General features: G+C 34.5%; 8 protein-coding genes and 2 pseudogenes across 11 annotated transcripts; 3 read left to right on the top strand and 7 right to left on the bottom strand.

Moving 5' to 3' along the window:
• Nucleotides 1-702: 702 nt before the first annotated feature.
• Nucleotides 703-22889, top strand: Mdr49 (Multi drug resistance 49). Of its 2 annotated transcripts, XM_085196618.1 has the most exons (24): nucleotides 703-878; nucleotides 9754-9930; nucleotides 11025-11070; nucleotides 11456-11649; nucleotides 11996-12140; nucleotides 12220-12320; nucleotides 12846-13017; nucleotides 13272-13396; nucleotides 14093-14282; nucleotides 14550-14771; nucleotides 15056-15297; nucleotides 15568-15655; nucleotides 15961-16169; nucleotides 16385-16557; nucleotides 16873-17153; nucleotides 17275-17426; nucleotides 17887-18001; nucleotides 18529-18778; nucleotides 19287-19482; nucleotides 19968-20130; nucleotides 20457-20651; nucleotides 21055-21264; nucleotides 21581-21727; nucleotides 22328-22889. In XM_085196618.1, exons 2-24 carry the CDS (start codon nucleotides 9770-9772, stop codon nucleotides 22565-22567), a joined length of 4017 nt encoding a protein of 1338 aa, XP_085052744.1. In that variant the 5' UTR covers nucleotides 703-878; nucleotides 9754-9769; the 3' UTR covers nucleotides 22568-22889. The 2 variants fall into 2 exon arrangements, with proteins under 2 accessions (XP_085052744.1, XP_085052745.1); XM_085196619.1 differs by lacking the exons at nucleotides 703-878; nucleotides 9754-9930 and adding an exon at nucleotides 10814-10881.
• Nucleotides 22890-24195: 1306 nt separating this feature from the next.
• Nucleotides 24196-29927, bottom strand: LOC146533087 (putative pyruvate dehydrogenase E1 component subunit alpha, mitochondrial). Its single transcript, XM_085196616.1, has 8 exons — nucleotides 29673-29927; nucleotides 29499-29570; nucleotides 28935-29103; nucleotides 27306-27529; nucleotides 26717-26888; nucleotides 25814-25963; nucleotides 25275-25450; nucleotides 24196-25004 (listed from the first exon to the last, which is right to left on the bottom strand). The coding sequence occupies exons 1-8, from the start codon at nucleotides 29721-29723 to the stop codon at nucleotides 24819-24821; spliced, it is 1200 nt and encodes a 399-aa protein (XP_085052742.1). The 5' UTR covers nucleotides 29724-29927; the 3' UTR covers nucleotides 24196-24818.
• Nucleotides 29928-30120: 193 nt separating this feature from the next.
• On the top strand, nucleotides 30121-35035 carry LOC146533086 (AN1-type zinc finger protein 2A-like). The gene is made up of 6 exons (XM_085196617.1): nucleotides 30121-30371; nucleotides 30473-30515; nucleotides 30791-30977; nucleotides 31597-31751; nucleotides 32171-32273; nucleotides 32553-35035. Exons 1-6 carry the CDS (start codon nucleotides 30317-30319, stop codon nucleotides 32706-32708), a joined length of 699 nt encoding a protein of 232 aa, XP_085052743.1. The 5' UTR covers nucleotides 30121-30316; the 3' UTR covers nucleotides 32709-35035.
• LOC146533085 (uncharacterized) lies at nucleotides 35026-42041 on the bottom strand. The gene is made up of 7 exons (XM_085196615.1): nucleotides 41639-42041; nucleotides 41215-41473; nucleotides 39911-40238; nucleotides 39426-39600; nucleotides 38356-38464; nucleotides 36584-36838; nucleotides 35026-36153 (listed from the first exon to the last, which is right to left on the bottom strand). Exons 1-7 carry the CDS (start codon nucleotides 41887-41889, stop codon nucleotides 35905-35907), a joined length of 1626 nt encoding a protein of 541 aa, XP_085052741.1. The 5' UTR covers nucleotides 41890-42041; the 3' UTR covers nucleotides 35026-35904.
• Nucleotides 42042-42866: 825 nt separating this feature from the next.
• Nucleotides 42867-50197, top strand: LOC146533084 (splicing factor C9orf78). Of its 2 annotated transcripts, none has more exons than XM_085196478.1 (3): nucleotides 42867-43142; nucleotides 43587-44019; nucleotides 49345-50197. In XM_085196478.1, exons 2-3 carry the CDS (start codon nucleotides 43596-43598, stop codon nucleotides 49833-49835), a joined length of 915 nt encoding a protein of 304 aa, XP_085052604.1. In that variant the 5' UTR covers nucleotides 42867-43142; nucleotides 43587-43595; the 3' UTR covers nucleotides 49836-50197. The 2 variants fall into 2 exon arrangements, with proteins under 2 accessions (XP_085052604.1, XP_085052603.1); XM_085196477.1 differs by having other exon boundaries at nucleotides 42868-43142; nucleotides 43532-44019.
• A 4096-nt stretch (nucleotides 50198-54293) lies between these two features.
• Nucleotides 54294-58016, bottom strand: LOC146533083 (uncharacterized; annotated as a pseudogene). Its single transcript, XR_014878649.1, has 2 exons — nucleotides 57620-58016; nucleotides 54294-57564 (listed from the first exon to the last, which is right to left on the bottom strand). The product of XR_014878649.1 is annotated as an uncharacterized LOC146533083 (transcript).
• A 14287-nt stretch (nucleotides 58017-72303) lies between these two features.
• On the bottom strand, nucleotides 72304-72606 carry LOC146533082 (uncharacterized). The gene has a single exon (XM_085196332.1). The coding sequence runs from the start codon at nucleotides 72604-72606 to the stop codon at nucleotides 72304-72306; it is 303 nt and encodes a 100-aa protein (XP_085052458.1).
• A 6117-nt stretch (nucleotides 72607-78723) lies between these two features.
• LOC146533080 (uncharacterized) lies at nucleotides 78724-83897 on the bottom strand (annotated as a pseudogene).
• On the bottom strand, nucleotides 79558-80913 carry LOC146533081 (uncharacterized). Its single transcript, XM_085196331.1, has one exon. The coding sequence runs from the start codon at nucleotides 80911-80913 to the stop codon at nucleotides 79558-79560; it is 1356 nt and encodes a 451-aa protein (XP_085052457.1).
• Nucleotides 83898-95946: 12049 nt separating the features above from the next.
• On the bottom strand, nucleotides 95947-96513 carry LOC146533079 (uncharacterized). The gene has a single exon (XM_085196330.1). The coding sequence runs from the start codon at nucleotides 96511-96513 to the stop codon at nucleotides 95947-95949; it is 567 nt and encodes a 188-aa protein (XP_085052456.1).
• Nucleotides 96514-102914: the final 6401 nt, after the last annotated feature.

Genomic DNA, 102914 nt, shown 5'->3' with positions numbered 1-102914 from the left:
ATATCGCCCAAGTGCTTTGCTGAATTAAAATACAGCGTCAACGTTAAATAGAGTGAAAAAACTACGATTATTATTAATGTGAAACCTTTTAATGTAATACAATAACACGAAATGCCTCCAGAATTTGGTGGAAAGTGGAAAAAGGAAGTGTCTTAATGGGAACGGATTGTCTTTACACTATGTTCCCAGGTTTCCTTCTGCCTACACTGCTATTAAGTATGTCGGTATTTTGATTCGAAATAAATACTAAATGCCCAGTATTTCCGCATCCATTTGAATACTTAACATACTAATGATTATTTTGATTAACATTTAACAGACTAACCAAAAAGTACTTGGCATGTAAATATTAAATAATGTAAAAAAATGCTTTACATCTAAATCATTTTTGCTAATCTAAATCCATATAAAGAGTTATGTAGAAAACGTTTAAACAACTTACAATTAGTGTTAAAATGTTGCTAATGCTAATTTTTTTTTTACTTTCCACATATAGGAGGAACGATACGACGAGTCATTGCGTGGTGGCCTCATTTTGTCTTGTTACCAGTGTAAAAATTTATTAATGATTTATTCCCCCATGTTGAAATCGAACCTAAAACCGTCACGTTTTCAGTCACACGCCGTGCCGAGGCGCTACGCCGAAGTGCTAGTGCTAGATAAGTCGCCCTTATGCCAAAAACTACCCAGTATGCTGCCAACATCTGCGCAGGGTTGACGTCCCGCGCCGCCATTACCTTGAGTTTCCCGCGTTCACCATTTTCGTCAGCCACGTCCTGAAACAATTAGTGTCCTTATGAAGGAAGTAATATTAGATCTTCTTTGGGAGCTAACAAACAGTCGGTGTTTTCAGGATAATAATTTTTACAGAATACTAGGTAAGTATTTATTTTAAATTTAAGTAATTAATTTCTTAATAAAAACAATTTGTTTTATATATTGTTAAATTCAAATTAAATAGAATAAACCAGTAAAAATAGTATGATATTGAGTTCGACCCCTAAACGTGAAATGTACAGCCTATCCAGCATTTGGCGGAATGCCAAAATATCAAATGTTCCACGTTTTTACGATACCTACGTTTTATCTGCTTCAGATAAGGTTTCTATTTGTGATTGTTGAAATAAAAGCCTTTTCTTTTTTGAATATTTATAATTGTGTAACCCTGCAAAACGTTATATAGGGCAATAAATAATATAAACCTGTCAATCAGTGTGTATTAAGTTTACAGAAGAGTTATATAATTTCTTTCAAAGAAAAAAAGACAATTTATTTAGCTACGTTTCGCGTCTTCTCTCAATTTCCAGCGAATTTTCCAGACATTGCCTCTTGAGTGGCGGAACTTAACGCTAAGCTTTATATAAGTTCTGAGGTACAAGAGCGAGGAAACTAAAATATTAAATAACTCATTTTTTTGAGTAGGAATAGAACTCACTACTGTTAAGAATACAGTCTCGGTATAGAGTCTCCCACCTTTGGTTTCGTATCAATTTCAGGATAGTTAGAAAGAATACCTTATAGAAGTTGACAAACTTAACCTTGCGGGCATTATTAATAAATTTTCAAGAGTCGAAATTAATAGATATAATAGGATAATCTGCAGCAACGGAACCAAACTTCTTTATCACGACCAACTCTTGTCAACCTGAACAAACATCACTACTTTCTACGTCGTGATCTTCATCGTCACTCCAAAATAATATAATCCAAATCTTCTAAAATATGTCGCTTGTTAAGGATCTTATAAGGCAACGAAACATGACTGTTTCGGAAGCACATTGAAAGAATCAAATTTTAGTTCTGTGCGAAGTTAACTGAACGCATCCACGATAACGATATACGCAGAATAGTAAGGTACTAGCGATGATGTCTGAGTAAGAATGAAGAAGTGCACAGGTAGTTTGATCACGTTGAGAGCATGTGTGCTGAAGCAATGGCAAAAAAGATTAATGAACCAAGAGTAAGTGGTAAAAGAGGCAGGCGGAGAGGCCATAGAGGAATAAATTATCTGTAATACTGGGGAAAAGTCATATAAAAAGCACGTTGACCTCCCAAAGGTCATGTATGAAGAGGTTGATGACAGTGCATGAGGTGTAAGGGATATGCAGTCTCGTTTTTCGTTAAGTTAATTTAGCGTTTAAAGTTCGAAGTTTTGTTAAAGTCTTTCTATAGAGACTTCAAAAACATAAGTAACATTCTTATAAAGACGAATGTAGCGCTATGAGAAAATACAGCTTAAGTTGAAGCTTAATAAATAAGTTTTCGGCTTAAAATATTATAGTTATCTATTTTATATATCTTTTTTATATAACATCACGTTTTAAGTTAAATACGTATATTTTCGTATTAACTTCGAGTTTATCAATATGAATATGGATTCCATACTTTTTTTTATAAAGCGATGATAGGTAGCAGGTGGCATATTATAAATAATTTATCAGCAATTAAAATAATTGGAAACAGACGAATCACTTGCATCATAGACGCAAGTTACAAAGCTAGAAATTATTCTATTATCATATTCTTTTATTAATATCGGTAATACGAGGAAAACTGGGTAATTGTTACAAAAACAATTGGTAAATATCATTACTAAACGATTACCTTTAGAATTAAATAGGTATAAAACATAGTTTTTCTTTATTACATACATACATAGCTTCACGCTTTATCCCTAGCGGGGTATTCAGAGAGAACGGAGCGCCAAACGCTACGGTCTCTACATATCTCTTTCGCCTCGTCCACTGTCATCAACCTCTTCATACATGCCCTCGGGGGATCCTCATGATTTTTACGTAACCTTCTTCCAGTATCTTAGTTTTTTTTTCTTTATTATATAAAATAATATGCGTTTATTTTAATTTTTGTTTTGTTTAAATGTTCATTAATATGTCTACTTTACTAGTAGTAGTATAGTATTGTAATACTTACTTAATAACTAATATTAAGTACTTAAATAATATGTTATAATAAGCAATTGCTTGAATGCCAAAAAATTATTGTATTTATAATCATACCTACATTGAGGTAGACTCAGGTGTGCTAGGAGCTTATAAAATATAAAAAGTTAGAGAAATTTTTAGCCATATCTATTTAAAGATTGATATATATTATAACAAACTTATGTAACAAAAAAATTAACAATTTATTAGTCTTAAAGTGTTTTAGTCATAAATCTAATATCATTTACGGATATTGGGGTTATTCGAAGGCAGCATAAATGTACGGTGAACGCCGCCTCTACGGCGTCGTCGGTGCGGCGCCCGACCAAAGATTACTATCGAATTATTCCACTAGCTATCAGAATACTAGTAATATATTTATTGAGTGCGAACAAACTGTAATCATAATAATATAAGCTTATATAAGGCAAAAAACCTTTTTCAGTTTCATGTTCTATCTTGCGTGTACCAGGGTAAGCAGAGATAATATAGTCAGAGTAAGAAGTCTAGGAGATAAATAAAAATGATTCATCCCCCGAGTGGCGATCGAACCCACGACCATAGCAGTTTACAGTTCGACTGAGCCACTGTGCCACGATGGCCTCATTATACTTTGCAAACATTTTTTTATGGGATAGGATTTTTTTTTTTAAATATTTATTAACGTAAAGCAAACTTGATTTTATGGTAGTAGTATGTAGCTTAATTCATTTGTACATACCATACAATTACGCTATGCGTTAGAAAATTTCTATACTCTAACATTTACAATAAATAATACATTCATAAATTGCTTTTGATTTATAAGTTATTACTATTTTATTAATTAAAATAACATCAATATTGTTCTTTATATATTTCTGGTTTATTATTTTCTTTTGATGAAAATAAATTATTAATTATCCGGGACTACCGTGGCACAATGTAATTCGGGCGGAAAGTAGAGAACGGAGTGTCTCCACACTAGGTTTCATGTATAAACTAATATAGAGAAGTATTGTCATCAATACCTCTTCTCTCTATTTTTTTATAACTCCGCATTTATTAGGGTAAGCAGAGGGAGGCTGGGCTTCTGCTCCCCACTTTCCCCCGAATTCCAGAGGCATTGTGTGGTGAGTGGCCGAACTTATTGCTGCCTTTGCCTTGTTACCAAAAGGATGAAATGAAAATATTAAATATTTCATGTCCCTGTGGGAATCGAATCCGTTGCGTTTAGAGTCGGTTTGTCGGTCGGTTTTGCCCCTGTGCCACGACTGCCTCAATATTTTCCAATCAGAGAAAAGATCATTGGAGTAGCATTAACTTTAAAAGCGACGATTATGGGTTTGATCCCCATTTAAGATTTGAAGAAACAGAAACAGACAGAAAGTTTGGTTCCTGCCTTGTTATGCGGGAAAAGTGTAAAGCTATGAAAAAAAACACAACACGTTCAAGTGTGCTTTTGTACGAAATAATTCATCGTAGTTTTTGTAGAAGTAAGTAGTAATTCGCCATTTATTTCCCCCCATTTCCGCCCCTCTTAGAGCATCTTTTGTAGGACGACGACGTTATTTTTTTAAGCGTACCGCAGATGTCAAAATATTACAAATAATATTGATGCGGAATTGAACCTACAACCATCGCGTGTACAGGCACGCACGATACATCTCTTTTAACTTTTGGTATAGTAGCTGGCTTAAACAATTTAATATACAATTCAGTCTACATTTTACCATTTACTTATAAAATCAAAATGCATTGAAAAATAATAAATTTTGCTATTTTTCTGTGAACGTAAAACGTGCTTTGCCTAAGCGTGCTAAGCAGGGATTATGAGACGAACATATGAATACTAATAGTTCATTCACTCGTTCACGCGAGCTTTAAGTGCTTATAGTTCTGTCTAGCTCGACGATTTTCTTCTTATGTAATACGAAAGTTTTAAATTATTAGATGAAATAAGATTTCGTAATTTGTAATAGAACTGTATAATTTTTATTAAGTTACATGCTATTTTAGGGCAATTGTGCTCGATTATAAGGTCATAGGATTGAGAATCATGGCCGAAGATTGCAATTTCACCAGATATTTCTTAAGTCTTGATTACACAAAGCGAGGCTGGCTTACCATTCCTCTGACAGTGAAATGGAAGAAAAATAAAACTTAGTGACTTACCCTAAATGTTTATGCTTAGTCTCGTAAAAGATACGAGCTAGAGTCGTAAAAATCATAAAATTATGAAAAGGGAAGATTTCAAAATGACTAAAAACAAACACAATTCTACTCCATTATGAAATGCAGCACATATCTACATAACATTATATACTGTAAAACATTTTTTCATAAAAAAAAAGTAACAAAATCAACACTAGCCTATACGACCATATCTATCTATTGAACAAAATTCGTCGTGCTATCTAAAAATTAGCATAATATACCTCTTAAGCCTCAAAGCCTCGTTTGCATGAACCTGAAAAACCTATGACGTCATAGCGGAAGCGTATTTTACATAATATCTATCAGACATTCCTACCACACCTGCCTCTATGACGTCACAATACCAGTGCCTAGTTAATCAGTAATAAGGGCTACTATCGTATAACAAGTTTATAATAATAGCAAAGACGCACTGGCAGTTGGACTTGGCTTGTCATATATCCCACAATAACATGTCCTATACAAAATTGGCTGGCCCTTGATCTAAATCAATTATGTTAACGAAAATAAAACATCTGCCGTCTGGCGATATTAATCGTTGTTGTCTAATGTCTAATGTTAAATATCTTGTTTAGTAACTTCACGCTGTATCCCGCACACAGCAGGCAGAGGGAAGCTAGTGTTGAGGCACTCTGTTCCGTTCCCTTTCTGTCGAATTCTGGAGGCATTGCGTGTTGAGTGGCAGAACTTAACGCCGCTCTTTACCTTGACACCAGAACTATTTTAACTTTTATCTAAAAAACAAAAGATCTAAACGAAATCTTTTTATTATAGTTTCTTTGGGGATCTACTATTTTTACAACCGGAATGTTGGACCATTGTTTCCCAAAAGCAATTAGTTAAGCTTGTACTCTACATTCGTTGGTGGAGATGAAAAACGAAATTTAACTTTTAAGTTACGTCCGTTATTATAAAAAAATATTTTATAAATTAGAATATAAATTTAACTTTATTTTCATTTAACTTTAATATTAATTAATTAAATTTTACTTTATTAATTTAACTTATTAGAAGTTTAACTTTTAAGTTACATATAGTTAGATTATAAAGAAGGCCAATTGTGGCTTAGGGGCATAATCGTATGACTGTGGTTGACTGTTGGTTGTGGGTTCGATTTCCACTCGGAGAATAAATCGATAATCGGTTGAGTAGTTCTGGCGTAAAAGCGAAACAAACAAACGTACATTCACATTTATAATACTAGCATGATTCAATTGTTACTAACAATGCACTTGACTGATACGCATTGACTTATCTACAAATAGTGCATTTCCAAACAAATATTTATATTTGGCTAAACACTACACATATCGATTAAAAACAGTAGAAGTACCTAATCCATCACCGATGTAGGGCAATTTTCTATTTATGAAACATGATTTAAATCATCATATATATTTATATATTTTTGAAATAAAAGTAAATAGAAAAATTAATCCTAAAAATTAATTCAATATAAACGAATATTATAATAATTTAAAATTAAATTTGTAAATCTTCGTAAAGTTTCATCAGTAGTATCTTATATTTATTTATTATTTTTTTTTATTTCAGTTTCACATTTTCTTTACCTGTGTGAAGTAATGAGACCAACCTATTAAGTTACTAGTAAAACTAGTACTTGTGTAAGGTGGCCCCGCTCTTCCTTAACACTTCATACATTTGTGGAAATAAATATCTATACAATATCAATATATATCTAAGTTTAAACGTAACTTAATCTTAAATAACAATAAAAAGAAAAATACAAGTAAAAATCAAAATACAAGTAAAAATCAAAATACAAGTAAAAATACGGGCAAGACGATTTGTTTGAGGGTGCATGTATGTGGGTGTACATGTGAGAACGTGCGAACGATTATAACGAATTCTTTATTTTCCTCAAAGTAATAAGATCAAAAAATAACTTCCGTAACATTTTAAACATAAAAGTGGTTGTAAGTACTTATCATAAGTAGTGGTGGTAAATAGTTTATGTGATATTTATTATCATTTTCTATATATCATTAAAATATAAACTTAAAAAACCACGTTTAAACCTCGGTTGACCTTCGAAAATCAGTTCACAGTAAAAATGATACTGGAGAAACAGAAAAAAGGTTACGTAAAAAGCCTGAGGAGCCTCCGGAGGACATGTATAAGCTGATGACAGTGGACGAGGTATATACAGACCGTTCCCTCTGGCCATTCCGCTAGGAATACAGCGTGAAGCTGTAAAGCTTAAAATAATCAAACTATATCTATATTCTTAATAATTAAATGCAATACCTTAAATTATACATTCCTGAACTCCAAATGGTCGTCGACATTGGAATATTGATTTAAGTAAATTTCCATGCCGTCTCTACTTAGTAATGCTAATGAATGAAATGCGTGAAAATAAGAAAAATAAGTTTAGTAATTAGCCATAAAAGAATATTAATTACTTAATTAACATAATAATACAGTATTCGTATAGTACCGTCATAGAACAGTAAGCCGTAGCCGTAGCGAGCGTGAGGCGCTGTCGCAATGCAGTAGTACTACGGACTCCAATCGATTTGTACTACACATTAAATTTTTTTTACACAATATAATTATATTTTATTAAATAAAACTAAGAATAGAGTGATTTGTCACTAGACTCGATTCATATTTGTTAACAATGTCTAATAATAATAATTTAATTTTAATATGAAATTTCGTTTAAAATTATTTCTATCTTTATTTTTCATGAGCTTCACACTGCATCCCGCATTCATTAGGGTAAGCATTTTCCACTTTCTGAAGGCATTGCGTGATGAGTGGCGGAACTCAACGCCGCGCTTTACCTCGACACCAGAGCGAAGAAATGGAAATATAAATTTACTAAATATTTCATTTCCTCGAGTGAGGATCGAGCTCACAACCAGTCGATTTTACAGTCACACTTCGTGCCCGTGTTCCACGACTGGCCTCACTATTTATTATTTCTATCGCTGCACCTAAAATTGTATTTTTTTGAATGAAATCTTTCATTTTGGGGGGAACCAATATTAGAAAACTTATCTACAAATCTGGGAACCTAGTGTCTCAGGTTTCCAGGTTCTATCTTGTTAATATAAATTTTTAGCATCAGACCTTCTAATTTTAATGTATATTGCATTAAAAAAGCCGAATAACACGTAGTCATTGTTTTCCCTATTTTTATACCTGTACTTACTACGATAACTGTTTACATAAATACATATTCCCTTGACTGAAAATACTATATAATATTGGAAAATATTCGTAGGTACGAACGAGTCAATTTGATCTAAATATATTAAAAAAAATATTCATTTTCTGTACTTTTTCTTAATTTTTCTTGTTGAATTCTGTATTTTTACTAATTATCTTAGGCAATGTCAATATGTCAGTAAAAATTGACGTTTGAAATAGTAATAAATGATTTCGAATAATTAAAATAAATATTGAATAAGTTATATAAAAGGTTTTTGCTCTACGACGAAACTAATCTAAATAATAGCAAAACTAAAATGTGCCACAGTATTAACAATGCGAGATTGTTAACTTGAATGCTGAAATTAATGATAATGGTATGTTATCTCTAGGTTTCTATTTTATTTATTTATTTTGTCAATGTTAAACGCTAATAAAACACTAGCAAAACTATGTTGGAAGTCCGAGGCTTATTATTTTATTTACTAGTTTTACTTATTTTATTTAATCTATTTATTTAGGCCGTCGTGGCTGTGTAGATGTGAGGTATTGCCGGATATAAAGCGCGACGATTGTGCATTCCATTCCCACTTGTGGGATTCGAATGCGTTGCGTTACAAATTATTTTCTTCTCGTATAACAAAAATATGGGTTTTACCCATACTAAATAACCGTTAAACGAGCAATAAAATTCACAGTCGCGGCGCAGGGCACAAAGATGTGATATTCACGTGACGGTTACAGATTCGATCCCATTGGAGGGAATGAATTATTATTTATTAATATTTTACATTCTTCGCTCTCGCATCAAGGCAAAACCCCAACGTTAAGTTTTGCCACTCAACACACAATGCCTCAAAATTTAGCGGAAAATGAAGAACAGATTGTCTTAACATTAGGTTCCCTCTGTCTTCTCTGCTAGGTGCGCACTACAGCGTGAAACGAATTATTTTTTTAAAAAACTATTGATCTATTGGCTTTAGTTACGCAGAAATAAAAAATAATAAACTAATGGCTTGCTAGTTACGTATAGTGCGAAAATGAGAAAACCGAAAACGAAATTTTATGAGGGTTCAGCTTTTAAATTATAAATAACAAGTTAAGTTCTAAAAGAGTTTTGTTTTTTAATACACACGTACTTATTGCTTATAAATAAATAGATTCCCACATGAAATATTTGAACTTTCAACTGTAGGCAACTCATTTATTTATTTTTTTTGTTTTTTTATTATTAACTTCACGCTGTATTCTTCAGACAGCAGGTGAAGTTCGAGCAAGCGTTAAAATACTCCACTTTCCACTTCCCTGCGGAGATTTGTGGCATTGTGTGTTGAGTGGCGGAACTCTACGCAGTGTTTTTGTGTGTTACTAGAACGAGAAAATAAAAATATTAAATATTTCATTCCTTTAAAAGTTAATCTATTATTTTTTATAGAGCGGTTAACTCGAGAATGAAACGCAATGAGTCGTCAAGAAACGTCACAAGGTTATCACGGCGCAGGAGCGAGCAGCGACCAGCGCTGACGCTCAGCTTTCGTCAGAATTCGCTTACGATCAGCTCGCTCGCTCAACAATCCGCTTATATTACTGAAAAAGCGCTTAAGGAGGAAGGGTAAGCACTTTTATTATTAGTTTATAAAAATCATGTGTACCTACATTTATGTATATATCTGTATATACATTCATAACGTCTACACAATAAAAGCACCGCTACGGTGCTACTGTGGGCTACGGTGTCTTTTACGCTAAATATCCAGAGATATTTTCTGCGGAGACTTTAGCTTTGCAATATGTTCGTGTAAATATTCCGTTTTTCTTTTTTAATTTTTCGGGGCAAATTTTTTGGTAAAATTTCTGGAGTGGAGACGGCCTATTAGGCCCCCCTCTTCCTACGCCAATGAGCCTTTGGCGCTCTGCCGGCTCTTTCTGTCCCGCTAGGGGTAAATTATATAATTACAGTAAGTACGTATCAGAAACTCATATAACTTACAATGTTAAAAAAATTGAGCAATTTGTGAACTTTAATTTTGTCACATAATTTCTAAGTAATAAATATCACATAGGATATTTGATCAATTTTTATGATGTCAATTAAGAATATTGTGCGTTTATGGGTTAATAAATATGAAACACTGTAATAAAGTCAAACTACCATGTTCTACTCGTACGTTTAAGAAATATATAGTTTTAGAACTTTTTATAAAAATTGGCATCCATTCAAGTGTACAAATCAATCTCGTCCATATGTGTATAATAAATATGTAATACCGATTTATATAATTTAATACAATTCTATATAATGGTAAGAGTGAAAAACGGAAGAGAAATCTAGTGTTTCTCTCCATACTTAGCATTATGGAGGAGATGGTGAAGATTAAAAGAAGGAGAGGTGGGGAAAGACTCCATTTAAAAACATGACATATTATTTTTATTCACAAAAAATATTTAATCGTAATTTTAGTCATAAGAAAACAATATAATCTAAAATTTTATTAAAAATATTGGTTTGTTTCGCTGCAAGGATATTATAAGCTTTGCAGTTGGAAATGGCATCTTCTAAATGGTACGAAATCGATCTAAGGCTTGCGCTTTACACGTAGCTCATGACCACCGTCACCATTCATGAAATACTTAGTCCATCATTCACCATAGAAGAAGAAGCTTATAAGCTATGGTCAATTGTTAATTTCTTTTTACTTCTTTCAGTGCGGACCCTAATCAACAGACTACAGCAGCTTCGTACTTTAGTCTAGTAAGTATCACAATATGACAAATTAGTTGGTTAATAATCTATTTTTAAGTCGATATTGGCAATGGAACTGTGTGTGAATTCTGACGGCAACCGGCTGCAGCCGGTAATATTCTGGACAAATGCGGTTAAAGTTTTAAATTTGTGCTGATGTCCTCGTAACTTAGATGGAATATAGGTATGTACTCGTAAAAGCCCATGTTAATAGAAACACGGGGTCAAAACCCCACGAGAAGTGTATTGAAGATGAACAGAATAGGTCCATTTAAATGTTTTTATAACAACCTTATACGTGTTTTTGAATATGGAGAGAGATTTCAAGAAATGTCTATAAACCGGTGTCTCTAAATTTAGTGCTCTAAAAAATAAACCAGCATTTTTCTTTCAGTTTAGATTCGCAAAGCCATGGGAATTCCTTCTTCTGTTCGCCGGAGTGATTTTCGCGTCACTGAACGGTCTATTCGTGCCCGTCGGAGTGATCATTTACGGAGAGTTCACATCACTACTGATCGACCGTACTGTGATGCATGGCACTTCTACAACCACCTTGACTATTGCGTGGTTTGGTGGAGGAAGGATTTTGTAAGTTTTAGTTGAAGTTAGTTATGATAAGCTTAAATAAGTTTTATTTAGAGAATATATATAAATTTTGGCGTAGCGGGCGTAGATTTTCATTAAGTAAGTTAAAGTGCTAGTTATAGTTAATTAAAATTAATTAACTATTATAGAACTTGTACAAATTTATTATATTGATTCAAATACCGCTATATTTGAATATTTGTAGATAATATAGAGGTTTTTTTTTCAAAAGTTTACTCAAAGTTGATAACATATGAAATATTTATTATTTATATTTATTATTATAGCTTTATCAAATAAAAAAAACTAGTAAAACTAACATTGAAATAAAAAATATTTTAACATACAGAACAAATGCAAGTAGAGAAGAGAACCGGCGTGCCCTGATCGAGGACTCGCAAGCCTTCGGCATCGGCTGCACAGTGTTCTCCGTGCTGCAGTTCCTTGTGGGTGCTATTAGTATAGATCTGTTCAACTATACGGCCTTGAAACAGGTATTTTTCCTGATGACTACCCAGCTATGTACGGGATACACCGTGTAGCTGAAAAAAACTAAATTATATTAAATTTCAGATAGATCGACTAAAGGAAAAGTTTTTGAAAGCTGTATTGCGACAAGATATCACTTGGTATGACCTTAATACATCGATGAACTTTGCTACCAAAGTTTCGGAGTAAGTTTTACTATTTATAAATTTGTATGTCTCTTATGCATATTGTAAAAATAGAAAAAAATATTGTAAAATATTTAAAGAAAAGAAATATTGCAAATTTGAATAAAAACAATATACCTTATATCGTCAAATGTAAATAATATGTTCTCTCACTCAACGCCACCAGAATTCGGTGGAAAATGGGGAACGGCAAGTCTTAATGGGAGCAGAGTGTCTTAACACAAGATTCCCTCTGCCTACTCTTTTAGGTGCGGAATGCAGAGTGAAACTAAAATAAAAAATATGACATATTATAAAATATGAAATTAAAATATTTTACAAATGTTCTCGCTTTCTTAGTATTGTATTTGACGCAGACTATAGTATTTGAGACAAAATGCAGTGTTGTGTTCCGTAATTCAACTCAAAATTGGACGAAAATTAGAGCACGAAAGATTTTACCTCGAATTTCTTTCTATTTACCTAACATAAACAAAGAGTAGCATAAAACATCAAAAAAATAAAACTAACCCCATATCCCGCCAGTGACGTAGAAAAGTACCGTGAAGGTATAGGCGAGAAGGTACCAATGCTGATATACCTGGTGATGTCGTTCGTGACCGCCGTCATCATATCGTTTGTGTACGGCTGGGAGCTGACTCTGGTGATATTGGCGTGCGCACCTGTCATTATCATCACGACTGCTATTGTCGCTAAGGTGGGTTTTATATGGTATTTTACGTGTTATAGTTTAATGTATTTACCTATTGTTTAATTCCTATTTAAAACTATTAATTTTCGGTAATATTAGACAAAATGGGACATTGGATTCCTTTAAATCTATACAATATATAATTATTATAAAAATATATATTTCCATTTATAATGCAAAGGTAATAATGCTGTAATCAAACTACTATGTCTTAATTAATAGTATATTATTATAAATAAATTATATTAAATAATTGTTAGGTTCAATCGTCTCTCACATCGCAAGAATTAAAAGCGTACAGCGTAGCTGGAGTCATCGCGGAGGAAGTTTTATCTTCTATTCGAACTGTTGTTGCTTTTGGTGGTGAACAAAAAGAAATCGATAGGTAAGTTTATATAGTACTTAGTACAAAAGTAAAGGCCAATCGTGGCATATGGCCACAAGCATGTGGTTCTAAACACGGCAGGTTGTGAATTCGATTTCCACTCGAGGAAATTAAATATTCACATTTTCATTTCGTCGCTCTGGCAACGGGGCGCGGTGTTGAGTTCTCCCGCCCAACTCTTATACTCATAATTCGGCATAAATGGGGATTTGTACAGACTTACTCTTAAAAACTTCGACTGGTTGCAACTTTTTTCTAACATTAAGACAAAAATGGCCTTTCACTACGTTCTTTTAAATGCTTATTTTTTTCTCCTGTCTTCTCTGTAAATACGTTAACATAAAAATGATATCGTCCAAAAATAATAACGGATACCGAAGTCTGTTTCTAATCCAAGCTCGATCTAAAAGGAGTATATGTAATAATGAAGCTTATGCAGTGTATTAATGTCACTTATAATAACGTTGTGGTACGCAAAGCTTAAATATGACTTGTTTTGCAAAATATACTAAATTATAACTTTAACTGGCTTGGAGCAGATATGTTCGTGTTAATGAAAATATAATTATAAAAAAAATAATTTTATCTTCCGGGTTGGCACGGACCACCCGGCCCTCTCTGTTCCTATGAGAAGGAAGGAACATGGGTCTTTCTTGCTTTTTCACAAAATACGTAAAGAGTAACAAATTCTTCCAGATATAAAGGTCGTTTAGACCCTGCCAAGAAGACGGGAATGAAGAAGGGTGTATACTCCGGCATCGGCAGCGGCTTTATGTGGCTTATTATTTACGCGACATACGCTCTAGCGTTCTGGTACGGAGTCGGGCTGATACTGGACAGCCGACGGCTGCCTGTACCGATTTACACTCCCGCCGTTTTGATGATTGTAAGTTATTTGCTATTTTACTATTTTAGTCTAAAAACATGTTCTTTCTGGATTAAAAGATAAATCATGGCACATTTTTTTAAATATTTTTATCTTACAATACTCAACAAGCAATGCCTCAAGAATTCAGTGCAAGTGAGGAACCGAGTGTCTTAGCATTAGGTCCTCTTTGCCTAATCTAGTAGTCTAGTAATCTGTAATATGACTAAAATAATTATAAAAAATAATATCCAAACAGAAAAGCTAATTAACACAGCCTTTCTCCAGATTTTCTTCAGTGTACTCCAAGGTGCCCAAAACGTGGGTCTCACAGCGCCGCACCTGGAGGCCATGGCGTGCGCGCGCGCGTCCGCCGGCGCCATATTCGCGGTGCTCGACAGAAAACCTACTATAGACAGTATGTCGAGAGAAGGCAGCAAACCCGTGTTGGATGGAGATCTGGAATTGAAAAACGTTTATTTTAGATATCCAGCGAGACCCGATGTTCAGGTTAGATTGTTATAAATAAATAATTAAATAACAAAAAATATTTTTTTGATGTAAGTAAAACGTAATGTGAACGAAAAAACCACAGTAATAAAAGGTATTTTTTTAACTAAGTATGTAATAAACCTTATTTACTATGTGCTTCTTTAAATTATTGAGTTTAAGTTATTACTTACTTACTTAAGTTACTTACTTTACTTAGTTGTTCTTTAAATTTCCTATTGCTTTTTTATAATTTAGCAATATCTGGGCCATATTATACATAATAATTATTGTATTTCCAACAGGTGTTAAATGGTCTCAGCTTAAAAATAAATCAAAACGAGACGGTAGCATTAGTAGGTTCGAGTGGTAGTGGCAAGTCCACTGTGCTACAGCTTTTACAAAGAATGTACGATCCGACAACGGGGTCAGTGACCGCTTCAGGAAATGACTTAAGAGATATCAACGTAAGACATTTTAGAAATCACGTGGCCGTTGTGGGACAAGAGCCTGTGTTGTTTGCTGGGACAATTAAAGAAAATATACGGTATGTATTCATTTTCACGCATTTTCACGCTTTTTCTGTATAAAGTAGAGTATTTATGTTAAGGGAAACCACTCTACATTTTGCGGTGTAGAAACATTGTGTGATGAGTGACGGAACTTAACGCCGTGTCTTGTGAAATAAAACTTACATGGATGTAATTTTTATCCCGAGTGGTAATGAAAAAAATAACATGTTACTATTATATAAACGATATCATATACCTACGATTTATTTATTAGTCATTTAAGCGAAATATATTTTTATTTGTAGAATGAGCAATCCGTCTTGTACTGACGAGGAGATTATAATGGCGTCGAAGCAAGCATATTGCCATAGTTTTATAAAGTCTTTGCCTAATGTGAGTATGTACTTTGTTTATTGTAGAGCGTTCTCTTGATAATGAACACTACGTTCGACTTTAGAACACACTTCAGTAAGAAAATAAATATTTCGAAATAAAAAACCTAAAAGAATTTACGTTATGATATTTATATTTATATCTGTCTGTTCCGCTATGCTTACGAATTTGAACCCCACCCTGAGAAATAAATAGCCTTTATTAGATCAGGAAAATAAAATTAATTTATTTTCACAATTATCTTTATTGTATCAGCTTAATATGGATTAGTGTATGTGAAGCTTAAAACTTACTTTATAACACAGGGCTACGACACACTGATTGGTGAAAGAGGGGCCCAACTTTCAGGCGGTCAGAAACAGCGTATTGCCATCGCCCGTGCTTTAGTTCGCAAACCCAAGATACTCATACTCGATGAAGCTACTTCAGCTTTAGATTCTCAAAGCGAAGCGAAAGTGCAGAGAGCGTTGGATGCTGCGGCACATGGGAGAACTACTATTATGGTAAGCCATAGGTAAGTATTTTGGTCATTACTAATATTTACCTAAGTATAATTAAATTATACTATTTCATTTATGAGAATCGATTGATCACATGCATGGACTTTGTAATTAAAATAGCTTACCTTTCTAAGCAGTCTAGTAGATATTACATGTACCTACACTAAAGGTATTTTTAATAATTAAGCAATTTTTCATTTCATTTAAACAATATTAATTTTTTGAACAGATTAGCAACAGTATTAAATGCCAATAGAATTGTATTCATCGAAAAAGGAGAAGTTATAGAAGAAGGTACTCACGAGGAGCTCTTGAGCCTAAGAGGCCGATACTACCAATTAGTTCTAGAGAATGAACCAAGTATTGCACCAAGTGAAAACCAAGACGATACAGCAAAAGCACGTAAGTACTTGAATGCGTTAAAAATACATTATCTTTTAAAAAAATATCAGTAGAGAAATATAATAATTACCTATAGATTTTTAATTTAGAAAAATCTTCATACGCTTACGCTAACTTCATTATTGCTTTTTTCCATAAATTACGTACAATCAAAAGCTTAAAATAAAACTGATATAGAGAAATACATATATTTCAAACTTGGATACAAAAATCTGGCATCAAGCACGCTATCACAGTTCATGGGTTAATGACACTTTTTTTCAGAAAGGTATTCCCAACGTAGAACTAACGTAGCTAATTATTAAAAATTCACAGCTAACTCTGATCCAACTACAGATACTTTTGTACGAAAGCCGAAGTTGCAAAAATTGGTGTCATTGGATTCCGTGACGAGTGATTCCATTGATGAAGACTCAGGGCCAGAAGATGACGTTGTCTTGGAAAACAAGGAAGAAAAAGAATTTGAGCCGACCACTTGGCAGATCTTAAAGTTGTGTGAACCAGAGAAATATTGGATGGCTGCAGGAATTATAGCGGCCATAGCTGTTGGATCTTCATTTCCATGCTTCGCTATACTCTTTGGAGAGACTTATGGTGTAAGTTTATTTTTCTAAATTATGATATATAGTGGTCTTCTAGTTTTAAAAAGGCAGATACAAATGCTTTGCATATATTTTGTAAAACCATTCTCTATATAACATTTATTATTGTTTTTAGTTATTGGAAAGTAAAGACGAGCAATACGTCCGTAACGGAACAAGTGTCATAGCAATTTTGTTCTTAATAGTGGGAGTGTACACCGGTATCGGTATCTTCTTCCAGATATTTATATTCAATTTGACTGGCGTTAGATTGACTGCTAGGTTGAGGTGAGATTTTTTATCCTGGATACTACATATAATGATTTTACTATCTCTTAATAAAATTACTTATATAATATTTTTTTCATTAAATTGACTAAGAAAACTAAATTATAATAGTTCCTCATATATTCAAAAAACAGTACTATTTTTCATCACATAAAACGCTTCATCCCCGAAAAGCATGTACGAATAAGTATATGCGGGTTGATGAAAATGAACTTCATGAGTCACTTGGACAGTATCTGGCTTTACATGGAAATTACAGGTTCAATTCCTACTGGGAGAAATCTTTACATGTGCAAAATAATTATTAGGTACATAAATCTGGTTAATCAGATTTAATATATATGATTCCTAATATATCTTTTAAAATATGCAAAAGTGGAAATAAAGTAATTTACTGATCGTTCCTCATTAACTCAAACGTTGAAAATCGTTTACAAAATCCTATGTTTTCTTAATATAGAGTGGCGGCATTTCGAACAATGCTACAGCAAGAAATAGGTTGGTTTGATCATCCTTTAAACGGTGTTGGTGCACTTTGTTCCCGTCTTGCTGCTGACGCTGCCGCCGTTCAGGGGGTACGATATAAAAACTTTTTTATAATTCTTCACTTTTCAAGAGAAACAGTCTTTGGTGTTCTATTAGTTTTATTAAAAATTGTTTACGGTGAAAAATATTAATTACTAGTGGCCCGCTCGCGGTTTCACCCGCTGAACTATGTTATTATTAATTTCTGTCTCCATGACTATGTCCTAGTGACCTCTTTGCAAAATTTGAGACTCCTAGCATTTGTAGTAACGAAGTTTCATACAAACTTTTGTCCCCAAAAACAACCCCTTAAAAGTCCAATATTGCAAATTCCCGTCTTAGCGAGCACCTACGTCCTATAAGTAACTCCTATGCAAAATTTGAGATTCCTAGCACGTGTAGTTTCTGAGATTTCGTGATGAGTGAGTGACCTTTCGATTTTATATATATAGATAAATATTACAAATAGTTGGCTCACCGCGGGTACCTTACTTTATAAGAATTGTCTTTAATATTTCTAGAAACTTTGTAAAACACAAAAATCGAATATGTTTTTTAATGTTTTAACGTTTTCCAGGCAACGGGTACTCGAATAGGTGCACTAATGCAAGCATCGGCTACCATTTTAATAGGCATTATCGTATCTATGTTTTACACTTGGAAGATGACGTTAGTGTCTCTAGTCTCTGTGCCAATGGTCATGGCGGCTGTAGTACTTGAAGGAAGAGTGTTGGCTGAAGGCATTGCAACTATACGGGAGGCTTCGAATAAAGCTACTACGATAGCAACGGAAGCGATTACTAATATAAGGACGGTTTCAGCTTTTTGTAAGTGATTTCCTTGTTAGAATTATATAGAACTAGCGACGCAGGCGTGGCTTCGCCTGCAAATAATACAATATCTGTACATTTATTGTAGCCTGTGGGTTGTTCTGATATATAAGCTAAATTACTATAAATTTTTATCTAAATTCGTTCAGTACATTTTGCGTGGAACGAACATCCTCACCAACATTTATAATATTAACAGAATTACAATCTACAGCTATTAAAACCTATATAATTTTTACGAAAAATATATTTACAAATATATTCACACGCTCGCTTATATTAGATTTATATTATACAAGTAGAAAAGCTTAAAACACCACTAGCAGTTTAGTTTCTTACTCACAGCAAACGCATCACTTAGAGCACCACAAAAGATAACCTTGGATTTTCATAGAAATTGGCTGATTTTTTTTTGTAATGATATTTATTATTAACTTCAGAATATAACTGCATAAGCAATGGCTTATATGAACTTGCAAAATGTAGCATATAAATTGCAATGCAGGCGGCGAGGAGGGCGCGCTGTCACGCTACGCGGCGGCGAGCGTGCGGGCCAAGCTGGCGGCGCGGCGCAGCGTGCGCTGGCGGGGCGCCGTGTTCGCGTTCGGGCAGACTGCACCCGTAGCCGGCTACGCGCTCTCGCTGTGGTACGGCGGCGTGCTCGTGGCCGACCGCGAGGTGCCCTACAAGGACGTCATCAAGTCAGTTTCAAGTATTATTCTACTTTAAGGAAAGTCTCTTGCAAACCGTCCAACGATCCAGAGTTCAAGTTTATATACATGATGGTTGTTCGTTATTGGGTGTGGTCTCGGCTCGAAAGAACGAATTTTCATTGTATCGCTTTGGTAAGACAAAATGAGATATATTTTGAAGGGTAAGTGGAGAAAGTTTCAAGACTAGGCTGTGTCTGCTTCTCCTGCTGTATGCACGATACAGTGAAGAAGATGAAATAAATTAATATATACGGAAGAATAGTACAAATTATAATTTTACAGATTTTTTGAGGAACCTTATATCAGTATTTGTTATGAATATGATTATATATCACGACTTAGGTTCCTATTGAAAATTATTCATAAAAAAATCATAAATCAAACAATCTACATATAGTATGTAGATTAATAAAATTATGAAAATGATTAATTAAAATAAGTGAATAACCAAATAAATCACACTCAACTCGCAGAGTATCAGAAGCCCTCGTGTTCGGAGCATGGATGATGGGCCAGGCTCTAGCATTCGCGCCTAACTTCGGGGCGGCAGTGCTAGCGGCGGGACGCGTTATGACGTTACTGGCACGACGCCCGCTGATTGAGAGTACTCATGCACCATCCGTGGCTGGGGATTATGTAAGTATTATATTATTTGAATTATTAATTGACTTATTAACCGCTTGTAGCTATAATATAATTTTAACAAAAAAAATCGACTGAAAATCAAAATCAAAATCGGCTCACCCAGTTTAAACTTTTAATGTAACAGACACAAAAATATATACAGTCGAATTGATAGCCTTCTCCTTTTACAGAAGTCGGTTATAAAAATGTGAGACAAAGTAACTTGTTGAGTTCTACCATCCATAATGTTTAAATGAACTCCAAGTAGAAAACAGTGTGACATAAAGCTCTAAAATTTTAATAAACATTAATTTCATGTTAAATTTCCCAACCAACAGATAGCTGAAGGCAAGATCCAATACAAAAATATTAAATTCCGATACCCAACACGTCGTGAGGTACAAGTATTACGTGGACTATCCCTTCTTATACCGAGTGGGAAACGCGTGGCGTTAGTGGGACCGAGCGGTTGCGGGAAATCCACTCTCATACAACTCTTGCAGAGATTGTATGATCCGGATGACGGGAATGTGGTAAGTATAAGCTTAAATGCTTTTTTAGTTGTTTATACCTTATTGCACACTGCAAATAATAAAAATAATAAATATATTTTTTTAGCTGTACGCTGTATTCCTGCATGTAGTAGGGTAGGCAGAGGGAGCCTAGTATTAAGACAACCCGCTCCCCATTTTTCCTCACATTCACACTCACGTTGAGTGGCGGAATTCAACACCGCGCTTTGCTTCCACACCAGAGCGAAGAAATGAAAATATTAAATGTTTCATTTCCGAGGATCCCCACTCGAGAGTGGGGATCGAACCCACTACCTGTCGCTTTAACTAACAGTCACACAGTCAGTTGTGCCAAAATTATTATAGTTCGTTGTTTAAAGTCGGTTTTTCTTTGTTAAAAATTATTCTTATATCTTTCCCCCAGTATCTAGACGACCACAGTATAACCACCGACATGCGTCTATCTACCCTACGACGCAATCTTGGCATCGTCTCCCAAGAGCCAGTCCTGTTCGACCGCACTATAGCTGAGAATATTAAGTATGGAGACAATACTCGCGATGTTACTATAGAGGAGATCGTATCTGCGGCTAAAGCAGCAAATGTACATAGTTTTATTGCTGCTTTGCCTGATGTAAGTGAAGCAATTTATAATATTTATTCTTATATACATATTCTTATATACATAATCCCAATTGAAATATTTTTAAACAGTTGTAACAGCAAGAGAACCACTAAGTTTTGTTTACCTGCCGTCTTTTTTAATTATTAAATCAGCCTTTTCGGGTCTACTGCTGGAGATAGCCTTCCCCTAGGGAGGCCTATGTCCAGGCTGGCTACGACCGGATGTGAAAGTTTAAATAATTATTGTCATATTAAGTTTCAGTTATTATTATTATCTAATAACACATTTTTTTGTTGTATTCAAATTTTCATTCAAATTCATCCAGGGCTACAACACACGCATAGGGGCGCGCGCGTCCCAGCTCTCCGGTGGACAGAAACAACGTATAGCTATCGCACGCGCCCTCGTACGGAACCCGCGCGTGTTACTGCTGGACGAGGCCACCTCTGCGCTAGATACGCACAGTGAGAAGGTAAGTTTTATATTATATTCAAATTCAAATTCAAATTCAAAATATTCTTTATTCAAATAGGCAATTATTACAAGCACTTTTGAATCGTCGAATGAACATATGAACAAAAAGCTACCACCGGTTCGGAAGGCAGTTCTGCTGAGAAGAGCCGGCAAGAAACTCAACAGTTGCTCTTTTCAAAATCAATGGTACAATCTATTACATTAGCTGGCAGCTATCCTGCATTACATTCAATAGACATTAATTCCATACATGCTTATCCATATATCCATATATGAATAGCAAGTAAAATAAAAACCTAACAGGTAATACCGGTTCCTCTAATTAAATACGTGTATATATTTAAAAAATACGAAATGAACGAATATATTCAAGTCTATCTCTGAGGTAGCAGCAGACTCTACCTAATTTCTATGTATTATTAATTTATTTTCAATTTTGATATATAAAAAAATTCTTTTACTTTACAAAATGGAAATGTTGATATCGAAATTTTAAATCTATTGACTCACATAATATTAAAATTCACAGCCGTTTCATATACTTATTCAAGGAACAAATCAATTAAAGAAAAACTTACAAATACCTTTATTCCATTAGATAGTACAAGAAGCCCTAGACCGAGCATCAGAGGGCCGGACCTGCCTTATAATAGCGCACCGCCTCGCCACCATACAGAATGCGGACATGATATGCGTCGTCGACCAGGGCACCGTCGCAGAGATGGGGACGCACCAGGAGCTCATAGCGTTGAAGAAGATATACGCACGCTTGTATGAACTGCAGTGCGGGTTTGTTGAAGAAACCGAGGAAAATTTGAGAGACGAGCAGAATTCTTAATATGATTTTTTTTATGTAGATGGAAATGCTTGTAAATTGAAATATAGGTTTTTTTTATATTAATGAAAAAATATATTGATAGGCTGAACGCAATAGTAGCTTTTCTATAAAAAAAAGTGCTAAAGAAATTATACAAAACGCGGACGTTATACCTATGCGGAATCGGCTAAGGAACTATGACGGGAACCCATCTAGAAATATCACTGCAGAAGATGAAGAAGCACGTCTGTATGAACTGCAGCGCGGATTTGTGGAACAGGCGGTGAAGAATTTGAGAGAGGAACATTATTAATAACTTGAATTTTTTTTTATAATGGCAAAATTTGTTATTGACATTTTGTGTTTTTGTTGCCACTCTTCGACATTTTCTAAAAAAACACAATACAGACCGCGGGTCGCACCGTCACAAAGATGGAAACTTGTAGCATTAAGGACGATCTACGCGCGCCTGTATAACTACAATGTTGACACGTTGAAGAGATCGAAGAAATTATAAAGCAAATTAAAATTGAACCAGCTTCACGCTGTATCCCGCATACAGCAGGGTAAATATAGAGAACCTAGTGTTAAGACACTCCATTCCCCACTTTCCGCCAAATTTTTCGAGACATTGCGTGTTGAGTGGCGATATCAACGCAGAGCTTATGCCTTGGTGCCAGAGCGAAGAAATTAAAATATTAAGAAATAAAAATTCAGTAGGTACCTCGAGTGGGAATCGAACCTACAACTTTCTTTGTAAAATAATGCAGTACTTTAACTTTAATTGCATGAAAACATTTACTTAGAATCACAAAAATAAAACTTTATTCGTAATACCTATCATTTGGATTGGATTGATTAAAATAGATAGGTATTTAGTGTTTTTTAAAATACTTCCGTAGTCTATTTATACAAAGTAAAAATAAAACAAGCCGCTTATTTCTAGTCAAATGTGACAATTTATAATTTTTTTGCAACATATTGTTAAAATAAAAACAAAACAATGTGATAAATTTTTGTTAGTGTAAATGAAAAGCCTTTTGAACTTCCATGTAACTTCCATTCCTCACTAAAATTATCCCTAACATTCCTTTAGTAAAAGACATTAGTGAAGATTTAACTTTGTAGGTAATATCAAAAACTATTTTACTTGACCTTAAAATTTATATTATTAACATTATTGTTGTATATAATTATTTAGAATGTTTCACGGTGTTTGAACAAATTATGAATACATAAAAAATAATCTCAATCAATCCTAATATTTTATTTATTACCATTGCTTGAAAAATATGATTTCTTGTCAACTTTCTAAGTATATTGTTTTTCTCTTTGAATTTCACATTTATATGTAATGGAAAATATCTATGTTTTACGTTTCCACACTTGTGGTTTGTAAAATTTTATACTATATGAAAATATATATTACTATACTATACTATATATATTACTATACTATATATATTTTTTTGTATTTTTAAATGGAGAAAGTAAAAAATATAAAAATATTTTAGAAAACAAATAAAAAATGGTTTGGAAATATTTTAACTATGTATATCAATTAAATATTAAAAACTTACAATCCCAAATTTCAAAAAAGATTCGCACCATATAAATAAATATTATTGTATGGAAGTAAAAAAAACACATTTCAGTATAATATTTTTTAATAAATATCTACCCTTAAACATAAAAGAAAAGTGCTATAGGATACATAATATATCTGGTTTTAAAAAGGCAGTTTACGCTTATGATAAAATAAATAAAAGATAAAAAAAACATTAAAAATAAAGTGTAGTTCAAAACATGAATATAAAAGCTAAATACAATTTCCATAACAATCATATATTTTAATAATCATGATGGTAACATTTAAACTATTTTTTCTATAAGATCTATTATTCAGAATTTAATACAAAAAAATCTTCCCGCTATTGAAAAGCAAAATGGCGGAATGGTTATTAATTTACAATAAAATAATAACTCATTTGACTATTACTTTCAAATTTTGAAAATGTTCCATTAGTTAGTTTAACATATTAAAACTATACAAAACCTTCTCTAACTATCCAAGTAAGGATATAGCGTGAAGATAATATGTATATTATACATTGATATAAAAAAACGAAATAAAGAAAAAAATTGTTATTGCTTTCTATTGCTACACTATATCACATCTCTGCCCACCATTCAAAATGGCACCATACAAAAGTGTTGCATATTCAAATTTATCCAATTATTTGATTTAATAGCGGGATTGTTTCACTTTTTTTTAATTTCGCTTACGAGGCATGACCTCTAAGTGCTGTAATCCAGCAATAGGACTGACTCCACGGATCTGGTGTTCGAAGTTATTGTAGTAAATATCACCAGACAGCTCTTCTATACCGACTTCAGAGTCGCCCTTGGCTTGTTTTGTCGCTTCATCAACTTCTTTGCGTACTTTTGTGTCGATTTCCTGGAATGTGTCAAAAAATAAAAAATATCAGCAATCAGCTTCACTTGTATACAACAACCCAGGCAGATCGTACCTCCTTTTCCCATTTTCCGCTGAATTCTGGAGGTATTGCGTATACGTTAGCACTAAATTCTAATAAAAAAACGTAGTTCCCACTTACTTCAAAACAAGATCGTTTTTGAATCGCATGGGCAAAATAGGGTTGCTCACAACCATTGCCGCTAAACATAATATTTAACAATTACGTATATGACATTATATAATAATTACCTTAAGTTGTTCAGGGGTAGCAAGTTCGTGTGCCAATATTTTCTCTTTGAACGACGTAATGGGATCTCTGGTCTGCCTCACTTCTTGCACTTCATCGCGAGTTCTGTACGACGTTCCCGGGTCTGACATAGAGTGGCCGGAGTAACGGTAAGTCTCCATTTCCATTACTAGTGGCCCTGGATATTAGTAAAAAATAAGTTTGATAGAGTATTTAGTTTAATATGGTATGGTCAAACACTTATACGCCACGCGCCTGCGCCACGACGGCTAAGATTTTTCTTGCTTTACACACATATTATTTTATGTATAATACATACATAAAATAATACAACAAAATAACCAAATTAAAAGTAATAACCAAAAATATTTTAAATTAGACTGAAACAATTGGTACAGTACTTTTTATTAATTCAATCATCTTATATTAATAAGAAGATTTTGTACACAAAAAAGAAATTCAATAAAAATACTGTCAGTCACTTAGACCTTGCCCCATACACTCGAGCGGCGTGAGAACCCACCACCACTACGTCACCTACCCTTCCCGCTGGTGCAGTAGTCGATGGCAAACTTGGTGGCCTCGCGCGTGGCGAGCACGTCCATGCCGTCCACCCACACGCCCGGGATGTAGTCGCCACGCGAGTAGTAGTCCGTGCTGGCCGACGCCCGCTCCACGCTCGTACCCATACCTTGGATAAGGAAAAATCATTTAAAGCAAGGGTGACGAATCTTTTTAATAAATGGCCTAATTTAAACACTCTTTACAAAAATTGTTTTGGTTCAGTATGTACAACCATTTTAGTATAATTAGTTAAAAAACATAATTAAATTAGTTTCATGTTGTATCATACAGCAGAATAGGCAATGGAACTTAGTATTGAGACACTCAGTTTCCCACTTTCCGTGTTGAGTAGCGGAACTTAACATTGGGCTCTTGCCTTAGTGCCAGAGCGAAGAAATGAAATATCAATAAATAATTATTAATAATTTAATAATGGGGATCGAACCCACAAACGTCGCGTTACAGCCACACCCCTTGTGCCCCTGCACCACGACTGCTTCGATTAGCAATATATTAATGGAAGAAAACAAATTCTATTTTAGAAGTGCTTGGCGAACTGGATAAGCATATTTAACAGGCCGCATGTTAGTCATCCTTGATTTAAAGCATTAACTGTTTTTCTTGGGATTTTGGCAGTATTTAAAATAGAACAAATAAAATACTTGGTCCTTGGTATACTACTTGATTACATTACTTTATTAATATTTAAATCAACTTATGAAGATTAACTTGAAGTGTGGGTACGAAAATAAATTTAATTCATTTTCTTTTTTCTCTGATTAAAAGATATCAAAATCTCTACAGACTTTCATTTAATATAACATATCTCGTAAATATTTTCATTTATTTAATATCCATTATTCAGCTACAATAAACTCACCATATCCATTATTCTCGCAAACAAACACACAAGGCAAATCCCATAGTTTCGCCATATTGTACGCTTCAAAAAGCTGTCCTTGGTTGGCCGCGCCGTCCCCATACAAGGCGAAATTTACTCCACCGTCCCCATTATATTTGTGAGCAAAAGCTATACCTGCGCCGAGGGGTACCTTTTAAGAAAAGTTTGTTCATGGTTAATCTTCTTTTTTTTATTAATAATAATAGGGAAATAATTATTTCTTAGCTAGTACATAGTTATATGTACTAGCTAAGAAAACCAAAACGTACTTTTTATACAAGCTTTTTTTTTAACTATTTAACTAGATATGTTAGGTACTTTTTATACACTGTATCCCACACATAGAAGTGTAGTCAAGGGAAAATAGGAAATTGTAGTGTTGAGACATCTCGTTTCCATTAAGACATTCCGTTTTTCGGCCGAAATACTCTGTATATTCTTGCATTTTGGTAAGCTTTCCTTAATTATGTTATTAGAACACGAAAACAACTCCAATTAGTAAAAAAATTGTTTAGTTCCAACTAGCCGCGAGCCAGTCGCTAGTAAACAGAATATTATTAACACTCACCTGAGCACCTACAATCCCATTACCACCGTAGAAGTTACGTCCATACAAATGCATAGAACCGCCCTTGCCCCTGGAGCAACCAGTTTTCTTGCCCGTAAGTTCAGCTAGGACGCCCACCACATCGACCCCCATGAGGTGGGTCCAACCATGACAACGATAGGCAGTGATCACCGAGTCGGCTTCACGCATTGCCATACGCATACCTACAGCTACTGCTTCTTGGCCTAAGATGAAGAAAACACATTTGCTTATCATGTTACTTAGTCACGAAAGCTTTACATTTAGCAGCATGAGCAGAGAGTAACTGATGTCAAATCATTATTGTTAATTATTAAAAAAGAAATAAATTGAATGACTAGACTACAAAATTATTGACAATTAAAAAAATATGACTACTTCAAAGTATTAAGTAATACATTCCGAGTTCTACCCCTTTTTACAAAAAATGTACAGATGAGTACATTTTTTGAGGAGTATGAAATTTAGCAGAGTTAAGGTTTAGAGAAGGAATGCAGAATGCTAATATTTTGTTTAAGTAATGTATAATGTATAACACAAGCTACCATATATTTGACAATTTACCTAATACACTTTCATGTAATGCTTATTTCACATGTCAATTGATTCATAACCAAATCTTGTAACCAAAATTTTTTGTGAATAATCATTTAATTCATTTATTTAAAAAGAAAAAACGAATCCATCAAATATGTTACATTTATCAAAAACAAATTTATAAAAATCTCATTGATAAAGTTGTTAACAAAAATCTGTATATTTCTTAGTGAATATTTCATATTAAAATGAACTCTTGATTCACTATCTCAATGAAGATAAGATATAAATATTAATAGAGATTAGAAATCAGATAAAGAATGAGAGATGTGTTATGCAAACATATCATAGTCATTCATAATATCAACTATGCTATAATAGGAAAACTGGAACTTGTATTCAGAATACAAATTAATTATTATATCTACATATATGAACACATATATGAAAGAATCAACAAAGAATGTTTTTTGAAGAACAGCCTACCAAAAATTTTTTTATTTAAATTATAATATAAAAATATACTATTTAAAACTTTTTAAACTGTTTAAAATCTTTTGAATACATAACTATTTTATCTTTGGGAATATCTTTTTCCTCTTTTGATTTTATCCCACATATAACAGTATAACTAGGGAGAACTTGATATTGAGAATAACATTTAGTTCTCCACCTTGGGCAAAAATTTGGGGAAATTCAAAAAATCATCGAATATGATTGATAATGCATAAATTATCTTTTAACAAACACTATATATTGATTTTTTGCCAAATTTCTTTTAACTATTAACATATTAACAGAAAAATTCTTAAAGCAATAATCAATGTCATACATAATAATCTACTGGTCATATGTGTCTAACTGTACATGCAATGATTGTGGGTTCAATTTCCCCTCAAAGGAATTAATGATTTTTATTACCTTGCTTTGTAACAAGTTGTAATTTACAACATCTTGAATATTAGATTGAAAGTATGGGACAGTCTCTTAACATACCTAGTGTTAAGGGACATCCCTTGGCTAGCCCTGCTATTTGTGAGTTACAACATAAAGCTTCAAAATAAATAAAATTACCTGAATATAAATGACAGAAACCACGAATAATCTTTTCCTTGTATAAGTTGCCTGCTGCGGTCTCAATCCTTCTAAGTAATGCAAGTTTTTCATACATTTGGATTGCATCTTCCGATGTTAAAGTGGCTGTTGTAGCCGGACCTTTATCCAACCTGTGGAGTTTGAAAGGCTGAAATAAAAAAGTTAAACTTTCATTAAAAAGTTGAGGTTGTTGCCACTCAACAGACTTAGGTCGCGTAAATTGACCACAGAGGATTGTCTTAACACTGTAAGCAAGATAAAGTGTATTCCAATTAAAAACTTATTATAATACTGTAACATCAAAAACAAGGAGATATTGTTAGTTATTGTAATAAAGAATTTTCTTTTAAAATTATATGTTAATTAATAATAATCTCAATGAAAATAACATTGACATTTTGAAGGTTATGTTACATAAGTAAGAACAGTCAATTTTCAGATTTCTAAAGCTGTCTTATACAAAATAACAAAAATAAATTATAAAGACATGTGAAAATATGTGTACACAAATATAAAAATTTTAATAAGCTTATCAAAACTCACTTTAATTTCGAAAGAAGCCTCAGATTTTGTACTATATTTCACATTCGTGGTGACTACTGGGGCGGCTGCTTTCTAAAATCAAAATTTCACAAAGATTTTATAATTAACACTTTTTTAAAATTCACTACATAGTTCAAAAATATTTTCCTAATAAATGCATAGTATCAACCCCACCGTCACTGTTGCACCAAACAGCTTTGCTGCCGAGGGAATCAACTTGCTCATCTTTATGATATTTTTTTCAATGAAACCCAGTTTATTTATAAATCCACGGTGTGGAATTGTTAATAATTTATTATATAGTATTTTTGTTAAAACTTAAAATCTCTTAGGCCGACCCCAGATGTACACGACCGACGTGAGATGACATCTACTGACACATGTCACTTTAGGACAAAAGGTCATTCACTTATGATCAAAAATACAAATATTTAAAGTATTAATTTGTAATTATTGTACAATTAAATAAAAAGCAGGTATAATGTTTAAAAAAATATTTTTATAAATTTCATTCATTCTATTATTATCTAAGACTTGTAAAAATATTTAAAATTTAAAAGCATTCTAGAAATTTCCATTTTTAGACTTGACAGTGACTTTGACAAATACAGCAAGTCTCGAAAACAAAAAGTCTAGTTCCAAAAACGTCGTTTCATTCATGGTGATTTAGCTTCTGGAATGATAATAGCGAAATAGCTGACGAGATCGTAACGTATATATTGCTGTAACAAGAAATCGTTTCGTCATTGCAAGTTTTTATGTTGTGTTTTCTTCACGTCGTGAACAGCTGCACTGAGTTAAAGTGAAAAATAATCACAATGGAATTTCCTCATATTGGGAAGAATTGTTCCTATAAATCGTGTAATAAATTAGGTAAGAAAAAAAAACTAAATTAAAAGTAGTTTGTTAATTTATTAGTTAATATGCTCATTTCTTTATAAGTATACAGCTATAAACATTTTTTTTCTTTACAGATTTCCTGCCTGTGAAATGTGATGCTTGCAAAGATGTTTATTGGTAAGATATTTATATATTCTAAATAGATTTACTAAATTAAAAATGTAAATGGGATAGCATTAATTGTTTCACCATATCCTCCCACTTGTACAAACTATGACTCACATTTTTGCTAAATTGGCAATGAATTTATTAGATACCTTCACATATTTTTATATTTTTTACTACACTCTTAAGTTATTGTACCAGTTATTGAACATTGTATTATATATATTATTTAATTGTCTCTAGTGTGTCAAGTATAATGAAACATATTTCATCATTTTTAATTTCAGTTCAGATCACTTTGCATATGTCAAACATGATTGTCCAGCACCAAATACTAAAGATGTTCAAGTACCTCAATGTCCACTATGTGGGGTCCCAGTACCTGGTAATAGAGGGGAACCTCCAGATGTGGCGGTAGGAGCTCATATAGACAATCAATGTACTTCGGATCCTGCTAGAGAAAGGAGGAATAAAGTAAATACTTGTATTTATTATTCTTTTGAACTTTATGGTGATCTGCTTTCAAAACATTGTGTGTTGAGTGTTAGAATATGTTGCACTTTGTATTGCTGCCAGAGCAAGGACATAAAAATAATTCATTTCGTTGTGTGAGAATTGAACTCACAATGATTGTATTTAAAATCAGATAGTCTGATGATTCTATTTGCAAGAAAACTTCAATATTTAACATCCTAAAACTCAGCCAAAATTATAACATTTAAAAGCCTTTGTTTAAAATGAATACAACAGGATACGATATTACATTACTTTATACAATAGTATATGATAAAATTCTTAAATCGTTAGATTCTACCAAAATTTTTCACTTCTAACTTTATGTGGGCGGAATGATGATATGATTATGTGTTTATATAATTAGAAACTGATTTGGATTTGTTTTATAATATTATTCATATTATTATTTACGTGCAATGTTTACACAACAGTTGTGGGTTCAATTCTTACTGGAGAAACCACTCAACCATTATATTAAAAAAAATCGGTCTGTACTGATTGTTATCAATAAATTTTCCATATTTATTAATCTTCTTATGAAACTAAAACACATTTTTTTTTTCATTGTTTTTTCTAGGTATTCACAAACAGATGTTCCTATAAAGGATGTAAAACGAAGGAAATGGTGCCCCTTGTGTGCGGGGAGTGTTCATTCAACTACTGTTTAAGACATAGGCATGCAGCTGACCATGCATGTGAAGGAAAGTTGGCTGCTAAGAGACGTCAAGCTGCGTGAGTGAAAATATATTTTTTAAACTCACACTGTATCCTGCATATAACAAGTTGTGCAGATAGAACCCTAATGTTATAACACTTTGTACTCTAGTTTCTACCCAATTTTCGAGATATTGCGTTTTGTGTTGAGTTGAGAGATTCATAATATTTTTTTGTCTTTTATGATGTTCAATTATTGCTTACTTGTAACTTGTAATTTTTTTTTAAGCTTCGCACTGTTCCCGTATATAGGAGGGTAGGCAAAGGCAACTTAATACTCCATTTGCCAAGACTCATCAAATTTTTACACATTGCATACTAAGTGGCGGAAATATACTCAACTTTCTTTAACTTTAACTATATAATTATGCAAAATTCTCAATTTTTTCTACCTGCCTATAGGTAGTTAATAATAAAATATATATATTTTTTTACAGTAATGCAGCAATGGCGCGTATGAAGACAAATCAAATTACTATAGCTAATAGAACACCCACAGCCGTCCCAGTTGCTACATTTAGTGAAGTACAAGGGAACATGGTAAATAATTTTTTTTATATAACATTTATCTAACAATTAAATAAAAAATCAAATAAATCAGCTTCATGTTAGGATTGTAGGGAAATGAAATATTTATTTACATTTATGTTTTTCATTTCTTCGCTGTGGTGTCGAGGCAAGGCGCCGCGTTGCAAAGCCTCCAGAACTCTGCGAAAAGTGGGAAAAGGAGTGTCTTAAAACTAGGTTCCCAGATTCCCTCTGCCCTCCTTGCTATATGATAAAAATAAAAAATATAAATATTGTTTTTTTTAATTACAGACTGAAGACGAGGCTTTAGCCCACGCTCTAGCACTATCAATGCAAGAGAATTCAAATTCTAATACAAACATACATACAAGAGATACAGACTTTGCCAGAGCACTGACAAGACAAAGGGTGGGAGGTGAACAAAACTCAAGATGCACTGTATCATAGCGTAATACTAATTTTGCTAAGAACTAATTAATATATTACGTAAAATATTAATATATATAATATCTTATATAGAGCAAAATTAGAAGTACACTATTATATATGTATCTTGAAATTCTTGGGTTTTTCCTCATAAGACTTTATATCTATACATATTATAATAAAATTGTAACTGATCACTGTCTGCACATGGAAGTTATATGAGGAAATGTATTATTGGGGCCACATATCAATATAATAGGACCCTTAGCAATTATTTTTAAAATTTTGTTTCTTTGTGTTTGTCTGTGTGTTTGTGCATGTTAATCTCAGAAATGACTTAACAGATTTAAATAATGCAGTTTTCATTGTTGTATTTTGACAAACTTTCCTTCACATTTAGTGTAAGTATCATTTCATCAAAACAGCTCATAAATAAAATAGTTATATCAATACAATATTGCATCCTACTAGATCTTGAAAGTAATTTAGATGAGATAAATAATTTTGTAGTACAAACGGGCGAAGCCGCAGGTGAAAGCTAGTAATAATATAAACTATAAATAATGTATGTTGAGCTTCTGTTTTTTTATTATTGCTTATTAAATATTATAAATATGATTTCAAAGGATTTTTCCCATATTGCAAAGACATAACAATAATTGGTGACTATGGCTACCGTATATATATAGTATATAATATTGCTATGAAAACCTGTATGTAGACTAAGCAATAGTTTTGTTACATAATTTTTGTTAAGTTTTGAAAAAAAATGATACGAATTTTGAGCGTAGTGGAATGTAAACTCTGATGATTTCGAAGAGGCATGAGATCAAATTCCGCTTGCGTTTAATAATTAATTATTGGTAAATTTACTACTTTTATATCCTCTTTCCGGTAAAAAAAAATGTTCTAAAAAAAGCATTCATATTTCTCTCTTAATGAATTACACATGATTATGATAGTAATATTTAATTTTTAAGTAACAAAACGAATAAAAATATTAATATCAAATATCAAATTAAATAAATTAATATTTAATATTAAGTAATACTCTGAAGCTTTATCTTTTATGTTAAAGTTATAATTTTTCCATTAGTTTCTTCCTTTCGTTTTCGTTATTAGTCCTTTCCTTTTAATAATTCGTTTTATTATTTTTTTATTATTAATATTTGCTTTTGTGATTTTCTTTTGCGCTTACAAAATTTAAAATAGATAAATTCAACATTTTAAACATATTTTTTCATTTTTATTTGTTGTTCTGTCAACTACTATGTAGTGATCCTTTTATGTCAACAGATATTGCTCATCATACTTATTAAGTTTGCTAAGGCAGTATGTTAATATCCTACTAATATTATAAATGTCAAAGTTCGTGAAAGATGGTTGCATGTTAATTCTATTTTCACGCAAAAAATAGATAGATAACATTTTATAGTCATGTAACTTATACATCAGAATAACTCAAATTACAATTTTTGTAATTGATGACTTTGTATGAATAGGCTATTATGTAGTTCGACGGGCTGCTATGTATATGTATGCTAAGAAGTATATATGTTGCCGGAGACTAAGTTAAAAAACAAAAAAAATAATCAAAATCCATACAGTAGCTTTTGCAGAAAAAATATACTTTTAACTTTTGTTACTTGTATAAAGATGACCCCTAGATGTATTATTTTTATTTTATTTTCAGTGTACAGAATAGATCAATTAATCATTTCAATCGCTTTAATTAATAATTTTAAAAAGATATATTAAATTTAGTAAAATAAAAGACATCTATATATTATATTCTAAAAAAGATATATTTTTATAGTCAACCGCTATTCTTATATAAACACAAGTAAGTTAAAAAAATATTAAAAATCTTATTGCAATTTTGTATAAAATCTGAATATAGCATAAATTTACATTAAAATAATTTTAATCATAATATTTCAGTATTCGATAAATACATAGCTCAATTGATTAAAAACGCGGTGGTTGTGGGATCGACTACCAATGCGGGAATGAATTATTTTCTTTTCACCGTTGCGATAAGCTAAGTTGAGTGGCGGATCTCAACGCAGCCCTTTGTCTAGCAGAACATGAAAATGAAAGTAATTTAAAGATAACCATTTTCCCTAGTTGGGAATAAGCCCATAACCGTCGCGTTTACAGCCAGACGCTGTCACTGCGCCATAACAGCCTCAATATAAATTTAAATAAAATATTCTAATAATACTTGAAAATATTTAAAAATGCTTTTATTCTTTTTGTCAATTTTCTAAACGTTCCAACACAATGCTGAATTTAATAAATAAACACAATATATTTTATTGTTAAATAAAACAACTAATAACAAATAAGACGTTTTTTATTTTAAAACCACAATTTGGTATGTATAATTACTAATTTAGCATCACGCTGTATTCCTAGCTGGGTAGTCGAACACCTGCCTTATGTTTCGCCGTCTCATCAATGCAGCTAAGGCACCATTAACCCTCTTACCGGCAGCTATACGCCCGTCGTCGTTACAGTCGCACGCTTGTGCCCCGGCGCCACGACTGGCCCCAATTTGGTATCGTTAAAGCTTATTTTATTGCACATTTTTTAAATAGTCACTGGACCGGACTGACTTTAAATTAGTACTCGGTGTAATATTTTGGCCAATAGTTAGATGTCAGTTTAATTATTTGCTAGTTTATTAATATAAAAAATACATTAAAATTTTAATATGTGAAGGAACATACTAGGTATATTCCTATACGTTACATTTTATTCCCACAAATTTCCTAGTTCAAATTTATATTAAAAGCTGCAATTCATATATTAATTATAATCTAATAATTCAAATACTTATACAAAAAATATATCCCAATTAAATTAATATAACAACACATACGTTAATAAAATAAACAGTAATATGTATATCCCATAAGGCCTCCAAATCTAAATAAAAAGGTAAAATATCTTCTACTTTCTATATAAATCTTTATAACTAGAATTGAACCCCAAACCCTGTAACTAAAATATCATAGTGCGGCGTTAAGTTTCGCCATTTAACACGCAACAAGTGCAAACGCTTCCGTCCCCCACTTTCCATCAAATTCTTGACGCATTGCGTGTTGAATGGCGAAATTTCACGCCGTGTGGGAATCGAACCCACAACCGTCGTCGTTCAACGTCACTCTTGCGCCATGACGCGTAACGGCCTCTAAGTAAAAGGTATAGTTTTTTAAAGATTACTAAGTAGTGCTTTATTATGCAAAGTTCTAAATTTATGATTATCATTGAGATAAGTTGTTATGAATTCAGGCGGATTTCTACTTAGAAATAATTCTAAACACATATATTTGGCTGCGTTCATTCTTTTCCTTTCAGCGTTTGAACGACACAAGTTTTTGTGAGCGTGTGAGACAAAATTTGATGCAACTTTTTCTATTAGCTTTGGATTAACCTGTTTCGAATCGTCTTCAAGATGAGTCTGGAAAAATTTTACACGCGTTTTTATTAAATTTGGGGGGTTGTTTTTGTTATTGTGACGCAGCGTTACAATACGCGACGGTTACGGGTTCGATTCCCACTAGGGGGAATAAATTGTTATATATTTATATTTTCATTCTTCGCTCTTGTACCAAGGCAAAAGTGCAGCGATGAGTTCCGCCACTTAACACGCAAGGCCTCGAAATTTCGGCGGAAAGTGGGGATCGGAGTGTAAATATTAGATTTCTTCTGCCAACCCTGCTATGTGCGGGATACAACGTGAAGCTGAAAAAAAAACTTATACTTATCTAATATTACGCAGTTTTAACATAAGAATGTCGTAAAAGATTATTCCTTAAAAACATAGTAAAATAGTTGAAAAAACAATAATTATTAGTTAAAAAAAATTACCTATAAACGAGAAATCTTACCGAAAATCGTATCCACTGCCAAATCTGAGCTCTTGATATTTCAGCAGTAGCAGAGTCCTCTACGTTGCCGTTGTAGAAGAAATGACCGATGCCGGCCAACCAGTGGTAAATAAACAAAATGGACACCGCCACGTTATGTTTTAAACCTTGCATTGTAACACCGCCAGTGGGAATTAGTAGTAAGTCCCGTGGAGTTATATTAATATCGATTATACGATTTATTTGATTGGGACTGGCGCCGCTTTTCTTCCAAAGCTGTGAATGCAGTTCCATAACTGTTATAAAACATGTCTATATATTTTTTTAAAGAAAATATTCAAAAGGAGTAGATATCAAAGAATTCTATATATTCATAAGAAAATAGAAAAAAATACTATCTAAGAAAACAATATTATTATTCTTATTTCTATATGAAAGTACAGTCTCAAAATGGTCACCGCCACGTTATCTCTTAGACTATTTTGTAATTAGGCTAGCTAGGAGTTAATAAGCCTGTTAAGTTACATTAATTTCCATCATATTATTCACTAGTGGGCCGCGCGGCTTCGCCCGCTTCTGTCTTACTTAATATTATTTAAGTGTATTAAGATTTTTTTGTAACTTATACCAATGGGGTATGTCGATATCAATTCATGGGGTGATCTATAAAAGCGCCCTTAAAAAATGAACTTAGGTTTTCATATAATGTTCGGTGATGTAAAAAAAATATATAAAGAGAAAGAGAGAATAAAAGTAATTATATATCTAATAATAAGAGTCATTGCGTTTTGAGTGGCAGAATTCAACGCTTTCACGCCGCGTTGAGCTCTGCCTTAAGGCTGGGAAACGAAAATATAAAATATTTAATTTCTTCCAGTGGGAATCAAATCCACAACTTGTCACGTTACAATCGCACGCTTGTGCCCCTACGCAACGTCTACCTACAAATGACAGAGCATTGTTGCAATGCTATTACGTTCTTTTTATTTAATTAAACTTAAAAGGTATATTTATATATTTTTTAGACGCAAAACATGAACAAACAATTGTAAGTAAGACGAAATTAATTATTTCTTTTATGTAAATTTAAAACTTTTTATTGTAAAGCATTTTAAAGCGTAATACTTTATTTCATGGTTCCCGAACGCAAAAAGATTCAAATTAAATGAAAAAATACATATCGATTGTATGACCTTTGCACAGTAATTCAATAACAAAATACTTAAGTGGAATGTTTTTATACTTATTCTTAACAAGAATTACATAAAATTATAGAAAGAAATCTATAAAATGACGGAAATGGTGAACGGAGTGTCTTAGCACTAGGTTGTCTATGCCTACCCTACTAAATGCGAAAGTTAGGAGACGCAATTACAAAAAAACGTTGGATGTGTTTAATATACGAAAACCGACGTTAAGCAATATAGTTATTTATTCATATGGTTAAATAGAACGTAGCTCTTGATCACGCAATATCTTTGAATAAACGATAGTTAGGACAGAACAAAGTGATTTAATTCTACATTTAGTTGTTTCAAAATAATATGCATGTAATACGCAAAGCAAAATAAACTAAATAATTTAAATGGTATCACTTAATGGGAACGGAGTGTGTTATCTTTACACAGCTTCACGCTGTATCATTGTGGGATATAGCGTGAAGCTAAAAAGAAATTAACTGGTAAAGTAAGTATTTAACTGATTTCAAGATTTAAAGTATTATTTATTTCTTTGGCTACTATTTATTAAAATCTTGTAATAAAGTTTTAAACATTAATAACTTATATAAATACCTCGTTTACATGCGGAACTATACGTGAATCATACACCATGAATCCGTCTACGCCAGCCTCGATTTCCTTTGATTTAGCTTCTAAAACTTTACTTATTATTGCTTTTGATCTGTAAAAGCGGAAATAATTATTTTTTAATATAAATTTCATATTGCCATAATAAATGGCACAAAAAGTCAACTCAGATAAATTTCGGAGGATATTAAATAGAGGAGGACTCAACACAATGTCTCGAAACTAATAGAAAATAGGAATAACAAACAACAGTTAACTGCTAATAAAGAACATTTTATTATCTTTTGTTACTTTTAGTTGTTAACCACTTTGCTACTTTTTGTCCTACCAGAGGAAATGAAAATAAATCATTACCCCGAGTGGGAATCGAACTAATAATCATGTTTACATTCAGACGCCGTCTGACTGCGCCACGATGGTCATATCTATAGCTATTCTGTTCCATTTCTTACAACAAGAAGTTAACGATAGGTCATGAACTCATGACTGATAACATGTTATTGATGCAACTGTCACTTTATCGCTTTGAAGAATTGTTAGTTTATTATGTAAGCGTTCAACATAAAATACAAATTACACAATGCATATAAATTTCATAATAAACGTTTGTTTAATATGAAATGTTAAAATAATTTTACTATATAGAATGTTTTATCATAATTCAATTTCTTAAAGTAAGCCACTAATTTATACGTCCACAGGCCGTCAGCTGTCGGTTTGAGTCCCACTCAGGGTAAATGAGTTATTTAATATATTTTTTTATTTATTTAAGAGAGAGAGAAATAATTCACTTACCATTATTCACTCAAATTAATGAGAGACAAAATCAAATATTATTTTTAATATAAATTATACACTTGTTCAGATTAGGTATATTGGTTCCTTAAACGATATTCGAACCTTGAATGATTATAAAGACAGACATTCAAAATAAGTTCGGTTTTTAAGTATATAATGTTAAATTCTACTGTATAAGTTTTCTAAGCAAATATAACTCCCCCCTTGTGTGCTATTAGCTGAAAAAATATTGTAAGTAAAACTATAAATTTACTTACTTTTCATCGTTCCCGTCAGTCCCTGGTTTCAACATAGCGGCGGCCATTCCTCCGGTAGCTAAAGCACCTCTTTTGTGACATGTATTTACTACTAATTTCATATAGCTATTTAAAAATATTTGATCCATATTCACATATTTATTTCTATCTGGTATTAGAAATTCTTTGTGATCACCTAAAAGTATTATATCAATTTAAATATGTCTTTTAAACAAAACATACAAACAAATGATGAACTGTTATTAATTTATTAAATTGATAACTGTATCTATGTACTAAATCTTTTCCCCACACAGTACCCAAGTTTAGAGACATCTGCATGTTGAGAGAATTCAACACAGCACTTTGTCTATCAGAAATCAGAACATAGGAATGAAAATAAATTGAATAATAATTGTTGATAATAAACAAGATAATTAAAAATTTAATTATGAAAAAAAAACAAATTGGTCACCTGAAGTGTATAAAATCAAATAAAGACTTACCAAATTTAGCAATAATAGACGCACAGTAATCCCATATACCACAGTTCAAGCCCATACAATGATCTTTCAATGCATATAATATTTCATCCATTTCAAATGTTGAGATTATGTTTTCAATTAAGACACAAGCCTTTATACTTTTTTGTGGCAAATCAAGTTGTTCTTGAGACCATACGAAAATATCATTCCAGAGTTTAGCTTCCTCAGATCCTTCTAATTTAGATAAATAAAAATATGGGCCGCTGTTCGCCTCATATAATTTTTTAGCATTATGAAACATAATTATTCCGAAATCAACAAGTGGTCCTATGGCTTCTTTACCATCTATCTGCAAAAATAATTTTTTTCTTAAAAAAAGCAAATTAAAAAACCTAAACATATTTTTTTTAGATTCACACTGCATCCCACACATTACAGTATATTTATATTATTAGTATGTATATTTCTTATTACTTTGTTTATTACTTTATCTCTTAAGACTAAATTCTTTCTTCAAATTTTGTTGTCTTTAAGAGATTGCTATCAGCAATAAGACCACCTCTGCACACTCTGGATTTATTTTAAGATTGTTCTTTATTTTCCTCTATAACAGCTTTGTGTGCAATAAAGTTTTCCTATCTATCTATCTATAGCAGGGTAGGAAGAGGCAACCTAGGAACATAGTTTCTGTGTTCCCTATTAACACTTTGTTCCCTACTTTCAACCAAGTTCTTGAGACATTGCATGTTAACTGAAACTCAATGCACGCAGCATTCTCTTCGTAACCACAGTAAGGAAATGGAAATATTAAATATTTCATTCCAGGAACCCACAACTATCGCGTTTACAGTTGTACGGTCGTGATGTCGTCGTGACGGTCACATTAAACTGTCGCCACTTAGATATCGTCGACTTTGCCATATGCCATATATTATTATCAAGCTATTTCGAAACTCTTATATGCTTGTTATGACTTGTTTTGCTGATAGCATGCCGATAGATCTAAGAACAGAATTATGAAGAGAGCATACTATTTATTATATATATATTTAAAAAATCAGCTTCAGGCTGTATCCTGCACACAGCAAGGTAAGCAGAGAGAACCAAATGTCAAGACACTCCATTCTTCACTTTCTGCTGAATTCTGGAGGCATAGCGTGTTGAGTGGCAGAACTCGACACCACAGCGAAGAAAATGGAAATATAAACGTAAATAAATATTTCACTTCCTCCAGAGGGGATCGGACCCACAATCGTCGTGTTAGTCACACCCTTGTGCCGCCGCGCCACGACGGTCTTATTCTAATAAAAGTTTTGCAAGCTTACCAATATATCATGATCTATCATATTCCAGGCTCTTGGCCTGAGCATTAATACTGGACATGTTGTAATACTAATTGGTGCACCGGGCAGTTTTCCATTTACTGCTAAATTTATATTATTATATGCAAGCAACTGATTTTTCCAAGTAGGGCAGTGTCCATCATCAAAATCTACTTGAACTCCTTGTACATCAGCTATAAGTGCAGCGGCAAAATGAGATGCATTCGCTGCTGAGACATCACCTAAATCAACATGGCGATCTCTAAAAGTCAATATAATAAATTAATACAACAATAAACCTTTTACTTCTAGTTATTAAATACAAGCATAAACATAGGTAGCCATAAATGTGATAGGTAGAAAATGAAACAGAAAAATGATCAATGTATGACGAAGCTTGAGCGTACCTTATCTTAATAATACATACTGAAGTCTAACAGGTAATGGAGCAACTTTCCATGTGAAATCATTCCTTTCTGAAGATATCTTAAAATTTAGAGTAACGTCATGTTTCAAGTTTATAGCTCTTTGCAATCTACTTTTATAAAGCTGATCGACTCTAGTATCAAATTTTCTGTGTAAATTTGCTACAAATTCTAGAGCATTCTTGCTAAATATTCTTTTTTGTATGTCTTCTAATTTTGCCGGAGACGATTGCAGTAATAAAACACCAGACATTATTTATATCAATGCAATTTAAATTAGGTATATATTTTAATAAGTAAATGACTATTATAAAACAATCGTTTGATACACCAGCCAGGCGTTTATCCTTTATCTGACTGAAATAATTAATATTAATCATTTTAATTTATGTTGATGTTTTTATCTCAACTTCGATTGATTTCTCGAAATATGGCGTTTCGAGCGTGCCAGTTGAGCACAATTCATTTCGCCAATGTCACGTTGTATGGAAAACACACGAAGGAAATTAACCGGTAATAAAAAAGATAAATATACATAATTATAGAATACATGTAAAAAAAGAGATCCTGTGTTAGTACAGCCTTCACCTAAAACAAAACAAACACAAATTTACAATATATACACAACACATTAGATTAGTAATAAATAATATTTTACATGGGGGTTAATTTAAAGTTTTATTTTGTTAAGTTTAATATATTTACATAAAAATTTACATAAAGGACTAAACACAAACATTAACAAATATATATCTCAACTTCACTTTGAAGTTTGAACTTGAAATCAGTATCAGTTGTCACTTGTCAACTTTTTTTGCTAAGGCTAATCGTACAAAACGCAGGAAAAAAATATTTCATAAAGAATTCTAGTTAAAAATTGTATAATTTTAAATTACAATAAAACTGTGGCAAATTCCTTACATATGACATATATTTAATTTTTTTGTTTGACATGTAAGTTTAATGTGTATTTTTTTTATATTAGATATGAAAGATAAATAATACAAACTTTTAGATAATTAATCGACCAATTATTATATATTATAATTATTAATAAATTACAGTATATATCAAGATTTATTTTTATAATAATAAATAATTTAAATAGAGTATAGTATACAAGGAACATAATTATACTATATATCAATAAACATACGTTGTACATAAAATATGTTTAGGACTATATCTTGTCTGTGGCCATGCATCATAGATTATACAAATAATGTAATGAGTGACGACAGAGTGCTGAGTGACAAATGTTAACGTGGTTTATATTATACGCTTGTGGTAACTCGCCAAACGTGTAAGGCTGTAAGCGTACAAGCACCTCTCAAGCGTTTGCTGTAAACTTTTTTTGAATTTGATCTATCATCTGTGTTCACAAACCGTTAACCGACGCCGATCCGGATCGGCGACAAGCTCTCGCAACTCACAAGCTACAACCAAAGAAATGGACTATTACTTAGTCTTTTAGTATTTACTGCCAGTAAATAAACAGATTTTTTTGTAAGTAACACTTAGTTATTACGTGTTAAATTGTTAGGTTGTCACCATTGCAATGTGTTTTCTTAAAGTTTTGTTGTGTGAATTGCAAGGGTATTATGACTCACATAATCAATTCCTAAAATTAAATTATTATTACATGTAAATATTAATTGCTATATCTAACAGTCTTTACAAATTATTCAATATATCCATAACCATAGTGGGTGCACTCTATAAATAATATAATTATGCGTCTACTCTATGGTGCATTTATCCGTTGTTCATTATCAATTGAGTAAATGTGTTCTGTGCTTCTGTGTTCATTATTCTTTGCTTGTGATTTGTGAAATATTATATGACATTTTTAATGTTGGCGAAAAAATACTAAAGTACTTTTATTTGTTTTATAGTGAAAGCTATACGTATAATATTTAATACATAAAATAGCAGTAATTTTATTATTAGTAAGTAGGAATGGATGATTCAAAGGATCTATCTATTGCCGCTCAAGGAATAAAATTTAAGCCTGTGAAAAAGAAAAATCTGCGACAAAGGATCAAGGAAGAAAGTGAATCGGAAGATGAAGAGTTGAATTTAGCCAGGTTGCAGGAAACTAAAGAAATCCAAAAACTTCGAGAAAGACCAAACGGCGTTAGTGTTATTGCTTTGGCTACTGGCCAAAAGACGTCTTTAGTAGAAGAAGTAACTTGTAAAGATCCTTATAATGTTAAGTCTGGAGGAATGGTAAATATGCAGGCCTTAAAAAGTGGAAAGGTTAAGCAAGTAGATGATGCATATGACACAGGTATTGGGACTCAATTTTCTGCTGAAACAAATAAGCGTGATGAAGATGAAGAGATGATGAAATATATTGAAGAGCAACTAGCTAAAAGGAAAGGTAAGTTTCATTTTTGCTTATTATAATTAGTTAGTGCAAAAAGTTTTGTAACCTTATTAAAGCGGTGCAACTCAATCCGTTGCTTTGTCTTGCTACCATAAAGGAGGACTTAAAAATAATTCATTAAAAATTTAACTTAGTAACTAAATAAAAAGAATTAATTGCAATTCAAATTCAGTAGTAATATGTTGAAATTGTGAAATTGTCATTCGTTGAGCCAATTACTTGAAAGGTCAGAGTCAAACCATCACTCTGTTCCCCACTTTCTGCTGAATTCTGCTGAAAACTGAATATTTTCTATTCTAAATAAATAAATTAAATTAAATTAAAAATAATATAAATTTAAATAAATATTTAACATTCTTCCTTTTATAAATTTCTATATTTGTTTAATTACCAAAGAAATTATCTGCTTTCAATGCTTAGTTTTTCATAATATTGTATACATCTAAATTCTAGTAACTTCTTAGTTTTGTTGAATACATGCAAATTACTTATAATTCGAGGTCTTTGTTGTGCAGGGGCACAGGTGTGTGTCTGTAACTGACAGTTGTGAGTTTGTCACTTGGGAAATCAAGTATTTGTTTATTTTAATTCCTTCACTCTGGTAAAAAGGTAAACTGTGACATTGAGTTCCACCACATAATACACAATGTCTCGATTCGGCTAAATGATGGCAGTGGAGTGTCTTAACGTTTGGTTGGATACAGTGTAAATAAGTAATGATAAATGTTGAAAAACAATGAAAATAAATTTCAATGATGGTTTGCCCTCCTGCTACATCTAACAAAATAATATTTTGCAAGATTGTTAGGTTACTGCCTACCCCGCAGACATTATTTTTTTAGGGGTAACCAATTCAGCAATATTATATCATTACAAGGTAATAAAGGATTATTCAGGTTAAGGAACTTCTAATTGCTTCATAGAATTCCATCAGCAAATGCCATGATACTCATAATTATCTACTAGCTTCTTCTCTGAATATCATTATCAATAGTGATAAGAATTTTGACATAGTTTGATGAAAATGTTATATTATATATGTAACGTAAATAAAACACTGAGTTCATTGAATAAGTATTGTATTGGCTAGGTAGCCTGACACGAACTGACTTGTCATATATAATTTCAACTTACCCACTTAAATTCCCTTTATTATTTAACAAAGCAAATAAGTACCTACATTTAAATCTATATAACAAACTTTGACTTTATATATGACATACCTCCCCAATAAGATAGCTTTACAATAATTTAAAAATCAACACAAAATAACATATACAATAATAACAATCAATTTAAACAATGAGCATTCTCAACTACTTGCGGCCTCTGATATGGTGACTTTGCACGTACACTAAACTTATATTTTATTTTTCCTGTGCTATCTGAAGTACTAGGAATTCCTAACATTTCAGCCCATTCTGTGGCATCTGGTATAGCAATGATTTCTTCCTCTACCTGACTATTCTCGTCCTCTTTGTTACCATTGATATCATCCATATCTTTATCCATATCTACATCTATATTCTCAGTAGTTATATTTGGTGATAAATGTTCACGATTATCATTTACCTCTCTCTCAGTTTGAGTTGCTGCTGGAGTCATTTTAATTAACTGGTCAATATGTCTATTAATAATCGTCCCCTCACTCGTCTTCACTTTATAATTAGATGGACCTGACTTTTCATTAATTACCCCAGGAAGCCACCTTGGACCAGTTTGGTTGTAATTTCTATACATTACTTTCTGATTTACATTAGTTTGACGGGGTTTCTTTTGATTATTATTATAAATTTCCTGTTCATTTTTTGTATTTCTCAAATTATCTGGATGCAAAGTATCTAATAGAGTACGCAGACGCCTCTTCATTAGTAATTCTGATGGACTTTTATTAGTTGTTACGCATGGTGTACTCCTAAGAGCTAGTAACAAATTAGGAATTTTAACAGCCCACGATAAGTTATCCATTTTATTGAGTTTTCCTTTTATCGTTTGAACCATGCTCTCAGCCAAACCATTAGTAGCTGGGTGGTAAGGTGCTGTCGTTACATGCCTGATATTATTGGCCTTCAAAAAATTCTGCATATCATTTGATGTAAAAGAAGGGCCATTGTCTGATACTAACACTTCACACAAACCAGGGGTTGCAAATACTGATCTTAATAAGCTAATGGCTGTTGCAGACGTAGTATTATTTACCACAAACACTTCAGGCCATTTGGAGTATGCATCCACCATGATCAAGAAATATTTATTCTTATATGGTCCGGCCCAATCAATGTGGATCCTTGACCAGGGTCTTGTGGGCGTAATCCACTCATGCACTACCTTAGGAGGCATATGTCAATTTTCTAAGCATTTCGAACAACTTCCAATCATTAATTCAATATCTTCATTGAGACCTGGCCACCACACGTAACTCCGAGCAACTGACTTTGTTTGAACTATTCCTGAATGTGCTTTATGTAGAACTTGTAATACATGTTGTCTAAGTGCACTCGGTATAAATACACGACAACCGAGAAGTATGCAATCATCTTGCAGTGATAGTTCAAATTTATGTAACCAAAATGGACGGAGACATTTGTCATTAATTTTTGTTGGCCACCCATGCTTTATATAGTGCATCACTTGACATAAAGTTTTGTCTTGTTTTGTTGCTAAAGCAACGCGTTCGGCATCAAAAGGAAAATCAGCTGGTGCTTCAGCCATTAATAAAATATCACTCAAACTTTGCTCTGGTTGTTCGGCCACTGGCTGAGGCCATCTACTAAGACTGTCGGCATATCCAATTTGACATCCAGGTTTGTATACTATTTCATAATTATGTGCAGTCAATGCAATAGCAATTCTAGTTAGTCGAGGCGAGAGCATAGTTGGCATAGGTTTTTTAGGATCGAAAATGCCAAGTAGAGGTTTATGGTCCGTAACTATACGGAAACGCCTTGCCATCAGGTAATTATTAAATTTTGTTATACCGAACATAATAGAAGCTGCCTCTTTATCAAGTTGCGAATAACGCCTTTCGTGTGAATGAAGAGTTCTAGATGCCATTGCTATTGCACGTTCTTCCATATCCTCCATTTCATGAGATAATACTGCCCCAACTCCATACTCTGAACTGTCACAGGTGAGTATTAATGGTTTATTAACATCATAATGTACCAAGGTTACATCGAAGGTAAGTAAACTTTTAGCTGTTTCGAATGCACTCTGCTCTACTTTTGACCATTTCCAACTACTTTTCGCGTCCAATAAACGATGTAAAGGCTCTAATACCGTAGCTTTGTGTGGAACAAATCGCTTCCGCGGCAAGTGACTGCAGAGCACACTCCATGTGCGCTCGTTGATGAGAGAGAAACTAGCCCCCGTATCGACTTGCATCCGCACGGGCATGTCAGCAATAAAAATATCAACTTCGTAAGGTGGCACCCGCGTAGCACTCTGCATATTGTAAATGCCATTTAATAGATCTCCATTATCTTCAATCTGTGTGAAATTAACGTCCTTCTGGTTAGACTTTTTCTTTTTAATACAAATTTTTTCAACGTGCCCTCGCTTCTTACAAAATCGGCAAATTGCGTTGACAAAACAACATTCTCCCGCGTGTCGGTTCCCACACCGGTAACACAACCGATTAGACACTGTCGTTTGTACGGCGTTAACGTCCATCGGCTCGCCGGCGTCGTCTTGCGATGTCCCGGCGCGCACCCTCACGTCCGCAACGGCGCCGCTGTTGATGCCCGCGGTACCGTGTATCATGCGCACATCACGATCTGCACTTTCTGATGCTAACATTGCACTCACTACGTCCTGATACTGTAAATTGTCGCGTTTTAATAGTTCGTATTGTAATCTACTGTCACTCATACCACACACGAGTTTGTCGCGAACATTCTTTCTAAGTCTGTAAAATTACACTTGGCACTAAGTTTTCTCACATCTGCAATAAAGTCTGAAGCTAATTCACCGCGTTTTTGTTCCCGTTTATAAAACTTATATGACATTGTAATTTCATTTGGAGTAGGACTGTAATGCCTACTTAGAATTGCTTCTATTTCGGTAAAAGTCACATCGGTTGCTTTTCTAGGCGTAATCAACGCAACCAAAGTATCATACACTCGCGAACCACACACTGAAAAAATTAGCACGCTTAACATTGTCCACGATGACGCCATTTGCCTCGAAACAAAACTTCAATCGGTCTATGTAACTGTCCCAGTTAGCCGAGTCTGGATTGTATTCTTCAAATCTTATAGCTTTTTTATCCATTTTGTATAATTTTTAACTTCTCGTCGCCAATATTATATATGTAACGTAAATAAAACACTGAGTTCATTGAATAAGTATTGTATTGGCTAGGTAGCCTGACACGAACTGACTTGTCATATATAATTTCAACTTACCCACTTAAATTCCCTTTATTATTTAACAAAGCAAATAAGTACCTACATTTAAATCTATATAACAAACTTTGACTTTATATATGACATGTTATATGATTCACTGGTCAGAGCACTTGTATGGTTTTCAAAATGTGCGGGTTCCAATCTTGCTACATTCAAATTGTTATGATTTCTTATATAGTGTTTTTTTTCCTAAGTGTGGAATAACACTTTAAGTTGTAAAAATATTTAAGTTTATATATTTTATCAACAAAACTTACACAAGATTTTTAATGAAATATTTATGTCTTTCAAAATCTGTGACCAAAAAAAAGTTTGAGGCAATTGCAATTTGCAAAATTCGTTTAATGCAAATGTGCAAGCTATGTCAACAAGTTTATAATGTCTTAATATGTTTATGCTTTTAAGGTAAGGCAAAGCGCGGAATTCCACGGAAAGTGGGGAGTGGAGTGTTTTAACACTAGTCTCCCTCTGTCTACCCAGCTTCATGCATGATACAGCGTAAAAGTAAAAAAAATACGATTATTATTATTACTGATACGATTTTTCGTGAAATCCTTCAAATCTCCTAAAATAGTGCTGACGTTATCTGCCATTGTCAAAATTTAAAAGCCAAATCTGCCAAATGACAGGAATCTGCTAAACCTTAGTTAGGAACACTCTGCCAATACAAGATATTGGAACTCAAACAATTCCAGACTATTTTCTTAAAAAGGAAAAATATTCTATTTATCATAGTTTAAATGTAGTTAATAATAATAATGTTGGTAGAAAAGGAACAAAAATGCAACACATGGCTGACACACATGTCGTTGATTTTCTGATCGCTGATTTTCGTTACATTTATATAGAAAAAAAGTTATTTATTATGAACGAGTTTTTTAGTATACATTATTTTATTCTTTGTTCACAGAAGGATCGGATCAAAACAAAAAAGAATCTGACGACATTGACTCATTGAAATATTTGCCTCCCGAAGAAGCTGCGTTACTTTCATTACCAGAACATCTGAGAGTATCCTCTGCTCACAGATCCGAAGAAATGCTGTCCAATCAAATGCTTAGCGGTATTCCTGAAGTTGATCTAGGTATTGACGCAAAGATAAAAAATATAGAAGCAACGGAAGAAGCTAAAATGAAATTACTATGGGAACGACACAACAAGAAAGACGGACCATCGCAGTTTGTACCGACCAACATGGCTGTAAATTTCGTTCAACATAATAGGTTCAATCTTGATAATGTCAATGCGAAAAAGAAAAAAGTAGAAAAACCGGAAACTAACAATATGAAAACAAACGTAATAGAGGAAAGTGTTAATAAAATTGTAAAAAAAGCGAAAGGTGAAAGGGCCACAGATGATTATCATTATGAAAAGTTCAGGAAACAATTCAGGAGATATTAAGATATTTTGTTTTGCTTAGCAAAGAGAACTTACGGTTAAGTAGTACAAACAAAAAATTAAATATCTAAAACTTAAAAAATGTTAACATTTTTAATTTTCTACATCATATTTTGTTTTTACTTAAGGTATGTAAACGAAATATTTTTATTAATGCAATATTATTTATTGTATATGCATCATGAACAAAGTCGCGTTTTCGGCAATATAAAAAATCTGTATGTAAACCGTACATAATCCCGAGATAAGATGATTAGGCATCCCGTGCATAAGAAAATACAGTGTAAACTCTATATAACGACACTGAAGGGACTGTGCATTTTATGGCGTTATAGAGAGTGGTCATTAAATGGAGAGAAGAAAAATCAGAATTAGAAAAAGAAAAAGTTTATTTCAGTCTGGTGTTAGTAGTTATACCTTATAAAAGAATCTTATTTGAACGCTATTGCGTATATTCTGTTATTTTTGTCTGACGTCTTTTGCTGCACCAGTAATTTTGTTGTATGTTTTTAATTATTTTATCCATATCTTGTGATATTGAGGCATTTTGGTGATAAAGGAAGTAATTTTCCAATAATTTAGCTGCTTTCAGAGCTTCTTCAATGCTCGGTGGAGGCTCAAGCTCATCCGTCTCATCTTCTTCATCTCCTTGTTCTTGATCCTCAGTTTTTCTCACTGAATCTAAAATTTCTGTGTCTGTGAGTGAAGCCGTTGTAAGCAGGCAGTTGTCTACTTCGATGTAGGTTTGAAAATTTACCGTATTTCCTGCCATGTTGACCTGTTGAATCCACTCAGTTAATGGAAGGTCGTCGTCGCTATCAAACTCAGGTTCTGTTTCCACGTCATCATTCGTAGAATTGATACAAAGTCCAGCATGTCGAAAAGAATGCTGTATAGTTGTAGGTGTCACTTCTTCCCAGGCTTTAGATAAAAAATTTACTGCATGCAGCATATTAACAGAAGTTTTACCTTCAGATTCGACTAGCTCCATCAATAATTTCCTTCTGTAGTGACCCTTGAGGCTTTTAATCACACTCTGGTCCATTGGCTGTAAGATACTAGTCGTATTTGGAGGAAGAAATGCCAACTCTATGTTTTGAAGATTTGATATAAACGGATGGGCAGGGCAGTTGTCAACAAGAAGTAAAATTTTTCGTCCCTTTAATTCTGCGTCCCACCTTCGCACTTCTTCTTCAAAAAGTTGACTGGTCATCCAAGCTGATTTATTAGCTTTATACGTCACTGGCAATTTTGTAATGTTCTTAAAACAGGGCGGATTTTTCGATTTACCTATTACCATTAGCTTTTTTTTTCTGTGCCATCCATATTAGCAGCCACAAGCACCGTAATACGTTCCTTGGAAATCTTTCCTCCTACACACTTTTCCCCTTTAAACTTCAGAGTTTTATCTGGAGTCAACTTATAAAAAATTTCTGCTTCATCAGCATTGAAAATGTCACTTGGCGCGTATTTTTCTATGAATTTGGACCACACTCTAGTAATCCAATCATGAGTCACATTCGTATCAACACTTCGTGCTTCGCCACTTATTTTACCATAGTTGATATGATGACGTTGCTTGAATTTTCCGAGCCATCCTTCTGATGCTTTGAAAGAAGTTAAACCAAGTTCTTCAGCAAAATTCTCCGCCTTAGCTTTCACAAGTGGCCCCGAGATAGGCATATTATTCTGGCGTTGTCGGTGAAACCATGATAGTATAGCTTCATCCAAATCTTCGTATTTAGGTTTCTTTAATTTTTTGGAAGATTTTCCCTCGCTCTCAGCTTGGAGAATTTTTTCTTTATTTTTCCATATTGTGGACACGGTAGAGCGACTAAATCCAAAGCGTTTGCCAACATCACTTATCTTCTCTCCCGTTTCTATAGCGCGTATCAGTAAAACTTTTTCGTCAATACACAGTGATTTTCTTTTACTAGCCATGTTTACAGTTTGAAAGTTTGTGAGCAACTAAGAATATGATAACGTATAGATAATCGATGACTCCTACTTATTAGTCATCGTTAACAATTACAGTCTACACGTGCAAGCAATCCCAATTTGTAAACAAAAGAACGAATTTCTTAGAAAATTCCGTATGCATGATGCCGACAGTAAAGGTTTATTGCGGGCTAGGATAATAAAGCGACAAAAGAACGTATACAGATGCGCAGTTTTTACTAATTTTAGCAACTTAAAAGGTACTTTTTATTACTCAATTGTTGTCGTTATTGAGAGTGGGTGTGATGCTATGTAGAGTGTATCATTGTATGGAATACAAACTAAACCAACCAAAGCCAATTGATTTCGACGCTTTAGAGAGTTTGTCGTTAAATCGAGTGACGTTACATGGAGTTTACACTGTATATACAAAATATCTTTCACCATTTTTCAAAATTCAAATTCAAAATATTCTTTATTCAAATAAACTTATTATAAGCACTTTTGAATCGTCGAATGAACACATAAACAAAAAGCTACCACCGGTTCGGAAGGCAGTTCTGCTGAGAAGAGCCGGCAAGAAACTCAACAGTTGCTCTTTTCAAAGTCAATGGTACAATTTATTACATTCAGTTGGCAGCTATCCTGCATTACATTCAATAGACATTAATTCCATACATGCTTATCATCTAAATATTCTTGAACAGTGTAATATGCTTTACTTGTTAGAATTTTTTTTACGTTCATTGCAATCGACATGTCCAAGTTAGTGATGACATATGTATATTTTGCATGGTCATTGTTAATATTATTCTTGTTATTTTTTTCTTTTGATTTCTCAAAACTTTACCAAAGTAACTTTTACAAATTACAATACGTAAGTGAAGTCTGCGGCCCGAAGCCAAGAGTACTTCACTATGTTATATTAATTTAAGTCGGCGTCGTCCTGTAGAAACTTTCTGACAATTCGCCAAGTGTTTAATATAGCACATTTATGCATGGTGTAGTATGTGTTATCAGGTAAATCTATGGTTTTGAGGGCTTGATGTAAGTGTTTCGGAATAACACTTGTGCTAGACAGTACCACGGTGGTTAGTGGTGGTTTGGTTATATTGTGGGTATTTGGTATTGCTATATCTATTATATGAACTATTTTGTTTTCTTTATCAATTAAAGTTATATATTATTATTATAGAATTTTTATATAATTAAATAATTAAATTATTAAATAAATATTAAGAAAAGAAAGTGGAAGTAGCCCACAATGTTTTTAAATTTTCAATAAATATATCTATTACTTCTATTCATTGAAGTAGGTTTTGGGCCTTCGAAGTGATATATTGTGGTGTCTAGCCAAAAAATTATAATAATCATACCTGCCATTTTGGTATCTTTATTGAAATCATAATACATGACATTTATTACATATTTCTTAATACAATCTAGAGAGGCTAATGCGTCATGCAAATTGCGCATGAGAAGAATCATCATCGGTGTCTGTAAGAAATACATACAGATTCGTTCTCCTTATCCTCTTCGTTATTTATTTGACCTCAGGGTGCCAAATGGCGATTATTTACTGAATGTTCACGTCCGTCTTGTAATCTAACAAAGCTGTACCCTTGATTTGGTTCGATTACTTCAACTTCTTCCAATAAAGGTTCATATTTAGATAGTCGAGGGTTCCTTTTATAGAATGCTTTTTTGCTAGACTCAAGCCCATGTGGGTATAGATTATCCCCAAGATGATCATCTAGAATGTGAGAACTTCCGTTCATGGGGTGTCTCATTTGTCGCAGTGCATAACAGTGATCTGATACTATGAAATGCTTGCAATAAAACCATCTTCCACATAGTTGTAGGTAAATTTTTGGACTTAAAAGCAAGCCGCATGGTTTGCCACAGAGTAGCATTGAGACGTTCTACGTGTCCGTTTACCTGGGGATTATAAGGAGTAGAGCGACTGACAGCAATACCTTTGTTAATCAAGAAATTTCTTGTCTCTGTGGACATAAACGCAGTACCTTGGTCCGTATGTACGTAAGCAGGCATGCCGAAAACTGAAAAAAGGTTAGTTAGACATTTGATGACTGTTTCTGAAGATGTATCTGTACATGAATATGCAAATGGGAATCGGCAGTATTCATCAATTATTGTGAGGATATATTTATTTTTATTTGTTGACGGTAGGGGTGCTTTGAAATCCATGGACAAGATTTCAAAGGGTGTTGTGGCTTTGATTAGAATCCCTTTATGTTTAAAAAAATTTGATTTTATTCTTTAAATTATCATAACTCTCTGTCATCGACGCACACATTTGACGGGATAAGGCACACACACACAGCCACAACGTTTTCTTTCCCGGTCTATATTTTATATGAAAGTTGTTATTTGATAGCTCTAACCTCCATCTTTGAATTTTTTGATTTTTTATTTTACTGACATGTCTTTGTAAGATAAATGCTACAGATTTTTGATCCGTTATAAGGTAAAATTGTCTACCAAGCAAAAAATGACTCCATCTTTTAAGACTCCCTACAATCGCATAGGCTTCTTTTTCTATTGCTGGATATTGCTTTTCACAGTTATTTACAGTTCGAGAAAAGAATGCAACTGGTTTCCCATTTCGTGTTAGTGAAGCAGCAATAGAAAACTCTGACGCATCGGTTTCGACGGTAAATTGTTCTCGCGAGTCGATCGCGGATAAAGAAGATTGTGTAATAATATATTTTAGCTCTACGAAGGAAGCCTTTTATCGTATCGTTCAGTGAAAACTTCTGTACTAAAACGAGTGGATGTAACTTTTCTGAAAAAAATTAAATCCACTTGGAATAATATGCGAACAACCCAAGAGCGCGTTTAACACAACGCAAGGATGGGCATATCAATTAAAGCACGTAAACGGTCCGGGTCTTCCATTGTCTTCCATTGCATATATTACAGCCCAGTATATTAATTTCTTTTAATGAATATTCACTTTTGCCTTTATTTATAATATAGTTAAATTATAATATTCAGCGACTTTCATAAACTTATCTAATTTCTCATCATGGTCTTCTTGGTCAATTCCGCATATTGTAATATCATCCAGATATGGATATCCCTCCTAATTTTGATTTTCTGATTATAGTATCAATTGTTCTCTTTTATGAAATTTAGTATATGCTAGTAGTATTAGTATGTTAGCAGCCGCTAACATATTATTAGGATTTGTATAATCGTTGGACTGAATTTGCGCGGATTCAAGAGTTCTTGCTTGACTTACAGCATCTTCGAGATTCAGGTTTAGATTTTCAAGAAATCGTTGTCGAATAGTGGATGAACTTGGACCAGATATAAATTCTTCTCTAATAAAATCTTTTTCATTTTGTTCAGCAGAAACTGTTTTAAAATCACAATCTTTGGCAAGTAATTAAAAGTTTTGAATGTATTGATCTATAAATTCTCCTGATTGTTGTATACGAGTACTTAATTTATGTCTAGCAAATATGATGTTACTAGGTTTAAAGTAAATATCATTCAAAGAGGATATGGCGGAAATACACTACTCAAAACAAAATAAGGGCTGCAATTTTCAAGTATACTTATGTGTTACTGGGACTTAGGTATCAGAAAATGATGAAGTTCATTAGATTTACCGTTTTCTAATGTAATTAACTTAAAATTTAGTTAAAATCGATACAATAAAATTAACTTAGATTGTTTTTTAACGGACTATCCAACTTTGACGAAAATTCACTCCCGCTCATAAAGCTTTCAACAACTTTTAGCATTTGTAAAACTTTTTTGTTGTCTTCAGTATCGTGTGTGTCCTCTTCTTTTTTGTACACATTTCTGAAGCCTGGAAGGGACACTTTCAATCAGGTGTCGTACTGTTTCTTGAGGAATTTGCTCCCAGCTTGATTTGAGCACTTCAATCAACTGTCGCTCGTTATTTACTGGCCGGTCAGTGCTTCGAACGCTTCGTTTGAGTAGAGCCCACATGTGTTCGATTGGGTTAAGGTCAGAACTGTTCGCGGACCAAGTTAACACCTCAATATCAGTCTCCTCTAGAGCTGCTTTCGTGGTTCGAGCAGTGTGTGCGCGTGCATTGTCGTGCATCAGCTTGAATCTTGCACCAGATTCAAAGGCACCATATGAGGTCTGATAACCTCTTCAATGTATCGCTGAGCTGTTACAATACCTCCGTTTAGGATTATTAGCTCAGTTCTACCCGATACCGTGATGCCTCCCCACACCATCATATTGGGACCAACGAATCTGTCACTTTATCGGATGCAGGCATCCGAAAATCACTCATCACCTTTCCAAACCCTAATGCACCTATCATCATTAAAAAAAAAATCACTTTACTCTCATCAGTAAACTACACTGTGCTCCAGTCGCTTATGTCCTAGGCAAGATATTGACTTGGATATGCTAAAAGGGTTGCACGATGCACATTTGACGAGTTTAATTTCAAACCCCGCCATAACACTTCATTAAATATCGGTAAAACGTAAAAATACAGTGAGATACTTTATATTAAGACTGGCAATACTAAAGAAGAAGAGAGTTTAATTAGTCTCCGAGGAGAATAATTAAAAATAACGTAAAAATAACCATTACAATTTTGGTTTTAGTGGATTTTAAAGCATACATTTGAATTTAGTGGGGTTTGACATAAATACTGTTCGTTGTCGTTATGTTAATGAAACAATTTAGGTACATCTTTAAGATTCTAGGAACATGGAAATATTAATAGAGGTGAAAGTTTGAACATTGTTTATTAATTAAATTAAAAACAAATAATAAAATAAAATAAAAAAGTGGAATTTAAGAACAATTTTAAATATGTCTTTCAACATCCTCAAAACCATATTCACAATAATGCTCTTCTACATTATTTTCACTATCGAAGCTACTGAATACTGTTTCGACACTTGCATGCAGTCTTTCTTCAATATTTTTATAATACTCCAAAGTAGACAAATTTCTCCAATCTGTCCCGAAATGCTTTTCGAGAAGTTTGACAACATCGTCCACCTTTGCCTTTATTGGAAAATTTATATTTGCTAGTACTAACGCGGGAGAAAGCATTGTAATTTTTTTATTATTTTTTGTTATGAAAAAACTCTTCGATTTCATAAAAGGAAAATGCCAAGAGGTAGTAGGTTTTATAATTCTTTCATAAGCTTTCGTCCACTCGTAAACTGGTATAGTTGACAGGTCTATGACAGTTCCGTTTTCCGCAAGCACAGAGACGTATTCTGCTGGACAAGTTACAATATCTTTAGTTTTTAATATTTTTTCGATCCTAGCAAATACACGGTCAGGAGGTATAAAGGAATGTCCTATTATGGGATATATTAATTAAATTTTTTTTACATGTCTAGGTGCTTCACAATACAACCATTTGCCCAACATAACAACCATTGCAGTATTCTTATTCTGCCCGGAACAACCGTCGCATACCACTCGTAAAATCTCGATTTTCTTGTTAAAAGTAACATGTTGTAGGTAATGATATACTGCACTTACAATTTGATTTCCTGCCTTATTATGGATTACTTCACTCCAATAATATGAATTTACATTTTTTTTATTTCATTTTGCCTTAGAATTTCCATCTACAATTGCAAAGTGATAAAAATTAAAATACGCTGATTGGTCTGGAAGCTTAGGTAGTGGCTGGCTTTTCTGACAGTGAAATGTAATAGTTTTAATAGTCTCATCTTCCTCTTGGAGTATTTTGTAAAATGCTTTATACTTTAATCTGTGAATTCTTTTATTAGTCATAAGTTCCTGTCTTTTTCATGGGTCGCGTTCAAATGTTCTTGTAGAACATCTGAACGCGACGCGCGACGCGCAGAGAAATACATGTAGAGCAGACGTCTGTTCTCGGGGAACCGAAACCAATGTTGTAACATGTATTAAATATATTGCGAAAAAAACTTTGTGTAACCTTAAGATCATTCTGATTTTCTGCATTATAGAACCGCCATAATTTTCGAATATTAAGCTCGGCCGGGAGATATAATCTTTGTGTTTTTGGGCGACAATAATGACTTTCTTGGCATTTAAGTTTCTCAATAAAATATTTAACTGCCACTTTTTTGCCGAGATTTTTTGGGATTTTCGATCACCTCCTCTCTTTTCTTCTGGATGATTCCCTCCACTTTCATAAAATCTTCTCATAATACCCTTAATTCTATCTTTTTTAACCAGAAGAGCATCCAAGAACGTTTTTTGGCAAACTGGTATCATTTGACTATGGTTTCCAATGACTTAATACACACACATAATATAACACTATTATCCCGGTGCTTTAACAGATCAATATTAATGTCGTCACAAAAAATAACTTTTGAGTGCGCAGGTAAGCTGCCCAATAAATTACGTAGTTCCACAATGATTAGAATTCTCTCGTTTGAAACCCATATACACTACTCAAAACAAAATAAGGGCCACTGCAATTTTCAAGTATACTTATGTGTTACTGGGACTTAGGTATTAGAAAATGATTAAGTTCATTACCTTTACCATTTTCTAATGTAATTAACTTAAAATTTAATTAAAATCGATCCAATAAAATTACCTTAGAATTTTTTCAACTAACTATGCAATTTTGACAAAAAATTCACTCGCGCTCATAAAGCTTTCAACAACTTTTAGCATTTCTAAACCTTTTTTTTTTGTCTTCAGTATCATGTGTGTCCTCCTCATTTTTGTACACAATCCCGAGGCCTGTAAGGGACACTTTCAATTAGGTTTCGAACAGTTTCTTGAAGAATTTGCTCCCAGCTTGATTTGAGCACTTCAATCAGCTGTGGCTCGTTATGTGCGGGCCGGTCAGTACTTCGAACGCTTCGTTTGAGTAGATCCCACAAGTATTCTATCGGGTTGAGGTCTAGACTGTTGGCAGACCAAGGTAACACCTCAAATTCAGCCTCCTCTAGAGCTGCTTTGGTGGGTCGAGCAATGTGTGCGCGTGCATTGTCGTGCATCAGCTTGAATCTTGCACCAATTCTCTGAGCAAAAGGCACCACATGAGGTCTGATAACCTCTTCAATGTATCGCTGAGTTGTTACAGTGCCTCCGTTTAGGATTATTAGTTCAATTCTACCCGATAGACTGATGCCTCCCCACACCATCACATTGGGACTCCCGAATCTGTCACTTTCTCGGATGCAAGCATCTGAAAATCGCTCAACTTCACGTCTCTACACACTAATGCGCCTATCATCATTAAAGAATATCACTTTGCTCTCATCAGTAAACAACACTGTGCCCCAGTCACTTATGTCCCAGGTAAGATATTGCCTTGCATACGCTAAACGGTATGCACGATGAGCACTTGTTAGTGGAATTCGCAATATTCGTCTTCTGGAGAACTGCTGGTCTTCGTGCAACCATTTCCTAATTGTTTGATCACTAATGCGGGTACCTGTGGCTTGCCGCAAGCGATTTTGTAAGCAGTGAGCTGTGATAAAACGCTCTCTTCGCACAGTCAAAAGAACATAGCGGTCTTCTTGCGCGGTGGTGGATCTAATTCTGCCTGATACTCGTCTTCTGGATACCGTTCCCGTCTCTTGAAAACGATTCCAACCATTTTGGATCTCTTCGTGAATAGCAGAGCTGTAGAGCTACAAAACGTTGTAAATGTCCTTCTTGAATTAAAGTTACAGCTCTGATTATGGTTGGCAAGTCCATATCTCGTCGAATCCTTGGCATTGTGTTCGCAAAAGATCAATTAACACGATAGTTAAACATTATTTGAACTACGCACGACTAGTTCCAAACTTTGACTGAATTTAACTATCAACTTAAATAAGGGTTAAATCAAGTGGTTCCAATAAATCTCTAAATCTACCTACTTTCACAATTTTTTACTGGCAGTATACTCAAATAGAACTTGTCAACACTTAAGATGAACGTACCATAAGTATCAACCACTCAAGATTGCATTCATATGAAAAATAAATTAACCCAAAGTGCAAAAATACGTAGTGGCCCTTATTTTGTTTTGACTAGTATATATTTAAAATTCGTGTTCAGCTGTTTTTTAGAACTCCATAGTAAGGCTCGCGTAGACTTAGGTCTTCATTAATATATATTTTGTTTGTAGCCGATCCATTTGTAAAACAATTACTATTCGAATCCGACAATTTGCGTCGCTGGGCGAGCCATCTGTCCCTGGATTCCGCCCCAGCCACCTATAAAGCCAACAATGATAGATGCAGGTTTCCTGCCTACCTGTATCGGTATAGTACGTCTAGCCCATTCTATATCGGCATTACTGACTTTCATAACACTACCTATTTTAGTAACAATGTCTAGGACATTTTCACTTGGAAGCTGCTCAACACCTACGATCTCAATATTATGTTTACAAACTCAGTCTCATGTATTTTTTGTTCAACGGCGATGTTCTGTTTTTCCAAGTACACGCATTTGTTATTCACATTTGCAATAATTTTCTCGAGTTTTTGTATTTTAACTTTTGATTGCTCGTGCTCCGCAATTAATGCGTCGTACATATCGGAAAGCAAACTCATGCTTTGTGTAATGGAGTCCAGTTTTTTAACCCAGGAATGGCAGACACTTTTTTTTGTATATCCTTAAGGATTTCAGTGTACCCCTGTGAATCCTCCTCTTGTTCGTCTTCCTCTGATTCATCATCTTCACAGTTGTTACAATAAAGCCGATTGATGCCGTTTTTAATATCGGCCGCTAATCCCTTGACACATCCCCTATGAAAAGTACCCTGGCACGGTCCCTGACACATGAAATGTGATCCTTTTTTAGATAGAACTTTCTTGCATTTTTGACAGTCCATTATTTTATTTATTTAATTTACGAGTAAAAAATAAAATCTCGACAACTTCTAAAAGCTGTTATGCCTCGTTACAGCACGTTATAACCGGTTTTTACGCACGTGCATAACGCTTAACGCGCTAACCGAGACTGTCTTTAAATGCAGAACTATTCATCAGCTTATAAAAATCTTTTTCAAAGTCGGATGTTGCTAAAGTTCGTAATTGGGTGTTTAATTCAATATATTTTTTTAACCAATGTTTTTGCTTCAATTTTAATACTCTATAAGCTTTTTGTACTCGCAAACCATATTTCTCACATTGAAAAAGATTTCTATAATGGATAACATTTTTTTTGGTTATATAAATTAGTAACTAATATAGATTCTTTCGAATTATCTACACAAATATTTTCTAGACACAATGGAAAGTCGGAATGAGCATCATGTAAGCTATCGGGGTATTCTAGATCTACTTCTAAAATATATCCAATATCAGAGGTGATTGGTACATTATAATTTACATAAGGATCTTCCCATTCAAAATTAGACAAAGGCAAGTATTGAGACATAGCCCACCCATATGAATTGTTTGCATCAAGATAAATTAAATATGAAATAAGATCATTACTATCAAAAGTTTTCATGTGTGGATTATTTGCTCTTGCATAGCGATTACTGCATTGCGATATACCTCCTCTAATACTGGATTTGACAAAAGCAATTTTGCCAAAATCTGTTAATCATTCTAGTTCACCTTTGGTATACGGGGGTGGATTGATAAATTTCCGGCTTGACCAAGAAAAACAACGTTTTTAAGAATTTTTTTTTATTTCTCAACATAATCTCCTCCAAGGCTGATACATTTCTCATAGCGGTATTCTAGTTTAGTAATGCCATCTCTAAAGACTGATTCGTCAAGCTCCTCAAAATACTCATTTACAGCTTCGATTACTTCTTCATTGTCCGCAAATCTCTTACCACCAAGCCATTTTTTGAGGCTAGGAAACAGATAATAGTCACTCGGGGCTAGGTCTGGAGAGTAGGGAGGATGCGGCATCAATTCAAACTTCAGATCGTAGATTTTAGCCATCGCAACGATTGTCTTGTACGCTGGTGCGTTATCGTGATGAAACAAGATTCTTTTCTTCACCAAATGAGGAGGATTTAATTTTCACCTCGTGGCTCAAACGTTGTTGTTGTTGACTCAATAAGTCTGCGTAGTATTGACCAGTGATAGTTTTACCCTTTTCAAGGTAATCAATGTATATAATCTCTTGCATCCCAGAAAACAGTAGCCATAACCTTGTTCGCCGAAAAAAATGTTTTTGCCTTTGGAGTTGGTTCCCCTGGTCCAATCCACTGTTTAGACTGTTCTTTGGTTTCAGGAGTATAGTGGTGGACCCAAGTTTCGTCAACGGTATGAATCGACGCAAAAATTCGCTTGGATTATGGCAAAGATGATAATTCTAATGATTTGAACGAAGTCATATGTTCATATGGATAAACACCTTTCCGCTTTAACAACTGAAAGTCTTTATCGGATGAATATTGTTTTTCGTTTCTTGGAAGTCATCGTCATTAAGATTCTTAGCTAGTGAATCTTAACTACTCGATAAAAATTTGAAAGAGTCAATAAACCTCAAACTAACCTTTTTACCATTTACATTCAGAATTTTTGAGAAAGAAATATACTTTTCTTTATTTTGTGGAATGATTTGTACCTCACCTTCGGCAAAATTTAATGCATGTACAATAAAATGAGCATCGTAATTGCTCAGATTATGTAATATTATAGGAATAAATGAGGTGTTATGAATTTTTTTGCTACAATTCTTATGGCGTACACCTCATACACCTATAAAAGTACCTAAATGCCAGTCGTGATCGATATATCGTTCATCCTTTAATTCACTCTCACATATGTAATATATAGAAGCTTCTTGTATTGTTTTGTTGTCTATTTCTGATAGAGGAAGAGGACATTTTTGAAAAGAATTAGCTCTACAAATAATTTCTATATCTTTACGTAAACTTGTCAAAAATACGTTAGCACAATTTTCGCCGGTATAAGTAACATATTTAGAAAGCTTATTACCATATGAATATTTGACATAATAACCAAAGCTGTACTCATCATGTTTTTGAACGTTGGTAGTGAAAGATTTAAAAGGATCATTGGAACATGAATCGATTGGATTGAGAAAAGATTCAAAATCTGCGTAAATCACAAAGGGTACTCTCTTTATCTTTTCATAACCTTCGAATTTTATCTTATCACTTGGTACATTTTCACCACGCCAGTGTTTTTACTTATATCTTTATTTGGAAGATCGGTTCTGACATGTGTGCAATCATTCAATCTATGTCTATCGAGAGCTTCCTGAGTTAAAATAAATAAGGCAGCCGTCACAAATGTAAATGGCATTATTTCGTGATGCAACCTGATGACTCACTAAACGAGATATTTTTTTTATATAGCAATAATACCCATTACTTCCACTCGTTATGTAAAGTAAATTAATATGAATAGGTTTGAGGTACTTTGTAAAATATAATGGACCAACCACAGAGTTAGACTTACTCAAAGCATTGTATTCCAGTCCATAAACGTTAACACTCAAATTATTCAACTTTTCGATTTTATGAATGTCTGTTAACTTCACAGGAAAAGGAACACCAACAAAATTTAACTTGTTTTCATATTTTGAATATGAAGTTACTGGATCTGAACTTTTATTTGCTGGGTACAATGCTGAGAGTAAAGCCCACTTAAAGCACTGAACTTCGTTATTTTTTACATTTATTACTGCCTGTTTGTTTTGTATGTCGTGAGGCAAATCAATATGAATATGAAGATCCGCGAAGTGGATTAAATTTATTCACATTCATATCCAAACTAAATATTTTCTAAATAGACCAACCGCTGTCTTTCTTTTCAAACTCAGTTATTTTGTTTGCAAATGTTTCATTTAAAGAATCGAGAAATTAATTTAGATTAACAGATTCGTTAATGACGACATTCGGAGTTTGAAAATCAAAAATATTTGTCAATTCTTTACATTGTTGAATAAAATTAGCTTGGAGTATCAAATTAACTTTAAAGGTTTTCAAAGCTACTATACTCTCACTAACTAAAGTAAAAAGAGTATCTTTGATGGAATTTAAAAACAAATTAAAATCCAAAAGCTCATCACTAACGGAGAGTGGAGTTATTCTGTAAGTATAAACACGTTTTCCAAATGCTTTTTCGATTAATTTTATATTAGGAAAACTGTGATGAATGCGTAATGCATTATTTTTATGAATATATAGTAATGATTTGCTAAATATCTCATTTTAACAAGTATTTTGCATACCTTACACTTGATCATGTCAATGTTTAATGGTGGAACTGATGGACTGAACCTCGAAGTTGAAGGTTCACTTGGACGTCTCATTTTCACAACTTTTTTATTGTTATCTTGAGCTACGCGTTTCAAGCCTCTGCCAACTTGTAATCTGGTTAACAAAGAAAAAAATAAGTTTTAAATTCAACATCTCATAAATTTAAAAAGGAAAAAAAAAGAAATAAATTAAAAAACATTAATAATCATTATTACTAACTGCTTTTCCACACTTTCACTTATGTTGGAGAAAGCTTCATCAAATTGTGAATCAAAAGTCTTTGACTCAATACTTGTGAATTTATCGTTGAAAACTTCCAGAGCACATTCTGCTGATTCAACAATCTCGCAAATTTCCTCCAATTCCTTGTCAGTCCAGCAATTACTTTCAATCTCCTGTTCTTTAGTAAATAACACACTAGTAACATGATCACAGTTCGACATTTTCAACTACTATTTAACTCAACACGAATGAATGTAACGCAAGACAGTTTAAATGTTAGTATGCTAGAAACCTTTTTGGCTTTTATAGATTCTATGTAAAGGAACAAACCTATTAAAATACCGCAAATGATAACGATAATATTCAAACTGTATGCTTATGACTTATGAGTAATAAAGTAACAATGGCATTAGTAATAATGGCAAATCTGTTACAAGTTTGAGCAGGTTTAAAATTCCACAATAACAACTAAAAAATAAATAAACAAACCTATTAAAATACCGCAAATGATAACGATAATATTCAAACTGTATGCTTATGACTTATGAGTAATAAAGTAACAATGGCATTAGTAATAATGGCAAATCTGTTACAAGTTTGAGCAGGTTTAAAATTCCACAATAACAATTAAAAAATAAATAAACAAACTTATTAAAATACCGCAAATGATAACGATAATATTCAAACTGTATGCTTATGACTTATGAGTAATAAAGAAACAATGGCATTAGTAATAATGGCAAATCTGTTACAAGTTTGAGCAGGTTTAAAATTCCACAATATCGTGGTTTCTGACGCTTAGATTAAAATGAAAGAAATTGCATTAATATCGCGGGTTCTAACATACAATATTGTACTGTACCGTGGTTTCTGGCGCTTTGATTAAAATGAGAGAAATTGCATTAAGTATTTATTAGTCAACATAGCGACAAAGAGACAGGCACTGTGGCGTCGTTAGGTGATGAGTAATGCAAGAAAGAGACAGCAACACTGCACTGTGACGTAGGTTCGTCGTTAGCAATTCGGGGAAGTGAGCGATAAGGCCGGGCGGGAGCTTAATGAGGGTGACTGATAAGCGAATCGACTAGTGGGATTTAATTAATCGAAAAGCTATCTTTGGAACGGTTAGAGATACGACTCTGGGACCCAGCGCAATCGATTCAAATGGGGGGCTAAGCCTTTCTTTTTTTTTTCGACGAGTCGAATCGCGGGGTCTGGCACACTTCCGAAGAAACGTGTTCGTTGGTTTTGGCGCTTGCGCCAACGAATACATACTACTTATATACAAGTGTCTCAAAAGAAATTTTATATTTATATATATCATTTAAAAAAAACGAAGTAGTTTATTAGTAAAATGTTTATTTATTTTTAAAATACAAACTTTGGGAATTTATTTTTTAAAAATAATATCATCCAAATGTTTACCCTCGCGTTCACGGCACTCATTCAACCTAGCGCTAAAATTTCTTATGACGGCTTGGCAAGTACGCTCAGTGATGGCTTCCATTTCGTGGCGAATATTTTGTTTTAATTGCGCCAGAGAAGTTGGTTTGTTGACGTACACTTTAGATTTAAGGAAACCCCACAGGAAAACGTCCATCGGAGTCAAATCAGGACTGCGTGGAGGCCAATTTATATCCCCTCTTCTGGAGATTAATTTTCCTGGAAAAATCTCACGAACTCGTGGTAGAGACACATTAGACGTGTGTGACGTCGCTCCATCCTGCTCGAACTATGTCCTTTAACTATAGCCAGGAGAATTCTGCAGTGTAGGCAACAAAAAATCATCTAACATCTTCACATAACGTTCTGAGTTAACTGTAAGTGCACGTCCCTCCGCGTCTTCAAAAAAGTATGGGCCGATTATTCCTCGCGATGATATTGCAGCCCATACCGTTACTTTTGGCGAATGAAGAGGTCTCTGATGCTTGCATTTCGGATTAGTTGTACTCCATAGCGACAGTTTTGCCTGTTAACGTGCCATTCAGATGAAAATGAGACTACTTCATCAGAGAATATGATATTGGTGAACGTTTGTACTCTCTCAGTTATCTCATTTACGAATTCTGGTCTTTGAATAGGATCCTGGGGCTTTAACTCCTGCACCAATTGAATTTCATAGGGGTATAGGGGTGCAGCTTTAGATCTTTGTGCAAAATGCGTTGAAGCGATGATCTATGCACATTCAAAGCACTTGCACGCTTCCAAATTGAGAGGTCAGGATCAACACAAACAGACTGATTGACTCGTTCTACGTTTTCTTCTGTCCTCGATAACCTTGGCCGTCCAGATTTTGGTTTATCTAAAGTTGAGCCAGTCTCTTCAAACTTCTTTACCCAATTCCGAATGAGAGGTATGCTTGGCGCATCATTTAAGTAATGAAAATCACGAATGTTGCAAAAATTTCGTCGCGCTATAGTCGCAGAATTACTGTTTTTGTAAAATTCACACACGCACAACGCGTGGTCCGCTCCTGAGAAACGCTCCATAGCGACTAAATTCCCAAGAGCCAGGCTATCGAATGACATACCCCCCGCGCCCCTCTAATGCATTGCGTTCACGCAGCAAGCTGATCAAATATATAATTTCTTTTGAGACACTCAGTATATAATGTAAATGTTACTGGTTTAGGATAATAGTTATTAAAAGCACATTGTGTTTCTCTGTGAAAGAAACGACATTAAATGTTTATTACAAATTACTATTAGCAAAGATTCTAATATTACAAAATTGTACACGTGTTTCGTTAAGCAAATTATTTTTTAAAAGATTTCTTTTGACAGTCCGTAGCGTCATCACAGATTACCTAACTAAAATCATAGACGTCTTGTAAAACATAGCGTTAGTCTATGGCCAGGAATTATACTACTAAAATTAAAGAAAATTAAAATTATCTTTACATATCTCCTCTCAACGCAGGTAAGGCAGGGTACTATGGTTCCTCAAGCACAGGTACTGGAAGAAAATCAAAGTTTATTTCATTAAACGATAACAGATGTTTTTTAAATGTGGTTTCTATCCTGATATCTTTACATATTTCTGCCTTTAGCTAGGCCTTCATTCAATACATGTGACAACATTTTTGTTTATATTATTTAAGGATTTTAAGGTTGTTTTGTATTCTTTTAAGCTTGCAAATATATGAATAGCTTGTTCGGAAACTGTGAGAAAAGAGTTTTTACAATATGCATAGTTGCTTAAAAATGAAGCCACAAACATGCGCACAAGCATGAATTTTTTGTGAAACTCCACTACTTCAGATTCCAGTTTTTCAAAATCAATGTCATACCTTGTCAGACATATCATCAAAGTGTTCAGTGACAGATTCTTCTGTTAGGAAACTAGTTAAATTATCAGCTATCTGAGTAGTATCATTTTCATATTTCATGTTTTTCATTTTCATATTTGTCCTCAATGTCGCCAGTTAGTCAGTCAGTCGCTAATAATGACAGTTTTAAGGCCTACAATAAATTGTGGTATTGTCCGATTTGTGTTTGAACCACAGTCATACTTAACGCAGCCGAATAAATTTACCAATGGAATTCTCCATTGGAAAATTTAAGCGACGTGTAGCGTGTGCAGGGCAAATCGTGGAGTTGAGTTCAGCTACTCAACACGTAATGCCTCCAGAGTTCAGAAGAAAGTGGGGAGCGGAGTGTCTTAATTCTAGTCTCCCTCTACCTATTAATCTCTACCTATTACTAATAATTTTTTTTATTCGAAGATTCTATTTAAGTATATTGTATTATGTCACCTTATTGTCGGAAGACAGATTTCGCAACCTTGTTTTTTCTGTCAACGATCTGTCATCGTGTGGTCTATTTAATAATTTGTTGGCGTCCAAATCTGATAAGGCTATGCCTTCCAAAATTTTGACACGACTTAGTGCAATATATATTTGCCCTTTTGCAAAGTTTTTTTTACCAAGGTCGATTACAGCTCTCTAGAGTTGGTGCATAGCAACGTTTAATATGCGCCACGATTAATTTCAATAGAAATGATTTACCACTGCCTGCACCGCCCGTGATTAGAAGTAATAGCTGACCACCTTGTCTCTGTAAATCGTTTTCAATTGCCGTTGAGATTTTTTGAAATAAATTCTTCTGTTGGACATTTAGTCCACGTATGCTGCCTAGGAACAGTTCATCGGACATGACGGCTTGTTCTGACATATCTTCACAAAAGTTATCATCGTCATGTACAATTTGTTCACCAACACATAAAACGGGTGCATTTTCGGTTTCACGCGCAGCATTAAGTGCGGTAGCTTGAGCAACAGCCTGCTGAATAATTCGTTCAACGTAACCGAATTGTTCTGCGCTGACATTACCCTGCAATGGGCGAAAATCACTTTGGCGCCTTATAAAACACTCTTCAGTGGTTTCATTTTCTAATAATAACTCATCTTCGTTACGAAATGGAATGTGGCATACTTTTAAACTGTAGTAGTATGCTTCTTTATCACTATTTATTGTATAATAGCGGGTACGTAATACTGCCGGTCTATTTCTTACACGCATTCTAGTATTGTCCTGCAATCTGATATACTTTACTGGCGTAATATCTTCGTCCCTCAGTTCTATATCCCAATTGTCCTCTGACCATGTCGTGTTAGAAACAGCTCGTTTGGGCATAATACATAGCATAAATAAGACCCACTGATCCTCTGGCATGACCAGAGCCATTTTTTATATTTAATTTTTGTTTAGCCAAGTGGGTTTTTTTTAATAGATAGGCTGTCTAATTCTTTATTTTTACAATGCTAATCTAAACTTATGGGTTACACTTCTTTACCTAAATTCTTATCATAACTTATTCCTTATACTTAAACTTATTTTAGTTACATATTTTTTACTTTTTTATTTTATACATATTACTTACTTTCTACTTATATTTATATCAGGTAGCTATAACCATTAGATTATAGCTGCTTATCGCTATTTTCTTTATTAGTCCAGTTCGGAGTACAGGTATTTTCTTTTTTTTTTGTATATGGTAATATACTCTTGTTTTTTTTTTAATTACTTGTACTACCGTTTTTTTAAGCCAAATTTTGTAATATGCATACAAAAATCTAAGAAATATTTACATTTGTTCTTGTTCAACATAATGTGAGGAATTGATTCCTCATGAATCTCATCCTCCATTTAGTTCTCTGTTTCGGCGCGAGCTTTGAAGAATATCGGGCAATCTATTAATAGGTGCTTTATTGTTTCCTCCAGGGAAGGGTTGCATATGCATCCCGGATCCGTTTTCAATTTAAATCTTGCCAGATATTCCCCAGAGCCCCCGTGGCCCGTCAGTGCTTGTGTCAACGTTTGGTTTATTGTGTTCTTTTTTTAAATGTAAAGGCCGCGTAAATATTAGGAAAGTATAATTTGGTTGTGCTCCCCGTTTCTCCTCGCCATATCTATTGTCCCACTCTTTAATGGTATTTTCCCTAATCGTCCTCTTGATGAATGAGATAGGGCACTCGTAATCCGTAATCCGTAATCTCCCCTTAACCTCCCGTAACCTCCCCTCACGAAAGGAATCCCCCCTTTTGTTGGCAGCCGCGCACTTTGCCAGCTCGTCCGCTCTCACGTTTCCTGGGACACCAACATGCGCCCTCACCCAAAAGAGTCTAATTTCCTTATTCTTTCTATTAGCCCTTCTCAAGTTTTCTCTGATAAAGAAAACGATTGGGTGGTGCGCATTCTGCTCTCCCAGAAGTTCGAGAGCCGACCTGGAGTCGCTCAGGATGCAGGCCGACTGGAGGCCGACTCAGGAACCTAACGCAACCTTGGTGGCCTGGTAGAGCGCGTAGAATTCGGCCTGAAACACCGTACAGAAAGACGCCAAGACGTACTTTCTGGCCAGTGTTTCGGCCTCCCCCCTCCAGCACGAAAGTGCCGCTCCTACCCCGCCACCAATCTTGCTGTCGTCCGTGTAGATGATCATCCCCCTGAGGTTATGCTCATCCACGGTTACCGATTCAAGTTCCTCGAGGCACCCGAACCGCACCCCTTGTTCCTCCGACGGGTGCGGCGACTGGCCAAAGGCCATCTTCCTCTCCACTTGCCTGCCACACAAAATATCTTGCGGTTTGCCTCGCTTGGCCTCGTACAAGAGTGCCGCTTCACGCACTCTTCCTCCATCCATCTCTCCATTTTAATTCTGTATAATTTTGAATTTTGTTTTCTAAAATTGTAGTATTTTTTATTTTATTAATTTCTGCCAAATTTAAACGATTTTCTTCCAAATTTTTGTTAAACTCTACTTTAAATGTATTCCAGTCTGCTTTTTTTGTGTTGTAGATCCGTGTAGTTTTGATTGGTCTCTTAGTTTTTGGCTCCTTCAGAAGTACATTGAACGAGATGGTGTTGTGGTCCGAACTGGTGACTCCTTTCTTTACCTTCCACCCCTGGATCTTCCCCAGCAAGCTCCTCGAGCAGGTCGTTATGTCGACGATACTCTTCCTGACCCCGTTCTCGTTTGCCACGTAGAAGGTGGGCATTTTCCGACGTTTAATAAGTCCAGGTCCATCTCCTCCAGTGCTCTCGCGAGAGCCTCTCCCCGGTGATCCTCGCGCTCGCTGCCCCACCAGGTGCTCCAGGCGTTTACGTCCCCCCCCCCCCCCCAGGATAATATTTGCACATCCCAGAGTGTTTTTTGTGTGCTTGACGTGCAGGATGTACGATTCTATATCGTCTGTGCCTTCAAAGAATACGGAGATCACCCCCAGAGTCCATGCGTCGGTCCTGAGGGTCGCGACAGCGATGTTCTCGGTGGTGAGTATTTGATTCTCCTGCTTGCTCCTGGATCAACCCCACGCTGGCCTTCCTCCTACTTGCTTCCAGTATGAACTTCTGGAAGGCCAGCTTACTTCTCTGCAAATTGGCCTGCAGAAACTTAGACGCCTTGATACTATCCTGTTCGCCCGGAGCAACCTTAGCAGTACGCTATTGTAGATCTTGCCAGCCTATCCCATCTTTTCCTTATCGGGCATGCTTCGTCGAAACTGTTGTGGTCTGTTTTGTCAAGCTTTGCAGCTTGACAGTTTCGACAGGTTGGCTCTCCCCCTGCCAGCCTGATTGGGCAGTTTATCCTCAAATGAGGACCCGTGCAGTGACTGCATATGTCAATGGTTTCGGTGCACAGCTTTCGGCCGTGGCCGAAACCCAGGCATCTGGAGCATTGGATGAGGGGAGTCTGGTCCTTTACGACCACCCTTTGGAGGTCGATGTGGACCCTCCCAGCTTCCGTAAGTGTTAGTAACTTGCTGCAATTGTTGTTCCATTTTTGCTGTCTTTTGCGCTTCTTATAAGAAATATTATATTTATCTTATTTATAATAAAATCGAAACGGATCGGTGTCTGTACGTAGAAGATTCATAAAAAATTATGGCATTCAATAACGAAATAGAAGCGAAAAGTTTTTTTTCATCTCACTAATCTCAAATCCGGCTTAACCGATTTATTTATAGTTTTCACTATTGCAAAACATTATTTTAAAATGTAACTTTGTAAATATAACTTTTACCATTTTGTAAGTTTTATCCTATAATAAGGATAGGAAAATACTAGGCTCGGACTCCCTCAACCAAACTTTTTAACCACAACAGCGCAAAACATACGAGAATTGTACATTTACACAACTATTATATAAATGTGGGTATGTAACTATTATATACATATACTAGCTGACCCGGCAGACTTCGTTCTGCCTCATCGATAAATAAAAGACCTAATCTTCTTGTGTATAAAATGATTTCAAAATAAACAAATCGAATGCGTATTTAATAAAAAAGCATTTATTGAATAAAGCATGAAGTTTTATTATTATTTTCGATACATCATGTTGCTTACTTAGAAAACAGAGTTTTCCTGGAATACTGGCTATTTATAAGGTTTAAATTTGATATTCACAGACACACACTGTTAAAATACAGTCTGTTAATTAATTCAAAGCTTTCTCATAAACTATATTTTTTGTTTTGTTTTGTGGTGCGTAAATAAACAAAGAAGACGGTTTTCCGACGCGCGAACACGCGACATATAATTGTCCATGCGCGAAACAGGGAAACTCCAAGTTGATTCCACAAACTTCTAACGACTGTCCTTGCGATTTATTTATGGTCATCGCAAAGGCCTAACGTACTGGAAATTGTAAGCGTTTAAAATCGAATGGTAAGTCCGTTGGAATCATCGGTATCCGCGGGATCAAGACATCCTCTCCTTTGTATTTTCCTTTTATGATTGTCGCCTCAATGACGTTATTCATCAGTCTTTTCACAGCCAGTCTTGTGCCATTGCATAGTCGAGGTTGATTAATGTTACGCAGCATGATGACAACTGATCCTACTTTTAACTGCAAATTGTGAGGTGGTAATCCAGGCAATTCCAGTGAATTTAAAAACTCAGTGGGATAGTTGATTACGTCATCCTGGTTCATTACGGTGTCGACTGATTTAAAGGAAACCAACTGTCCTGGAAGAAAATTCTGAATGGTCGCATTAAGATCCTCGACGTCGTAACATTAGTAATATAAAAAATTCTAGATGCAGCCTCAAATTTCTTAATGGAAATTCCTACAGTAAACCATTAAATGCCGGTTTATTATTTAAATATGATACTTGTGTTAATATACATAAAATAATCAGCGGCCTCAATTGACACAAAGTGCCAGGGGCCCTACTCTTGACGGCAATCGTTATCTAATTTTGTTATATTATAATACATACAAATGATTTTGAAAGAGTCTGAATAATTTATAGTACAATAATAAAAAATAAATGTAGAAATAAAACTAATAAACACCTTAAATTTTCTTTATTGCTTATAAACATTTGTTTTAATTATATTTACACAAATAGTATTTCTGCAAAACAATCAAAATATACTGTTAAAGATTACAACATACAACGTGACATTGGCGAAGTGAATAGTGCTCAACTGGCACGCTCGAAGCGCCATAAATAAAGAACCGAACCGAAGATAACAACATTGCTACAAGACACACTTGCCCTTATATGCTTAAAACAATAACAATTTTAATTTTTATAAGTTAAATAGATCATAATCTGCAAAAAATATATAATTTATTAACCTATAAGATTGTAGGCAGTTGTACTTGATTGTTGTGTTATTGAATTTCTTTTTTTTTTTTAAACAATTACTGACAAAGATAAAATTAATAAAGTAGGTATAATGAACTTAATACAGTGTTGGTCAAATTAAATCTAACATTAATATACAATTACTTATTTTTAATATATCTATTTTCCTTTTTAACAATTTCTGATAATCTGCAAATTGTCTATTTTTAACTAAACAAAATCTTTTTACTGTTATGTGGAAGACCCTATAACATATAAAATCAACATTTTCAGATGTTCCTCACATTCGGCAAGAAAACTAAAATTAGACATCTTTGTCCAATTTACCGATTACCAGTTTTTTGAGGTTTAAAGAATATGATAATGTTTCGTATAAATTATTGCAGATTGTGGCAGTTTTCAACACATAAAATCTTATAAAATCTTCAGATACATAGTTTAAATTCTTTTTAGTCCTTTTTAGTTCTTTGAAGTCCACAAAAGTGTATAATAACATATTATCGATATGTTTAACTTTTAAAATTGAATCACAAAGCTTGCATTTATTGCCAAGGCTCTTTAATGAAAATCCACAGACATATGCATAGGCTTGTAATTCTTGCGCATCAGATACACTTTCTTGACAAATGAGAGCATATCTGACACTCTAATAGTGCCAAACAAATTTCCTAGAGAATCTTGCTGAAGACGGCGAGTCCATAAAGCTTTTGTTTTATTTTTAAATTATTGTACAACCTTAGGATGCCTTTAATTGTCCATATCCAACCTTCTTGAGCCCTTCCAATTGCGAGCTATGACAAATGTTCAATTTTCAAAAAAGTCATACATTTTCTTCAAATGATCCAAATAGGGAGAATTGTCGGTCATGTTGGTACAATGCGGTTGCCTTTCTTTCGATCTGCAGAATCACTATTTCAGCAGATAAACAATTTATCCATATAAATACTAAATTTGCAGTGACTATTGCCTCTCCAGGTAGCAATCCTGAAAATAACAAGAGTTAAGATCATGTTACAGAAACTAAAATCAACATATCATTGTTAGATGAATCTTCTTGATTAAGCAATTAAAAGAAAATCAAAAAAATTGTTTAGTTTTAAGATTAATGTAATTTTAGTTGTAACTATTAGTATTTTTTTTAAATTTATCTGTGTTTACGTTTTAAAATTGTTAATTAACCCTTAATTTGATAAAGTATAAAATGCTGTGAAACCTGAGTTTTGTCAATGTTATTTATACAAATAAAACAACTATAGAAAAAATTAAAAAAAATCTGAAAAGCTTAGTTTTCCTGAAAACTCATGTATGCCACAACATACACCGCCAACTACTCAAGAATACAAATCGTAAATGTGTTGTATGCAGGGGCATACATTGCCAATTACTGTAGGTACTGACTACGTATGTAAAAAAAAACAACTATTATATTTATTATTTATTTTTATAAAAAAATACATAGAAATTACGTAGGCACATGGTAATCTAGTTGACAATAACGCGAATTTTTGCCAGTTACGAAACAAAGGCGGACTTGGCACTTTATACATTGTACGACAGTAAGTTTTGAACACAATCGGCATCTTCCTTATGTGGTCATTGTCATAAAATGACCAACTTTGTCAAACCGAGACGTTTCAACTGGACTGGCTTGTGGTACTCTTTTTTTTGGTGCCTTTTTTACTACCCTTAGAACGCTGGTATTTTTTTAGACCTTACAATTCGAATCTAAAGTCCTTCAAAGCAATTGACTTTGTCTTGGAATCTCTTCTGTGAAGGAGCCATGCGTTAGTGATACAGTAATACCCCGCTTTACGCGAGGGATACGTTCCAAAAAAAAAATGGTGTCGTAGGACACCAGGTAGGAACGAAGTTCCTTCGGCTAATGTAGAATCGACACAAATTGCAAAAAAAGTCGTGCTCAATTTTATGTAGGTTTTCTTGATTTTTCTCTTAAATTTTGCTGATTAGTTTTTATTTAAGTACAAGAAAGTATTTAGGAAATTCAGTATTTTAAGAAATAATAAATTACTTAAAATAAAAAACATCGTAATTCAAATTATCAACTAAAATAACAAAATATGTCTCTTTATTTTTGTTTGACAACATAAAATTACATAGAAATAGAATAGAAAAATAGAAATAAAAATAATTCCAAAAAAAGTTTATTATTATGTTTCTCTTAAAGATTCACGGGTTCAAAAGAACCCGGTCCTTTGGAAGGCTTGCGTGGGGATACAGGTCACACAAGGTTGAAGAAAATCCAAGATCGTTTGGGCTTTAGTGTGTAAAGGATTTAACGACAATCTCTGAAATTCTTGCAGCAAACTTTTCGTTGATGATGCTTGCACTCGATTATGGTGGAATCTGAAGTTAGTTGGATTGTTATCGGGTGTTACAATAGACAAACCTTCGATGTTTGTTACACGAGATAGCGCAACATAAACAAGCTCTTGTGGATGTCCCTTATCGTATTCGTAAACAATTTCATCGAATGTTCCACCTTGTGATTTGTGGATGGTCATCGCAGCAGCTGAAACTAAAGGAAAGTGCTTCCGTTTCGCAGTAACTTTCTTATCTGATGTCAATGGGATGTTCCCTGAACGTAATTCAATTGGTACAGCAAGATTACTGATACCACATTGAATTGCTAGTCGAGCAGCTTTTTTTCTTTTTTTTTGACCTATCTTTTTCGAACCACAAAATTCTAACCAAACTTTGCATACGGTGTGGTTTTCATCAAAATCCATATATACTAACTTTCCCACTGAACCATTACATAAGCCATCAGTTACATCGATGTTAGTGGTAATAAGGTAATACATAGATTTAACAAAAGTAATTTGGTACGGTAACCCACCGACTTCATTGAGACTCTTTTTATGCAGTTTCTGACGACAATTAGTCTCTTGTTCACGACTTTTTGAACCAATGATCACATCGTCAGCTGTACAAATTATTTTTTCTTCAAATTTTTGCAAAACATAATTGTTGTAAGCGTCAACACGAATGTTTTCATGAAACAAACGAACTCCATGAGGACACAATCTTTCGGCATCTTCTTTGGTAAAAAAACTGGATTCAATAATTTGAAGTTCATCCTAATCCAATGGATCTCCGTTGCCTATCTTAGTTAGAATATTAGAAAATTGAACATTAGTCTGTCTCACTACTTCAGTCAGTTGATAAAATTTTAATGTTCACCACAAATAAGGTCCAAAAATATTTGTTTTAACCGGCTTATATATGGCTGTTGCTCTTACTGGTGGTGCTTGTCGTAAATCCCCAATTAAAATAACATCTATTCCACCAAAGTCAGCTTTACCTCTTCCGGTAATCTGTTTTAAACGCATGTCAATTTTGCCTAATAGTTCTGCGCTGATCATGCTTATTTCATCAATGATCAATACTTTAACATATCTAAAAAGTGATCTGTACAAATGTAACATTTCAAATGATAAAGGTAATATTTATGATATTGGAATTGAGCCTTCTATTGCAATAGAAATAAAACAAAATGACATTAATTTTGGAAATTTATATTATGAAAATTGAAAAAACAGTTTCGATCCGGTAACGTACAAAGCCTCATACCACATTTAATGCATATAACAGTTTTTGGCCTTTGATGCACAACTTGCAACGTCCTTTGGGCCCAAAAGTAGGGAAATAAAGCCCGAAACTCCCGCTCTAACAAATATTTTGTACCCCCATTTGCGAGGTTTGCTTTTTATATACTGTTTTCGGTTACCGACTTTTTTGCCTTTATATGGCACCATCATTTCGTCGATACTAAACCTTGTTTCGTGAGGTACTTTCAAAAAATTGACACGAACAACACGGTTCAAATTAATTTACATTGATATAAATGAATGTATTCAAATTCTATTCTATTCAGATTCTATTGTAAATTCATATGAAAACTAGCCAAGTCAGATATTACACATAAATAAAGTCTCCCAAGTTGTAAGAAGAATGGGCATTTTCAGTTGTTATAAAATATTTTATATTGTTTAAAATCAATTTCAGAACTGACCATTGAACTTGGCATACATTTACATCTCACTTCTTTTATCGCTGAAAGCATATGTTTTATTGCTGAACTTGGCTTTCATTTTACATTTATGATTTTGATGGGATATCATTACTTTTTATACAGAAATCATAAGTAGAAAGGTTCATAATGTAATCAAAATCAAAATATTCTTTATTCAATTTGCCCATTACAAGTACTTTTCCTATAGGGAGCTACTACGGCAAGAAACTCAAGAGTTGCTCTTTTTAAAACATAGTTTAGAGTAAGCGCTTCATAGGACATTTCTGTTCGCCGAATAAACCAAGTAGGACACCATTGTGATAATACACTTCTATCTTAATATTGTACAAATCTACTGCAGCCTTTATTTCGGAAGTAGCTCCGTACGTAGTTAAGCAAAGCATGTCTTCTTTAGAAGAGTAAGGATTCCCGTTTCGAGCGCTAGTGTAGATACTTAAATCATTCCAGTTACGACATACGTACTCTACTATAGTCTTGCGCAATTTATTAGTTTGTTGTATATCAATACTCTCAAACAAGCAATCACCACAAGCATCACAGTTTCACCCACAAGCAATTCTTTTGAACGACTCATTGCTCAACGTGTCTTGGAAAAATATAAACAATAAGTTTATTAAATGCTGACGGTACAAATCTGAATTGATATGATCCCAAGGTCGACTTCGTTCTCTGCCGTTTTCACAAGTGTTCCTAAAACCAGTAAAATCATGAAACCCAGGCCAAAAAAACTATTAAAATATGAGCGCCTTCGTACAATAAAATATATCTAATTAGGTATTTACTTTTTTTATTATAGTAATAATATTATGTTTTATTACTCTTAAGATGATTTTTAATTATATATGAAAATAGATTAAATATATCTATGAATCTCGACTACAGTTATTATTTTGTTGATTAAATGACAGTTGTTAGATTAGAAAGTAATTAATGTATACTACATTTAGAAATCTGATATATTTATTATTATTATTTCTAATTTTATTATTTTGTTGGAAAACTCAACACGCAATGCCTCCAGAGTTCGATGGAAAGTGGGGAACTGAGTGTCTTAACACTAGGTTCCCTCTGTCTACCCCGCTATGTGTGAGATACACCGTAAAGCGGTTTTATTTATTTTTTATTATTTTGTTTAAGTAATTTTCAATTTTCTTAAGTGCATGGAATTTTTTATTGTGATAAGAAAAATATATGTTACTAGCTGACCCGGCGAACTTCGTACCGCCTTAGCGTTGCAATGATGCACTACTTTATTGCTTTATATAGCTGACCTATCTTAGGTATGAGTACCTATTCAATTTGAACTGAATCCTCCATATAAAAATGAATCCATAATTCCCTGGTCTCGCTATACCTGAAAAAGACTTTACTAATTTTTAATTAAATGAAAAACAAAATATATATTTTCATAATAGTGTTTATTTCTTAGGATTCAATAATTTCACTAATATTTTTACAAATCGCTATTGAACAACTTTGCATTTTTATTTAAACACTAAGCTCAATACCACGCGCGCTCTAGAAAGCAACTAATAGTCTCTGTACTCTTCACTGCTTCTCTCTACTCTAATGCTTTTTGATAAACTATATTTTTAGTTTTATGTTCTGGCGCGTAAATAAATAATGTTGTTGGTTTTCCGACACGGGAACAGGCGACATATAATTGGCCATGTGAAAAACATGGATTTTCTAGGTTGATGCCACATACAGTTAGCGACTGCCCTTGCGATTTATTTATTGACATTGCAAATGCAAGCCGCACTGGAAACTGTAAACGCTTAAAGCTGAATGGCATGTACGGTATCATAGGGATGCGTGGGATTAAAACATCTTCGCCTTTGTACTTCCCTTTTAAAATTGTTGCTTCGATGACATTGTTCAATAATTTCTTCACCGCAAACCGGGGGCCATTACACAGACGTGGCTGGTTTATGTTCCGTAACATAATAATTACTGATCCGATTTTTACTTGCAGATTATGAGGAGGTGGTAAGCCGGGTAATTCCAGCGAATTTAAAAATTCTGTTGGATAATTGACAACATCATCATCATTAGTAACGGAATCAACTGATTTGTAATTCTTCAATTCGCCAGCTATTTTCTCTTGAATCTGAAAATTCATTTCGTTCACATCAACATTTTTTGCGGCCAATATAACACGTTCGCTTAACCAATCGTGATTTACGGAATTTTGAGCTATGTTTGGGAAAACCATCTCCATGAGTTCGGTCTTTCATTCACAAAAGTTACAAAAATTGGTAGGGAATGTAATGTATCCCGATGATGTATCAACAGCAATATTACCATTACTAATATCGAGCAGTTGTTTGGAAAACACTTCTCCAGACTGGTCTTCCTGCAATTCGACTCTCATGTTTATACTCAATTTAAGTATTTTAATGTATTTCCATAAAATGGACGACTTCAAACATGCATTTAGTTCATCAGCTGGCGTTGAGCGTGGAACAACTGGCAATATTTGTCGAAAATCACCTGCCAATAGTATCATTGCACCAGCAAACCGGTTTCTGTTATTTCGTAAATCTTGCATTGAGCGATCTAATGCCTCTAAAGATTTTTTGTGTGCCATCGTGCATTCATCCCAAATGATCAATCTGGTTTGCTGCAGCACTTTGGCCATGGCAGAATTCCTCGAAAGGTTGCAAGTTAGAGTTTCAGTTATTTGAAGGTTCAACGGCAACTTGAGAGCTGAATGAGCTGTTCGACCGCGTTCCAACAACGTAGCTGCAATACCTGATGAAGCTAGGGCTAGTGCAATTTCATTTTGCGATCGAATCGTGGCCAAAATCAATGATAACAAAAACGTTTTCCCAGTTCCACCAGGAGCATCTAAAAAATAAATTCCGCCAGTTCCATCGTTCACTACTTTCATGAGCGTATCGCAGGCATATTTTTGTTGTTGATTCAAAAGGGGTACTGTTCTATCAACCATTTCTCTTAATGTTTCGGAATCGTATGCTTCGCGTCTCAATTCTTGATCAAATGAGTTGTGCATTGGGCGATTGGGTGCTATCATTCCTATTTGTATTAATACTTTGTTGGTAAGCATCAAGCACATGTCCTCAATTAAAATTAATGCTTCATTGTGAATTTCTTCGTTCATTTGTAAATCTGCATTCGATGTTCTAAGACGCATCTGATGCAATATATCTTCCGCCATATGATCTTTGTATTTATGCCATAAATCAATCGGTGTTGATGTGAAGCATGTAGACAAAATTATACAAAATAATGTTCGTATTTGTTTAGGATTTGAATAAATCAGAGAATCTTCGAGAGTGTGGTCCCAATGAGTGTCATTCTCTAACAATCCCAAATGTTGACAGGCTTCTCTGTATGTGCAACACAATACACCATTAACTCTTCGCAGATGTTGGAATGATGTTGGACCACGAACATTGACTAACAGTAAACGCAAATAGAAACATTCGTCTTGACTGGGATGGACTGCATAAAGACGGCCTAGTGCATCGGTGGAAAATACTTGTGGATAACCTGTAACTGGTTGTCCTCGTTTTCGTCGTTGGAATTTTTTTGATGATTGATTCCAGGTATAATATCTTGACATTTCTGAATAAAGTAGCGTTCTGGCAAAATCATCATTCTGGCACATTTCAAAGAAGCTGGTTAATGTTGTCGATGGTGGCCTGTCAACTCGTTGTAATACGTTTGCATCTGTAAAATACACCCGTTGACCATTTTCCAAATGTACGCCAAGTGAAAAACAGTAGGGTGTCGTTCATGTATAGGAAACGAAAATATACGCCACATGCCTTCGTTACTACTAACAAAGCGGCCCATTTGATATTGAGTGACTTCATCATTTGAATTTTCGGCAGCAACTCCAAAGACAGCCATATCACTACCTTTGTTCACATACTTGCAAATGTATTTTATGGATTTTGCGGAATGGCAAAATTCGACGTTTATGTGTGCTTTATATGACTTGCAGAGTAATGGCGAAAACGGAACAACCCAACGATTATCAACTTCAATGTCCTGTCGATTTACTTTGACTATTGCTTACTTTCCATTGTCATCAATGGATTGGCGGCGATAAAGTGGATATCCATCATTTCCAGTAGACTTACATAGTTTCTGCTACTAATTGTCTTGGGTAACGTTTTGAACATTTTCCTTTAACCATACACGGAGAAATGGGATTTAATATTCCACATGGACCATGTATCATATTTTTTGTAATAACCTCATGTAACAGTGGGTCTTCATTATAATCGGGATTTTTTGCTGATATCACATGATCAATATCATTCGGTCTTATCCTCTCAACTAACCAAATGAGGATATGTGCATGTGGTAATCCGCGTTTTTGCCACTCAACTGAGTACATCCAACAGCGCGTCTCGCCGAACACGCGATGCTTAACAATAAAATTCATGAGTGATTTTAATTTCATTTTGAACACCCTTGCAGTGATATCGTGGCGATCAATGGGTGATTGGTTAGTAAATAATTCTTGTTGAATTTCTGTCCACTTTGGATTGCATGTGAATGTGATAAACAAATCGGGTGTGCCATAACAAGTCTGGTGTGTGTCTTACATAGCACATAGCATCTTGAGCATATTCATGCGTATGACGCGGACTTCCAACGTATGTTGCTGGGAGAATAGTTGTTCTGCCAACATTCTGTGCATTTCCATCAGCATTAATGGCATCCCGAAGATGAATGTATTCCTCGGAACGGAGTTTTGCCTGGTTCAACCAGATAAATGTCAATCGTTCAGTTTCAACTTTCACATACATATCCACAGCATACTGGTGAAATAGACGCCGACATTTTAAGATGTGATTGTCCTCATTTTCCGAACCATCACTCTGTATGAATAATAATTCATTGAACTAATTTTTTGTGTTATGATAATAATATAAATTTTATGTTAGTAAACATATATTTTAATGTAGTAAACATATTGTTAATAATTTACCTGTAACTGGACTTATCATTTTCATTGAGAAATGATAGCCGTCTTCACCTTGCCAAAATAAGATAGGATATTGTAAGGCATCATATGATTGATGTGTTTCAGACACACGCTGAAGCTGATCGTTCCGCCGATGTAAAACAATGTGTCGGTTTTCTAAATTTTCACCCACAACGACAATAGCCACTTCATCAATTGTTGGCACATTAAAACGTCCAGCATGTTGTCCTGCAGGTGCCTTATCGGCTCTGATGACAATTTTGTGATTATCAGATGGCATGCGGTCTAATGCACTTGTGAATAATGCAACTTATTCATTGTGTTGATGGAAAAATGTTTGAAGTTGTTCCACAATGTATCTTTTCACTGAATTGTTGTGTGCGCAACGCTGATCGACTTCTCTTGCTGAATTGCCCATAACATATATTTGCAAAAATTTATAGTCTTGATCAGGCACTGGCAATAAGGAACCTGTTCAATGATATATTTGACCCTGAATCTGCAAGAATATAAATGTATATACAGCAAATTGTATAGCAAATTTTACCACCATGTGGCTCGCAAAATACTGCCACAATACTTTACATCATTTCAAATTAAAACTACTTTAAACCTCGACATTAAACAGCCTTCCATGACAGTTATAGGTAGTAGACCCAAAAAACTTATTTGCCATAGGTAGTAAAACTAAAAAAAAATGTTTACCATTATAATTACTTACTTTGAAAGTAGGCATAAAATTGTCTTGAATAACCTTTGTTGCCCCAAATGATGTCATTTGAAAGCAATTATTGTACTGCTGGATATGAGTCAAAAAATGATAAGAATCTGGATCAATTCCAGATACCAATGAATGTAGTGGCTCTGGTGGCGGTACCAATGGCGTCAATTTGACTTGGCCGCTGGCGCAACACAATCCAGCGGCTTCATTTTTGAATTTCAATGCCTTGCAATGTGTACACACAATACTCATTTGTCCAATAGCAACAATTTTCGTTGAACTGTAATCAATTGCCACATTATAACTGAATGCAGCTCTGTGGGGATTAAACACAAAATTTCTATCTTGATATAGATTCCGTTCAAGTTCATTTCGCGCTTCGCGTTGCTCATCAGTTTGATTTGCTCTTATATTTCTTTGACTTGCCGTATTTCGAGTTCTGCGGCCTAAGCTTGTACGTCTGGTTGGTGGCATTGTTAAAAACGAAAATCCCACTGAAAATGAAAAGCTCTCATATATTTTCTGTATAACCATGTATACCAAATTGTACTATTGTGTAATCAACAAAAGTTACTAAAAATCAATATGAAGCTGTGAACTTACCGTGATTAACAAACACTTCACTTCACTTCTTTTTATTCAATGGCTTTCCCATTAGGATTCTATGCCAATATCAAGTAATATAATTTAACAATTATAAACGAATTTCGATACGCCAATATCAAGTAGAGATAACGTTAAAGTGGATAATTCTTCTGGCTGTCCTCAAAAACGTGTATTCAAGATGGCAGCCAGAATAAAAAATTAGCAAACAACAATCAAAACAAACGTTGATGGCCAAACAAACGATGACAGCAAAACAAACGATGCTCTTTCATCAATATAATCTATGACTTTGAATGACATTGACATTTGTTACTCGCGTTTTTTAAAATATGCAAAATTAAATGTACATTTTTCAATATTTCTGAGAGATTTTCTTAATACTTTTTTCCGTAAGAACCTTCTCTTAATAATAACAAATACAACAAAAAAAGAATTAGTGAAATCCGTCCAGTCATTCACGCGTGATGCCGTGACCAAGGAAAACGGGTTTCATTTTTATATATATAGATTTTCTTAACATTAGTTACTATTGTATTAACAACAAACATGACATCTTAATACTATCTTAACTTATAATGACCCCAAGCTAATGTATCTTTTGAGTTATGCAAAATATGTCGCTTGGTATCGTATGACAAACAAATTTTATTATTTTTTTTGTGTAAATATAATATGTTTGATGCTTGTCACTAACATTTAATTTCTTAGTTACACTTTTATTAACCCCTTTAGCTTTGGTGATAGTTCGATCTTCAACACTGATTGCATACATTTTTGATCGCAATCCAACAAATTCAGTAGGAATTTTTCCGTTGTTCTCGTCTTTAAAAAATCCTAATTTCTTTTTATTTACTTGAGGAAAGTGAAACTGATTATTTGAAGGATAATCAGAAGTATCGAAATATTAATTTAAATCTTCCTTAATTTCTTTGTAAAAATCATCGCAAAATATTTGGTATATCAGACTATCAGTATCAGTATATAACAATTTTATGTTGGTAAATTAATTTTTCTGCTACAATTCTTATGGCATACACCTATAAAAGTACCTAAATGCCAGTCGTGATCGATATATCGTTCATCTTTTAATTCACTCTCACATATGTAACATATAGAAGCTTCTTGTATTGTTTTGTTGTCTATTTCTGATAGAGGAAGAGGACATTTTTGAAAAGAATTAGCTCTACAAATAATTTCTTTACATAAACTTGTCAAAAATACGTTAGCACAATTTTCGCTGGTATAAGTAACATATTTAGAAAGCTTATCATATGAACATTTGACATAATAACCAAAGCTGTACTCATCATGTCTTTGAACGTTGTTAGTGAAAGATTTAAAAGGATCATTGGAACATAAATCGATTGGATTGAGAAAAGATTCAAAATCTGCGTAAATCACAAAGGGTACTCTCTTTTTCTTTTCATAACCTTCGAATTTTATCTTATCACTTGGTACATTTTCACCACGCCAGTTTTTTTTACTTATATCTTTATTTGGAAGATCGGTTCTGACATGTGTGCAATCATTCAATCTATACTAGTCAAAACAAAATAAGGGCCACTACGTATTTTTGCACTTTGGGTTAATTTATTCACATGAATGCAATCTTGAGTGGTTGATACTTATGGTACGTTCATCTTAAGTGTAGACAAGTCCTATTTGAGTATACTGCCAGCAAAAAATTGAAAAAGTAGGTAGATTTAGAGATTTATTGGAAATACTTGATTTTACCCTTATTTAAGTTGATAGTTAAATTCAGTCAAAGTTTGGAACTAGTCGTGTGTAGTTCAAATAATGTTTAACTATCGTGTTAATTGATCTTTTGCGATCACTATGCCATGTATTCGACGAGATCTGGACGTGACTAATTATGGTTGATAATTAGAGCTGTAACTTTAATTCAAGAAGGATATTCACAACGTTCTGGTGCTCTAAAGCTCGGCTCCCACTCCGCACCGCCTCGTCGCACGGCGTCCACTCGTTGTCGACAGGTGGTCCACGGGTGGACACCGTGTTATCACCAATAAACGTCACGCGATTAACCGTTGGACCTCGCATCGTCACCCAGTGGACCCCGCGCTGGCCGCTGGTGGACGCCGCGTGGTCTACGACTGGAGACCGGTTAATCCAGGAATTTTCGCGTAGTCTGTTAACAATTGGCACTACGTCTACACGTGTGCTTCATAACGTTAAACTTTACAAACCGTGAATTGGCACTCATAGCTGTAGCGCTTGATACAGAAGAAAATGAAAGACCCAAGAGAAAAAGAAAAGCTTATTGGGTGCACGAAATGTTTAAACAAAGAGAAAAAGAGGGTGAATATTATAATAACAATTTAGTCTTTGATCGGTATATATGTAAGTATGTATGTGTGTATAAATAAAACAATGTAAGAGTATCTTAAATCAACCTTTATTTTCGTAATTTTGACATCATTTTGTCACTAATTAAGTACTTACTAATCACATTTTTAAAAATTAGGTAAATCTTTTTCAGTATCAGTCAAGACTGGTGTGTTCACCTCTGTGGCATTCTTGTCTGTATCATAGTTCGTTGTAGTACTGTATCCAGAAGAGCCTGCTTAACAGCACTTATTTAACAATAATTTCCAGAAGGTCCTGGCGTTGAATAATTTCCAGAAGGTCCTGCAGTTGAATAATTATTACTGTTGTAGTAATTATTTCCTTTTTCATTGATTTCTCGGAGTTCCATTTGCGAAACAATATTAAAAATTTGAGATTTAATAATTGCTTTGTTGTATTCATTAAATTTCTTCACCGTTGCAGCTATACCATAAAAAAATTTGTCAATATCCGAGATGCTCCAAGAGGATTGACTTTCTAGGTTATCCGCTAGGCATTCGGCCTTTTCGAGATCGTCTGAGGCTAGTGTTCCGTCCGGACGGAGTAACGGCGGTAATTCGACTACGGTGTCGTCGTTTTTTTGAGTGATTTAGTTCATTTCCAGAACGCTACGTGCGGATGGCGTAAGATTTGACAATTTATGATCCCAAGCTTCGTCTCTGAGGTCCTCGAACGGGACTCGAACCTGTCTTTAGAGCCTCCAGACCTTAGCGCGGTAAGCCGGCGACGGAAATGAGTCGTGCGCCCTATTGGCGATGTTTTTACGTTTATAATAGGTGGATGTCCACCTATTATCATAGCCATGGTGTCATGTGAACCTGACAAACCGAAACTTCGATGTTAGTGAGCGTCGGCGGCGAATCGAGCGGTATGACGTGAAGCGTCTTTCTGTAAAAGATGACGGTGCCGCCTTTGGCGCCGTCTCTGTCGAGTTGTCGGTTTGTAACAAAATCGCGGACTAGCCCCATTTGTGTATTGAGACCGCTAGCGTTAAAATAACCTATGTTGAGAGAACGCGGCTTGAGTCGTGCGAGTCTTAAATCGAGCGGGTTAGATTCTAAAATTATTGCTGACCGCTATTGGAAGTTTGCGCTTTAGAGAGAAGTAATTTGGCCATAAGCTTTTTGTTTCACTTAACTACTTGAATTCGACCTTTAGGGTCGTCGTTTGTATCTACTAAGGCTACATCCGTGAAGGCTACTAATTCATTCGCATCTAATAAGTCTAAGTAATTAAACGCGATATCGATCGCTCTTTCGACTCTAGCTTGGCTTAGGTTGACCTCCCCTCGGGGATGGCGGGTGGAGGAAGTGGCCCTGGAGGGCTTGGGTTTGGCACTCATTGGTGCTTTGGAGGCCTTAGCGGCTTGGGTCTCTGGAAGAGGTTTCCTCCACGCGTTGGTGGAGGGAAGAGGGGCTGGTTTGAGTGTTGGCTGAGGGCCGGACGGGTTTTGCTCTGGACAGGAAGGCATCGAAGCCTTGTGCGTCCTGCCGCCCATTCCGCCGGACCTGCGTGGGGCCTTCGCATCCGCGGCATCCGCGGTAATTTGCGGGGTGCCTTTGGGTCTCACACAAGACACAGCTGGGAGGTACGGCCGGGTCTGGGACTTTGCGCGGACAGTCAGCAGTGGCGTGACTTTCTAGCCACTTCACGCACCTGGGTTTTGCGTGACAGTTTTTGGCAGAATGCCCATAGAGCTGGCAGCGGTGACACTGCCCGGGAATACCACGAGAAAAAAAATTTACCATTGATAGGTAGGTTTTGGGATTCTAAGTCCCGGAAAATGGATTCGGTCTCTAACTCAGAGGGGATACCCTTAAGGACTACACGTAATTGACGCTCGTCCTCCAGAGCGTAGGAATGAAACCCTATCTTTGAATTTCTAAGGTGGGTCGTAAGGACCCTGTGGTCTTTAGGTGTTAACACCTGAATTCTAATACCCTGAGCTGTGGATCTGGCAGAATTGAACTGCACTTTATTGGACAACATCCATTTTTGTAAGTTGTCCCATGCTTTCCTTTCTTGTACTACAATCGGGGGAGGTAACCTGTCCCTACGAGCACCGGCCGGTAGCGGTACCGAACCGTCACCGGAGTTGGACGCGGGGATCGAACTATTATTATTAGTTTTAGTGGTTGTGTCTGTGTTGTCGGTCAAATCTACCTGCGCACCCTTTTTCACTTCCTGCGCGTTGACTCTTGACCTACGCGGGGGTGAAAACCGCGGGGAGGGGCTGGGGTTGATGGCGGAGTACCTAAGGATCTACGGGCCTTCCGTTTGGCCGATTTTGATTTGACGGTCTTGAAACCGTCATTATCCTCCACACCGGGAGTTTCTTCCTCATCGGCTGAGGACTCAGGGGACGAAGAAGACGATGAAGACGACGAAGAGGCCTCCGCAGCCTCAGACTCGGACTCGGATTCCGCGTTATTTTCGGAAGCCTCGACCTCATCCGAGCCGGCATCGACCTCCTCAGGTTCGTCCTCCATCTGCTCTATTAGCTCAGGCGACTGAGCGATTGTCTCATTGTCTACATAGTCTTTAATGCCGTTTAGCGCGTCGGGGAAATGTTGCGGGACATAACTTAGCAAATTATTCGCGTCTACGCAACAAAAGATCAGCTGTCGCTTGAACGGTCAAGCAGGAGCCGTATTGCTCGCTAGGCGCGCGCACCCGGATCTCGCCCACATATACAAAATTATTAAATAAATAAAATTATTATTAAAAATAAATAAAGCGTGTGGAGAACGATCGCCACAGGTGAAAAGCGATGACAAGCGGACATTGAGACGTCCGGGCGGTATCGCGGTCGGATTAAGACTCTTCCTAAATTCCCAAGACCCCAGGCTATCGAATGCATTGCGTTCACGCAGCAAGCTGATCAAATATATAATTTCTTTTGAGACACTCAGTATATAATGTAAATTTTACTGGTTTAGGATAATAGTAATTAAAAACACATTGTGTTTCTCTGTGAAAGAAACGACATTAAATGTTTATTACAAATTACTATTAACAAAGATTCTAATATTACAAAATTGTACATGTGTTTCGTTAAGCAAATTATTTTTTAAAAGATTTCTTTTGACAGTCCGTAGCGTCATCACAGATTACCTAACTAAAATCATAGACGTCTTGTAAAACATAGCGTTAGTCTATGGCCAGGAATTATACTACTAAAATTAAAGAAAATTAAAATTATCTTTACATTTCCCCTCTCAATACAGGTAAGGCAGGGTGCTATGGTTCCTCAAGCACAGGTACTGGAAGAAAATCAAAGTTTATTTCATTAAAACGATACCAGATGGTTTTTAAATGTGGTTTCTACCCTGATATCTTTACATATTTCTGCCTTTAGCTAGGCCTTCATTCAATACATGTGACAACACTTTTGATGATATAATTTAAGGTTGTTTTGTATTCTTTTAAGCTTGTTCGGAAACTTGGCTTGGCTTGTGAAACGCCACTACTTCAGATTCCAGCTTTTGAAAATCAATGTCATGCCAGACATATCATCAAAGTGTTCAGTGATAGATTCTTCTGTTAGGAAATTATTTAAATTATCAGCTATCTGAGTAGTATCATTTTCATATTTCATGTTTTCATATTTGTCCTCAATGTCGCAAGTTTCTAATAATGACAGTTTTAAGGCCTACAATAAATTGTGGTATTGTCCGATTTGTGTTTGAACCAGTCATACTTGATGCAGCCGAATAAATTTACCAATGGAATTCTCCATTGGAAAATTTAAGCGACGTGTAGCGTGTGCAGGGCAAATCGTGGAGTTGAGTTCAGCTACTCAACACGTAATGCGTCCAGAGTTCAGAAGAAAGCGGAGTGTCTTAATACTAGGCTCCCTCTACCTATACAATTTTTTTTTATTCGAAGATTCTATTTAAGTATATTGTATTATGTCACTTTATTGTCGGAAGACAGATTTCGCAACCTTGTTATTTCTGTCAACGATCTGTCATCGTGTGGTCTATTTAATAATTTGTTGGCGTCCAAATCTGATAAGGCTATGCCTTCCAAAGTTTTGACACGACTTAGTGCAATATTTGCCCTTTTGCAAAGATTTTTTACCAAGGTCGATTACAGTTCTTTAGAGGGTAGTACTTTGTAGTTTGTGGACTGTAACTGCCCGGCTTAATATTAGAGGCAACATGCGGCGCTCCACATCTCCGTAACATCTTAATGCCTGAAACGTAGTACAAGATGGAGGTATGGTTATGCAACCATTACAATCTTTTAGTCTAAACTCAATCAATTCGTCATCAAATTTAACGTACACGGCTTCTGGTAACTCTCCATCTTCCAGTTGAACTCTCCTTAAGACCGACCATTTAATTTTTTTTATTATACCCGTAGCTCCATTAACTAGCCCTTCTGACACGGCAATATTACGTCTAAACATCACTTGAAATTCGACTCCAATTATTATTGATGGCACAGAAGGCTAGGCTTACCATAATTATGAAGAGCCAAACCGGGACGCAGAAGAGAAAGAGGCTATTTTATTGTTAATTGTATTTCAGAAGAATGACAATTTCTAATACTGTCTACAAAATGAAACATTTTTGAATATACGCGAGTACGCAGGCAAGGTTGGACAAACTGCAACTCTTCTAACAATAGGCGTGAAAAATTCTCATTTCTAGTGTCATTTTCAATATGGTTATTAAATTTTACACAATCTGATCAGGTCTTCTCAGAGAAGGATTCAGCGACGGTTTCAAATACTTCTTTGGGTCGATATTTATTTTCTATGTTCATTCCAGCTTCTCTATTGTCAAATTTTCTCCTTTCCTCCTGGTTAATTTTTTTCTGAAAGACCCTTCGTACTTGATATTTAAAATCCTCATCTTTTTCATATTGTTCGTATGAGTTAGGTGACATTTTATTTTTTGAAATTATATATAATTATTTGATTACGACAGTAATACTATCAAACAATATTAATCTCTTAATGCTATAGCGTGAACAATATTTTTTGTTAGCCATCTTTAGCTAACATTCCTCACTCGAGACTCGAGAGCATGCCACGTACAATTGTCCGTGTGAAAAACATGGTGTGCTCAAATCTAAGCTACAAACAGACATCGTTTGGCCTTAGGATTTATTGATAGTTATTGCAAATGCCAATCGAATCGGAAACTGAATACATTTTAATTGAATTGGCGCATCTGTAGATATAATAGGAATCCGTGGTATCAATATATTTTCACTTCGGAACTTGCCATTTAAAATGATACCTTCGATGACGTTTTTCATTAATTTTCGAATGACTAATCGCGTACCCTTGTACAGCCTTGGCGGATTCAAATTACGAAGCAAGATAATCGGAAATCCAACCTTCAATTGTAAACTATGCGGTGGCATACCTGGCAAATCCAGTGAGTTTAAAAACTCTGTTGGAAAATTTACAGTTTCGCTGACATCGCAAACTGTATCAATAGATTTGTACGATATCAAGTTCCCTGGCAACAACTGTTGTATCTTCAGATTTAAATTGTCAACGTCTACATTTTTGCTGCTAAAATTGCTCTTTCTGCAAACCACTCATGATTTAAGTACTGTGTATGTACATCGAGAATTGTTTGATCAATGAGAGTGTCTTGGAAACAATGATTGTGCACAAATCGGTCGGTAATATTACGCATTCAGTTTCATCTATAGTAACTTTTCCATCACCGATATCTAAGAATTGTTTTGAGAATGGTTCAGCGGATGAATCTTGAAGCATTTCAACTACTTTCAGCTGTATTTTTTCAACATTACGCCACAATGGAGATGATTTCAAGCAAGTGGTGATCATCACCGTATGTTGAACGCGGAATGATGGGAAGTGTTTGTCTGAAATCACCTGAAAGGACTAACAAAGTGCCGCCAAATAGTTTGTCGTTGTTTTTAATTACTTTTAATGTCCTATTCAACGCCCCAAGCGAATGTTTGTGTGCCATAGTACATTCATCCCAGATGATAATTTTACACTGTTTCAGCAGGGTAGCCATGGGCGATTGTTTTTTTATGTTGCACACTGCGTCAGGGTTATTATGAATATTTAATGACAGCTTAAATACTGAATGAGCTGTTCTGCCTACATCCAATAAAGTTGCCGCAATGCCCGACGATCCAACGACCAATTTGATCGTATTTCAGCAAGAATTAGCGAAATAAGGAATGTTTTGCCAGTTCCACCTGGTGCATCCAAAAAGAAAAACCTACCTTGTCCTGCTGATACTGCGAGCATAATACAGGATGAGTCATATTGAACTTTCCGATTTCAATAAGGTGTGTATTAAAAACAAAGCGACATGCAGTAAAAATTATTTTATTGTTTGAAAGCACATAACATGCAGTTTTAATTTAGTTGGTTTTAAAAATGATATCCTGTAAATGTCTACCTCCATTGACCACACACTGCTGAAGCCTTTCCCGGAAGTTGTCCATTACTCGTCGAGTCATATTCAGCGGAATAGCATTGATTTCTTCCGTGATTGCAGCCTTCAGTTCATCGATGGTTCGGGGACGATGCGTGTACACCTTTTCCTTCAGGTAACCCCAGAGAAAGAAATCGCAGGGGGTTAAATCAGGTGATCTCGGCGGCCACCCAACGTCACCTCGCAAAGAAATGAGATGACCGGGAAACATTTGTCGCAGGATTTCCATTGAACGCCTGGATGTATGGGCTGTAGCACCATCTTGTTGGAACCAGATGTTATCGTTGTCATGATTCTGCGTTAATTCCTCCAATTTCGGTTTTTTCCATTTTTAATAAACTCTTCAACTACGAACGCACGATGTTGTCCCGACCAAGCCATTGCTCACACTAAAACTGCATGTCATGGCGCGTCTAATGACACCATCTCCACCCTTCTACTCCTTCCCTTCTTCGTGCAACGTCCTTCCAAAACCGGAAAGTTCAATATGACTCACCCTGTACAATCGTAAATGATTCTTTGATCCTCATTCATTATTGGGTCATTGGGAGTAACAATCGCCGCTATTTCTACAGTGGTGTACTGCAATTCACGATTAATTTCAGTGTTCATAAAATCAGATGCAGCTCGATTTGGCGAATTCATACCGAAATGACTGAGTTTTAAATTAGCAATGATAATGCAGAGATCCTCAATAGCAATCAATGGTTCATTGTACATAGCGTCGCTGAAAGTTATCGTTACATCACTGCACCGCGTACGATGTTGATGCAATATATCATCAGTTATTGCATTATACCACAATGTCTGTTATTATAATTATACCACAATGTCTGTGCTCGAGCTGGAAAACATGTAGTTTACACTACAGCGAATAGTAGACGAATTTGTATTGCTGTACAGTTCAGTGCTGCTTCAGCAAGCATACATTCCCTGATTTCAATCCCACAATCCAATATTTGGTTCTTAGAAAAAACACCATTTGCTGAATCCCGCCGTGCAGTGTTCGAATATGTGCCATAATTAAAAGTTTTGTTATTTATTGATTAGCTGGGATTATGATATGATGTTTAAACGTTTCAAGTGTCGAAGCATTTTGTAATCGACTTCCTACTCTTATCAAACCACTTTTATCTAAAAAAGGTGAAAGTGTGATTAAGGAACTTCTACGTTTAACTATTCCCTTCCTTTTGAGGTCATCAATTTCTTCATCATAATTTTAGTAATATCTTATGTTGTCTTCTAATATCCTTCCCAATTAATTTACTGTCAAATAACTTTGTCTTTTTACCGTCTTACTTTTCCTCAAAAGTCTTCTACAATAAGCTAATACTCAAGTGTTACACAGCCTCCTAGACAGTCCCATATGAGTCATACTTTTTAATGGCAGTGTAATCTGAAAGTTAAGAATATTTAAAACCTTTCGCTGTATAACTGATATAGAAATATATAATTATGTATGGATAATCATATGATACGCATTTGAACCGAATACTGATCCGAACCGAACCAGAGGTTTCTGGAATATCATCAGGTAGTGCTGCTTTTGGAGACTCAAGAATAGCGTTTCTAGCCATCCAATCTTTGATGTTTCTAAAAGCAGTACCAACTCCAACTGTTTAACCAGTTTTTGATAAAGATACGATGGCGATAGACGTCGTGGCCCAAGATTGTGACTGTAACGCGACGGTTGTTTGTGGTGCGATAATAAATTATGATTTCTTAATATTTTGCGCGTTGAGTTCCGACACTCTATGACCATGCTTGCAGTTAAATAATTATCCCTACTTACCGAAGAAGTCATTTCTTCAAATGGCTGTAAAATTGTGCATACTTCACTACTTATTTTCCATTCTGTTGTACTTATATCAGGTCAAGCTTTATCAATTAATGCCATACAGTGTTTTAACGCCTCTTTTAATTAAGTAAAAAAGAATACCGAATTCCAGCATGTAGGCTCATGTTGAATTAGTCTCTTGGGCTTACCACAATCCGCCATGTTTTTAATGAGAAGCATGCCAGTGGCATCAGTGCTTTTTTTAAAATGCGTTACAATGTTTTTTATTTTTTTTAATAACTCTTCATTTGCTTTCAACGCACTGAAAACTATTAAATTTAGAGAACGTGCATAGCAAGCTGATTTTGCTTCTATGGCGTTAACTATATTTCGATCGTTATCGAAAATTGCGAAATTAACTTTTTGAGTAATATTCAATTGTTCCGTAATTGTTTTTAATGCTTTGGATAAATGTGTGCTTTTATATTCTCGACGACTCTCGTTTAAGTTTTTATATTCTAATAAAACTTATTGTAACTCAATCTCTACAACGATGTAATGAGCAATTACACCGATGTAACTCACCGTTTGCGAAGATGTCCAACAGTCCGTTGTCAAACATATCAAAATCCCGTCTCGAGATAAATTTTCTTACGTTTTATTTAATGCCTCCATATATAGCGCTGGTATCATAGTTAAAGAAATCGTTTTTCTAGAAGGCAGCGTATATCCGGTTATATTATTTGCAAATTTTTAGAATCCTTTATTTTCAACTACTCTAAAAGATTAAGTTAGGTTACTCTATCTACACATTTTTTTTTACCGGGAGTCAATTTTTTTATACAAGGTGTCTCAAAATAAATTTTATATTTATAAATATCATTAAAAAAAACTAAGTAGTTTATTAGTAAAATATTTATTTATTTCTAAAATACAGACTGGGAATTTATTTTTTAAAAGTATGTAATGTCATCCAAATGTTTATCCTCGCGTTCACGGCACTCATTCAACCTAGCACTAAAATTTCTTATGACTGACTGATTCCGAACGAGAGGTATGCTTGGCGCATCATTTAAGTGACGGAAAACACGAATGTTGCAAAAATTTCGTCGCGCTATTACGAAAGCAGTAACGTCGCAGTATTACTGTTTTTGTAACTAATAAAATGTAGCGACTAAATTCCCAAGAGCCAGGCTATCGAATGACATACCCCCCGCGCCCCTCTAATGCATTGCGTTCACGCAGCAAGCTGATCAAATATATAATTTCTTTTGAGACACCCAGTAGTATAGGCCTGCAGTCTTTTGTTTTTCACGTTGAGGTTGAGGCTCTATGGTTTGTTGTATATTAATATCTACGACCACAGCACTGGTTGAAGAAACTGCTACATCAATTGAACCTTGTTTCAAAAATTTGACATTAGCTGTATTTTTTTGTGCTAAATAAATAAGAGCGTGGGATCTTTATGAATGAAAATTCAAATTACCGGTTGTTCATTTGAAATAAAATTTTTGGTTGCAGTATTTACATATAGCCGACAGATTACAGATTTATATGTATTTCTACTTTGTTCTATTTTAACTTATATTAAATGTACTTTATTTGTTTCGCAAATTTACTTTTCGCTAATTTGTTCTACTAATCTACTTTAATTGTCACTAGTTTGTTCTACGATGTCTACTTTATCCCTCTGATTTACAATTTTTACTACTGATTCGCAATATTCCAGAAAGATTTTTCTGTTTTTATTTTCCCTTTTTTATTTCTATGTCTAGTTTCTCTTCTGTGTTCCTTCTTTGTTTTAGGAGAGCGGGGCAATCGACTAAGATGTGGGGTAGGCTTTCTATTTCTTGTGTGTCACAGACACATGCTGGGTTCTCCTTGCACTTAAACCTGGCTAAGTACTCAGAGAACCCACCATGTCCTGTAAGTGCTTGAGTTGTGTATTTCGTGGGTGTGAATGTTCTTATAGTTCTATATGCGTCCACCGCATTTGGAAAGAAGAGCTTTGTGTCTGAAGCGGTCTCTCCGGCCAGGTACCTCTGATTCCATTCGTCAAGAGAGTCCATACGGATTCTCCTCTTGACGAATGACACCGGGCAGCGGTCGTAGTCAGGAGCCCGCTTCAACCTCAAGGCTGCCTCTTTTGCCAGATGATTGGCCCTCTCGTTGCCCTCCATTCCCGCATGAGCTTTTATCCAGAACAAGGCGACTTTCTTGTTCTGCTTGGAAATTGCTGTAATATTTTTCCTTGTTTGTACTGCTAGCGAATGGAGGCAGTTTGGGTTCGTGACCGTTTGCAATGCCGCCATTGAGTCACTATAAATACCAAAGGAATTCGCTTTATGCCTTTTGGAGGTGGTGGAGCTGGAGAACCTTTTTTTTATTGTAATTCTTCTTCTAGTACACTGGTAATAGGACGCCCTCTTTTAGCTTCTTTGGTGGTTCATCTGTTGCGTAGCACAAAGGCCAATTCATTTCTGAAATGGCCCATTGTAAGCAGACTCCTTTTAGGTTCACCTCTTGAGCATTTTCTTTATAAACAATCCAAGAGTTTATAATAGCTAGATCAAATAGATGAAAAAAATAGGCAAATACCACTTTTCAGACCTCATTTTTATATGATTTCTGCCCAAAAAAGCTATCCATGAGATCTACTCCTCTCATATGTTTATTGTACTCTTGGAATAAGAAGATAACAGGGATACTATCTTATTATCTTTCTAAGCCACACAACTCAAATCTATACCATCATGCACAAACACTCTTTCCTCAAAACTACCTCTTGGCAGAGATTTTTTCATAATTTTTTTTTCTTCTCTGGAAGTTTATAATTTGGTATCCTGTTTTGTTGCAGTTCCCACTGTGTGAATTCCTGATTTAGCTAAAGAAACTACCAATGGCTAAGACGTATAAAAAATATCAAAGTATATGATGTGGTTTTGCTTTCTTGGTACTCTTCGAAGCAAACGAACTAGAACATTTTCTGTTGCACCAAGATCTGTTGCATCTGGGAGTTTCTCTGTATTCTTTTGTCCATATCCCATCAAATTAAAGAGAACATATATTTTGAAGGCTTAGGCAAATACTATTTTAAAAAATGCCCTATTTTGGTAGAAGACATATGTTCATCCACAGAAAGTCTTTGATTCATTGGCACTATGGCAAACCTCTCGTTGAGATGCTTGATAACAGGGCAGATTTTATAAAGCCTGTCATGTTCTGGATGACTTATAAGGTTTATGAAGATCATTGTTATTAAAATGTAATGATAACTTTATTTTGTCAAACTTGTTCAGTGACATTGTTAAAGAAATGGGCTCATATCCAAACTTTGGTGACCAGTATAATCTTGTACTAGGAAATTTGATTACTGACATATATAATAATTTACCAAAGAACTTATACAAATCATATTCTGTAAATATTATAGATGAACTGGGATTACTCTGTATATATAAATTTATCTCCTCTACTAATGTTTTCATAATCTTCAGTGATAAAATGGTTAAAACATTTATATGGAGTTTCTGGGTACTGCTACCTGAAGCGGTAGAACTCACCAAGAAAGTAATTTTATCTATGTCATACACCAGGTTCCTTTTTTTCCAAATCAAGCTTTTGTCAAGTGGACAACTGGATAAAGACTGCAAATTGGATGACGTTGATGTGTGAGAGGGTTCTTGATCTTCTGATTCTACAAGAGGAGGATCAATGTCAGCAATTTCATCCACATCCTGCAACATTTATAACTTCATCAGCATCGCGGTTTTCACCATCGGAATCTTAGTCATCAAGGCAATCTTCTGAAAGCCAACCGCCTTATAACTTACTAAGATAATCTTCAATATCTCTTTCATTCAAATTTCCCTAAAAAACAACATAAAATAAACATTTACAAAAAAATATTTGCCATACATTACAAGTGAAGTTATTGTATAGTGATGTAAATTTCCATCACATCGTTTTGAGAAATTTATTCATAGTGTTTTCATATATATTGTACATAAAATAACAAAAACATGAAAACAAACCTTTTTTCCACTCATTTTCACTTTTATTGTATTTTATATCTCCATTTATTTCCATAAAACAATTTAAAATCTCCCTCCTTTCTTCCAGTCACAACAAATAGCGGAATGACAAGGCCTGGTAATTGATAGTGACGTTTGATATTTTTTTTGACAACTGTGTTTTGTTTTGTTATTATTACAGCGAAATAATACGAAGAGCTCGAGTACACGCTAATTACGTTTGCGACAGACAGAGGATTGAAAAAAAACCGAAATGATTTTAAAATTAACTTTAATTATATTCATAATTAATACAAATTAATCCTATGAACAATGATTCCACTTCGATGTGGGAATATGGAATGGTCATTCTCACAAAAAATATTATTTATTAAATTCATAAGAACATTACGCAGTTTCTATATAGACAATTTATTGTATTAAATATAAACTAACGGATGTTCGACGTAGGCGTCCTATGTAATTCCTCCCCCCATAGAATGGCGACTATTTTAATACGTTTAGGGAAAATGTTGCTGGAATATTCTCGGGGTGGCTAGATGCTTGCAGGATCTCGTGCGATGGCTGCTGCTCCTTTTTCACATCCTTGTTACATTTCCATAAGTAACGTCGAGTTGCTACGATGATTCCGAGTACGCCTGCACTCAATAGTGTACTGTAGAACGGTATTGTACTATGGTACAAGGCTTCTTCTCGCACTTCGTCGACTTGTATAGGAGTCTGGATCATCATAAGTTGGTCTTGGATATTATGTAATCCTTGGAAGTCAATAGATTTTAAATGGGTGTGAGTTACTTTGTTAGACTGCTTTTCGGCGTGATAGGGTATTATCATTAGTTTTAGTGGTTGTCCTTTGATTTCATTGTAATCATTTCCTATTGTGAATTGTTCCGATTTCTTACGACATCCGGAAGGAATTGTAGTCAGATAACTTTCTTGTAACGACGTGTAGTACTTTTGATTACAAATTAGTTGTACTTTCGTTTGTTGAGGACAGGACTGGGCGTAGTGTTGGTCATCGAGCTTCTCCATTGTCGCTTTGGTTAAGGTTACTAGTGAATTCACAGGTTTCCTGATGATTTGATTGGTGATCAATTCCTGAATGCAATCTAATTTGGTGCAAATCTGATGATCAATTTCTTTCTCACAAAGATACCAGTTTTTACTTTCGGGCATTCAGCCTAAATGTACACGAATGATATCTCGATTGTTATCAGGAAAGGGAAAGGTGGGATTAGAGCATGGTTATGTTTATTCGGGACTACTGATAATTTATAAAAATCGTAAGTTACTTTAGAATAAATTGGAAATTTAAATATAAACTATTTGTTTATTCACAAAATACAACCGTGGTTAAATAATATTGTAATATTCCCTTTTAGTTAATATTCATAGATTCTAATACCTCAATGTCTATCATCGAAGCATGTATGACTAGACTATTTTCTATTCTAAGTAATTCTAAAGATAAATCTTCTATGTTTCCACTACCTAGTTCTAAAAGCTGGGCAGAATTTGCGTTTTTCGTCAAGCTGTCCTTATTTATAGCTTTATTCTGTAATATTAATTCTAAAGTACTATTTATCTTATTCTGGTTATCTACTGTCTGTCTAATAACGTTTCCATATTTCAACAGCCACTCTTTGCTCAGGCTGATATGACTGTTAAATTCAGATACTAATTTTGCTTCATTATTTTCTAATACTCTAATTGCCTCATTATATTTCAACGCATCATTGTGATCTATCATAGAACCTAAGCCGTCTATAAGACCTCTTTTTATGCCATAATATAATTCTCACAACGTTTGTAAATTGAAATTATCAATTCTGGACGTCGACGTAATTCCTCCTGATACTGCAGATATACAGTTTCATTTTCTGTCTGCACTTCCACTATGTTTAGTCTTATTCTTCTCAGATTCAGCTTTAACTTGCTGCAATTGTTGTTCCATTTTTGCTCTTTTGCGCTTCCTATAAGAAATATTATATTTATCTTATTTATAATAAAATCGAAACGGATCGGTGTCTGTACGTAGAAGATTCATAAAAAATTATGGCATTCAATAACGAAATAGAAGCGAAAAGTTTTTTTTCATCACACTAATCTCAAATACGGCTTAACCGATTTATTTATAGTTTTCACTATTACAAAACATTATTTTAAAATGTAACTTTGTAAATGTAACTTTTACCATTTTTTACGTTTTATCCTGTAATAAGGATAGGAAAATATCTAAATATGTATAAAATTTTTAAAATGGCGGGATTCAGGCTCGGATTCCCTCAACCAAACCTTTTAACCACAACGGCGCAAAACATACGAGAATTGTACATTTACACAACTATTATATAAATATGTGTATGTAACTATTATATACATATATATAATAGCATTCTTCATTTTAATTTGCAATAATTAAATAGGTCATAAAATATTCCTAAACTATATTTAGTTTTAAATGATTATTTTATTTATTTTGATATTTAAAAATATACTTGCTATTGATATTTTATAATTTGTGCTATTTCTCTTGAAAGTTTTTCTAGAAGATCCTTTGCGTCCTCACGTGAAAATTATAATATCCTTTGCGTCCTCACGTGGAAATTATAATATTATTATAAACTGTAACATTAGTAATATAAAAAATTCTAGAAGCGAGGTCTCCGTTTAGTGTTGCCCAAATGCAAGAACAAGACAAGACTTAGCCAGTCTTGGTCTTGATCTTGCGCCAATACACCTGGTCTTGGTCTTGGTCTTGGTCTTGGTCTTGCGCTCCCAGTCTTGGTCTTGGTCTTGGTCTTGGTCTTGCAGCAAGAGTCTTGCAAGTCTTGCAATTACCTATTAGTCTATTACTATTTATTAAAGTTTACTTTAAATCTTAAAAAACGTATTAGAATTGGAACATTGTGAGCTTGAATTAACATAGCCATAGTAAAGATCAAGCAGATTAATAAATAACTGAAGATTTGATAAGAAATTCGAAAAATCAACTGACCTATATGTCGTTTTCCATGGAAGTAACTGTTTCTTAATAAACATTTATGATTTATAAGCTTACATTTGCTAAAACATGTAAAAAAACAAATTAATTACAATAACTTGACTGTATTTTAAAGAACAATACTTATCTGTCTAGAAAGAGATTGAACCCTCAACTTATAAGAAATTTAATAAAAGATTTGTACGATTTATCATTTATTTGAACAAAAAATAAAATACAGCACTAATTATTAGGTTATGAAGTATAGGTTATAAAGTATTATATAAATTTTTTTGACCAACTATTAATACAAAGTAACCATCTGGCTGACTCATCATTTAACCTATTTCTATGTTTTCTAATTACTAATGATGCTTTAGAAAATAACCTCTCAGCAGGTACTGAAGTTGCAGGTATTGAGAGAAAATCACGGGCCATTTTCGATAAAATCGGATACTCTGTCTCATGCGTCCTCCACCAATCTAAAATGTCTTCCGAGCTGGCAGTTCTTGGTTTTCTCAAATACTCCTCCAACTCGTCTATCACTAAGCCTTGAAGACAAGATCCAGATGACGTCGAGGGACATTCATAGAGTTTATCAAAGTCTATTACGTCTTCATCTTCATCACATACTTTATTTTCTTTTTCTGGTAATTCCAGAGATTTGTTCAGTGAGTGTAGACTTTTATATTCTTCATAAAGTTCATTGAACTTGCGCAGACTTTCTGTTTTACGTTGCTTCCCCCACATTGTCAGGTCAAAAGTCTGAGCCTTATGCCTTGGGTCTAAAATTAAAGAAGTACAAAAAATCCAGTTGCTCTTCTTGTAATGTTTAAGCATTTTGTCTCGAGCTGCTTGGAAAGCTAGAATGAGCCTTTCATCCACTTCAGATCGATTAGGTTTCTCATCTAACTGTTTTACCATAGATTCAATTTTATGTAGCAAGAGATTGAATGATACAATGACTAGCGGTAATGTAACATATTTGTCTCCACCAAGTTTTGTACTTAAAAGTTTAAAGTTTATTAGAAATTTATGTAATTTTTCGAGTACCTGCCATTCATTAGCTGTGATTTGAAAATCATTTAATTCGGTGACAGAACTGCACAATATGTCAATGCCCGCTCTCACTTTTAAACCAAATCCAATCATATCATGTGTGGAATTCCATCTCGTTGGACAGTCAAGAATGACATTTAGATTTGATGGCACGCCAGCTGCTTCACAAGCAGACTGAAACTTCTTCTTCACTATCTCACTTCTTTTTATTTTACTGGAAATACTGCGTAACTTTGTTACAGATGTACGCGAGTCAGCAATATTTGGTGCAGATTCTTCATCTTCCTCATCCTCAGTTTCGTCTGCATAGTCTTCGTACTGCTGATCTTGCGCGTTAGTGTCAGACTCATAGTGTAATGCTAAGGTCTTTAATAAATCTTGTACACCAAGGTTTAAAATGTGAGCAAAGCACCGGAAATGTTGATTGTCTGAATCAAAGTGTGGCGGCAGCTGTTTGCCCAGTTCATACATAAATTTGGTATTTGCAGTTGCGTTGTCGACCGTGATACCTTGTATTTTATCAATTATGCCATATTCCAATAAACATTCATGGAAAATCGTTGCAATATCTTCCCCAGTATGTCGACCGCGTGATGGTATAAAATCAAGAACTACAGATTGATACTTCCATTCGTTG

Source organism: Heliconius melpomene, chromosome 13 (genome assembly GCF_056956725.1).
Source record: "Heliconius melpomene rosina isolate 202511_hmr_F chromosome 13, ASM5695672v1, whole genome shotgun sequence".
Classification (NCBI taxonomy): domain Eukaryota; kingdom Metazoa; phylum Arthropoda; class Insecta; order Lepidoptera; family Nymphalidae; genus Heliconius; species Heliconius melpomene.
This window is presented reverse-complemented; position numbering and strand designations above follow the sequence as displayed.

Coding starts and splice junctions, on each gene's coding strand:
- LOC146533086 (XM_085196617.1), top strand. CDS start 30,317: ATGGAATTTCCTCATATTGGGAAGAATTGTTCCTATAAATCGTGTAAT. Junction 30,516..30,790: donor GCTTGCAAAGATGTTTATTG/GTAAGATATTTA, acceptor TTTTAATTTCAG/TTCAGATCACTTTGCATATG. Junction 31,752..32,170: donor GCTAAGAGACGTCAAGCTGC/GTGAGTGAAAAT, acceptor ATTTTTTTACAG/TAATGCAGCAATGGCGCGTA.
- LOC146533085 (XM_085196615.1), bottom strand. CDS start 41,889: ATGTCTGGTGTTTTATTACTGCAATCGTCTCCGGCAAAATTAGAAGAC. Junction 41,474..41,638: donor CCATTACCTGTTAGACTTCA/GTATGTATTATT, acceptor ATTGACTTTTAG/AGATCGCCATGTTGATTTAG. Junction 36,154..36,583: donor GGCAGTGGATACGATTTTCG/GTAAGATTTCTC, acceptor AAATTTTTCCAG/ACTCATCTTGAAGACGATTC.
- LOC146533079 (XM_085196330.1), bottom strand. CDS start 96,513: ATGGCGGCATTGCAAACGGTCACGAACCCAAACTGCCTCCATTCGCTA.
- LOC146533081 (XM_085196331.1), bottom strand. CDS start 80,913: ATGTCAAGATATTATACCTGGAATCAATCATCAAAAAAATTCCAACGA.
- Mdr49 (XM_085196618.1), top strand. CDS start 9,770: ATGAAACGCAATGAGTCGTCAAGAAACGTCACAAGGTTATCACGGCGC. Junction 11,071..11,455: donor CAGCTTCGTACTTTAGTCTA/GTAAGTATCACA, acceptor TTTTTCTTTCAG/TTTAGATTCGCAAAGCCATG. Junction 14,772..15,055: donor CAGCGAGACCCGATGTTCAG/GTTAGATTGTTA, acceptor TATTTCCAACAG/GTGTTAAATGGTCTCAGCTT.
- LOC146533082 (XM_085196332.1), bottom strand. CDS start 72,606: ATGAACCAGGATGACGTAATCAACTATCCCACTGAGTTTTTAAATTCA.
- LOC146533087 (XM_085196616.1), bottom strand. CDS start 29,723: ATGAGCAAGTTGATTCCCTCGGCAGCAAAGCTGTTTGGTGCAACAGTG. Junction 27,530..28,934: donor TTTCTGTCATTTATATTCAG/GTAATTTTATTT, acceptor TCTTCATCTTAG/GCCAAGAAGCAGTAGCTGTA. Junction 25,451..25,813: donor CTACTGCACCAGCGGGAAGG/GTAGGTGACGTA, acceptor ACTAATATCCAG/GGCCACTAGTAATGGAAATG.
- LOC146533084 (XM_085196478.1), top strand. CDS start 43,596: ATGGATGATTCAAAGGATCTATCTATTGCCGCTCAAGGAATAAAATTT. Junction 44,020..49,344: donor GCAACTAGCTAAAAGGAAAG/GTAAGTTTCATT, acceptor CTTTGTTCACAG/AAGGATCGGATCAAAACAAA.